Here is a 144,179-nt window from a genome sequence, read left to right as displayed (position 1 = left end):
ATTTCAAAAGATGATTTAAACCCCCAGTACCATGCTAGACCTGCGCGGCGCGGGCGCAAACAACGTCGACTGATGTTGACTCTGCGCACAAACGTACGCACTGCCAACAAGATATGTAGTATTATTGTCAAAGTAAATACTTACTAGTAGAAGTGGTATATCACAAAATATGATTTATTTTGTTAGGTGTTAGAATCACTAATATTCCTGTTTGTATGATGTAAACTAAAGGCAAGGCGGTGAAAAAGTGCGCATTCTTAATAAGGCGCGTCGCTCGCTCATTAAAAATTAATGCACTTATCAACGACCCTTGCGTATACAATAACAATATCTAATCATAAGGCACTTTAAATTCGTAGGTAATTAGTTTTTCTAGTTTGTGTGTGTCCGACACTGCGCTTACCCATCTGTGGCCGCCAGGGCTTCGCTGGGAGCCGGGGGCTGCAGTGTGCTAGAGATCGCTCCCGGTGGCGGTCTATGGGGAGCCCTATGTCCAGCAGTGGACGTCCGTGGCTGATAGGTATTAAGGTAGTTTGTCTATTTCTATGTAATCTTATTTCATAGTTATATATTAACTAGTGTCAGAATTTATGGCCAGACTAGATAGAACCTCAGAAAATGCAGGTAAATACAATTATCACTGAAGGTGTGCTATGTCGGTTGTGAACAAGCCGGCGTGTTCAGTAGATACCAGTCATAGCACAACGGTCGTTCGCATACAATAGCATATCAGTAGCCAGACTCCATACAATGTATAGAACCTTAGAAAATGTCGGTAAAATACGATTATCACTGAAGGTGTGCTATGTCGGTTGTGAACAAACCGGCGTGTTCAGTAGATACCAGTCATAGCATAGCAGTCGTTCGCATACAATAGCATACCAGTAGCCAGACTCCATACAATGTATAGAACCTTAGAAAATGTCCGTAAAATACAATTATCACTGAGGGTATGGTAGAGGTATGTCACACTGTAGGAGAAACAGGGGTGTTCAGATACCAGCGGTCGGTCGCATAGATACACTAGCACAACAGTAACGCGACTCCATACAAACGGCGTAGAGAATCTTAGAATAAGCTAAAGCCCCATTTAGAGGGTGTAAGAACTTGCATGCGGTTTTTATTATATTGCGGTATTTGCGACTGAATTCATTGTACTTAGCAATCTCTCGAATATTGCATGCAAAGTTGTAAGCCATGCATATTCGTACAGCAGTAACAGACATTGGAATACGACAGATAAAAAAAAAACAAATTATTCGATTATTATTAAATTCAAAGTGCGAGATTTCAGGCTGTTTCAATTCTTGGGAATAAATGACCAAATCCGACTCTAAAATTCTAATATGAAAAAGAGTCAAGTTTCTGCTTTAGCCTGTATGTCTACGCGGCCAGTGGCGTGTGGCAGGTTTTTGCGTAGGCATCAGTTCTCACGTGCAGCGTCGCTCTGATTTATTTATGGTCTTCTTAGGCTTTATAGTTAACTAGCGACCCACCCCGGATTCGCACGGGTTAACAAATTATACACCTAAACCTTCCTCAAGAATCACTCTATTGATAGGTGAAAACCGCATGAAAATTCGTTCAGTAGTTTTTGAGTTTATCGCGAACATACAAACACATAAACACAAACAGACAGACGCGGCGAGGGACTTTGTTTTATAAGGTGTAGTTATAGTGATAGGCACCATCAGTGTCCTCTTCTATGAAAAGGAACCTACAGACGAACACTAACAACATTACTAATTAGTACCATAAAAAGGTCATACTTTGCTCCAATATTGATATTTTAACGCTAAGATAGGAGTCGAGGCACTGCTTTAGAACTATGTTTACTGGGCCAGTGGCGTGTGGCAGGTTTTTGCGAAGGCGTTAGTTCTCACGTGCAGCATCGCACTGATTTATTTATGGTCTTACGCCTTACAGTTAATGGGCACCATCAGTGTCCTTCCCTATGAAAAGGAACCTACAGACGAACATTAACAACAATACTATTTTAGTACCATAAAAAGGTCATATTTTGCTCCAATATTTGCTTGATATTTTAATGCTAAAGGTTCCGTCACACAGGCGCGTTACAGCTTACAGTATACGCCTTACAGTTAATGGGCACCAACTGTGTCCAGTGTTTAAAGAAATAAATATTTGGGGGCAATCTTACACTAATCGACCCAGCCCCAAACTAAGCAAAGCTCGTAATATACATAGATAACATTCATAACTCAGGAATAAATAATAGTCATGAACATACAAATAAATGCCCTTACTGAGATTCGAACCCGGGACCCCCAGCTTCGTAGGCTGAGGTCGCGTGACGCTTATTACGCCATTATTGGTGCACCAATAAAAATGCGACCTAGTTATCCTAGGATCCCTTTCTATGTGTAACGACACACTTATATTGTTAGCTGGATAGATTTTAGGTCCAATGAGTCTCGAAATACCGATGAAATTTTCATTATTGAAAGATGTACCTTTTGTCTTTCCCATCACAAAACAATGATGTTCCGTAGGTACATTTAGGAGGCGTGCGCGGAGCCGAAGCTAACATGTAGAGGCCCTCTCGACACTAATGAAATATAGGGGGTTCGTTCGCTACGGAGCGTTAACGATTGGCATATTTTCTATTACGCACCCAGTACCTTACTTTATCCATTCACTCTCACAAAGCCCTTTTTTCCAAGCGCTATAATCAGCACTGACGTCTAAATTGGGTAATGATCACTTTGCGGCCCGGCCGGCAATTCACAACCAACCGCTTTACAGGCCAAACCAGTCAGATCTGATCCGTGCATATGTGTTTGGAGTAAAGATAGAAAGATAAACCATTTAAGGTTGAGTCACGCTAGACAGGGCCGGGGCCGCGCCGGAGCTACCGGCGCTTCGTATTCTATGGAAATGACCCGGCCCGGTCTAGCGTGAGTCATCTTTTATTCGTTTGCCACAGTAACTGGCACCTGCGGTATTTTCCGGCCAACATGACCTTCAAATCTTGAGAAAAAGCGTATCTAAAAGGCAGGCAAGGCACTTGCAACCCCTCTGGTGTCCATGGGCGTTAATTGCTTACCACCAGGCGAGTCTGCTCATTTGCCCCCTATATCATAAGAAAAAACCGATAGTCGGGTTCATGATGGAAAAAGTCTCCTGTCCTGAGAATATCCAATGTAAGTAACTTGTGAATATACAGTTTTCGTTGACGTTGATCAACTCGCCATGCCGTGATGTATTGCTTGTGTCGAATGGCTTTCGAAAACCATATAATTGATGCTGTTTTAATCTTTAGAAGGACGTGAGAGACGGGTTTCAAGTTAAAGGTTAGTAAAGACAATTATTGTAGTTTTCTTTTTAACCAATCAAGGTTCAAAAAATTGGTGAAAGTCCTATGCTGGATCCTGTTTCTTTACACACACCAAAATAGCCACGGATTCATTTAAAACGCTTTTTTCAACGGTCAAAACAAATCAGGGTGTTTCTAACCATCCAAATCAAGCTATTCTTTATAAAACGTCATTGTCATTGTGTTAGTTTCACCTTACCCAGCCAATGAAAAATATTTTAGTAAAGAATGCGGAACTTGCTCATAAATTGTCCTCGATAAAAAGTAGTGATTTACAGTTACAGCGCGGACGTGCGCGTGATCACTGATCACAAAAGAGTTCGTCAAGCGTGGGTCAAAGACATGGGCCGAAGGGCGGCAAAGGCCGCGCCGCGCGAACTTCGGGTGGACGGCAAAGGCATTACTATGGTCGCTATTCAGCCAATAAAAATAACCATAGTATCTTCCTTTGTAGTGAAGTCGTACAATATGCTTGAAATTTCAAGGTCCCCAATTCTGTTTTTATTTAAACATTTGAACACTTGTTCGTCGCCAATCGTTGTTAACGAGAAGGTTACTAGAAGTTCACGGAGGGCCGTGCCCGGGCCGAGGCGTCCGACATGTCATTTTCTATGACAGCTGATCGGTGATCACGTGGTACTATCCATAGAAAACGAAGCGCCGGTAGCACCGGCCCGGTCCTGGCCCGGTCTAGCGTGAGTCATCCTTAATGATGTCGTTACTCCATAATAAAAAAAGTTGCAATTTTGTAGTTTGACTTGTATGTCGGTCACATCTTGTAGGTCGTAGATCGTAGAGTACATATACGGTACTTTAGTTAAACTTTGCGCCAGACACAAGTTTACTCGTAAGTCGAGTAACAGTCGAGTGTGAAACCTGACAGGTGCTTGCGACTTGACTGTACCAACAATGTGCCCCTGCGCAGGTGCTGTGGGAGATTTCACTAAATTCCTAATTTAAAGTGTAGAGACGACAAAAACGACTTGGACGCATTCTATTCGAAACGGTCGGGAAAATACCAACGGTAAAGTCGAGTGAAGAAAACGAGGGAAGGCCTATAAAGTTAGACCAAGAAAAGTCTGCACCGATTTTGATAGCATACGCAGTGATGAAATTATGACGTATAAATGACACTTGCACTGCGTGTGCTATCAAAATCGTTGCAGACTTTCCTTGGTCTAACGCTAGCATCAGTAGTGGGACACTAAGCTAGGTCATAGAGAAATATAGTAGTAAGAATAGAGTGCTCACTCCATACATCAGTTTTGGTACCAAAACGACTATTATTTTCGCAGTCAACATCTAGCATCGAGTAGCGGAATTATCAATACCGCTACTTGATACTAGAATTCTCTAGTGTCGCGACTCACGAAAATTGTACTGAACAACAATTTACAACTAATATTTAAAGCAGAAAGAGTTGAAAATAGAGTTCTGGTTAATCCGGTTATATTAGCTGAAAATTATTGAGCTTTAGTCTTTTCGGTCGTTGCAACATCTATTGTCAAGTAGCAGTACCTACTGATAATTCCGCTACTCGATGCTAAATGTCGACTGCGAAAATAATACTTAGTCATTTTGGTACTAAAACTTATGTAATGGAGTGAGCACTCTTTCATTTTTTTCTCTATGGTTAGGTTAATAAAAAAAATGTAGAGATGCGTCGGTGTGCATAATTACTCACTTAATTCGAAACTAATATAACTAGCTCTATTTTATTACCTTATAATAACGAAACTAGTTAATAAAGCGTAATAAATCTCAGACCAATCAGCGCAATTACCTATCCTTACATCTTGACTACATTAACCAAACCAGAATAGCCTGACTATCATCAAATTGACTGATGAAGACGTCCGTATAAGTAACGAGCCAACATCACTGATCATTGGTAAACCTTATGTGGTTGCACGAAAGGTCAGAACTGTATCAACTATGGTAGTAATTGCATCACATTTGACTTACCATAGGTAGACCCTATGTGTATGTAATAGCGACTATGATCAGTTAACTGTTTGGACGATGGAACTAATGATGCACTGATGAGGCTGTGATTGATCATCCGGTTCGAAGGACCAACTCTCCTGTAATATCATAGATTGTGTGATATGACATGTTGTTTGAAAGTAATCGGAGTTTCTTACTGGTAGATTGACAGCTTCTTACCATATATGTACAATCAGGACTAGGTAATGAAAATGAGCAACTTGATCAGCATCGAATAGCGGAATTATCAGTAGGTACTGCTACTTGACAATAGATGTTGCAACGACCAACCAGTCTAGCTCAATAATTTTCAGCTAATATTATAACCGGATTAACCGGAATTCTATTTTCAACTCCTTCCGCTTTTAATATTAGTTGTTATTCAAAACAATTTTCGTGAGTCGCGACACTAGGAATTATTTCCACGTCAACAGATTCCCAATACTACAGATTTCCAATACTACAGATTCCCAATACGACTGATTCCCAATACTACAGATTTTGAATACTACAGAATTCCAACACTAATACAGATTTCGAATACTACAGAATTCCAATACTACATATTCCCATACTATACATTCCCAACCCATCTTAGCAGATTTTTCATGATTAGCACCTAGGTAGGTACCTAATAAAAATGTTAGGCTAAATTAAAAAGGGATTTTCGATCGTCCCCAGTTTTCCTTACTGATTTATAAAACAACAGTTTTATTCTAATAACTTATTTAATATTATAATGTTCTAACTTAAAACTATCTCTTCAATTAACAAATTCAATTTTAATTTAACTGTACAGTCGTCAAAGCAAACACTTTTGTACATTGCTTGCACCATTGCCATTGTAAGCAAAGAGAATGTATGATTTAATATTTTTGCTTGAAAATTATAACGTTTGCGTATTGTACAGAACAACATTAAAATATGTAAATAAATATTGCCTGTCATTCTAATTCATGATGGCAAACAAGCACACGGGCCATCTGTAGGTAAGCGGTTATCGTAGCCTAAAGACGTTTACGGTATCGAAAATCTATTAAATAGGACATTAGTTAAAATAGGATTAGGAATCTGTAGACATGGAAATCTGTAGAATTAGGAATCTGTTGACATGGAAATCTGTAGAATAAGGAATCTGTTGACATGAAAATCTATAGAATTAAGAATCTGTATAATTAGGAATATGTAGACATGGAAATCTGTAGAATTGGGAATCTGTACACATAGGAATGTGTAGAAATAGGAATCTGTAGACATGGGAATCTGGAAAAGAAATCTGTAGAATTGGGAACAATTCGACACTAGAGAATTCTAGTATCAAGTTCTGATAATTCCGCTACTCGATGCTAGATGTCGACTGCGAAAATAATAGTCGTTTTGGTACAAAACCGGATGTATGGAGAAACCACTCTATACTTACTATATTTCTCTATGCCCTAGTGTAAATTTAATTCGATAGCGTGTCGTGATAGTACACGTTTGCGTTAAGACTCGTACACTTTGAGATTTTTGAGTTTCCAAAACGTCCCACTTGGCACGCTGTTCAAAATCACATACAAAATGAGACTTAATGCAAACGCGTAACATACGTCACGTTACGTTATGTTACTGGTCCTCCTTGTTACGTAGTTTATGTTATGTAGTTTTAATAGTAAATTCAAGTTGCTCATTAACTAGGGGTTCAGTGCCTCAGGCCACTGTCCCACCTATTAGCCACTAGGCCGGCTGTGGCGGCTAGCACGCACCCTGCTAAATATGCGAATGTTTAGAAATACTTTCGGAAAAGGAAGCTATTTTTATTTTATTTTATTTATTGGAGAAACAACAGAAGTATGCGACAGAATAATAGGTTACATTATACATATAGGGTACATATAGGTACGTATATTATTGAGATGAACACTTACTTCCTTAAACGCTTCCTTTTATTGAGAAAAAAATACCTACCGTATGCTACCGTATAACGTATAAAGTTACTTTTATTTTGTAATTGGGTACTTTCCTCTACTTAAAATAAATTATTTCACACCGTGCAAGAAATAAAGCACCAGGCCCCAATTTCACCACGGCTACAATTGTCAGTGACATATGTCGAGCGACAATTGTCAAGCGACAGGTGACATATTACAATTTTATAAAATATTTTCTATAGAAATACTTACAAACATGACAGGCATTTTGCTACAATTGTATGTATTACAATTATGTTATGAAACAAGAATTATTTTTTCTAGTCGACATATTTGTAGAATTGTCGGTGAATCTTGACAGGAAATGAGTTATATGTCGGAATTTCGTGACAATTGTAGTGTTTCTTGTGACAATTGTCATAAACTTAGCAAGAGAAATATCTGTTTTTTTCCGATATAGTAAAGTTTTTTTAAATAATACAATGATGGTGGCAAACAGGAATACGGCCCGCCCGATGGTAAGCGGTAACCGCAGCCCATGGATGCCTGTGACGTCAGCAACAGTGATGTTTTACAATTGTCGCACCTGTCACCCTGGTGAAATTGGGGCCAGATCATTATTAGAAAAACATAGATAGCAGTTATTTTTAAACACAATTTCTATTTAATAAATCGGATGGAAATATAAACGTTCTAAAAAACCGGGCAAGTGCGAGTCGGACTCGCGCACGAAGGGTTCCGTACCATAATGAAAAAAAAAACGAAAAAAAAAATGCAAAAAAAAAAAAACGGTCACCCATCCAAGTACTGACCACGCCCGACGTTGCTTAACTTTGCTCAAAAATCACGTTCGTTGTATGGGAGCCCCATTTAAATCTTTATTTTATTCTGTTTTTAGTATTTGTTGTTATAGCGGCAACAGAAATACATCATCTGTGAAAATTTCAACTGTCTATCACGGTTCGTGAGATACAGCCTGGTGACAGACAGACGGACGGACGGACGGACGGACGGACGGACGGACAGACGGACGGACGGACGGACGGACGGACGGACGGACGGACAGACGGACGGACGGACGGACGGACGGACGGACAGCGAAGTCTTAGTAATAGGGTCCCGTTTAACCTTTTGGGTACGGAACCCTAAAAAGAAGCTGATTTGACTAGTAGGAAAGTAGCCAATTCTGTTCTCGTGTAAGTGACTTGTATGTCTTTTATAAGAATAAATATCTTTAAACCTAAAACAATAAGTGTTAAAAATTGCGGTTGTCAGAAATCGCAATATGGAAAAAACGATATCAAAATGTAATCAAAATCAATGAAGAAATTATAATCAACAGCAGCATAACGCGTGCTATGCTCACGAATTAATAACCATCTGCGATCTCCCATAGCGAAGTCAATTTTCTAATCCTCGTAAATTGTGCGATGTGAATTTTACTGTAAATTAGCTGGTAATAACAGGGTTGTAATTAAAGTACATTATGGGAAGTCGAGGGAACGCCGCCGATTTTAAACTCGCTACATACTCTGAAAGGAGTTTCTTATTAGAAATATAAAAGGATAGTGAATGTCCGCTGCATCATACTCGTACAAACGTAGTCTTATTTATACACTAGCAGCTTTTGGAGCCGTTAAACTATTATTTACTAACGTATAGAACCGGCACAGATAACTAGTATTTTGCGCCATGAGTTGATGTTGTTTTGACAACAATCCATAGAAGCGGAGCGTGAATCTCGCGACCTAGACGCGTAAGCGCCGTGAATTTTACGGCGTTTACGACGTTTTGGTCGCGTAGTACAGGTTGTGAATGCTTTCATTGTTTGGTATGACTTCTCCATAGTTATAATATCTCAATGTTTGGAGCTGATGTGTGTATATCACAGCACATGTGTTTTGTTTCTGCACTTTTAAAAGTTCTATACTTAATGTAGCTGGACTATCTTTGAAAGAGTTCACCGACGGTCCACTAGCAATGGTTTCTGATAGAGAGTTCCACACGTTTACCACACGCTTTGGCAAGATGTGTTTCCTGCCTTCTTATCACATTTCACGGTCGTATTATTGTGCCAAGATGAAACTAAATAAAACTGAAAAAATAACAGCGTTAACTAAACAAAGGTGTATTTATTCAATGATAAATATTAATATACGAGTATATTACATGCGAGCATATCTCTTACATGCGGCAAGATACGGGGTTTAACCTACTGAAGTTATTGAAGGTGACACTTCATAATAACTTCATATATCACCTAAACTGACTAAAGATTTTATTATACAAATTTTTTTTGGTATCATAACAAACAATGTATAATCTAAAAAATGTTGACACCCTGTAGCACACAAAATAATTCTAGAAAAGACCTGTTTAGGTCTTTGAGTTTTTGTGTTCTTAATAACAAGTAGGTAATGTTAGCCTATTACTTGTTATTAAGGACGCAAAAACCACCATAATATTTTTATTACTGAGTTAGTGAGGTCAATTTTTACACGCTTACGCTTGAATAATGGATTCCGATTCGAACGATATTTGCAATTGATTCTACAATTTCATGGTTAAATCAGGGTATGAAATTTAACAAGGGTACCTATAATATAATTGAACTTATAACATTAAAATTGTAAGGACACACCCAAATAACATATATTATATGATTTCCTCAAAGTATAAGTAATACTTAGGTACTACTACTACTACTACTGCTGTTACGGTTGCTACAGAATCAAACAATCTCGTTAAATACAGCTTTAACGAGATGTAACTAGAAAAAAAAACCTTAGCTAACAATCTATATCGATGTAGATTTTGCTATGTTATATTGGCCTCAAAATTGTAACATTTGTATCTTGAATGAAAATGGAGAGTTTTGGTCTTTTTTATCAGACATCCAAAATATATTTATTTCAGTAAGTACTGAATTTAAAATAAACTATTTTCCTGGCTTCTCCGTCACATAACCACCTATTTACTTAAAAATCCGCAGAATTTCTGGACCGATATGTGTCGCCAGTCGCAAGTGTCCATGGTGACAGTAATTGCTTACTATCAGACGATTTGTCAGCTCATTTGCCTCTTATATTATAAAAAAAACTTTGTTTGCATGATCGTGGTTCTACCCATAACATAAGTAACATAACACATAAAGTACCTGTTTGTCTCTCTCGTACTTTCTCTTTTGTCAGTGAGAGATGAACGAACATAAATATCGACTTAAAAGCAAATGTGTCTTCTGGATAAAGTTCCTCGCAAACACGTCGAGCTGCCAAGACACGTAGAAACAAAAGACGCCCGCGACCAATCTCTGTCCGACCGAAATAACCCCTTGATTAGCCACACTAAGCAGGAAAAGGAGATTGGACTTCCTACCAGACTAGCCACGTTGACACTAACAAACATAGATCAGACGGCACGTGCAGAACTGACTGATTTCTGAAAACAACGTATAGTGCTGGTTTTATACGAATTTTTTTTTGTTTCTTTCCTTTCATTCTTTATTATTTATTTACAGACATTATAATATACATTTGCTCTTTACTCTTACATATATATATTTAAACTAGGTTCAGTTTTAAAACCAAATGGTAACTCAAACTATTCATTTTCGGCAGAAATGGTATATTACATGACTTGATTCAGGTTACAAGTTATCCTAATACTTTCGTTGTTTATGTGTGATCAAACAGCAAATTTTATACAAATATTACTACTTAAACCTTCGCATTTACAACTCGTAATTAGGGTTCTACAAAGATTATACGGGTCTCTATTGTTTCCCATAAAGTTTTAAGTCATAATGTATTGTTTGTCCGCATTTTAGTTAGTCATAATTTGGGTTTTCTCAGAAACGCCTAACTTTTCAGGATTGCCATAAAACAAACCTAACCTAACCTATCTATAGGATAACCTTACGAACATCCTGAAAAGTAAACGGTGTCAGATTTATGACTAATGATAATATGACAAACAATACATTTATGACTTAAAACTTTATGGGAAACAAAGGGACCCCAGATTATACATTTCTGCTATTGAATGAATGACTAATAGCTAGTTTGTTAGTGCGCGACACCTTGCACTTTGTGACTATGCGCTGAAACTTGGCACAGTTGATTCTTAGCTGGTCATGAGCAGATACAGACCGGGAGACCTCGAGAGCCACGTCTCATTTAGTGGGGGGAAGGGGGGAAGTTCGACGCCGCCGCGCTTCACTTGGAGCAACATTTCTCTAAAACTGTACCTATTAGGGCATGTGATATATCATTTTCGGATAAATTAAGGATGAGGAATTTTTTTTTTGGAACCATAACAATGCAGTTTCTAACAAAAAAAAAACATAAAGTAGAAAAGACAAAAAAACGTATCTTGGATTTTTTCATAATTACCAATTTTTTTTTAAAGTGTAGTAGGAATCTGAAAACAAAAAATATAGTTGTAAAGCTACACTTATTACGTTTAAGAAAATATATAGTTTATTATACAAAACTGTTGTTACATGGGAGATAAAAAATAATATTAAGCGTGGGCCAGAGTGATCTCAATACAAAATATTATTAATGTGGGAAAGTTACTTATAATTTGTTCTACAATCGTTTATTTTTTTAGTTTTTCGTAAATAACTCGTAAACGGTAGCCCACAGCAAAAAAATATCTTTTACGTAAATAATCTGTTTCAGATTTCTTATAAAATAAGTGCTACTTTTTTTCGCTAAGATCAATATTTAAAAAAATATTGAAGGGAGAAAATAAATACTAAGGTCCCCTTTTTTAGTCATTCGTAAATAACTCGTAAAGGATGGCCAATAGCAAAAAATATTTTAACACATGAATAATTAGCATAAAATTTCCTACAAAAAAGGTTATTCAAACTTTTTCGCTAGGATCAATATTTAAAAAGGGGACCTTAGAATTTATTTTCTCTCTTTAATATCGTTTTTAATATTGATCCTAGCGAAAAAGTTTGAATGACCTTTTTTGTAGGAAATTTTATGTAAGTTATTCATGTACTAATAAATTTTTTGCTATTGGCCATCGTTTACGAGTTATTTACGAATGATTAAAAAAGGGGACTTAAGTATTTATTTTCTCCCTTCAATATTTTTTTTAATATTGATGGTAGCGAAAAACAGTAGTACTTATTTTATAAGAAATCTGAAACAGATTATTTACGTAAAAGATAATTTTTTGCTGTGGGCTACCGTTTACGAGTTGTTTACGAAAAACAAGAAAAATAAACGATTGTAGAACAAATTATAAGTAACTTTCCCACATTCATAATATTTTGTATTGAGATCACTCTGACCCACGCTTAATATTATTTTTTATCTCCCATTTATCAACAGTTTTATATATTTAACTATATATTTTCTTAAACGTAATAAGTGTAGCTTTACGACTGTATTTTTTGTTTTCAGATTCCTGCTACACTTTAAAAAAAAATTGGTAATTATGAAAAAATCAAAAATACGTTTTTTAGTCTTTTCTACTTTATGCTTTTTTTTTGTTAGAAAGTGCATTGTTTTTGTTCCAAAACTAGATTCCTCATCCTTAATTTATCCGAAAATGATATATTACATGCCCTAATAGGTATAAAGTTTTAGAGAAATGTTGCTCCAAGTGAAGCGCGGCATCGTCGAACTTTCCCCCTCCCCCCCCCACTAAATGAGAGGTGGCTCTCGACGGCTCCCGGTCTGTATCTGCTCAAGACCAGCTAACAATCAACTGTACCAAGTTTCAGCGCATAGTCTCAAAGTGCAAGGTCCCCATACAACGGTGTGCAGTAACGAACCAGCTATAAGTAACAAATGAAACTACAATTTTTTAATCATCAATTATTTCTGGCTATTTTACACCAAAATGTGTACACTAACAGGAATATGGAATGTTTATATATTAGATAGACCGTTCCCATTATCACGAATAACACGTTCAACAAAAAACCGGACAAGAGCGAGTCGGACTCGCCCACCGAGGGTATCGTACTTTTTAGTATTTGTTGTTATAGCGACAACAGAAATATTACATCATCTGTGATAATTCCAACTGTCTAGCGGTTCATGAGATACAGCATGGTGAGTGGTGATAGACAGACAGATGGACAGAGGAGTCTTAGTAATAGGGTCCCGCTTTTACCCTTCGGGTACGGAACCCTAAAAAGACGAATATTTGTATTCAAAGATAAACTATCAGAAAAATGATTTAAGATCCCTCTGTCTCGAATTTCATCGCGCCTAAACCAACAACTCACTACTCGTTGCTCGCAGTTGTGACTAATTCTTGAAGTTATTTGCTCACGACCACGACTGTATTAAAAGTGTTAGTTTATAGTTAGTTTGTAGTAGTTATAGCTTAGTAATAATTAAAAAAAAGTAAGTGTTGTCGTGACTTTTGTATGTGATAGCCATGAACTTTAATTTCTGAGTGAAAATCAGTGTAGGAATAAATTCTGAATGTGAAGACGTGCTTGTGAATCGCCATTGAAATGTTAAAAAAAAAACATGATTTGAATTTTCTCGATAGAACACTAAAACATTAAAGACAGAATATACAAAACCAATAAATATAAAGAGAATCAGTAAAATATTATTTTAGTGTGTATAAAAATATCTCAAAGATATAAGTGTCTCGTTTAGTGTTTCTAATTTTTGAGTGTTTACAATCGTAAATATTTTGAAATATAAGTTATAGCTAAAGATCCATGAAAACTTTGTTTTGTGTACGTATTTACATAATAAGATGCCATATGTGTGTGTTCCAACTGTTAAATTTTTTGTACTTAACTATTAAATAAAGAAATAAAGAAAATAAGTTAAAAATTAACCAAAAAAAGCCACAAAATGGCGGTGCTTAGCTCAATAGACGAAGATAAAGAAGAGATTCACTTGGACACAGTTTTGGGCAAACTTGGTGCATTCGGGAAACACCAGGTGGCGACACTGTTCATGTTGGCTCTAGTGTACGCCACGGGAACTATGTATAACGTCAATTATGTATTTGCTGTTGAGGAGGTGCATTATCGGTAAGTTTAGTGTCTTTCAAAAATTTTCTAAATTAAAATTCAGGGCTTAATAAGTTGTTCTTGCTTTAAAGCCAGACCAAGTGCTTTCATGCCAAGTGCTACAAGTATGGCGCTCCTAAGGGACTGCCAAGTCTGTGGAAAGTTAGCGTGGTCTTTAATGACCCAGTACCTACCTATTTTTGCCTTATTTACTAATTAAATACGAAACGAGTTCAATGACGCCTCCTTTAAACATCATGTAAACGAAATTACATTAATGAATAGTTCTATTTAAGCAGCAGCGAAACACACAATTTAATTTGTGTACAGGCTACCACGTGTAGGTAGTATTGGCACGTAGAACTTATTAGGTAAGTACCTAAATATGTAGGTACCAGAGATAAAACTGTAGTTACCTAGTAACTCCGTTTGTATGGGAAGGTGTGGCCGAGCTTGCTGGGGACTCTTAAAGAAAAGCTCACATAATTTCAGATGTAGACTACCGAATTGCGAGAGCAACACCAGTTTCTGGGTCCCGTGGCTCAACACATCTTCACCAGACTCCACAGAGGAGGGCATCAAGCAATGTACAAGATACCAGCTCGTTGGAGACAGCTGTCCACCTGTCTTCGGTGATAGCGGGGAGGTGTGCCAGGAGTGGGTGTATGAGGACCCTCACAGCTTTGTGGCAGAGGTAAGTCAAGTGGTCATCTGGCAATTGACACAGGTCTCCTTTCATGAATGTATAAAAAGCTTTTACAGTACATATGGTGCTACTTTACCGCCCTAGGGCGGGATTAAGGACAATACGTGCCTATGTCAAAAATGTAAAGGGCCATATGTACTGTAAAACTTTGTACAATTCACGTTAATTAGAAGTTAAATAGCTGTATATAAATCCATGTAAAAAAGGCACTGTTTTCTACATTTTTCAAATAGTTGACTGTTGAGAACATCTTCAAATACTGCATAAAGATTTTCCTGTAATAATACATTACGATACAAGTGCGAAAAGTAGGAAATTACCTTAAATTATTTTTCGTTCTATATAAAACTTTTTTTATTTCACTTCACTTTGAGGTAGTTACATGGAATTTCTATTTTTGTATATTTGCCATTTTTACAGAGATTCGTCTTCCATAGAAAAAACTCTGTCATAGGTTAGACTGGAGAGATTTCCTAACTACCAAAGATAAATTCCAGCTTATTGGAATAGCTTATTCGTTAGATGATGTTCTTAAAAGCATAAAAAAAGGTTATGAAACTGGAACTTCATTAGTGGCATTGTAGAAAACGGCCACCAAATATTATCAAATTGTACTGTTCAAAAAGTTACAAAGTACATTGCAATAAAAATTAGAAAACTCAAACAATCTCATATTCATCGATATTATTTTATTTTATATTTTTATTTTATAGTATATTAACTAAATCACAAAAAAAAAACTGCTTCATAATTAGCAAAAAATATACCATATAATTCACAGCTACTTTTTTACTGGACCACTTCTTCAAAGACAACTTATAGCATAGGAGTTATTAATTAGTTGCGTCACGCGATGTATGTACGTGAATAGTCTATGTATAGTATGTATTATTATTGCAGAGATTTTGATTGCGTTTTAAAGGTCAAGATTCAAGATGTTGCGAAGCGAACTTAAAAAACTCCTAATAACCTGTTTAAGCGTAAAATTTGAATCAGATTCCACGTGACATGGTAGTTACATATTACTTCTTAAAATAAATTCAAATTTTACTACCGGATTATAACCACAAATCCCAAGAAACCTGATCGGTCACACTATTCAACGAAAGAACATGATACCTCATTCGTTTTAGACGCTATCTGAATTTTGATCGACATTACAAATTATATGAGTCATCTAATCGTAATCCGAATCACTAGTATCGCTACCTGCAGATATGACTGGACCGATTTCACGAATGAATGAATGATAACAATACTCAATATCATTTGAATGATTTGAACGATAAGCGTTGATCATGAACATTAAGAAATCGAAAATCGAAGTTTCGTTTTCTGCATCTCTATCGCTCTTGCATATTCGAAAGATAAAGATGCAGATAGACCAGTAAACGAAGTGGTTCGTAGGCCCTCAGATCATGACTAGAAAATTCTTGCGAACCCGGACAATCAAGCCAGCAAGTATCAACCGACAAACGACAACAATAAAACTACTAAGGACCCGCATTTATTTAAACAGGATCTTATAAACCTTAACTTATAGTAATAAGGTATAATTTTGCTTGGTATATAAGAATGTAGTATTCGTAGCGTAGCAGAACAGGTTTGGTGCCAGCATCAAGTTTTTTGCAAATATTTAGACTAGCTGAGTGTTTATTTGCCGCAGCTACTAAAGGGTTGCTTGAAGTGTTTGCAGGCAGTCTTAAATGTGTGAGAATTTTTGCTTAACTTGGAAATAAAAGCCCTTCATTCTCGATATTTAGGGTCATTGCTGATGTTGTACATGTGGGGTGACTGCTATAAATATTGGCCACTACCACTACATAGTAGTTGCCCACTCTTAATAATAAGTCTTCTATTGGCTTGTTTCTTTCTGATTTGAAGTTGCCAATTCCTATGTAGTGGCCAATATCTATAGCAGTCACCCTAGTATTAGGCCAATATGAAATAGAGCCACAGAATAAGGTTTTGAATGGACAAAGATTTCTGCACTCTTATTTATCAACTAATTAAAGGTATAAGTTATCAATCCACCATACTGGTCAGACCTAGCTTTTAGTTTGGACCTTTTTACTTTTTGTGCCATTTCTGCACATTTTAAAACAAATAAGTGTGTAATTTTTTTGCTAAACTTTGGTGTTAAAATTCCAGTTCGGGCTAGCATGCGAAGAGTGGAAGCGGGCATTGGTGGGCACGGCGCATATCTTCGGGAACATGCTAGGATTGCTCGTGCAGGGACAAATCTCTGACAGGTACAACTTTTTCATCCGTTGGAAATCAAGTAATGTCGAGGGATTTAAAATAAAAACCGGGCAAGTGCGAGTCGGACTCGCGCACGAAGGGTTCCGTACCATAATGCAAAACGCGGCAAAAAAACGGTCACCCATCCAAGGACTGACCCCGCCCGACGTTGCTTAACTTCGGTTAAAAATCACGTTTGTTGTATGGGAGCCCCACTTAAATCTTTATTTTATTCTGTTTTTAGTATTTGTTGTTATAGCGGCAACAGAAATACATCATCTGTGAAATTTTCAACTGTCTAGCTATCACGGTTCGTGAGATACAGCCTGGTGACAGACGGACGGACGGACGGACAGCGGAGTCTTAGTAATAGGGTCCCGTTTTACCCTTTGGGTACGGAACCCTAAAAACTATTGTTGATAGTTGAGTTGGTATTTACGTACCTACCTACTTAGTTTTAGTTTTTTACTTTAACTATAATATAGCGCGATAGTGCAAACGGTAATCGATTCTTATTTTTAATCCAATACTCGTTAATCATTCTTTCAATTTGTGAAATTGTTTGAAATATATACATAGTTTGGTCACCGAGTCATGTCACAAGTTATTGCTGCAAACCATTTATGTGCCAAAAAATTTGCCTATTAACTAAGCTATCAGTTTCAAGCTATTCTTTCATTTCATACAAATTGATTGCAAGGTACGACTTCATTCATAATTTACCACAAAAGTTTTGACAACACTTTTGTTGAGATGTGCAATAAAAGTATTTTAATGTTATCTTATTCAGGTTCGGAAGAAAGACGGCAGCAGTTTTCTCAGGCACCATGGGAGGAGTTATTGGTATAGTCAAGAGTTTTGCTACTTCCTACTGGCCATACGTGGTCTTGGAGGCGCTTGAAGCAGCCATAGGAGACGCACTTAGCCCCATGTTTATGCTCAGTAAGTGCTACTTTGCTCAATAATAACTGCATCTGTCTCATTTATGTCGCAGACGGATTAATAGACCACTTAATGCAAATTAATTTAAGACGATTAAAGAGCAACCTGAGGTCTATAAATAGTCATTGAAAACCTGTTTTAATGATGCATCCAAGCGTATCAACAAATCTCATTCCGAATTTAAAGGTAACTGTTTCAATTTACAGGCATCGAGATCGTAGCAAAAGAAAAGGCGGTTCTATACCAGATGATTCTCCTGAACGTGGCTACCTGCGGTCTAATCATTCTTCCCTTCATCTCCTGGGCCGTACCTTATTGGAGATACTTCCTTCGTGTCATCTACGCGCCCGCCCTCATTCTCCTTACCTATTCCTTCTTCCTTGATGAAAGCATCCGCTGGCTTTTCAGCAAAGGCAAGAAGGAACGTGCTATCAAAATCATAGAAAAGATTTCTAAAAGGAACAATGTTACTATAGACAAGCAGATGCTTAATAAACTAGACTATAAAGAAGAAGAAGAATCCACTGATTTCAGCGATTGGAAGTTGTTGTTGAAGACGTTTAAATCTAGGATTATGATGCAGAGATTCTTAGTGTGTATGGTGTGGTGGTTTACAATAACGTTGATAAACTATGGGATGATGATAAGCTCAGTGTCGTTTGGTGGGAATAAATATGTGAACTTTGCGTTGCTGATGCTGATGGATATACCAGCGAATGTTTTCTATTGGGTGGCGTTGTCGAAGTATAGGAGGAAGATGCCGCTGCTGCTGTCGTTTCTGGTTGGAGGCGTGTTCTGTGTTGCGCAGCCTTTTGTACCATCAGGTAAACAATACCATACTTACTTACTTACTCCGTCGGCTCAGCGACCCAAAATGAGACTTGGCCTGCGACACAAGACAGCGCCACTTTTCTCGGTCCTGTGCGACCTCTCGCTAATTATTGACTCGAAGTTCGCGCAGATCCGCCTCCACCATGTCGCGCCATCTGGGACGTCCGATAGGACGTCTTCCTGCTGGGCGGCCCAGGGATGCTCTTTTCACGTTCCGATCTTCATCCATTCACTCAAGGTGGCCCAACCAACGGAGTCTGTGAGCTTTAGTTTCCCCCATGATGTTAGGTTCAGCCACTAGGTCTTCGATATCACGGTTCCTAAGGACTGACCAGCTTCCGTCCGGTCTTTTTTTAAACAAACAGGTAAACAATTATCATTAGTAGGTATTTAATATATAAGCCTTTGGACAGAGGAGCATGGCGGTCTTTGGTGTCGGAGGCCAAGATTTACTTAGGGTCGTCGCGCCACAACAGTAAGTAAGTAAATATTTAATATAGGTAAATAATATTTTAGACAAATCATTGTTCAATACATTTTGAAAATTATAAAGTTGATTTGGTTTTTAAAACACCAACACACACGCGTACGTGATAACGTTGATCTCAGAAATTCCATGAACTAAAGTCATTATCGTCAAATTAAAATCAATTGTTTAATCAGTAAATAGTCCATCAGCCGAAGGACAAGTAAATAATTAGCTCAACACTCTCTTGAATCGTTTATAGCATTAATTATATTTTTTTTATGATCGATTCATACAAGAAAAATTACCACAAACAGTTAAGTTTGTCAAATTTATGGTAACTGGTCATTTTGATTTTCTATGATAGAACTTCAAGTTTCTAACGATTTTATTTCTTCAGATTACGCATGGGCGGGGCTGACACTGCTGATGGCCTTCGAAATGCTAGCCACCTTTTCCTACAACATCGTGTACATGTACAGCTCTGAGCTGTTCCCGACCTACACGAGGAACTCTTTGGTTGCCGTCTGCTCGTCGGTGGGAAGAGTGGGAGCTTTGCTTGCCCCACAGGCACCTTTATTGGTAAGAATTAAGCAGGTATACTCTTTCTTTGTCGCTCTCTCATGACTGAATCGTGACCACTGAATCGTGGCTATACTGATGTCTGTCCATATAAGGTGGTTATAGAGCCATGTGAGATTCAAGCCACTTGGGTGGCTTCTGTCTTCTGATGTGCTTACCCTCGATTTGGCATAGCATGATACTTATTTAAGCCATATTTAACAAGCTTAGGTATTGTTTTAAAAACTCTTAACACCTTACTGCATGTTATAAAAATAATTTCTTTAAATTTGAACTTAATGGTTGCGTATGCGGTAAGGGGTTAATAAGATCACGTTTAATTTTCATCTAAAGATTTTTCCTAACAAAATTCTATTTGTGTTTTTTACTTCGTATTAAGTAGGTACCAACTCAGTATAATATTTTTGTACAAAAGAAAACGCGTTGTATGAGATCCTTAGAGTCAATGAAATCTGGCACAAGTCTTTTAGTAATAAAAATATTGATCTCCATGGTTCGATTCTTTACATTACTCATCTCTTCCAGATGACGTATTGGGTCGGCTTCCCCCCTCTGGTCTTCGGATCTCTATCTCTCCTGTGTGGTGTATTAACCCTACCGATGCCCGAAACAGCAGGCTGCGAGCTACCCGACACCATTAAAGAGGCCGAGAGAATCGGCAAGAAGAAGAAGACAGAGTTTCAGGAGGAAATGGGAATGCTTGAAAAACCAGTCACGTAAATGATATTCAGAAGAGTTAAGCAGAGTGAACAGATTCTAATGAACTTTCTTGGAACCAAACAAGTCTTGTAGTCTATGCTTTATTTTTCTTTGGATTTAGCCTTCGAGCAACACCGAGAAGGGTGTCGGCACTATTTCCCCTCTGTCGAAACATATGCCGTGGGGCTTAGTCAATTCGTGTAAAAAGATATGTCCTATAATATTTATTTATTTATTTATTATTATTTATTATATGCCCAACTGCCCCAACTGTGCATGCACACAACTAGCGCGGTGCGTGTTGTGACTCGTCCGTACACAAAAAGAGATCGCGGTGTGCAAGATTTGTCTTTCGGCTCGATTCGGAAAACGAATTAGATTTCTACTAGACTTCAACAAGTTACGATACGGATAATTTAAAGATATTTGTAAGATAGATATGTCAAATTTGACGTTTCCGCGATTCTGGAGGTCCTCTTGAACGATTTCGACAAATTATGACTTAGATATCCAAGTCACATCTAGTCGATATCTAATGTAGATCTAGTTGATATCTAAATCGTCTCAAGATCTTGTGATTATCTCGAAATCCGAATAGGCCTGTAAGACTTGTGTCATTTTCTGTACGATAGATATCGCTTGGGCTCCTCAGCCGGTGTTGCTCGAAGGATTTGCCATAATCTAAGGACATTTAGTTTTTAAACATTTGCACAGTTTTGGGTTTATTCTCTTTGCAGGACATGGTAAAAGTGATTATAGTGGATGGTTTTACAAGCTTTTTGTGAATGGGTCAAAACATATTTCAGAAAAAAGTAACTTCTGTGGACAAAGCATCAAAATGTACGTTCCGGGTCGCATGGATGGATTGTATTATGTTGTTATTGTTGTAATAGTATTTAAGAATGAATTGTGATGTGACCGAGGAAATGAAAAATAAATGTATTATAGTTCGTTTTTTAGCATTAGAAAAAAGGTAAAGAATCTTGACGTGTCTTTTTATTGGGAAACACTTTTGAAAAATAAGTCACGGCAAATATGTAACAATTATGAATCATATACGGTTGTTTACATTATTTTGCTTTCATAAGTAATAGCAAATGATTTAAAAAAAAAGCGTTTTTGAATTAAAATACACTTCAAGATCGCGTAGTCTTTATATGATGCTAAAAAAACGAACTATAGATAGCTCATTTTTTGTTACGCACTATTTACGTACTTACCTAATAATAACTCATGATTATACTAAACAAAATTAGACAAATTTAATTTAATTTAATAAAAGTTAGAAAGATACCTATTCATTTGTAATTCAAAAGCAAAGAACTTAGAATCTACAGAGGTATATTACAACTTTTACAATTTACTCTTTCATTTAAAAGCCTGTCTAAATAATGTATCCTCTTTTACTGCTAAACCAGAATTCGTTGCAGCTGCAGACATGAATAGCCAAGATAAACGACACATTGTTTCTAGATAATATATTATTTAATTGTTGACCGTGATGCTAGGGAGTGTTTGCTAAACTCTGAAGTTGAATAGACTTTCTAGAGGTTGAAGTAAAGTGGATTTTGCTGAACTAATTTGGTTGTATGATTTAAACGTTGCGTCTGCTGGGTGGCTCAAATATATGTTGAGTAAGATTTTTTAGGAATATTTGTCTTCCTGATGATTTCAGTAAAATAAAATCACATTAAAATAAAAAATACAATTCACTCACGTTAGACCGAGCCATGTCCGGGCCGGAGCTTCCGGCGCTTACTTTTCTATGAAATGACAGGTGATTACGTGATGCTTTCCATAGAAAACGATGCGCCGGAAGCTCCGGCCCGGACACGGCCCGGTCTAACGATGAGTCATCCTTTAATACAAAATCTACAAAATGTTCTCCTTTAGCTTTAATACACGAAATATGCGTCTCTATTGTTTCCCAAATAGTTTTAAGTCATATGTATTGTTTGTCCGAATTTTCGTTAGTCATAATTGATTTTTCTCAGAAATGCGTAACTTTTAAGGATTGCCATAAAACAAACCTAACCTAACCTAACCTGTCTATAGAATAACCTTACGAAAATCCTGAAAAGTTAACGGTTTCAGTTTTATGACTAACGATAATATGACAAACAATACATTATGACTTAAAACTTTATGGGAAACAAAGGTACCCCACGAAATATGTTTAGTAAATTTATCAATAATATGCTGCAGTGTAAAAATATATATACCTATATTTTTGGGCCATTCTGTAAATACTCGAGAATCAATTAAAAGCATATAGGATAAAAAAAGCTACCAAAAGTACTACTTCCACGAAGACGAACGGCCCGATTCCAACTTTAAGATACGTCAAATATTACGACTAGATACGATATGGATTAGATATGTCAGTGTCAAAAGTGACGTTGCTTCAAACAAAATCGTCACTTTTGACACTGTCATATCTAATCCATATCGTATCTAGTCGTAATATTTGACGTATCTTAAAGTTCAAATCGGGCCGGAAGTCGCGGGCAAAAGCTGGTTATCAATAGAGGTGACAACGGGTATCTATTGGACCTAGCATAGCATATCGAACACTAGGCCGTTTACCTTATCTCATTTTCCTAATTCCCATCTTCCCACGGTCTTACATAATTTCCCCGTATCTAATTACCAGATGATGCAACGTCATTAGCGCTCTGGCCAGCTGCAACGGGTGCCGTTTAGCCATTTGCCTTTCAAGGCAGGTATGCAACCGAGAAAGGATATGAGGCGGGGTGAAAAATTGAATAAATAAGTGAATTTGCCATGTTTAGTTTGATAGATATTTGGTGTGGATTTGACACGCCTGTTGAAATCATAAGGACCATAAGGTAATCACTAATCACAGAATTTTTGACACAAAACTCAAAACAAAGACGAAAAGGTGAACAGACAATTACGAATTATATAAATACTTACTCCCCGTAAAATATGCGCAAAGACTGAAAACTAACCCCGAAAAAAGAAATTAAGAGAGATTACCAAATAAGCCAATTTTTTCGAACGAGATATCAATCGAATCGATTTTATAATGCGAAAAATGAATTGTGTTTTTTCGGTCGATTTTAAAAGCCGCTTGCTGGTTTGCTACCAGAGTAACAGGCCAGCAAAGGAGTCTACTCTGTCTACCTATGAACATTAGATCAACTGCCAGAGGCTCGGCTCAAGTGATAAAGATATAATAGCAAACTAAATTGAGAGGTTTCACTGCTCTCAAACGTTTATTCACGAAAATGGGACTTGAATACGATGTCATAGAGTAAAAGACCCCCAACTTATCAAATATGCCTGACTAGATATTCGGAATTTTAATATCCTGATCATAGAGTTAAAATCGCAATTTTATTCTCTAAAAACGTCAGATCGTAATCTTAATGGTTTTATATTTGAATGCAAATTTAAATATATGAGGCTGTTTTATTTTTTATCTGACGAACAGTGCTTGGAATCGAAATTCGAAGATGCGCACATTTAAATTTTCGAAATTCGTGTTAGGTCAACTGACGTCGGCGTCGATCGTGCCTATCGCTACTAAAATGAGGCAGCCCCTGGGTTTTCACCAAAGACATATTACATAAACTGAGCGTTGCCCAGCGGGCGCTAGAGAGAAAACTGGTGGGGATCACATTGAGAGACCGTAAAAAGTATGAGTGGCTGAGACCACAGAGCAAGGACACTGATATTGTAGAGCGCGTAGCTAGTTTGAAGTGGGAATGAGAATGACCCGTCCGAAAGACCGAATCGTGAAGTAAACTAGGGGGGGGGGGGAGCGTTCCCCAAAGTGCCCCCAGATACGTTGGGATGACAACATCAAAAGGACTGCGGGGAAGAAGTGGCTCCAGGTCGCACAGAACCGTGACGAATGGCGTAAAATGACGGAGGCCTGCACCCGAAGGGTAGAGAAGGGCTAAAGAAAGAGAGAGAGGCACGATCAACGAACGTCAAATAGTTACAAATAGGTACGTGCGAATATCAAATTTTGCCTCTATCGAGTGTTAGAGTTGCTCTTGCATATTCGAGCGATAAAGAGCGAGAGAACTTCGATTTTTGATAATCACGGTTACAACCCTGAATTGATGTACTCTGATTTTTCTGTTTTTATACTAAAATGTCAGTTGGAAATGTTGCTAGGCAGAGTGATGGCAGGTGGACCATAATTTTGACGGATTAGTGGCTGCTTTCGGATGAAAGAAGCGCCTGGCGTCCGTTGGCTCGTTGGGTGGAGGATATTCGAAAAAGCTCGGGGCACTTTTGGATGAGACTATAGCCTAGGACCGGGATAAGGGGCGTACTTACACGAAGCTCAGCAGTGGGCGACTGAAGGCTAAATGATGATGATGATGAAAATGTAATCGAACTGTTTTCGTAGTAAGTATAAAGATATTCGGGGCCTACATTTTAAACCGCGCATACATACATATAAGGTCTTGCGCAGGTTACGTTGCACCGGCGCACGCGCGTCTCGAGCCCGTTATTCCGAGAAGCGATAACATGTGAACATTGTCAACGATCTCTTTCAAGCTGGACCAATGTTTACCACTATACTTTATTATAAATACGGTGTTTTTACAAACACCGAATATATGCACATTGAACAACATTTTATTATGCGCTAATCATTATTTTAAAATTATGGCTTCTTCAGTCCAGTGGGACTATTTCGCCAGTATCAAGGTATTAGGAGCTAAATACGACGACTAAAATTGTACGGTTAGTACAAGACAGTGTGTACGGGGATTTTATTAGTTCTTGTGAAGCGATAGCTGGTCTTTACAAGTAGCACGTGGACTACCGGCCGGCCGTTGACTCCAAAATTATGCGCTAATCACGCAATTGCAACAAAATGTCTGTTTTTTACGTTTTCGCTGATGATGTTGTTTTCTATGAGGTAGACGTTTATTGACAAATGCCAATCGAAAAGTAGGTATCTATAATTTATCGGGATGACAAAAAATGCGAACGTGACTTTTAGGTACGTGATCAATTGATCCTTTTTTATAAACGCCTTATAATCGCTTGTCACTTGGCTAAGTTTCCTTTAATAGGGAGTATTACTGCAATGTTCTGCCGCCAGAGTGCAGCACTAATTTGTTTAGTAAACCATAGAGGAACTTATACATACTACGCCTTAAACAGTTTTTTGACAAGTTTTTACTATGACATTGATGCATCAAGGCGGTTTGTTTACAGGTGGCCTACCACGAAACGCGAATATCGAAATTTCGTTATCTGCCTCTCTATCGATCGAATAAGCAAGAGTGATAGAGAGGCAGAAACCGAATTTTCGATTGTCGTGTTTCACGGTAGGCCATGTGATTGAGTTAGTGACGCCCTCTACGCAGAGTTTTGCGTAATATTCCCTATTCTCCGCTATTACGTCTTTACTTTTTAACGTATTCGTTCCACAGTTTTATTTACAAATTAAGGTCTAGGTTCTTCACCCATTGGGCTGCGTTATCACTAAACGCTATTAAGTCCAGAGGGTCACTGTGGTAAAACTGTGGAACGACTCATAATGAATGCCATACGAATAAATAAAACGTATTCGTGACAGTCAAGTGAAATTCTGATAAAATGCTCAATTTAGTTCCTATAAACAAAACCATTCACATTGATCGTCTATTGACATTTCCTTTTCAAATTAAAGCGACCTTAAACCAAACATGCCGCCTCAGCCAAGTTTAATCTTATCCCAAACTTTCACGCCATTTTAAACCTAATTCCCGTCTACATAATACCCAGAATACCATGAACATTATCAGTAGGTTGACGTGTACATATTTGTCCGTTTGTCCGCTTGTTGACCCGCCGATTACCGGCAATTTACCGACCGGACATGTCCGGCATTAGTGGACATGTCGTGTGCGCGAGCGCATGGGATAGGGTTGTCACTGTTTTATAATGGCCTCCTAGCCTTGTCGGTAGTGACCCTGCCTACAAAGCAGGAGGTCCCATGTTCGAATTGCTTGATGGGTCTACGGCCACCAAGCGTTTTCGTCTTTGTCACCATCGTGGTACTCGTACCTATTAAACCTTAAGGCCACGTGGGTTCAGGTTATTCTCTCCCTCGTAAGCGTAAGCGTGAGTGAGATGGCTGTGCGTGACCGGAATCACGGATATCATGTTTTTGAATTTTAATTTGTTGTAAGTTTAAACAAAAAAATATAATCGATGATTGCGATCTAAAATATAAAAATTGCGCATTCTTAGAAACAATTTTTGTTTTGCAAAAATGGATACAAATGTTTAAGTTGCGCTTTAGACCTATGTTCATGATTTTTTTTCTATCGAGCGTGAGTCAAGAAATTAGTTTTCGAATCGAGGAAGTTGGTAGAGAAATTTGAAATTATTTTTTTGGCAATCGTACCTATTGTGATCTAAAAAACCGCTACAATTATTCAAAAGCTTTGATGGCTGAACTGCACCTTAAAATAAATATCATAACAGTGACAACCCTGCGTGGGCGGCACCTGCCACGTGCGACGACTTGCACCTTTGCATGCGTCTGCGCAGGTCACCATACTTAGATAATTCCTGCCCTCGCCACATGGACACGTGTAACTTAGTCGATTGTGTTGTGTTCTGAATGGTGACATGTATTGTCTGTCTTCTTCTTCCTCGCGTTATCCCGGCATTTTGCCACGGCTCATGGGAGCCTGGGGTCCGCTTGACAACTAATCCCAAGAATTGACGTAGGCACTAGTTTTTACGAAAGCGACTGCCATCTGACCTTCCAACACAGAGGGAAAACTAGGCCTTATTGGGATTAGTCCGGTTTGGTGACATGTATGTCTGTATTTAATGAAATAAATATTTACATTCTCGTAAAGATTCGGTTGACGACTGCACCAACTCTACGGGTGACTTCAAACATATCAGTTGTTAACGCATATACTTAAAAAGGATAATATTATATTTTATACTTTTTTAAGTCGGTTTTCTTTTTTTTATAAAAAACTTTTTATTTTTACTTTTGTATTTGTAACCAATGGAAATAATATTTATATAGGTAAAACAAAAGGTGGTCTTATCGCTAAAGAGATATCTCTTCCAAGATTAAATTTGCGTACCTACAATTCTGTTTCTGGATTTAATAAATGTTTTGCAAGATATAAAATTCATAAGCCATTGCCATCGTTAAAGAAAAGCATTGTACATTACTTTTCCAACCTGTTGTGTATCTCCAATAGATAACACAGGTTCCATACAATACCATAGGACACTAAATTAACTCTGAAGTACAGAAATATGAGACCTAGGGCACGCTTGACCGCGCTTGCGATAAATACTTGACACTAGACTTTCGGCTCGATTCGGAAAATGAATTAGATTTCTACTAGACTTCAACAAGTTACGATACGGATAATTTAAAGATATTTGTAAGATAGATATGTCAAATTTGACGTTTCCGCGATTCTGGGGGTCCTCTTGAACGATTTCGACAAGTTATGACTTAGATATCCAAGTCACATCTAGTCGATATCTAATGTAGATCTAGTTTATCTCTAAATCGTCTCAAGATCTTGTGATTATCTCGAAATCCGAATAGACCTGTCTGACACAGCGCAATTAATAGCACGAAGATCTATTCTTTATTAAAACTAGATTTAATTTCACCCGTATGTAAGTCTGAATATGGTTGAAATTAGAATGAAATATTTTGATAGATAGATCCTTATTATTAGGTGTCGGGAATAAACTAAGCGAAACGCCGTGGACACCAAAGAATGTGTGTGCATTTTCCTGGTGACTGTTTCTTGGTGTTTATTTTTTATGTATTATGTTTCAGAGCTTGCTGGTTTTCATTTAATCTATTTCAAATAATATTTTTAATCTACATGTTTTCAAATCGACTTTGAAGAAAGAAAGTTTAATTAAAATTATAATTGCATGATAAGTGTAACGTCGATTGTATGGCGGCGGCTAGGTTCGTTAGTCTGACCACAAAACACAAAAGCTATTCATCCTTATCAAACCAAAACACACCTCATTGTCCATCCCTCGTCCTCACAGATAACCTCAGATAACCGTTCTAATGTGCTTAATGAAGTAATGACATCTCTGTCTAAACTTAACACCAAGTTAACAACCACATACTTGTAGTAGGTACCTACTGTCGCGAACATTCGATCGTTGTGGAAAATTCAATATTTGTTGAGATGTAGATGTAGCAAGTAGGTACGAAGCAAAGCATAAGGTGCCTGAAGTTGTGGGTTACCTACTTCTATATATTTGTTATGGCTTAAATCAACTTAACTTAAAGTATTAAATATATTAAGAACGGGTCACTCACGTATTTACTAAATAAATCTTTATTTACATACAATATATATACAGTGGTACTACTAAACGAAATTAATAACTAGCTTAAATCTAAAATAGGCCCTTGAGGCATTGTACCAAGGATGCTGGCGGCATTTCCTCAGGCATTGTACCAAGGATGCTCACGTATTTTAAGTCGAAAAACGCTCGACATGTTTCACTCCTTAGCGAGAAGGAGGAGGGTTAATATATTTAATGTCTGTGTCTCACGGAAGTTTTGTTATTAAAATTAATTTAAAGTGCCTAGTTTATTAATTTCAGATATTACCTTAAAGATTTATTACTTTGGAGCTGTGAGTAATCATTGCACATTTTCTTAATTAATTAACCCAATTAGGTACAATTGAATATATTACTTTATTACTTTCTAATATCATGGACAATGTAGTGTAAAGAGAAAAATAGCAAAAGGAAGTAAGTTTAACCTTTACGAAACTTACTGAAGACTATTGAAGATATTTTTTATTAATTTTTCTAGTTCTGATACTTTTAAAACATAATTATGTAATGTTTTAAGCAATAATTATCCTCAATAGTAAGTATCGATCGTGACTGTTCTCGCTCAAAGTCTGCAATTATTCAAATGGATGGTGTTCGGTTTTTTGCCAGTGACTGGTGTTTTATTTTTATCGTACCTTTTGTGCATGTCCGACGCTGTACGAGTGAGAAAATTACAGATGTACCTATCTGTCGAACTTTGTTTTGTTTGTCATTATAGCTGGTTGCTCTTTCTATTTAATATAAATTTTGGTAAGTACGGTTTTCTAATCGATATTGGAATTGTTGGTATTTTATTGTTGATCTGGTCTGATTTTACTGTCTCGCCTGCTTTCCTGCGAGTTGGCTACAGGTACATACATACTTCGATTTCGGCTCATAATCTGTCGATTTCCTTGTGAAATAATTAAAACCAAATTCATTACTATTTTGAGAGGCTCAACTTCTCTTCAACAAACGCCTGTTTTTGGCCCAGTGGTTGAATAGTAGAGATACCTTAAGTAATTCGTTCTTATACCTTAAGTAATTAGTTCTTATTATATTATTCACAATAAAGATTAAATAAATAAACATTTAAACATCTTCATGATGTCTTCTTAATCGAGTTTGAAAGGATGATGGAAAACGAATTCAATTCATTGTATCAGTGGGTGTCAATAAAATAAAATATTCTTCAACGATTCTAGTTAACAGTTTTATTACTTATTATTAATCTAGACCTTCCTTCCTTAACTTAAAGTATATTATTCCATAAATCTCTCACGAAAGAATGTACTAATTCGACATGCAAACAAGTCATACGCACGGCATCAGCATTTGAATGATTTTTTGCTAAAATGACGTAATAGCCATAAAATAATTCATGTTTTTTATCGGGTGCTTAATTTTTAGATACCAAAAAATAAACTGCTTCAGAAAATTCTAACGTTCCGTTTCTTTATACAGTTATTTAATCACTTTTTAACTAATTGATTTTGCTATGGTATGAATACTTGTAAAAAGAAATAACATACTTTTTAAATATTAAAACGAGTCACTCACTTCATTAACACGACTGCATATCGGTTAGCCAACTAGAGTAATCTCCATATGAAGCGAAATGTGTCGATCAATTTTCGACTTTATTAAACGTGAGTGACCCGTATATTTCTCCGAGCTTTACGGTACTTTTTATTGCATTTTCGAATTTAAAACATATTTTATGTTATGAGTACACAGAGGCGAAATTGACGACATTTAAATGCTATTTAAGTAAGTAGAATTCAAAAACATTGCAAAGTCTGTGCCGTACCTGAATGTTTTAAATTATTTCTTTCGAATCTATCTAGAGGTATTATTACAAGTTCTCACGTTAAACGCCATCTAAATCTCTATTAAAGTCCGTCTTAATTTAAATACTATCGGCCGACACGGATGAAAGCGTCAAGAGCTATTAGTACCAACTACTATCGTCGAGATTTACTTGGTCTACAAAAACCTTATTGCAACGAAATACAGTCTATTATGGCCAGTTGAGTATATGTGGTATTATCTATGAAAAGGGACCTTATTGTCGATGGCGCTTACGACACTAACATCGATGAGCACTAAACGTAGTAGTTTAAAATTGGTGATTCTGGCCCATTTTAGTTATTTTGATTTCCAATTTAGCAATTAAGTTTCTTTGATTACCACCACCATATTTACAGACTTTTACAAGGATTTCATGCATTATTTTCTAGTATGTATAAGTCCTTGAACTACGTTATTGCTTGTCAGAAACACGACGGCTCATTATTTTCTCGATAGAATCTTAAGTTGAAAACATGCCTAACACTGTCTTTACTTCCTTATGTTAGAAGTACTTGTTGGGTATTCCGTGGACTACTCAATGAAATACCATATTAAAGTTCCCAAATATATTATGCATCCGCACAGGCAAACGATTACAAGAGAATGACCTATATGTAAATGTGACATCTGTCTTAGAAGACTTATTCTATATAGCCAGAGTTTATGTTGGTACATATACGAACTCTATGTAGGTATATTAGTCACACGCCAACATCATTGTTGTAATTAAGTTAGTTCCAACACTGGCCCTTGAACCCATATAAACTCATATAAATCACATTACACACATTAAACAATCTAAGCAAAGACACATCCGCTGTCTTAAAATAATAAAACATTACAACAGCAAAAACATAGCAAAAGTATAAATTTATCAAAGTATCCGTCACACATAAACAGTAAATAGTCTAAACAATGAAACGGATCCAAAACAAATTATACTTCTGCAAGTATACCTACTGCTTAGAACCATCATGTCATTTATTGAGCGATACAAATAAATGACATACAAACTTATCATGTTTTTCCTTTGCCAACGGTTTCGTTAAAACGTCGGCCACCATTTCATCAGTAGACAAGTGTTTTAAAACAACTGTACCTTCCTCAACGATTTCCCTGATGAAATGATGTCTTACGTCAATGTGTTTCGTTCTGGCGTGGTACATAGAATTAGTGCACAACTTCAGTGCAGACTGATTATCATTAAACAACGTAATCCTATACTGTTCCCCGTAAATTTCGAACAGAAACTTGCGTAGAAAAAGAGCCTCTTTACAAGCATCTGACAGACACATATATTCGGCCTCTGTGCTTGAAAGAGCGACTGTCTTTTGTTTTCTACTCTCCCAAGAGATGGTAGAATTTCCAATCTTAAACACGTAACCGGTATAAGATCGACGATCGACCTCATTCGACGCAAAATCGGCATCAGCATACGCGACGATATCTAACCCTGACTTCTGAAAAGTTAAACAATGATTAAGCGTACCTTTCAGATAGCGAAGAACGCGTTTCGCCGCCTTCCAGTGAGTCTCGTCGTACGCGTCGTTGAACTGGCTGAGCGAGCTGACAGCGTGCGCGATATCCGGTCGCGTACATACCGCTATGTACATCAAACATCCTATCAGGCCTCTGTAGTCGTGCGTACAATCCTTCTTTGTAGATTTCACGAGCTTCAGACCTGTTTCCATAGGTGTTCGCGCAGGTTTGCAATCTGACATGTGAAATCGTTCTAGCACCTTCTTAATATAGCTTGACTGGTCTAGAGTTATTTCGTTGTTCTGTCTGCAAAGCCTCATTCCAAGAATGTGGTGTGCTGGCCCTAAATCTTTGATTTCGAAGGCCTTCTTTAATTCTTCTTTGATTCCTGCCGTATCTCGGCAATCAGCTGAAGAAAATAGCATTATGTCATCAACATAGAGCGCAATTATAATCATAGATTTCCCGCTCGACTTGACATAAACACAAGGTTCGGAAGATAAACGTTTGAATTTCATTTTGCTTGTCAATACGCCATTTATTTTCTCATACCAAGACTTCGAAGCTTGCTTCAGTCCGTATATGGCCTTATTCAACTTGTAAACTTTATCTTCTTGGCCTTTAATCTTGTAGCCCTCTGGCTGCTCCATAAAAACGGTTTCTTTTAAATCTCCATTCAAAAACGCCGTTTTTACATCCAAATGCTCGATATTCATGTTATGTTCCGTTGCTAAAGCTAGTAACGTACGTATAGTAGAATATCGTACTACAGGAGAGAACGTTTCTTCGTAATCAATACCGTATTTCTGGGTATAACCTTTTGCAACAAGGCGCGCTTTGTACCGCAGTATTTCCCCGTCGAGGCCAAGCTTTCTTTTAAAGATCCACTTGCATTTTACAGGCCGTTGCTTCGTATCGCGGTCAGTCAGAGTCCAACACTTATTATCGATGAAGGATTTATACTCTTCCGCCATCGCGGCTTTCCACTTACTTGCTTCCGGGCCATTCAGTGCCTCGCGAACTGTCTGAGGGTCCCCCGTGTCACTGCATACAGTGCGTGCTACACTAGCCGACTCAAACTCACTAGTTTCGTCCGTAGAGTTCTCGAAGTCTTCCAGTGTGGAATCTCCTGGGACATACGTCTCATCCGCAGGGTCATCTGGGGTCTCACTACTGCTCTCAGAATCATCTATCGTACTCACACTGTTATCTTGACAGTTTTCGTTAGATATTTCTGCGGGCTCTTGGGGTAAGTCGGGTAAGGCGGGTTGCACTTGTACATCATCGGCGACAGTTACATTGTTCGGAAACAAACTAACCTGAGTATAACGTGAACTGTCATCCTCATCCGATGAAGTGTCATTCCAAAAAGCATGTTCTAGAAAAGTGACATTTCTGGCTTTTATGACATTTTTCGGATTCTCCGGATCTATCAATCTGTAACCCTTTGACTCGTCACAGTATCCGACAAAAATATATTTCTTACTTTTGGGATCCAGTTTGTCCCGTTTGTGCTGAAGGGCATAAGCTTGGCAACCAAAAATGCGTAGGTAACTCAGATTCTCCTTTTTACCTGTCCATTTTTCTTCCGGTGTACTGCCCATCACAGCCTTAGTTGGAGAGCGATTCTTCAGGTAGACGGCGGTGTTGACCGCTTCTGCCCAGAATTCCTTTTTCAAGCCTGCTTCCTGAAGCATGCATCTGGCTTTCTCCGTAACGCTTCTGATCGCGCGTTCCGCGACTCTGTTCTGAGCTGATGACCTTGGAACCGTGGTCTGATGTCGAATCCCATGCTGTTTCAGGAACTTCTGAAAATTAGAATTGACATATTCACCACCATTGTCACTACGAAGAACTTTTATTTTCTTATTGGTTTGGTTTTCTACGAGAGTTTTGAATTCTTTAAACATCTCGAAAACCTCATCCTTCCTCCTAGACATGTGCGCCGCGCCGCCGCGCCGCCGCCGCCGACGATTTTTCCACGCCGCCGCCGCCGATAAATTTGACCGGCGTATAATCGGCGTGGAAAATTTTGATACCTATCGTGTCTTATTCCATGTTGCGTAGTGAATAGATAGTATCAGAGGTATAATTTAAAGATCCTTATGCTTTTTCGCTTATTATTTGCCGGTGAACCAAATTAGCATCATTTTTGTCGTTGCGGTGTTTATTTATTTATTTTATTTATTTATGTTATGGAGATCCAACAGCTATCTATACAGAGTATGCCTGTGTTAGCTGTGATAACGATTTAGTGTTAATTTAAACAAGATCTAGTTTCTGGATCTCAGGTTATTATTTGATATTTTTTCACACAGCTTTTTTGTAGAACGTAAATGAAATTGTATATTGTGTGATAAATAAATATGATTTATTTATTTATCTCATAATATACAATTTAAAATATAAATAAATATGATTTATTTATTAATCACATAATATACAATTTCATTTAAAATTACACACGATCAATTCTTAGTAATTGTATGGTGATTATCAGCTTCTTGTACTTAACAATATACAGCGTGACCTTAGCCATTGGAAAAACCCTGAAATCCCACGTAGGGTTACTTCTAAAGGGGCCCACTGATTAACAGTCCGCCAGACGGTATCGGCCTGTCAGTTGTTCGGAACTGTCAAAATTTTGTTCTAACTGACAGGCCGATACCGTCCGGCGGACTGTTAATCAGTGGGCCCCTTAAGAAATGCTCTAAAGGTAATATTTTTTTTATATATAAGTTATTTCCAATAATCGACAACAAAAAGAAACATACTGTATTAATCATTGGCAGTGCTTTTGACAATTTGTTTGAAAATGTGCAGCAATGATGACATTGATGATTATCAAAAGTCAGAATACTCAGAATCTTATTAATGTCATAAATAAAAAAGATAATCAAAACGGTCGAAGGTTTCATACTATTTATTACCTCAGGAGCTACTAACACATACAGGTTGCTCCAAAGTAAAAAAAAATGTAATTTGTTAATTTCTTCGGAACCGCTTCACCGATTGTTATGATACTTTGTATACTGGTTCTAAATACCCTAATGCATATGTACATTTCAGCTTTGTCCAATGGCTAGGGACACCCTGTATATTTCAATCAAAATTATAAAAATCAGTCTAAAGCTTCGCAATAAGCTATACTTAAACAATTATACCTAGGTACTTATAGGAACTTAAATCACCAACTATCATCACTAAGCTAGCAGTAAAGAAAACAAAGTAGACCTTAGTATTCCATAAAACGGGACACTTCAAAGACATTCTGTTGAGCGAATCAACCTGCCAGAGATGTTTTCTTTCGAAAACGATGACATCTTTAATCTAATCTAAAATTACATTTCTGTTAAACTTCAGTTCAGACAAATGTAAAGTATGTAGTCCATCATTATTTCGTAACAAATCCTAGGTGAGGCGACAGCGGCTGGGAAAAGTCAATATACATAGATTTAAGACTTAACTTATAAAGATTTTTTTTGTGTTTTATTTGTATTCCGCTTACAAAGTAAGTAAAAATACTGCCTAAAATGTAGCGTTTTAAAGTATCCTTTTTATTTTAATATTTAAACATACCGTTGGTAACCGTTAGGTTGGTATTGGTAATAAATGGTTGCCAAGTGTCATAATGGGATATAATTTTCGGCAATAATTTAGAAAACACACATAATATGTTTTGGATAGCCTAGTAAATACTCAGAAGGCTTTAATATAGAGTTTCTACAGCCACGTTCTCATGCAGTATGAAAAATTATGCCACGCCGATTTCACGCCGATCACGCCGCCGCCGCCGGTCAAAAAATCATCGGACGCCGCCGCCGATGATTTTGCCATCGGCGCACATCTCTACTTCCTCCTAAGAAAATAAACAAATGTTTTTCGGGACAGGTCATCAATGAACAGCAGAAAATATCTTTTCCCACCTAGGGACGGGCATGGCAGTGGCCCCATGACGTCACTGTGAACTATTCCCAGGATTTCCTTGGCCCTGGTCTCAGATTTCTTCGGAAATGGCAACTTAGTCTGTTTACCTAAGATACAGGAAACACACGACTGAAAGTTATTGTTGTCATAAGAAATACCTGTGACCATACCTTTTCGCAGTAACTCCATGCTTCGGGTGTTCAGATGCGCCAGACGATGGTGCCAAATTTGTTGCGATGACTGGTTTCCAGTAGCAGGGGACTGCGGCGCTTGCTTCACGCTCACGGCAACAGGACGACTGTCATCCTTCAGTTGACGTGCCGGCACCGCTATGCTGTCACCTGTACCTACAGACAAAGACGAACACATGGCCTGCGAGGATGGCTTACTACACGAGACAGAAACAGTTTCAATGGCATCGAGTTCATAAATACCATCTCTCAGGGTAGCTGTAGCCAAAACCTCCCCATTGTCATAGACTGTACACTTGCCAGAATGAAACACAATTTCGTAACCTTTCTTATCCATCGCACTAACAGATAATAAATTTACAGACAATTTAGGGACTAAGTACACATTACTTATCGATCTCACACTATTGTCCTTTAACACAGCTTGCGCAGTTCCTTTCCCAGCCGTCGGTAATGCTTCGCCATTGGCAATTAAGACCTTCTTTGGTTTTACAGTTGTAAAATCTGATAAAAAGCTGCGATCATTGCAAAAATGCTGCGCCGCACCGCTGTCGACGTACCACACGTCATGCTTGACTCCTGCGGCCAACGCTGTGAGGTGCGCCTGGCTTTTCCTGTCACTCTTCTTGCCGTCAGAGTTGTCAGGACAATCCTTCTTGATATGTCCACTCTTTTTGCATCTGAAGCACTTAATTGATGGTTTGCGTGCTTTCCGAGCTACTAAAGCCGTATTAGCATCTTCGCTTTTCTCATCGCGTCTCGCGTTTTCTAGAAGCAATTTCGCTTTGACATTTTCGCTTGACAGTGAAGTATTCGAATTTTCTAGAGCCATAATCAACGGGTCGTAATCGCTTGTCAAACCGCTGAGTAAAATCACGGCCACGAAGTCATCTTCCAAAGCCGCTCCGATGTCGCTCAGTTGTTGCGATGTATCCATGACCTTGTTCACGTATGCCTCCATACTCGCACATTCGCTTAATTTGGTGGCGAACAATGTGCGAAGCAATCCGAGCCGTCGTGACAAGCCTCGGTCCTCGTATGCCTTCTGCAGGTTGCTCCACGCTTCGCGAGCCGTCTTAGCATTTCTAATTTGTGGAAATACACAAGGCTTCACGTTCAAGGCGATTTTCGCGAGCGCCTTCTCCTGCTTCTTCGCGTCTTCGTTTTCATTTTTAGTCGCGTCCACACAATCCCAAAGATCGTCGTGGATGAGCACCATCCGCATCATGAATTTCCAGGACGGATAATTTTGAATCCCGGATAATTTTTCAATTGAAACATTCTGAATGGCAGTTGCCATCTTTTGTTTTCTAGCGAATAAATGAAAATAAATTTACCAAATCACACGCGCACACTTTTGGAAAATGGTAACTAGAGTAGCGAATTTAGTACACGATCTGCTGCCATGTTGGGTATTCCGTGGACTACTCAATGAAATACCATATTAAAGTTCCCAAATATATTATGCATCCGCACAGGCAAACGATTACAAGAGAATGACCTATATGTAAATGTGACATCTGTCTTAGAAGACTTATTCTATATAGCCAGAGTTTATGTTGGTACATATACGAACTCTATGTAGGTATATTAGTCACACGCCAACATCATTGTTGTAATTAAGTTAGTTCCAACAGTACTAGGACGAAAATGTATATGAAACTTACTTCAGTCGATAGCTTTTAAGTAAATCTTCATTATTGCTTGTCCTTTTATCGATACGTTAATTTTTTCATTCATCATTTGATGAATTCAACATTTTGCCTACTAAATTACACCCTACGCGGCAATACCTTGCGCCTATTCCTCACGCCAGTACGCCCGTGACCACTGTCAGCGTCGGACCTGTGCTAGTTTAGCGGACATTTCATAAAATGGGTAATCACAGTATAAATATGCAAATATGTTATACACACAATGTTTTTCAACATACTTACGAAGAAAAGCAAAATAATTCTTAAATACGGTGACATTTCAGACATTCGTCCGTCATATTGTCATTTTATAACAAGTTGGGCAGCAAAGGCACACACCCATCTAACCAATCCGGAATTCAGTCACGATTGATAAATTGTGTAAACATATTTTAAAAGGCTATAAAATTAATCAAATTGAATAATTTAGACTGGTCACATTTTTGTAAAAATCGATTTCTACTGGCAAAACATATTACTTTTTGGCAACCGGGTTTTTTAACCTAATTAGACCCCGCTGAATCCGAATTTGCCGGTTGCTTGATCGAATTCTTGACTGGAAGTGAGATATGTGATATTAAAGGTCCCTTTTTTTAGTTTTTCGTAAATAACTCGTAAACGGTGGCCAATATAAAAAAAATGAACTAATAATCTACATAAAATTTTCAATAAAAAAGATTCAGTACATTTTTAGCAGGGATCAATATTTAAAAAGATAATAAAGAGGGAAAGTTAATTATAATAAATTCTAAGGTTCCTTGTTTTTATTTTTTCGTTAATAATTTGAAAAGTATGACTCATAGCAAAAACAAATCTTACACATAAATCATCATCATCATCATCATCTCAGCCATAAGACGTCCACTGCTGAACATAGGCCTCCCCCTTGGACCTCCATACGTGCCGGTTGGAAGCGACCCGCATCCAGCGTCTTCCGGCGACCTTAACAAGATCGTCTGTCCATCTTGTGGGTGGACGTCCTACGCTGCGCTTGCTAGTCCGTGGTCTCTACTCGAGCACATTTCGACCCCATCGGCCATCTTCTCTGCGTGCAATGTGGCCTGCCCATTGCCACTTCAGCTTGCTAATCCGGTGGGCTATGTCGGTGACTTTAGTTCGTCTACGGATCTCTTAATTTCTGATTCGATCACGTAGAGAAACTCCGAGCATAGCCCTCTCCATAGCTCGTTGAGCGACTTTGAGTTTTGAGATGAGGCCGGTAGTGAAAGACCACGTTTCGGAGCCGTAAGTCATCACTGGTAACACACATTGATTAAAGACTTTCGTCTTGAGGCACTGAGGTATGTCGGACGAAAAGACATTACGTAGTTTCCCGAACGCTGCCCAACCGAGTTGGATTCGGCGGTTGACCTCTTTCTCGAAGTTGGACCTACCTAATTGGACTACTTGTCCTAGGTAGATGTACGAGTCAACAACTTCGAGTACCGAGTTCCCAACAGAGACTGGGATGGGCACAACATTGGCATTTGACATAAGTTTCGTCTTGTCCATGTTCATTTTCAAGCCCACCCGTTGTGAAACTCGGTTGAGGTCATCGAGCATCATGCTGAGTTCCTCCATCGACTTTGCCATGACTACGATATCGTCGGCAAACCGAAGGTGAGTGATGTATTCGCCGTTGATGTTGATTCCAAGTCCTTCCCATTCCAGGAGCTTGAAGGCGTCTTCCATTACGGCAGTAAACAGTTTCGGAGAGATAACGTCTCCCTGCCTTACGCCTCTTTGCAATGGAATCGCCCTCGTGCTCTGCTCCTGTACTCGGACCGACATGGTGGCGTTATTATACAAACACTTCAACACTTCGATGATAGTCAATATGGCATCGCTGAAGAGACAAGCACCGCCCATGTTTCCACCGAATCGAAGGCTTTCTCATAGTCCACAAACGCTAAGCATAATGGCAAGTTATACTCTTCGGTCTTCTGTATAACTTGCAGCAGCGTATGGATGTGGTCTATGGTACTATAGCCTTTTCGGAAACCGGCTTGTTCGGGAGGCTGGAAGTCATCAAGTCTGTGTTCGAGACGGTTCGTGATGACCCTTGAAAACAGCTTATAGACATGGCTCAGAAGCGTGATGGGTCTGTAGTTCTTCAATAGGTTGTTATCACCTTTTTTGAAGAACAACACCACCTCGCCTCTATTCCATGTTTCAGGCGTTATGCCCTCGGACAAGGCGGAATTAAAGAGCTTCTGGAGGACTTTAAGTACCGGTGTTCCACCCGCTCTCAGAAGCTCTGAAGTGATTTCGTCTTTGCCCGGCGCCTTGTTGTTCTTAAGCTGCTTCAGGGCCATCCTAATCTCGTACAGACTGATGTCCGGGATATCTTCGGTATAATGTCGGGACAGCTTGGCTCTTGGACCTCCTACCAAGCTGTCAACGGGCTTTGCGATCGAAGTGTATAACTGTCCATAGAACCTCTCGATCTCACCTAAAACCTCCGCTTTGCTCGACGCTATGCTGCCATCTTCCCGTTTCAGCTTTGTCAGCTGGCTTTGCCCAATAGACCCTTGCTTTGCTTGCGTTGCTTTGTCCTTTGCGAACACTTTGGAGCCTTGGTTTCGCTCAATAGTCTCTTTAATACGGTTAGTATTAAAGAGACGCAGATCATGTCGCAAGGACTTAGATATACGTCTATTGAGCTGCCTATATGACTCCGCGTCATCGGGAGACTGCAACTGTAGCGAGCGTCGTTCAGCCATGAGGTTTAAGGTTTGCTCGGTCAATTTCTGAGGTCTATCTTTACGGCGGGGTCTAAAAAACTTAGACCCTACTGTGTGGACAGTTTCCACTAGCCCGTCGTTGATTTCGTCTACTGAAGCCAAGTTCTCTAGGCAAGCAAAGCGGTTAGAGAGCTCGAGTTGAAAGCTTTCGGGGTTTTGAACATGGGCTCGAGTAGGTCGGAGCGTAGACTTCATCAGGCTGGACCTTTCAAGTTTAATATTGATATTCAGTGTGCCTCTTACGATTCGGTGATCACTACCGGTCTTTACCCTGTTGATCACACATAAATAATAAACATAAAATTTCCTACAAGAAACATGTACGAGGGGCGTTAATATTCTCGGTATTGATATCTTACAACCTCTTCTTAAATTTCTTTCGTTACTGGCCGCTAAGGTTTATTCATTGACATTAAAAAAATATATAATTGGAACCGAGATGTTCTTTTGTTTTTCTGCAATTGCTGAACAAACATGAACATCATGTGCGAATTGACAATGTTAACTAAATTAGAACATCAATGCGTCATAAGATTCTCGACAAAACAGGGTAAAAATCAAAAAACCATGAAAGAGGAAATGGATTGTGTTTACCGTGAGTCTGCTCCTTCTTTATACCATTCAAAAGTGGTCAAGCGAATTTAAACGTGGAAGGGAGAGTATTGAAGATGACCCTAGACCTGGTCGGCCTGTAGTAGCTACTTCACAAGAAAATATTGATAAAGTGGAAAAACTTATATTGGAAGATGGTCGAGTGAAGGTAAAATCTATAGCTCAAGTAACCAATCTTTCTATTGGTATCGTACATGATATTATCCATGACCATCTTAATATGTCAAAAGTAAGTGCAAGATGGGTTCCGCGAATGCTGACTCGGCTTCAAAAAGACATGCGTGTAGCGTGTTGTTCCGATGTTATTGACCTGTGCGGTGAAAATCCTAATGAGGTGCTGCAAAGAATAGTTACTGGAGATGAAACCTGGGTTCATCATTATGACCCAGAGAGTAAACAAGAGTCCATGCAGTGGCACATTAAGGGTTCAGCTCATCCCAAAAAGTTCAAGGTCGTCCCTTCAGCTGGCAAGGTCATGGCCACGATATTTTGGGATTGTAAAGGAATATTACTAATCGATTATAAAGAAAAAGGTGTAAATATCACACGACAGTACTACGCTAACATTCTACGTCAATTAAAGGATGCAATCAAAGAAAAGAGGCGAGGAAAGTTAACCAAAGGTGTTCTGCTTCTGTGTGACAACGCCCCCGTCCATACTGCTCATATTGCCAAGGCAGCTATTGTTGAATGTGGGTTTGAAACTGTTACTCACCCACCGTATAGTCCGGACTTAGCCCCCAGCGACTTCTTTTTGTTCCCCAATCTTAAAAAGGATCTGCGTGGAATTTTTTTTTCTGACGATGAAGCATTGAAGGCTGCAGTGGAGGAGCATTTTTACACCAAAGATAAAAAATATTTTTATGAGGGATTAAAAAAAAATAATTGATCGATCTTTTAAGGGGATTAACATAGGGGGGGAGTATATTGAAAAATAAAAATATCAAACTTTTCGTACTTGTTTGTTTTCATTCTCATACCGAGAATATTTTGAACACCCCTCGTAGAACACTTTTCGCTAGGATCAATATTTAAAAAGACAAAGCAGCCGGTAAGTTAATTACAATCAATTTTAAAGTCCCTTTTTAGTTTTTTGTAAATAACTCGTAAACGGTGTCCCATAGCAAAATAGGTTTTATGAATAAATAATCTACATAAAATTTCCTGCAAAAAACATCTGAACACTTTTCTCTAGGATCAATATTTAAAACGATATTAAAGGAAGAAAGTTCATTACAATCAATTCACATGTCACTTTTTTTAGTTTTTAGGGTCCCGTACCTCAAAAGGAAAAAACGGAACCCTTATAGGATCACTCGTGCGACTGTCTGTCTGTCTGTCCGTCTGTCACAGCCCATTTTCTTCAAAAGTACTGGACCAATTAAGTTGAAATTTGGTACACACATGTAAATTCGTGACCCAAAGACGGACATCTTACGTAAACAAATGAATTTTAAACATGGAGGCCACTTTTTAGCCAAGGGGGGTTAGTTAACATTAAGAACCTATTTTGCTATGGGCCACCGTTTACGAGTCATTTACGAAAAACTTAAAATAGGGACCTGGAAATTGATTATAATTAACTTACCCCCTTTAATACCTCATTAAATATTGATCGTAGCGAAAAAGTGTACAAAACCTTTTTTGTGGACAATTTTATGTTCAATATTTACGTATAATATTTTTTACAACTGCCCCCGTTGCAACCGTTTACGAGTTATTTACGAAAAAAAAGCGACCTGTGAACTGAATGTGATTAACTTTCTTCCTTTAATATCGTTTTAAATATGGATCCTAGAGAAAAGTGTTCAGATGTTTTTTGCAGAAAATTTTATGGAGATTATTTATTCATAAAAACCTATTGTGCTATGGGACACCGTTTACGAGTTATTTACAAAAAACTAAAAAGGGACTTTAAAATTGATTATAATTGACTTACCGGATGCTTTGTCTTTTTAAATATTGATCCTAGCGAAAAGTGTTCTACATGTTTCTTGTAGGAAATTTTATGTTTATTATTTGTGTAAAATTTGTTTTTGCTATGAGTCATACTTTTCAAATTATTAACGAAAAAATAAAAACATGGAACCTTAGAATTTATTATAATTAACTTTCCCTCTTTATTATCTTTTTAAATATTGATCCCTGCTAAAAATGTACTAAATCTTTTTTTATTGAAAATGTTGTGTCGATTATTAACGTTTAACATTTTTTTTATATTGGCCACCGTTTACGAGTTATTTACGAAAAACTAAAAAAAGAGACCTTCAAAAATTGATTATAATTAACTTTCCCGCCTTAATATCTCTTTGAATATTGATCCTAGCGAACAATTGTACGGAATCTTTCTTGTAGGCAATTTTATGCAGATTACTTATGTTTAAGAAAATTTTTGCTATGCGCCACCGTTTAAGAGTTATTTACGAAAAACTAAAAAAAAGGGACCTTTAATATCAACTATCTCACTTCCAGTCAAGAATTCGATCAATCAACCGGCAATTTCGGATTCAGCGGGGTCTAATTAGGTTAAAAAACCCGGTTGCCCGGTTAATATGTTTTGCCAGTCGAAATCGATTTTTACAAAAACATGATCAGTCAAGTATACACTCATATTGTATACATATAATTAATAATTATTTAGGTACACTCACCGACCTCACCGTCTTACCTACCATTTTTAGGGTTCCCTACCCAAAGGGTAAAACGGAACCCTATTAGTAAGACTCCGCTGTCCGTCCGTTCGTCCGTCCGTCTGTCAGCAGGCTGTATCTCACGAACCGTGATAGCTAGACAGTTGAAATTTTCACAGATGATGTATTTCTGTTGCCGCTATAACAACAAATACTAAAAAGTACGGAACCCTCGGTGGGCTCAGTGGGCGAGTCCGACTCGCGCTTGTCCGGTTTTTAATTTCATTAAGTACTCATCAAAATTCGAATTTACTAATAAATCTTTTTCAATATTAATTGCCGAACTAAAAATCCCGGAACTGACGATTCAGAATACCGATGTCGTCAGAATAAGGATGTAGACGGGCTGCGCGGGAATGGTGCGGTGCGCCGCGCGGGGCGCCCGCCTGCCCGTTCTACCACTCGTCTACTTCACCCCCTTGAAAACGTAAAACTCGAGTATAAGAGCGCCTTAAATATTCTATACACTTTTTCGCTAGGATCAATCTTCTTCTCCTTCAACCTAGCGTTTTAGCTAAGCGTCCGGTCTTCAGCATCCTCTGGTGTGAGTAGATTTTAAGTAGATTACTTATGTATCAGAACATTTTTTGGTACAGGCCACCGTTTACGAGTTATTTACAAAAAATATTAACAATTGATCATATTTAACTTTTTACCTTAAATATTTTTTTAAATACTCATCCTAGCGAAAAAGTGTATAGAATATTTAATGTAGACAATTTTACGCAGATTACTTATGTATCAGAACATTTTTGCTACAGGTCACCGTTTACGAGTTATTTATAAAAAACTACAAAGGGACCTTTAAACCCGATGACTGATAAGTTCATCAGCGTCACATAACATAAATTGACCTCCGCATTGGATAGACAGCAACATTGAATGTTCCAGTAATCAAAGAAACTTAATTGCTAAATTGGAAATCAAAATAACTAAACTGGGCCAGAATCTCCAATTTTAAACTACTACGTTTTGTGCTCATCGATGTTAGTGTCGTAAGCGCCATCGACAATAAGGTCCCTTTTCATAGATAATACCACATATTGCTGGAACGAAAATGTACCATGTAATCAAAATGTATGGAATCCACAGGGCAGTTACGTCCTTACTGTAGACGAGAGATGCCAGACAATTTGGGAACGTTAGCATTCGTCACAGCGCATGCGCGATCAACAGGTCGTTGGGTAACTCTACACGCTTGATTGTATTGTATGCAGGCTTAGGTGCTTGACATGACTACAATTGTGCGCTGTTGGAATGTGAATGAAATTAATACGAGAGCGGTGAAATGACGGGACTGTAAAATAAGTCTAAATAAAAATAGATATTTAGCAATGTAATGCGTTTTGACGATTTCTATATCTAGGAATTGCTGGTATATCACAAATTCTTTACGGAAAGAAGCCACCATTGATTCGATTTGGAATTAATTTGACTACTCCCCTGAACACGTATCATACCGTCTCCGTCCATTTTAGACTTACTTTAAAAACAGCGATATAAACTAGTTTATTTTTTGATAAATTCTCATGTACCTTTCTAACGGAACTATTGATCATACGCTATTAAATTGCACACATCTTAAGATTTCAGAACATGCAGATAAGTAAGGTTATCTTACGAAAATACTAATAAAGATTATCTTCAATCATTTTCAAAAAGTTCACTCACTCAGTAGCAATCATCGCTGCCCCCATTATAATTTGATCGGTTAACGTTCTAAGTTCGTGGGACCTGTTACCCCATAGAATGATTCGCAACGGTCAAATTGAACGCAAGTGTGCGTGGTAGTGTGAACAATACGAAACCATTTAAATACAGTATTGGAATGGTAATGGGCATTTTAATAGTGAGAATAGACAATTGGAAGGGATATTTATGCTTTGGTAAATTGGAGTACTATAGATTACTTGTTCTTTTAATTAATTGAAAACGATGCCAAAAGTTAAGACTCAGATCCCAAGAGTTTGATTTTTATAACATGTAAGCAATTCCCTAACTAGAATTTTTATTGTTTTTACTAGGAAAGTTCCGTAAGACCTGGACTTATTACAATAAATTCAGAACGGGTCACTCACGTTTAGGTCGATTTTCGCTCGATGTTTCGCGATGCGATCAAAATTTGATGTAACTTGCATGAGTGACCCGATAATAATAGGTATATTATAAGGTCCACGATGTTTGTAGGATGACACTGTGCTTATAAAATTATGACAGCAATATTTAAAAGCGTCTGATTCAAACCTGTACGGATATGATGGTCGTTCTTGTCTAAGTGACAGCGTGATAAAACGGTGTCCGTCACGCGTCACTTTCTATCCCACGGTGTTAAAAAATGACAGTATTGCCATAAAAGCCATCCGATTCTTAGTCACAAAAGATAGCAACGGTTTCAGAAATGTAAGCCAATAATATATAAGCCTTTTAATCCAATGTCCTATTGGCGTATACAGATAAGTAGTCGAGCTATTGGCGTATACAGTCGAGCTGTGAATCAGAATGAGTAAATCCTGTCTCATAAAACGTACTTTATCGTAATCTAGTCCCATAAAAGATCTCAAAAACAATAATGAAAGAAAATACGATTTTATAAACCGCATTTGATAAAATCCAACTTGATTCGATAATATATATATTAAAAAAATCTCGCAGTGCATATCGCCCCCACAAAAGTCACATACTAATTAGAAAAATTCCAATTTTATTTGATATTGATGCATTTCCTGTAATGCGTTTCGCGCTCACTAGCGAGATCTGAAGTAGTATCGTAATCACATCAAAATGATATTTTAAAGATCGAATATGGCTGGCTAGGTGTCGTAATATGGCCTATTAAGCCTTTCTCGTTGAAGATGGATTCGAGATTACAGACGTATCTACTGTATAATTTTAATCGGTCAAGTGTGAGTTGAACTGATGGGTTCCGTTTAGACGTGTGCGCCGCGCCGGCGCGCCGCCGCCGCCGGGCATTTTTGCCACGCCGCCGCCGCCGATAAATGATCGGCGTGAAATCGGCGTGACCTTGAGTGTTGTTAATCAGCTATTTTAACTTGATATTTGGATTACAATTAGGATTTTGAAGTGAAAACTTCTTTAGCGGCGCTGAGCACTTTTTGAGGTGGGGAATAAATGATAAACTCGATTCAGCGTAACGCGTAACGTAACGCTGACGTCATGTGTCACGCACAATGTTATTCACCAAAGAACTTTAGTCATAACGTATCATAATCAGGTCAATTATTTAAAACTGGACTATATTAAGCAATAAAGCTCAATGTTCTAATCTTGTACGGGCTGAAATACGAGGATCTCACAGTTACATTCTAACTTTATATCACTCCAATATAGTTCAATAAAGCTACATCTTGATGAAATCGCTAATAAAAGTGAACTCTAGTACTGGTGAATAAAACTCAAAATATCATGACCAAATATATTTCGATGCGAGTTCTGCAAGGTAACTTCACAATTTCTATTCGAATTTTAAACAATTAACGCTACAAACTATAGGTCACTGGCCAGCAATTTAGGAACTAAAGTTTTTCAATAGAAAGGAGGATGGGATGGAATTATACATAGATAGTGCTGCAGACATTTTGGACTAGTCATTGAGTTTTCACTTCTGTCGGCACTCCCGGAGTGCAACCCGTTGTTTTTTTTTTGGTATTATATATGCTACAGTTGTCAAATATATAACAATTATTTATTAAATAAAACAGAATACCCAGCTGCACAAACTATTTGACACACCGATTAAAGTAACTGAGTAATCCTTAGTATTCAGCGTGAAGAAAGATGACGTCATTATATGAAGTAGGATTTTTCCTGTAAATTGTGTATTCACATTCAACTATTAATTAAAAATTTTATGCTTTCACCTAACATACGAAGTGAGAATGCTATTACATGAAAATACTTACATTGCAATTAACTAGGCAACGAAAACACAGGGCTCATGTACCATGGAATCTCAAGGAGCAACAGAAAAGGAAAACTAACTAGCTAATGTTGCGTTGCGATCATCATCCTTGCTTGTACTATTGCATGTCGACTGGCTTACGGAAATAACAACAAGAAATACATCGAAATGACGGCTCTTCTGAAGAAAATTGAAGTTGAAAGTTCTAGAGTGGTCTTAAGATCAACCATTCCAAGACCAAAGTAATGGTTGTAGACAGGGCAAACGTACTCCGAGTTACCGACGCACTCGGCGATTACGAAAAAACGAGCAAGTTGTATATCTTGGCGGAACGAGCTCTCGTCTTTCCTATATTCCAGTACCTATGGTGCCGAGACACTGAGCCTAAAAAAGGGTGACGTGAAAAGGTTGGCGCTTTAGAGATGTAGTATTGGCGAAGACTGCTGCTTATACCTAGGACAGCTAGAAGAACAAACCCCTCAATTTTCAAATAGCTCAATATCGCCACTCGGGTTTCCACAACATCTTTCTTCGGACATATTATGCGGTTTCCAACGCATGATGTGGCAAAACATAATATGAATTTAGGCCCAATGAATGGCAAACGTGCTCAGAGTTGAGCATGTGTGATATGGTCGATGGGTGGCGGCAGTGCAACAGCTTATGACAGCACGAAATTGAGACAAATTAGGTACATGTGGTCGCAATCGTCAGCAATGAGATAACGAGAAAGAAGAAGATACTTATCACTGAGTCTGGAGCTTGTACGACAACAAAACCATTAAAGAGAAGCCATAGCAGTCCACTATGTCTAGGATATTCGAAGATAAGCCATGGACAGCATGACAAAACGGAGTTACAGAGAGATACCGATCGGATCGACAGTCATTGGGACCAGGTAACCCCTTAATACAAGCCAGTTACTAGGAAGTACAAGTTATTATACCTATCCTATATTCATTTACAAACCCTATTTTACTCAAAACCTATTCAAAACAATACGTAGATCACGTACATAGTTCACTTACCAGAAACCTGGATTATCAAAATGTTCACGAAAAACGACAGATTAATGATTTTTATTTAGAAACCTGAAAGTCAAGGTCACGCCGATTTCACGCCGAAAACACGCCGCCGCCGCCGAATTTTCGGCAAACGCCGCCGCCGATCGTTTTTTAATCAGCGCACACGTCTAGTTCCGTTACACACACACACACACACACGCACACGCACACGCACACGCACACGCACACGCACACGCGCACGCGCACGCGCACGCGCACGCGCACGCGCACGCGCACGCGCACACGCACACGCACACGCACACGCACACGCACACGCACACGCACACGCACACGCGCACGCACACGCACACGCACACGCACACGCACACGCACACGCACACACACACACACACACACACACACACACACACACACACGCGCGCGCGCGCGCGCGCGCGCAATTTTTGATAAATTTAACATATTTTTACCGTATTCTGGTTAGGATAAAAATGCAAAAAGAAGGTCACAGGGCAGACTGGACAGTATGTCCAACATTCAAATATACTGAACATATTTACTGTCCAGCCAGCCTCTGGATCGTTCGCAGATGTTTCTTTCTTAAAAATTAAATCAGCCTCAGGAGCCGATTTTTGAATTTTGACCGCTCGATTTCTTTATTTCGTTCAATAATATCTCCACTACTATTAGGCAGCATTTAAATTCTACTACATAATATAATTGAAAACGAGTAGTCAATATTTACCACTCGATTCCTAATTTATATCGCTGGTATTTCAAAAATTCGCATTTCGCCGTTTTCACCGATTTTCGAGCGATCGAAATTCAAAAATCGCACGTTGAAAGTTTGACGTTGTCGAATGAAAACTCGAACGGATCCCCAATGATTTTGCACCATCAACGCGGAAGATCTAATGCGCTCGCGCACCTAAACGTATAATTTGGACGCTGTCTTTGCTGTTTTTGGTCACGAGCTGCATTCAATCATTCAAGATCTGATCTTGGTTTGTGTAGGTATGCGGATTACGAAGTCAAGTAGTCTCGAAATTGAACACTGATATGATAGAATTATAATTAGTAAATTGTGAGTCGCAACTACTCAAATATGTATGTTATATACATAATTGTACTTAGAAAAAACACAGTTACAGAATAAATTAAATACAACAAAGGCGCACTTATCCCTGTATGGGATCTCTTCCAGTTAACCTTAACAAAAATACATCACAACTTTAAATCAAAAGTGAGACTTAGACATATTAAAATATAAAACGGGTCACTCACGCAAATGACGAAACATGTCGAACAAAATTCAATATACTTGCGTGAGTGACCCATATTAAAAATATTTTAATATGTCTGAACTTCATTTGATGTTATTCGCAATATATCTCCATTACCTTTGTTTGTGAATACGAGCAAGATATTAGGTACGAGTAATGTCGAGACTTTTAAATCAAGATAAGATTTTTTAAGATTGAATACCGCTCCATATTAAGAGTACCTAACTTAGAGCACTTTACAGTAAGTGTAGTTTGGTGAACTGAATCCATTTACAGCAGAGCCTTGAGTGGTGGAATAATAGTAGTTGTTTAAAGTACCTATGAGTGAAAGTATGTGATTTACTTTACTGCAGAAGGCATTTACTTAAAATGGGTTTTGAAATGTGCTTAAGTACTTAGAGTCCGTCTAAGCTAAAATTGCACCGATTTTAATAGACCAAAGTGAAAGAGTGTCACTATAAACCTCATATTTTCATAGATATTTGACATAATAAGGACATGGCCACACTTTGTCATTGCATATATATCGTTTGTCAAAGGACTGTCTCATTTCAATCATAGACAGAGAATCATACTATCTTTGTCTTACACTAGTACTAGCACCCAAAAGAAAAGCATGAGTATAGTTTTCCTGGTTCTTACTGACTGACAAATTGGTTTGACCAACTATATCACGCTTTTCATCGGACTCGGAGTCTCAAGCCGGTACCTACTACTAAAAACACTACCCCAAAAATTTTGGGCCAAAACGGGTACTAAAAAATATTATCCCACCTGTAACGGCCGGTGCAGCGTAAAAAATATCTTTTGATTGTAGCTTAATATCTTGTTAGTATTTTGAGTACACCGGTTTTTATTTATTTGAAGTAAAAACTAATACTAAATTGAAAAAGCCACAATGACATCTAGTACCTAGAAAGGGACGCTAAACGCTAGATTTTAGCATTGATAAAAAGACTAACCAGAGGCCATTAGTGCTTAATATGAGCACGTCGTCTCAAGTGCTTGGAATTAATCACTCGTTTAATTAGTAATTAGGTACACTCGTTAAAGTACAGAATCCAGTAAGAAGAGATCCAGAAATACCAGTTTCTAGGATCTCAGATATGTACTTGCAAATCTTAAAAGCTAACTTTCCGCCATGTCTGGTCAAATATATTACAGATATTTAATTACACAAACGGGTCTACCGCGATATAATTTCATGGTTTTTACCTTAAATTACGACGTTTCAAGTAGTTTCAACTGAGTTGCACCAGCTGTGGTCACGGAAACGTCGGAATTTAAGGTAATTAAATTTTATATGTTACAAAACGCGAGGTTTTAAACTGTTATAATATTATTACAGTATGTGAACTTTATAATATCAACATGTAAGTATGTTGTTTATAAAAAGTACCCACTTATGGCATAAGTTTCACAAATGATAATTTAATTTTACAGGAAATCCAAGCATTAATATTTATTTCAATAAAATAAGTCTTAGCTAAAACATTTATTTGCCAAGTTTGTGAAAGGTTAGGTTAGTGTGATCAGAGCATAATTTGTACTTTTGAAATTGAATACACTTCATTGAGTATTTTATAAAACTGTGATATATTACATAATACAAGGCTTTCATCAAGTACTTAGTAAGTTTTGTGGCATAACATATTTTTTTTAATTAAAGAACTACTTCCAACTTATAATTATCCATAAACCACACACACTCTGTTAAAATTTTGCAGTGTTATTTAGTTCTCCACCGCGTGTATTATTTTATGGATATTATAACTGTTCGTGATTTCCTCTGGAACCATAAATATAGTATTTTCTGAAGCATAATAACCAGGGGTCAGATTTCCAAATCGGTTTAGGGTCCAAAATTGGCGCGCCTTTACAACGTGATGACTTAATGACCTCAAGTACTTTGTTCTTTGAAACACTCATTGCAATTATTTTACAAAGTATTTCTTTTTTTTAAATACTACTATAAAATTTTATGAAAACTGCACCGTTTTTTACTTTAAACTGTAGATGTTTTATTTTGTTTGAAATGTAATAAGTAGTGTCCGACCGAAGGTTCGGTTTCGGTTTCGGTTTCGGCCAGTTTCGGCCAAAAAATCATGTTTCGGCTGTAGTTTCGGTTTCGGCCAAAAAACGGCCGAACCTTTCGGCCGGGCCGAAACTTATGAAATGGTACTTCGGACAAAGACCAAAAGTTGGGGAATAAGTAGGACAACAATATTAATACATACCTACATATACTGATTCATGTATAGGTACAGAAATTAATTGGTTTATTATAAAACACAATTCCACTAATGAGAGCGCCACTGGACGGTCGACGCAGTCTTAAGAGGCTGTCAATACCTATAACGCGCACACTGTCTAATTGTATCGGAGTGAATGAGATAGCACTATCGCACGTAGCCGTTGGCCGAAAATCAGCTCGGCCCGAGTCGAACGATGTCTTTTTCGCTCTTATTCACTCACTTATTCAGTCATTTTTCTATCTATCTCTAATGGCAAATTTTGAGCGAGGCTAAAGGCTACGCTCAACTAATAGTGCCGCAAAGTTGATTTTCTCAATAGTTAATATTTTGCGAAGCTGAACAGCTGACTATTGATAATAACGAAGAAAAAACCCTTATAAGTGTCCCCAGTACAGTTTTTCATACGAATGCTCGACCTTAGCCTCACTTTTTACCTCAATTTACCATTGGTTTGTGTTCCACATGTCCTCAGTGTCCTCTACTTCAGCTTAGCCTTTGGCCTCGCTGCGCCATGCTCGGCCTGCGGTCTCGCTTTTTAATACAATGGACATTGGTTGGAGTCTGTGCTTAACTACTTATCCTGAAGACTGAAGCACGGCTTTGACTTCGCATGAAAGTTCGCCTCACTGGGGCACTTCGAACATTTAGGCCCAGGTGAAGATCGGTACCCGGCCTTGCGATATTGTTAACAAAAAATTTCGCGCTCGCTGCGCTCGCGTTTTTGGTTGGTTTTTTGGTTGAACCTGTATCTACATGTTAGCTTGACTGGTGAATGAATAGACCAAGAAAATTCTGCAATTATTTTGATACAGTGCTACTAGTGCAAATGTTATTTATACGTCATAATTTCATAGAAGTTTTGACGTTTAAAGTAACACTTGCACTGCATGGGTTATCAAAATCGTTGCAGAATTATCTTGGTTTAACTCTAGTAATTTTATTTAAAAAAACTGCTTAAGTAACATCATTTTCAAGGACATTGGGTGTTGACAGCCCCATAATATGTGTGTAAAAGCGGTTTTATGACATTTTTTCAACGATTTTAACAAGTCTACAAAAGTTTCGGTTTCGGTTTCGGTTTCGGCCGAAACTAGAGCCAAAGCCGAACATTCGGTTTCGGTTTCGGTTTCGGCAAAAAAACATGTTTCGGTCGGACACTAGACTAATAAGTTGATTTTTAGTGTAGGTATTACCTACCCAACAATAAGATAATAATGGTATAGGTAGTATTGTAAGACTACTATACATAATTATATTATCCATGTAATGCCAGATACAAGTTATGAATGAAAATAAAAAACAGCGTTGTATGTTCTAAATATGGTATTATTTATAAACACATGTCAAGTCCACCAAGCCATCAAGGGCTTGATCAGAGAATTAAAATAAACTCTTCTAAGACTATAAGTGCCACTATCAAACTACAAAAAACTATTGAAAAGTTTATCTTCATCCTACTTTATTTTGTACAACAAAGACAGAAAACCCAACCTATAATTGACACCGCACCACTATATCTGTGAAGCAGTCCAATATAGTGTTTTCACAGAAGAAATAATAGTACTACCGTACAGAAAGGACACTTCCTACAAACCCGAAGTTTGACAGCGATTCAGGGTCGAATCATGCTATCCCTTTCTAATATATAGCACTATCCCTTTCGGCTATTTAGGGTTGTCAAAATTCATGTGATTATCTTATCTGTGGTCGTGCACGCACAAGGAAGTTAAGTGGTGCCAACCCTAATAATTGCTCGGAGCAATGCTGAGCCGAACGGAGCCGAGTTCGACCGAAGTCAGGAGTGTCTCCCCACTGGTGTTTTGCAAAAAAATTGTACATCATTAAGCGTAGTTAAGAAGCAGTGTTTAGTCTTAATTTAATTGATTCACTTGTGTAACGAAAATTAACCATGTATATTGTATTGTATGAGTGATTTGCAAAAAAAATGTACATAATTAAGCGTAGTTAAGAAGCAGTGTTTAGTCTTAATTTAATTGATTCACTTGTGTAACGAAAATTAACCATGTATATTGTATTGTATGAGTGATTTGCAAAAAAAATGTACATAATTAAGCGTAGTTAAGAAGCAGTCATTAGGCTTAAGTTAATTAATTCAATTATGTTATGAAAATTAACCATGTAAAGTGTATTGTATTGTACTTAATTCATAAACATAAAGTCTATCGTATGCTAATACACTCTCTTTTCAAAGTTATTTGCAGGATAATAACTTAAATAGAAATGGGTTAATTGTTGTAATGTAACACAATGGAATCAATTAACTTTGGACTGATTACAGGTCCTTAACTATGTGCAATTCACTCATAACTATAAAGTTTTCATTGTAAACTTCCAGCTTAGTTTAAGGCCTAGACTATCTAAGTATAATAAGGTAGGCTACAAAAACAATTCCAGAAAACTTTCAAGTCCTTATCGGTCCACATTATCTATTAAAGGCAATGCTTCAGTTACACAAAAACCTACCTTATTTTAATGATATAGGGTAGGTAATATAATGACAGGTGCTGCCACCTGCGTTCCTACAGTTTTCGCGGTGGTTGAACTAAGTTACTGGACTCTTTGTTACAATTATAATAGACCGAGCATTAGCGAAGGTCTCCGGTTCAGCTTGGGCATAAATTCTTCCGTATGTCCGGATGTTCTCCTCTACAGGTCGCAAATTCGCAGTCCTCGGCACATTCTTGTGAAATTTTGTGAGCGATGATTAAACGTAATTGTTAGTAGATAAATTATTTTTCTTTTGGGATTTTTTAGGGTTCCGTACCCAAAGGGTAAAACGGGACCCTATTACTAAGACTTCGCTGTCCGTCCGTCCGTCCGTCCGTCCGTCTGTCACCAGGCTGTATCTCACGAACCGTGATAGCTAGACAGTTGAAATTTTCACAGATGATGTATTTCTGTTGCCGCTATAAGAACAAATACTAAAAACAGAATAAAATAAAGATTTAAATGGGGCTCCCATACAACAAACGTGATTTTTGACCAAAGTTAAGCAACGTCGGGAGTGGTCAGTACTTGGATGGGTGACCGTTTTTTTTTTTGCTTTTTTTTCGTTTTTTTTTTTTGCATTATGGTACGGAACCCTTCGTGCGCGAGTCCGACTCGCACTTGCCCGGTTTTTTTAAAATGGCGGTGCCATCGGGGCTTTCGAGGTCTACAGCTCATATCAGAACTTCAGAAGTTCAAAACTCTATTTGTACTTGAAGTTTTCCGTAATTGTCCTTGTCAGTTATTTTGACACTGTTTTAGAAAGATAATACGTAAATCACATTTTGACTGTCATAGGCATTTAAACTTTTATAGATAAAGGGGGTCGTCTTTCCAGAAAAGGTATACCTGCCTGTTCTACGAGTATTGAGAGCAGTTATTTTTGATTTTCCATTATAGAATGGACATAAAATATTTCAGCCCCAAACGAACTTTGTTTTAGGTTAAAAATTAGGTACGTTTAAAGCAGAAAATTAAAGGCTTATAAAAATGATCCATGATAATCTTAAATTAGTCTATTAAATATCGTACTTATCTTACCCCCTTATTCATAAACGCGCTACAAACCTCAATTAGCTAATAATCGTTTGTCCTTATTTGTCATTTTGACTTATGTATTTGTAAGAAAGGGATAAAACATAAATTAACTAAATCGGGCCCGTAAAGTTTTATGAATAAGAGGGTTTATAACTAGACCGACTTACCTGAATGTTTCCACGCGAGCTTCCAGTATTTAAATGCAATTTCAATGTTCACTAAAGACACATAATAGTAACAACCTAACCTCACTTAAACTACTTTAACTCCAGAAGCGCACAGATTTGCACACACAGCTGCCAACACACAGCGGTCACTGCTCTCATTTCGCACACACTGCGTTCCTGTGGGTCCGGCTAGGAAGGACCATCCGGCTCGGAGGACCAAGGTCGCGCACGTCGGTCGCTGGCGCGGCGTACGCGCACACTAAAGCCCCCTCCAAAGCTCTGTTCAACCTGCTCTGGGCTTTTTTACGGCGGAGCTTGCGGCCGTATTCTGGGCGATTGATTGATTTGTGATAGTTGAAGGGATGATTTTGCATATTTTTGCTACTGTTTAGGCACTTTCGGTCCGATTCGAACTTTAAGATACGTCAGTTAATAGATCTAGAAACGATATGTCAGTGTCAAATGTGACGTTTCTTCAAACAAAATCGTCACTTTTGACACTGACACATCTAATCCATATCGTTTCTAGATCTATTAACTGACGTATCTTAAAGTTCGAATCGGGCAGTTTGTAACTCGTTCCGTGGCGTAAAAGTATTTACAATTTTACAGATGTAACTCGGCAATATTGATGCGAAACTTGCCTGTCCAATGATAGCACCATTTTGACCGGTGTTACCGGTTTCTAAACCTACTTTACTTCTATTTTTTTTTCATTAGACTAGATGGCAGCCAATTAATTGATTATGGGTAGCAAAATAATATCCATCTCTAACGCTTGACAGTGAAATAATTATTTGCAAAATAGATTTTAATCTTTAAAAATGTAGCTCCATAGAACCATTTTGAATCAAACCGATAGAATAAAGTGTTATTTTTAAATGTGCTAATAAAATAATTATCACAATCATAGCCGGCAGGCCTCGTCGGCGATGGCGGGATAACTTGGACTCCTTCTTGAGAGGCTGGCCAGATATAGCACTAAACAGAGACGAGTGGAGGAACCGAGGTTTCCGTACTTTTTAGTATTTGTTGTTATAGCGGCAACAGAAATACATCATCTGTGAAAGTTTCAACTGTCTAGCAATCACGGTTCGTGAGATACAGCCTGGTGACAGACAGACGGACAGACGGACAGACGGACAGTGGAGTCTTAGTATTAGTAATAGGGTCCCGTTTTTACCCTTTGTGTACGGAACCCTAAAAATCATTGCAATGTGTGTTTGTGCCTTACTTTTAATTAGACTTACGATTGCTTAACCACTTTGCCAGAATCAGCATCCTGATAAGAAAGTGTAGTAGCGCCGGCACCCGCTGCGGGTGTACCAACCACACTCACTCACTATTGAACCTTATCTCTTTACATTAAGATTTATAATTGGTCAACTAATTTTGTACACGGTGGTACTAAGAGCACTTAACTGAGCGTTGGTCAACTCTATGTTATTGCAATAAGATCTACATTCAGTTAGTGCTCTTAACTGGCCAGTGATAGATCTTATGTCTTTGTAATTAGGTTTAGAATCGGATGCTGTAACGAAGGTGGTACGGCGGCGTGCGCAAGCGATGCGGTTTGCAAAACTGCTCGCTCCCTTTATTTCCTGGCGGAAAGACGAAAGAAACGTTTTTAGGGTTCCGTACCCAAAGGGTAATAACGGGACCATATTACTAAGACTCCACTGTCCGTCTGTCCATCTGTCCGTCTATCTCTCACCAGGCTGTATCTCATGAACCGTGATTGCTAGACAGTTGAAACTTTCACAGATGATGTATTTCTGTTGCCGCTATAACAACGAATACTAAAAAGTACGGAAACCGCGGTGGGCGAGTCCGACTCGCACTTGTTCGGTTTTTTATATTACAATACAATTACAGTTTTTAAACTCATAATGAGGTTTGTCAAACTAGAAACATTTTTGAGTGTTGCTGGATAAATTGAAATATGTATCTACAAAGTTTAGTAGACATCAATGATTTTTTTTATTATCTATCCCATTTCTGGGGTTACCCTAGATAACCCCAAGACATGTACCTAGTCCTTGGGTCAACTATAGTGTATTTCATTTGAGATTTTTTTGGAGAATAAATTCAAATAATTTTGTCTACTCGTTATCTTAATAACCTCAATGCATCATAATGAAACATCAAACACTTAAGTTTTTTTTTTATAAAAAGATCTGACGCCTATCTAATAGTACACTTTGATCACCGCGGAAGCTCTCAAGTCCGCACTGAATTGATTTTGATAAGGTTTTTGCTATACAAGCTAATTACGAGTACTCTGATTGCGCCGGCGCCGGTTTTATGTCAATTCTAAAACAACATAAGTAAAATATATATTTCATCTTATTTTGGACCTTATTCCATGGTAATAAGGCTACTTTGCTTGGTTTTTAGTATGGTGATACTTGTATATAATAGTTTATGATATATTTTACATGTCGGCATTTTAAGTGCATTTAAGTACGAATTAGATTCATTTATTTTAATCACGGAAAATTGGTTCCGGACATGTCCCTTTACAGCAGAGCCGCCACAAGCATACGTCGCGCGGGCAAACCTTGGCTATTCGGTGATACGTAGTTATTCGGTGATAGTCGGTTTATTGTCTTTTAGCCGAGTTGCCCGGTAATTTTATTGCTTAAAACAATGTTTAAGAGATACCATGGATCTGACTAATGTGGTGTAATATGGTTTCAAGTAATATAATTACCAGGTAACGCGGCTACAAGACATTAAAACTGTTATCACCGGATAACTACGTATCACCGAATAGCCAAGGTTTGCCCTACCTTTTTAGAGTTTTTACAAGCTTTTATTTTAACAATTTATTTTATTTATTGTTTACATAAATAGGTTACAAATTTACATTAAACACATACTCACATAATAAACAATCAAATACACATATTATGTATTAAAATTAACATATAACTAGGAAAATTCACACACTACAATAACTTAAATCAATACCGTAAAATGGGGTGAGTAGGTGCAAAACTGACATTCAAACCTCGATAACATTTTATTTTTACATATGCAAACTGAATGGTGTATATAATAAGTGTTCCGGACGTTTGTATTTTAGTTTTTATTTTATTTTGGGTAGTTCCATTTCATAACTTTCACGATAAACAGGAAATTCCACCTCACCCCGTAGTCCCTCGTATTTGGGGTGAGTTGGGTTTTCATACAAAGGTGATTTTGGAAGATTGTTGGATCGATTTTTTTTACTATAGCTCCATTTTAAATTGGAATACATTATTTTTGTAGCAGTAGCCTTAAAATCCCATCTTTTTTGTAGCAGTAGCCTTAAAATCCCCCTTTCATACCTTCTCTCCCCATTCATAACCCAACTCTCCCCGCGAACCCTACTCACCCCATTTTACGGTACTTAACTTAAATTTATCTAAATCACTTGTAAGATTTGTATACATACAAACATTGCAAGTTTAACAAAAGTTTGTAAAAAGGTTATTTTCCGATCACAACTATAGCTGGTCAAGCAAATCTTGTCAGTAAAAAAAGGCGCGAAATTCAAATTTTCTATGGGACGATATCCCTTCGCGCCTACATTTTTCAAATTTGCCGCCTTTTTCTACTGACAAGATCTACTTGACCAAGTATATATATATATACAGCAGCATTGCTACCACCATGCCCATGGGGGCCATGGGTAAATAAACTTTTTCTTGGTTATTAGGGTTCCGTACCCAAAGGGTAAAAACGGGACCCTATTACTAAGACTCCGCTGTCCGTCCGTCCGTCCATCCGTCCATCCGTCCGTCCGTCCGTCCGTCCGTCCGTCCGTCTGTCACCAGGCTGTATCTCATGAACCGTGATAGCTAGGCAGTTGAAATTTTCACAGATGATGTATTTCTGTTGCCGCTATATCAACAAATACTAAAAAGTACGTAACCCTCGGTGGGCGAGTCCGACTCGCACTTGTCCGGTTTTTTTAAATGCCAGCGGGATTGGCGGGATCGGGAGATGAAGGACTTTGCCCAGCAGTGGGACACACACATAGGCTAACAATTTTTTTATATATTTACCATAAAACCATATAACCCTGTAAAGCCGACCACTGACTAACAGGCCGCCGAACGGTATCAGCCTGTCAGTTAGAACAAAAATTTGACAGTTCCGAACAACTGACCGGCCGATATCGTCCGGCGGACTGTTAGTCAGTGGTCGGCTTTATAGGACCTTTTCATAGTGTGGGTCATCTACTTAGTATATTAGTAGAAGATAGTAAGTACCTATAACAATTCTTCTTGTTAGAAGCCAACAATAGCATAGTTTGTTAACTATGTCATATACTATTGTATCCTGGCTGACGGGAGAATAACAAGAAAAAGGAGTTGATCCATACCCTTACATTTGACCGCAATATTTTTTCAAGTTCCTGCCTTGCCTCGAGAAGCCTTAGCGTAGATAAAGCTTTTCTTCCACGAAGTGTAAGTCGAGCGTTGACTTTTACTGCCAAATACCATCCGACAAGACCGATAACATAGGTACCTACTGTGTCACTTGTACATGTTTTCTTGCTGAACCGTTTAGAAATTCTTCGACTATATTTGGATGAATGTAAGAATCAGATTTCATTCGATTAAGCGTCTTATTCCCTAGAATTTTTATTTTAGACTTTGTTCTAGATCTGACCATTCATCACACAGGAGAAGACTATCGGATACATATAGATTAAAGTATATTTATCGAAACAGTATTTGGCTGTCTGGCGACCTACGAGAAGGCGCAATTTTGCGCAAAAACTCAGCCTCACTGTGCAGAGGGGGAACGCGGCCAGTGTCCTGGGAGCAATGCCTCAAGCTAATTTAGGTTCAGACTTATGATCATTTCTATACTTACATGTCAGATAAATAAATAAATATCTTTCTTTGTAACAGTACTTGTGTATTAAATAGGCAAGCCTTTTTCTATTAAACAGATGTCGCCAAGGGCGTGTCCGTGTCCGCCATGCGTCCATGGAATGTGACGCCACGCGCATTTCAATGACGCTCATGAACTAGCCAGCCAAGATTAGGAGGCGTGTTCTGATACATCTGATCGTAACAACAGGTTATGAATTTGATTTGGACTTGTTATGAATATGATCTGTCAGTGTTAAAAGTAACGTTTCTGGTTACTAGCCTGGTTACTAGTATGGGCAGGGGTGCGAAACTGCTGACTTCGGGCAAACTCGGCTCCGTTTGGCTCAGCATTGCTCCGAGCAATTATTAGGGTTGACACAACTTAATTGACGTCCCTTTGCGTGCACGACCACAGATAAGATAATGGCTTGAATTTTATTTTATTACACAAACGGGTCTACCGCGATATAATTTCAAAATTAAATCGCGGTAGACCCGTTTGTGTAATTAAATATGTGTACAAAACGCGAGGGCTTGAATTTTGACAACCCTTAATAGCCGAAAGGGATAATGCCATATATTAGAAAGGGACAGCATGATTCGACCCTGAATCGCTGTCAAACTTCGGTTTTGTAGGAAGTTTCCTTTCTGTACGCTAGTACTATTACTTATTCTGTGGTATGGGGTATCTCTAACCGCTAACTATGCCGATACTTTATAATCGGAGCCTCACAGTTGGCGTAATGACCGTAGTCTGCAGTTTAAGTGTTACTTGTCGTTGGATAAAGGATAACTGCAGTTGTTAATGCTGAACTGGAGATAACCACTGATATTATGTCATTTCTCATGTTAGCACGCGCTTTCTTTAGCGATTTGCTTGTGGCAAATTGATAATTTTCTTAGAGTTGTTGAATACGGTGTTTAGCACAAGAGAAATGCAGCGGCTAAAAGTGCGATTACCTAAAACTGAGCTGTCGACAGGTTGGTAATGATAAGTTAGTACTTGGTTAGAATGGTAAGGTATTCTGGCCGCGTAGCCAACATGCCAATCGCTTACGCTCCGTAGCGATCGAAACGCAACTGTCACTGTTGCACTAATATGGAAGAGTGATATAGAGAGATACAAAGCGTTTTGTTGTCGAAGGTCGAAGGTCATTTTCAGGTGGGATATTCAAATACATATAAGGTAAGGTATTCAAATACATTCGTTAAAGTAGGTACAGGTAGGCAAAATTATTATTCCAAAAAATACAATTCTGAGACCATCTGAACAAGACATTATGATATTTCGACTGTGACGAGCAGTAACAAATTAAGGGTTTGGTAATAGTAAAATCAAGCTCAACTGACTGTGTTAAGTTTATTAAAAAGGGAATGGACAAGATTACTATTCCAGAAAATACACATTTTGAGACTATTTGAATAAGAAGATTTTTCAACTATAAACAACACTAAGAAATTAGAGGTCATAATTAAAATCTAAGCCTTCAACTGAGTTTAGTAAAAAGGACTTCATAGCAATTTAGCACATAACAAAAAATATAAATAAGAGCTCGGTAAACACTGTCAAATAATATCGTAAAAAAAAAACTCCAAACACAAAATCCCCGTAACCCGATCCCCCTCCATTCATCACCTGTCTTGGCGGCGTTTTTTTCTGCGCAACTCGAGCGTAGCGTGCGTATGCGCACACGACGGTATTTCGATTTAAAAAGGGCATAAAAGTCTTACAAGTCATGTTGGTAACCTATGGATTTTCTGAAATGTTGTGTCCGATTTATCATAGATGCACTCTTTCCTAAAATCATTCATTTAAACTTATTAAAGTTTCGTTTAGACGCCATTAAGATTAGATTAGGTTAGAATTGTAATCTATAATCTTCCTTTTGAAAAAAGTGGTTAATCAGCAGTTGTTCTAAATCGAATCTAATCTATTCCTGTCATTGTCACGCTTCCTGACATGTGATTCCGAATAAAATTAATTAATTAAAAATTAAAAAACACGCCTGCGAAAAAGCGAACTGAAAAGACAAAAATAATTTTTAGTTGTGTTAGTTTAGTTGAGTAACTTAATGAATGTAAAAAATAATTAGAATATGAGTGTTTAGTGAAGGTTATAAACAACAAACGCAAAAGTTTTAATACTCATTTAGGATCGTGACTGTACCTGTGTATTTTATTTCAATTGCAGTCGGGGACCTATTAAATGGGAAAATGACAATACATCAAGGTCCCCGACTGCAATTGAAATAAAATACACAGGTACAGTCACGATCCTAAATGAGCATAAAACTTTTGCGTTTGTTAGATATATGAAGGTGCCTGGCTTTGGACCGCGTGCAGCGCGCCACGAACATCGGGCTACGCCAGAACCTTTAAGTGTGAGGGCGCCGAAGGTGCCCGGCTTTGGTATACATACAGCGTGTCACGCTACGCCCGATACTTTTAATATGAGAGATTTGAAGGTGCCTGGCTTTGGACCGCGTGCAGCGCGCCACGAACATCGGGCTACGCCAGAACCTTTAAGTGTGAGGGCGCCGAAGGTGCCCGGCTTTGGTATGCATACAGCGTGTCACGTACGTCGGACTACGCCCGACACTTTTAGTATGAGAAAGTAGAAGTCGCCTGGCTTTGGACCGCGCGCAGTGCGCCACGTATGTATGTCGGGCTACGCCCGACTCTTTTAGTATGAGGGCGCCGAAGGCGCCCGGCTTTGCATGGAACGCGTACAACGCGCCACGTACGTCGGGCTACGCTCGACGCTTTGAGTATGAGGGCGCCGAAGGCGCCCGGCTTTGGTAAGAGTATAGCGTGTCACGTACCTACGTCGGGCTACGCCTGACCCTTTTAGTGTGGAGGCGCCTTTGGCGCCTGGCTTTGGACCGAGTGCATATACTTGGACAAGTTGCAGGAAGCGCACATCTTTCTTACGCTCTGAGTAATGTCATCATCATAAATGTCATCTTAAATTAAACCATACGGTTATAATGATACTTTCACGATTTGTTCTGCCAAAGTCGGTGCAGAGTTAGCTTAGACGGACTCTGCATCGTATCGAATAATTAAATAGAAGTTATATTTTAAACTTTCCGATTCCATTAGCGCAATTACGAACATGTTTTAAAAACTATGAGTAGTATGTACCTAATATAATATAATTATATTTTTTTATACTACTATTACTTTACTAGAAAGTCTTCGACCAGTGTGTGTTGCCAGTGATGACATATGGAACTGAAACGTGGCCGCTTACTGTGTGCCTCATAAGAAGGCTCAAAGTCACCCAAAGGGCAATGGAGAGGGCTATGCTTGGAGTCTCTCTGCGTGATCGCATCAGAAATGAGGCCATCCGCAGCAGAACCAAAGTAACCGATGTAGCCCTCCGAATCGCTAAACTTAAGTGGCAGTGGGCGGGGCACATTGCCCGTAGAACCGATGGCCGTTGGGGCGGAAAGGTTCTCGAGTGGCGACCACGTACCGGAAGGCGCAACGTGGGTAAACCCCCCACAAGGTGGACTGACGACCTGGTAAAGGTCGCGGGAGTCCGCTGGATGCGGGTGGCGCAAGACCGGTCATTCAATTCAAGACTCTTTGGGGGACGCCTATGTCCAGCAGTGGACGTCCTCTGGCTGATATGATGATGATGATGATGATATTTTTTTATGATCAGCGGTCAAACTCTTTCCTTTTATTTTAATAAGTATCCCATTCAATAATAATATTTGGTTTTATGAGATTAGCTCTCTTAACATATTTTGTCAATTCTTACTTTCTCAAAATGAAACTTAAACCCACATGTTGCATATATTTTATCAATTGGCTTTCAAAGCCCTTCATTTTGATACCCTACTCGATAGGTTTGCACGATATTTTTTTCTAAAGGTTGCGTAATATGGCGCATTAAGTCCGCCATATTGTTTTTATAATGACGTCATATAGCCTATGTTAGCCGGGATGACGTAAGGATTCTAATGATGTATCATACGTCTAAATCGGTTAAGGCATTCAGAAGTTAAGGTGGAATAAAGAAACTCACATACATACAAACATGAACGCTGAAAACAATACACTCTTTTTGTTTGGGCAGTCGTGTAACAACTAATAAGCCATATATGTAGTCATCACACTCATCACCTATTCATCCTCTAACACGAAAGTAACATAAGACCTTTAGTTATAAAGCACATCATATGCGCAAGAGTCAGATTACGGGTCCATTTTGTTTTCCGGCGGTCCTGCGGCGCCTGTTCCGAGTATAGAAAAGATCGGATGACTATGTATATTAATGGCTTTATTAGTCTTGTTGTGTTAAAAAAATATCTTTATTACGATAATTTCTCAAGTTTTATAAAGTGAAGATTGAACTCGTATGCTGTGTATTTTTTTTTCTATGTTAAAGGGTCGGGCTATAGGTAAGACTTATTTAAGTGTTCAACTGTGGGTCGTGTAAAGGATGACTCACGTTAGACCGGGCCGTGTCCGGGCCGGAGCTTCCGGCGCATCGTTTTCTATGGAAATAATCACGTGATCGCCTGTCATGTCATAGAAAAGTACCTAAGCGCCGGAAGCTCCGGCCCGGACACGACCCGGACTAACCTTAAAGCCTGAAAATATGGATGCTATATTTAAAGCTCTATTAATGCCAACTTCGAACCGTTATACGGCTCGATTCCGGAAATGAATTAGATTTCTACTAGACTTGTTGAAGTCTAGTAAGTTACGATACGGATAATTTAAAGATATTTGTAAGATCGATATGTCAAATTTGACGTTTCCACGATTCTGGAGGTCCTCTTGAACGATTTCGACAGGTTATGACTTAGATATCCAAGTCACATCTAGTCGATATCTAATGTAGATCTAGTTGATCTCTAAATCGTCTCAAGATCTTGTGATTATCTCGAAATCCGAATAGGCCTGATAGTTCGCCTCTCGGTTCGATGGCTTTCCTTATTCACTCAGCTCACACACTTACACATTACTAAATAGAACTAGGTAAAACATAAATAAATAAATATTAGGGGGACATCTTACACAAATCAACCTTAGCCCCAAACTAAGCAAAGCTTGTACTCTGTGGGTGCTAGGCGACGATATACATATACAGATAAATACATACTTATACACATAGAAAACACCCAAGGAACAAATATTTATGTTCATCACACAAATAAATGCCCTTACCGGGATTCGAACCCATGACCATCGGCTTCGCAGGCAGGGTCACTACCCACTAGGCCAGACCGGTCGTCAGCCTCTCTGTCGCACCTGTAAATTCGTACGTAAGTGTGACAGGGAGGCAACACATCGAACGTGGTTCGCGGTAGGCCGGCTCTGAAGCCTCTAGATAAGGCGCTTTGACAAGGCAATTAAAGGTCGAATTCCGATACCAACTCTGCGGCAGTTCTGTGAGTAGCTGGCTTAATTAAAGAGCGTACTTCCAATGTTTTTTTATCAGAACCTTTGACTAAACTTGATAAGCTATTACAATGCTAAGTATGTGCATCGTAGAGTCGATAATAGCCTACACTTTCACTAATTCGCCGAACAACCTTTTATTATAGACGGTAGCCATTCTTCATACTGGTAGCTGTAATAGATAATATTAATAATGGTGCGTGTTAATAGACGCTAACTTGTGCAATCTGCAGCCGGGTGCACACCGACCGCGGGGATACATTTTTGAACCGGTTCATGTGTGTCAAATTCCTGGGTTTTTCATAGAAATCCATTTCCAAGACCCAAAAAAGAATCGATTTGTTCGTTCCCGATGTAGTTTTCAAGAGTTTCAAAATAGTCTATAACAATTCTTCTTCCTCTCCTGGTCCCATTATTTGGGGTCGAGTCTCCTCACTGCCCTGCACCAAGTCCTACGATCTTGGGTTGTCTGTTGGGGCACCTGGGCTTTCTTGAGGTCTCTTTCTATACTTGTCCACCAGGTATATGGCGGCCGGCCGCGGCCTCTTGCGGCCTCTGCTAGATTGAGGGCTACTTGTACTACGTGATCGTTTTCCCGTCTATAACACAATATAATAGTCTATAACACAATATTCTTAACCTTTAGAAGTGATATATATGTGAATTTTAGTGACCATCTTTATATAAAATTATTAGATATTTCAGATGAATAGGTATATTTAATCATGTCGCTGCATAACGTTTTGTCGTTTCAACTAGGACAGCAAACTCAAGAAAAGTAAATATGACAGCCTAGATTGTGGCCTAGATGGAAATCAACTCTTTGGGAGGTTCACATGTATCACACAGTCGCGCTTTTGTATCCGTAACCGATTACACCGTTAACCCAGTGTCAAAAGTTGTACTCATAACCATGGTAACGCCAGGTTTAACCGGTTAACCCCGGGTTAGTGGGATGGTGCAAGTGTCGCTTAGAACGTAACGTTATTCTCTTTATAGGACAGGGTGGTCGCCATGGACCCGGTTAGTAGCGGTTCAAGACAATCAGAAAGCGATTTTACGACCCCAAGCTCATGTGAGGCATTTAACGGCCATAAACTTTTGGGCGGTTCCGGTCATCAAAATGTTCTAACCGTTTTACAGTAAAGGTGACGTTTAGAGGAAATTTTGTTTAGATTGTATTGCAAGTTAGATTAAGGTTCATTAGGTTGTCACTGTTACCGGCCAAAATGGAGAGGAATAACTTACATAAATACATTTTAACAGAGAAATAACCGACTTTACAAAACCTTAAAATCGTGCAAACATAATATATGAAGCACTATTACTATTATAAGATCAAAACGTCATACCTCACAATACCCCACATGTTGATACGACTTTATGGCTTACGACAGCAAATTATATAAGAAAGTCCGATATTAGATCTCTATACTTGATTAATGCTACAGCGGCTGCTTCTGCGCTGTTCGAGTATCTTCGTAAATCAGGACTATTAAGGCATATTAATAACTATGCGGACCAGTACAAAGTGATCTTTAAAATTATATGTGTCAAAGTTTAGTAAAATGAACCACTTTAGTCGATTCTAGTTTCCTAGTCATATTTAGTGAAAACTGGCAAAACTTACCGAAAATTGTTTTTTTCCCATGATCTGTACAGGACTCAGCAAGAAAAAGAAAATTAACGGTCGACCTGTCCAATATTGTAGAGAACCGTCGTAATCGTATGAGAGCATTGCAGCAGTTAAAAGAGTTGTCTCTATAATAAATTAATAACCCAATACATGTATCCTATCCTACGAGGAAAAGCACCCACGAGATGTTCTGATGTTGTAAAGAGGGTGGTTGGCGGCAACATGCAGTGGCAAATATGGCTTGTGATCGATTGATCGCACACTGTGGAGACGGAGCATACATGGTCGCGATCCTCAGCAACGAGGGACTGAGGAAGAAGAAGAAGAAGTATCCTATAGATTATATTTGCAGAGCCAAGGTGCTTAATGCTCATAGAACTCAACTCCCACCGACTTGCCTTTTTCGAAATCGCTGAACCACACACGATTCAAAATTTCTTCTGTAAATAGGCGTCGAAGGCTCTTTCAAAGTCAATATTGATTGAACGTTGATTATTTTAAAAGCATTAGACATAGACATAATTGAGGGGCTTTGTTTAGGGAAGATGTGTGTAAAACAGTGATTTTGTATTACCAATTTGAAGTCACCTGTACACAACATTTACGACTTTGGTCCAACTTATACATCAGGCTTTATGAACAGGCAAGCCACATGCTGATCCGATTACGTTATAATTGTGCGCCTACGCATTCAATGATTTAGAGTAGGTAATAGGCTTGCGTACACGCCTTCATAACAAGATGAAGATTTTTTTTGCGGCGCAAAAGGAGAAACTTATTTATTTAACTAGTAGTTCACCCCGAACTGAGAACTCGCGGTTCGCTAAAAACTATATTGTAGATTCATAGACATCTATTTCATTTTCAACATGATTGAATAAAAAAATGTTAAATTCAAGATGGCTGATACGCCTATTTCCTCGTGTACCCACCACAATTGACCAGACAACAATCCACCTACCCTACCAATGTATCTATATTTCGAAATAGTTTGCCTATTCCTATTTGCGGCTGTGACTGGCAAAAGTTACATCACACGCGTGTATAAATTTTTATTGGTAGCGCCTTGTAAGCATTTTGGTTACTATCAGTCGAAGAAAAATAATAATATTTTGTCGACATCCTTTTTTATTTCCCTTATGACGGAATTGTCCGCATTGACCTTAAAAAACTCTTAATAATTGCAAAGAAGACCGAAATAGGGCAAGAATTCTCATATTTGTATAGGTAGCTACGATTTGTTAGCTGCACGTCCAATACTAAATACCTATGTAACATGATTCCAATATTAAAGTATTCGCATGTCCAGTGTACGTCCGAATTGACCTGATCACCTCAGATCATATCAAGTCAGATCCTGTACCAAATAAATCTGTAAAAGTTTGCAAAAACTCGCCAGTCCGCACCCGGCCTAAACCGGCAATCCTTCTCCGATACCTCCATTTCTCACCTGTCGGCTAGTCGCTGCATCTAATTTGACAGGCATTGCACAAACGGCTCCAAGTCGGGTTCATTACGTGAACAAGATTAAGAGGGAAGTGGAAGCACGCGACCGCCTCTCCGTACAAGCGTAGCACCCATTTTCCCCGCTGGATATTGACAATATGGAAAATATGTCACAATTTGATGTACCTTTAATTATTTACCTATGATAAGCTCCTAACTCTTATGTATGTATTGTTATAAAAGTTAGGGGCGTCCAAAATATGTCAGATTATTTTTACTTCTAACACCTAACTCTTATAAAAAAAAAAACAAAGGTACATAGCTGTGAATAACTTGCATCTAATTGTGCAAAGCGAGTTAATTACTAACTCAAACTAAAATAGAATACAAATTAACGTTTATTAAATATTTACTAGCAAAAAGCAGAGCTTTGTAAGGGCTCGCGGAGGTTTTCTACCTTAACGTACCGAACCGGTTGCTGTCCGGTACGTCTGTCTGTTACAGCTTTTACTTTGTCCTTTAAAAACGTGTCCAGACGACAAAATCAAATTGCCAATATCATCCACACGTAATATACAATTTCATAAGTGCTTAGGGATAAGTTCGCCTTTGTACCTTTATTTCTGTAAATATTATGTAAACCTGTGTTGTGTACAATAAAGTGATTACTACTACTACTACTACTTATTACATCCTACACGGCCGCCCAGTACTTTTTGTAAGGAACCCAACTGGCATTCCTATATAATGTTGGGTCAGCGAGCCAATGTTCTTGAATTTATTTTTGCGTCCACTCCACACAATTGATCGAAAAACTATCCCGTCTGGACACCTACTGGCGGTAATCACGCTGCTCCGCACATAAACTAACACACACAGTTCCACTAGGTACAGCCAGGGTCCAGCATCAGCTCTATCTTGGGTACTGCTCTTCCAAGTTCTCATTAAGACGTGTCAGATGACCAAAACAGCGTGTGCCTATGTTGCACCAAACCTGAGTTCCACTAGGTACAGCCAGGGTTTAGCATCAGCTCTATCTTGGGTACTAATCTCCTAAGTGCTCATCAAGACGAGTCGGATGGCCAAAACAGCGTGTGCCTATGTTGCAACAAACCTGAGTTCCACTAGGTACTGCCAGGGTTCAGCATGAGTTCTATCTTGGGTACTGTTCTCCCAAGTGCTCATCATGACGAGTCGGATGTCCAAAATAGCGTGTGTCTATGTTGCATCAAACCTGATCGAGTTCCACTAGGTACAGCCAGGGTTCAGCATCAGCTCTATCTTGGGTACTACTTTCCTAAGTTCTCATCAAGACGAGTTGCATGACCAAAACAGCGTGTGCCTATGTTGTATAAAACCCGAGCTCCATTAGGCACTGTCAGGGTTCAGCATCAGCTATCTTGGGTACTGAAAGTACTGATCTACCCAGTGATCATCATGACGAGTCGGATATCCAAAACAGCATGTGTCTATGTATGTTGCATCAAAGCCGAGCTCCACTAGGTACTGCCAGGGTTCGGCATCGGCTCTATCTTGGGTACTACTCTCCTAAGTGCTCATCAAGATGAGTCGGATGAACAAACCATAATGTGCCTTTGTTACACCAAACCTGAGTTCCACTAGGTACTGCCAGGGTACTGGGTCATTTTGCTGAACTGCACGCCGACGTTTCGATTGGCGTGCAGTTCCCATACAAATTGCAGTCGGGTTGTAGTCCGTCTGTATCGGCCCTAACTCACTGAAGTTTGTATTAATTATGCTTATCTTTATTTATAATTTTAGCAGTTCCAAGCAATAGTAACACTAAAGGCGCCATTCATTAATTACGTAAGACAATTTTTGCCAGCTTTTGACCCCCTCCCTCCCCTATGTAAGAAATAATAAGAATAGGCTGACCCCGTCCCCCTCCCACCAATATAATTTATTTTCAAAAAAATATTTTTATGAATGTTTATTTGTACCTGTACAAAGGTACTTGAGCTCGTTTAAGCTAACTCTGCACCGTGTTTGATAGCATAGAGTGCGGAAGTATTATTTTAAACGTCATAATTTCATAGAAATTAAAAAAAATATCGCATCTTTGTGATCTTACTTAAGAACTATGAAAACCCCCTCCCACCCCCTTGTAAGAAAAAATAAGATATGTTCTACCCCCCTCCACCCGAAAATCGTCTTACGTAATAAATTAATGGCGCCAAAACTGTATCTCGAACTGAAAATACCCGATTTAAGTTTGCTAACACAACATGACTGATCATCACATCGTCAGCGTCACAAAACATACGAGTAAATTGACCTCCGCAGTACAGCAAGATTGATTGTTCTAGTAGGTATTCACAAAAACTTAATTGCTAAAATGGGAATCAAACCAAGTGAAGCGAGGTGGGTCGAATCCAAAATTGTACCCACTTTGGTATTCATCGTTGTTAATGGCGTAAGCGCCATCGACATTATTGAACTTGAAAACACCACATAGGTATCGTATTGTCTGAATACCCACAACACAAGCCTTCTTACTTAGTCAATTTGTATAAGAATGTCCAATATTTATTTATTTATTTATTACTAACGCCATCTGTTAAAGAAAGAAATAATTAACATTAGCACGAATGTTAATTCATCATTTTGCCAAGGGATGGCGCTAGTAGTAATACAAAGTGTTATTACTTTATTTTATTTTTTTAGGTTTATAAAAAGATATTTTTATGTTTGATAACACATCTAGACATGAATTTAAATTACTATGTTAAATTTCAAACCTAACAGTGCAGTAGTTTTTCCGTAAAGTGTACCACAAGAATGCATAGTTCGTCGATTAGTGATAGGGCTCGCTTCGCTCGCCCTAATCATTCGAAATTCCAGCCAACATGAGAAAGTAACTCAAAATTTGCAACATATTACTTTGCCTTTCTTGTGAATAAGATGGATCTTTCTCATCGGTTTTTGAAGTAGAAAGAGAGTCTTTACGAGCTGTTTTGGTAAAAACATATTTTCTATAAGGTTAATATCCAGAGAGGAAAATAAAGACTGCGTTTGTATAAAGACGATCGTCCACTTTCCTCTTATGTAAGTGAACAAGATTAATAAAGCTCACCGAGACGTTTGACGTTTCAAATGGCGTCAAAATGGTTTGATGGTATTTGTCTAAGTAGTTCTATTACAAACAAATGATTGTCATTTGTCTTTTAGACTACAGAAAAAGGAGGTCCTTATTACACCGAGACTTTATTGTCGACTAGCGAACCGCCCTGGCTTCGCACGGGTTACACAAAACCTTAGCAAATTATGCACTTTAAACCGTCCTCAAGAATCACTCTATTGATAGGTGGAAACCGCATGAAAATCCGTTCAGTAGTTTTTGAGTTTATCGCGAACATACATACACTCAAACAGACAGACGCGGCGGGGGACTTGGACTTGAGGGGTGGGTCAAACAGATCACTGTGTTATGTCTTTCCTGTAGACATACACAAGAGTTAAGGGCTATAAAGGCTAATTTTCTTATTTAACCCTTATCCACGTGAAAAGGTCCTCCTTTTATTTAAAGAACTATGATAAAATCATTACTTACATACCCACAAGCTGTTAACTATTGCCCACAGGAGAGAAAACTAGGGTGTTATCGCGAACAGCACATTTTTCTCTCCTGTGGGCAATAGTTAACAGCTTGTGGGCATGTAAGCAATGATTTTATCATAGTTATCTAAATAAAAGGAGGAATTTTTCACGTGGATAAGGGTTAAATAAGGAAATTAACCTTTATAGCCCTTAACTCTTGTGTATGTCTACAGAAAAGACATAACACAGTGATCTGTTTGACCCGGGTAGTGTTTATTGTCTACATTTAGAAAATCTTCAGTCTTATTAAAAAAAATACTTCCCAGGCCCGGGAGCGAGAAACCTTCAAAATTTTTAAAATGTACCGAATATTCCCAACTAGCAAATGTATGTGCTATAAAAGTTGAGAGCACGTTTTTGTTTTCGCTTTTTGGTGCTATAAACGGTGTAAAAACAGTCGAATAAAAGTCCTGTAAGCGTTTACTCAACGCGAAAAGGCGCACTTATACAGACTAAAAGTGTTATAAAAATCGAGTAAGCGCTGTATAAGAAGCAAATCGATGCTGTAAGAGTTGAGTAAAAGTGGATTAAAGCGATTCTAGTGTTTTAATAGCAACGATAGTGCTTTTATTCGACTATTCGTTCTATAAACATTAGCAATTTACTATTACTCAGTGAAAGTTTTATAGAACTATAAAAGCAACCGCACTGCTTTTTCTCAGCAAAAATGTTTCGTAAAAGTAGCCGAATTGCTTTTACTCGGCATTTTGAATGTGTAAGAGTGCAGTAAATGCTTTTATTCAACTAATATGTGCTAAAAACGATCTCAGGTAAGCGATTATATTTCAATTATTTGATTAAGTTTGAGGCCTAATCGTCTTCACGTATCTAATAAAACAAAAAGGTACTTAAGTATTTTTTTACTGCTGTCATCCATGACATTTATTTTTACCGTGATTGTGTACATAAGTTTTTACTGTCTGTAAGTACACGTAATACAGTAAAACCTAGCGCGAAAAATACTTTATTGATAAAACCAAAGGCACTGGTTCATATATATTCATGGGCCGCCTATTTACTTAAATTTCAATAAAAAAATATTAATTAAAATAAGTAAAAATTTGCTTACACGATCTAGTTTCTGTTATATCTCATTAATTCGACTATAAGTCGAGTAACTGCGTTTACTGCTACACTTATAGCACATGATGTCGCCATGTTTATGGATTTATAGTCCGGTGGCCGACTGCATGAAACCCTACCTGTTAAAAAAATAGAATAATCCTACTCTGTGGGGGTAGCTGATTTTTAGCAGCTTCAACTGCTCTTGGTCGGCCGTGGCTTAACTTGGCAAATTTTGCGCAAATGGCAAAAAAGTGGTACAAATATTCATCAAAAAAACAAAAGTGGTCAGCTACATCCTGTGTTGGCAGGTTCCTGTGTCCGACCGAATTTGTGGTACCACGTGAGCTACAATTTACTTCATCGAAAAATAGAATGTCACTTGTATGGTAGGATTGCTGCCATTCACATTTTTTTTAATGCGGACGGACTGCAAAAGCTATCAGGCTAAGGTGAGGCCGACCAAGACATACGTCAACAAATTTAACGTAGGTATTACAATCAGTTTTTTTCATTCTATTTTTCGATGAGGTAAATTGTAGTTGTCACGTGGTACCACAAATTCGGTCGAACACAGGAACCTGCCAACACATGATGTAGCTGACCACTTTTGTTTTGCTGTCCTCAAAGGCAGCTGTCCTCAAAGGCAGCTATCCTACCCTGCAAATTTCATTCTATTATACGATGGGGTTTTTTTTTTATGAATTTTTGTGCCACTATTTTGCCATTTACGCAAAATTTGCGAAATTAAGCCGCGGCCGACTAAGAGCAGTTGATGCTACTAAAAGTCAGCTACCCCTACAGAGTAGGATTTTCTATTTTTTTATCAGGTAGGGTTTCATGCAGTTGGCCACCGGACTATATTGAAACGTACAACATGGCTGACTTGTGCTGTTAATGTAGTTCAAAACTCTTTAAAAGTACTCTAAGCTGAATACATTTTGAATAAAACCTGTAAATACACTTCAGCTCCTATAACAGCGGTTTGAGCCCCATTACCCGAATTATGATATAAGCGCGCTGTTACAGCAGCATTGTTGCCAAATGGTTATTCTTCTTCTTCTTCTTCTTCAAGTGCCATCTCCGTCCAGGAGGTCGGCGACCATATGTCTATGGTTATTGGATTGCTTTTAATAGGCTTTTATAGCAACAGAGAAGAGAGTTGAGTAACAGTTGTATTAAAGCGCCTTATTCAGACAATTAGCTATTCTATAGCTGTTATATGATTTTAATAGAACAATTATGCTGAATAAAAGTGATTTAGTAGCGCTAACTCAGCATTTATTAAAAGGTGGAATAAAAGTGCTAAAACATAGTGCTATAAACGTTTATACGACATGATTATAGCACTAATTAGCGAAAATTGCTAAATAGTCGAGTTAACCGCTATTATACGATATATTGGTGTTTCAACAACCGTAACTCGGCTGTTATACGATTACAGGCTGAGTAAATCAATTCTTATACGACTATTTTGCTAGTTGGGTTGGTACCCTATTTTTACATATATAACGTAGTAATAGCCACTTCATTTCGCATGCACCAATCAGAATGTGCGACCGTCAAAATCGTAACAAATTGTAAAATCAGAATCGCGCTCCAGGTCATGTTATTGTATACAGCGACTATCACTGATCTATCTGATTTATATCAGACTTCTTTAATTGGTCAGTGTGAGAAGTTTCTATTACCGTGTACTATGGGATTCTCTGGAAGCCATCACATGTGAAGGATTTATTATCACCTTGTTTTCCGAAGACCTCTTTCTATTAAAGATATCCTGTTGATTATAAAACTGGTGTCCTGTTTTATATTACTGAACACACCTCTGACTATCTTCCTGTAAAGAGATTAATTTGCGGCTACAATATTTGCACTGGGCTTGTGTGCTTATGGGGCTTTAGTACTCTTAGTGTTCCTTTTGCCTGTGTGTACCTAAATATAATATAGCAGGGGTGAAATTGAATTGGTAAGTAAAATTGCGTCCGGCCTTGTGATCATTTTTCTAACTAGTTTCAGACGTGACATCATTCGGATCTTGCTATTGGATGTATTCCCACGGAAGTAATATAGGAAAAAACTGTCACGCGAAGCGCAGGGGACAGGAAAGTTAAAATTGCTGCACTATAAATTAGTTGCTGAATTGCTCGATAGATGTTTCTTTTTAACATTAAAACAACCAAATCAAGATGTATCCTCAAACAAGGGGGTTGAGTCGTTTTTAAGGTCAATTCAGTTACTAAACAACATAAATTGAATGTATTATATTAATGAAGTTTAGTAAGAGTGAAGTATGGAATTGTATCCTGCCATGCTTTGCCCATATCACTGAAGTTAACGCTCTATTCAAATTCAAACTATATGTCCGGATCCCATAAAGTTACCTTTTATATTTATATTCTTTTTTTAGTCCATAAAGTATTATATCGAGTACGAGCTAGGTACGATTGGAGCCCTCCTTTTGTGGGATTTTCTACGTTTATGGAGTAAAGTAAAATTAGTTCAAGCGGCTGCCGCTAGCATTAATGTGCGACATTCCACAAAATTACCTACCTGTGTTTGTGACAATCAGCGCCAGTTCCCCCTCCACCGACTTCGCACCATACCATGAATAAATGCTTACCGAGTAACCTTGGTAGATTTTGAAGTTCTTGTATGGGTCTTTCAACGCAAGCATTATACCTATTTCTTTCACCGTAATAAAGACAAAACTTTCCTTCCCCGTTTCTAAAGTAAATAAAATTAGCAAAGGCATTCCTCCCCAAAGCAAATTACTGTAGGTAGGTAACTTTCCTGTTACACTACCTTGCTTATTGAATTATCCCTCGTTCTTGTCTGACAGAAGTCGGCTACTGTTTCATCTAGTGTTGGTCATGGTCTAATAAAACATGGTCTTCCATTCCCAGAGTGACACGGGCCTACGTCACAATAACATTGCCACTTTATTTCAACATAACATGTTACATGGGTACATTATACCTATGGTTAATAAGTTAAAATATTTCTTTATAATTTTATAATTTTCATTTATATGTATTTTAGCTTAAATTTTACAATAACACGTCATTTTTAATTACTCGTTAGCAATATCTTCCGATTCACGAAAGAAATTTCAGACTTTCGGGTAATTCTGTTTATACTACTGGCAACACAGGATAGCGCTGTGCACATTTGACAATTCGGATCTAGATAACTTCATGCCCTGACCGTCATCCTTGTCGAACGCGTGTTAATTGTTATTTCCTTCTCGCTCAGTGTCAGCAGTCGCAGTGTTTTCCAAACTTTTCACGTCGTAAGCTTGGTAATTAATGTGTAACTGTGAATTCGTTTTTTAAACGTTTGTCTTGTATAGATAAATAAAGTTTAATTTAATACATTAGATTTGTTTTATTTTACTATGTTTCTACATGAATAACTTAAAATTAATGCCGTTAAAATAATTTTCACCGTTGGTTAAAATTCTCCCACATTTCAAAGTTTGAGAACCTGTAAACAGCATGATGACGTAGGCGCGTGTCAGTTAGGTCATACGCGAATCTCGGAATGGAGTACCAGGCGGAGTATATTATTATACCATGGTGTTGGTTAAGTCTCGAGTCCTTTGAGTCCTCTCCTGAGACTCGACTGTGTTTTTTAGATTCATATAAAGCCTGACGAGTAATATATGGTCATTGTCAAGAGGGCGCTGTTATTTTCATTGCATAGGATGACAGTTCAGTATAATATGAAAAAAAATGTTCCAGTGAAATTCCGCAACATGGCGCGTGATCATATGTATATTCCTGTTCAGGCTTTAAATAAGTCGAAACTAGAGTTCTTTTCAACTTAAACCCGAGTCTTTTATGTACATATACTTGACCTATTTTTTTTTAAATCAAATAGTATATTTTATGTTGCATCAGTGCGCTAACGGCCGTCTGTGGTTTTACTCGCTCCTATCCCGTATATATCAGTTTTCATGTAAAATTGATGGGTTAGGTACTTATACCATAAAATAATACTTTTCTTTTACTGCTACTTGTATTTACATGGATAACACCTAGGTACGAAATAGTTGACGGAGTCTTTATACGAAGACTCGTGAGCCCTTTTGAGTTGCGCTTAAATTAAAAGACTTAATAAAGGACTCGACTCGGGACTTAATCATCATTCATCATCATTTCAGCCTATATAAGTCCCACTGCTGGGCACAGGCCTCCTCTCATGCGCGAGAGGGCTTGGGCTATAGTCCCCACGCTAGCCCAATGCGGATTGGGGACTTCACATACATCTTTGAATTTCTTCGCAGATGTATGCAGGTTTCCTCACGATGTTTTCCTTCACCGAAAAGCTAGTGGTAAATATCAAATGATATTTCATACATAAGTTTCGAAAAACTCATTGGTACGAGCCAGGATTTGAACCCGCGACCTCCGGATTGAAAGTCAGACGTCATATCCACTCGGCCACCACTGCTTTCTTCAAGATTCAGGGGCAAACTTAAGTCAATCAAGTGTTGTGGCTACCCCCCCTTTTAGGGGTTGAAATTTTTTTGCCTATAACCTGGCCGGGGATGTTCTCGGCAGATTAGTAAAGTTTGCATCAAAATCCATTCAGCCGTTTTCACGTGATGCGCGTTCAAATAAACAGACAAACAGAATAAACAGACAAACAGACAAAAATTCTAAAAACTGTTGGAACGTGTTCCGTTATCGATTCTAAGTATCCCCAGCCAACTTTTTTTCGAATAATTTCCATGTACAGACTTTCGACCCTCTTCAGCTTTATTAAAGTCACGGATTTTTTTAGCTTAGCGTCTCGTAAATATTAGTCGAGTTTATCAAAAGACTCGAGTTTCTAACAACACTAGTGAAATCTACCGCAGGATTAGGCTTCCGGTAGATCATATTTCATATCTATGCTTGTGGTTTGTGCATACGTTTGTGGTTTTGGTATGTACATTACATACTAAAAGTACAGTCGCGTTAAACATATCTGGCTTTCCATCAGAGAAGGCTCCTTATGCACATGAAGAAGGACCCTTTAGGCATGGAACGCCACATATGTTTACACTTTTACACCTCCTTTGAAATATGGCGAATAATGAAAACATTTATTTGACGTCGTGCCGAATTATATACTGAATCTACCAGACCGTCTTAGTGCCGGATTATCGAGATTTTACTGAGTGATACCGTTTCCATTTGTTCCCATCTAGTTGCTCATAGGACGGGGACACAGAGGCGTACGCCACTTTTCAACCCTAGGGCCGAAACGTATCACTTTCAGCATTACCCCTGATAATATAAGAGCGCCTTAGAGTGAGTTTAAACCAGGTTAAAACTTATATTAACGCAAACCACAACCAAATCGTTCTAGCCATTTTGACGATGAATGGGAACATTCAGTAATCAGTAGGTACGAACAGACAAAAAGACATCCATACTACTAAACCGTGCAAGATTTGCTGCCGCCGCACTTATTTTTTATCCATACCGGTTATTTTCTTTACTTTGTACCGTTATTTAAATTATGATTAGACATGAAAATGCTACCATATATTATAAACGGATCAACTATTTTTAATCTAGTATGTTTCCGAATGTCGTTATATGGTAAGTAATTTCCGAGTAATTAAGCTACAAGTAACTAATGACAACTATTTCTCTAAATTGTTGAAATTATCTTGTTGTGAGATTAATAGAGTAGCGACAGGTTTACTACCGGATTCGTTTTATTTAAAATTCGTTAATGTGGTCAATTAATTTATGATTATTAATCGTCTTTGTGACTTTTCGCTAAACTTATCAGAAATTATATAGGTATACTAATTGACGATACCTACTAATTATTAAGTTTTATTTGTTTACATTATAGTTTAGGTGTTATTTTACTTTTAACAAACAGAAATATATTTAAATGTAAATTAAATTTATTTAAGACCAACAAAGGATCAATTTCGTTAGTGACACATTTTAATCTTACAACTAATGTTAGTAGGTATATACACAAAACTTATTAACTAACTATCTAACTACATATTTACATATATATTTATTTATTTAAGCACATGTGGAGTGTACCACAGTGGTTCAGGTAGGCCCCATCAAACCTATCTGCATACATGGCTAGGATGCTGTTGGTGCTGTTCCTCACCCTGCATAACAATGACGTGGCTCTTTTGCGCATAATGGCAGCAAAACTATCCACGCGCGCCTCCGCAAACATTGTTGACGCGCTGCAGTAGCGAGGGAGCCCCATCAGCACCCTAAACACATTATACGCGCAGGGCACTGTACTGTTTTTGCGTGTAGTTCACCCACATACTGCTGGTGTAAAAGGATGTACAAAAAGCTCGGAACAACGTAATCTTTACTGCCGGTGAGCTACACGCAAACCTGCGGGCAATCATGTTCGCCCTCACAGCCAGTGCCCTGTACGGTTACCATCAGTTTGTCACTGACATAAACGCCGTCGAGAACGTAATTTACTTTCTATCCATCTCGTTTGCACTAATATGCGAGTGCGAGCGAGATGTATAGAAAGTAAATTACGTTCTCGACGGCGTTTATGTCAGTGACAAACTTATGGTAACCGTACTGCGCTCCCTTTCGACGTCGGCACCGTCCTTGAGGTCAGAGGTAATCATATGTCCCAGGTATTTAAAATTGTCTACCAACTTTAAAGTTACTAAAACAAAATTTAAATAAAAAAAAAACAATAAAAAATATAACAAACGCCGGTCTTCAGTTGGAAACCAGACGCCCATTCCAGCCAGCACATCAGTAGGGTACCTACTTTAAATAAGTTAAAATAACTAACATTTTGGTAAAAAATGTGATTTTTATAGTCGTTTATAACTAACTCTTGCTAGAAGACTTGCAAAATATTTTGATTATCTTTCAATTTGTGAATTGACTATCATATCTAACTAATAGCTTAAGTACAGAGGCTAGGAAGCCTATCCATTTATATTTCATAATGTCAGCAGCATTAGCATTAATCTACGTTATATGCAACTTATGCAAGTTAGTTGCCACGCAGATGCATCTAATAAGCATTCGTATCTATTTGTTTACCCTAATCAATAGCGTTCTGAGCTTAGAGCATTTAATAACTGGAGTCGCCTTTAAGAGCTTACCCCTCTGCCGAAAAACTTGCACAATTGTGCAAACTTTTGTATGGACTGACATGGCTATTTGTACGTTACGTACAAATCATGTAGAATAGCAATACATTTCTACACGTCCCCTCCCCCGCTAAAATCGCAGACTATTTCGTACAGAAAATGACAGCCATCACGTGTCCAGTTACTAAATGCTTTAAGGTTCTGAGACAATTTATCATTATTTAATAGAGGAAAATGTAGTTAACTTTTGACGACAGTAGGTATATTACAAGATATTAGACAAATTAAAAAATGCTTTTACTAAACTTGCTACTCTATACGCCTATTTATTATTTTAATCATACATATGTTTACGTCAAGACTTGGAAACGACCGCCTGGCAGAACACACCAAGGGAAACCTGTAGAAGACGAAATAAAGAAAATAACAGGCAATAACTGGATGACCACGGCAAACAATAGAACTACATGGAGAATAAGTGTTCCGTGAACAAAGTTTTGTACGGAACACTAAAAATGGACGAGGCCTTCACTCGCTGAGAGATCTTTGATAATCCCTATACGTTTAATAGGTATGTACCTACTCTTTAATGCAACTTATATTATTAAGGAAATAAAAGGCTAAATAAAATAAATAAATATGTTTAACAAAATAATTTCTCAGCCGTAGTTTTCCGAACAGACATCTCCTTTGACTGGTCTAACTACCCCAGTGAGCATGGCCGTCTCGTCATTTATTTATCTCCTTACCTAATCGACTGGCGATCCACAGAGTAAAAAATTGAGAGTCATTCCATGTAGTACTCTCCGGTATCTGACCGCGACTACAAGATAAGGGTAGAGGGATTGCATTAACGGAGGTTTTGAAGGACCATTTATATGGACTGGAATAGGCTAATGAACACATATAGGAGGTATAAAAGATCTTTTAATAATAAGTAATAAGTAATCACACCGGGGATCCGGCAGACCTCGTCGGCGATGGCGGGATAACTTGGACTCCTTTTTGAGAGACTGGCCAGATGTAGCTCAAAACCGGGACGAGTGGAAGAAGAGGGGGGAGGCCTTTGCCCAGCAGTGGGACACAACAGGCTCATAATAAATAAATAAATAATAAGTCTTGGGGGCATAATGATTATTAGTGTGTAAATTTTAATCCCTACTATCCTTCTATTCCCTATCGGTTCCCTAACATAAGAATCCACTGTTGTTTACAATTAGTATGGCAACTTGGGTACTTAAGTTGGGGAGCCGACCGTACAATATTATAACCGTAAAAGTACTTTAATCTGTCTGTTTCTGTTACCTCTTCACACTTAAAACGCTAAACCCTTTAGACGAAATTTGGTATGGAGATAGATCAAGGCCAGGATTAGGTACGCACTGTGCGGTTTTAAAAGCTCCGCAAAGTCCATGTAGGAATTCTTTGGAACTTGAAGGATTTTATAGGCTACGGTGACCGCTTATAATTAGAATTACTGACTGTAGGTATGCTTGTTCGCCATCGGCGTGTGGTATAAGAAAAAATCTTAAGGTCTGCAAATTGGAATTCCAAATAATCTTACTTTGCAGACTTTACCCTAAATTCTACCTTGAAAAGTAAGCAGGTAGAATCTGCCCCATTTGCATTCCTCGCTTGACCTTTAAAGCCTCTAACCGTATCTTTAGATCGGCGCAAATTAATCGAAGCCATTTCCATTAGTGACTCCGCCGACCGCACAAGAACTTCGCTTGTACACAGAAACTGGTGAGCAGTAAGCCAACTTTATAGCGAACTAAAGGACGTTGAGCTCAAAGATGTCCTTCTGTTCTGCAGGAAAACAAGAAGATTTGAGGAGAATAGTATGGGAATGCCGCCGGGACAGTAACCTGCAGCTCTAACTCCAGGCAACAGGGCTGAATGAACGCGACACGCGATCGACAGCCCGCCTGCTTTCGGCCGGGCGTCCCTACACTACATCTACATCTACATCTACAAGCCAACAATATGTAACGAACTAGAGACTGTCCAATCTCAATCTAACGTTGCTTCAACTACGAGTACCTATACGCCAACGACCCCAAGATGGCCTCTGACAGTATAACTATAGATCGATACTTGTTCCTAATATGCCCCCTTCGCCCCAGTTATAATAATTTCTTCTTCTTTTTTATATTAAAGAGCTCTTGTCGGTGGAACAATCTTCAACTCTTCCGGTCATCTGCCAACTCCTTAACCTTCTGGTATGACACGAACTGAACCTTTTCTTTTATTTGGTTGAAATAATTTATTCTCGGTCTTCCTCTTCTTCTCTTTCCCTCTATTTTTCCTTCTATGATGTTTTTAAGGAACAGAAAAGTTAGGTATTATAACATTAATTGTAAAAAGGAAACCGCCGGTAAAATAATTATAGCACCATTGTACGTATTTACCGTAGTACTGAAAGAGTTAAAATTCAAATCTAAGAATTATCGCTTCGGTAAAACAAACCCGTTACAGAAAAATCGTGCCTCTAAACTAAATCAACTAATTCGTATTCGCAATCACAATTGCACAAATAAATGTAACAAATAGTCAGTAACCCTGACAAACAAATTGTAAAAATTGTGACAATCGTGATAAAGTGCGACTAACGTGATAATTGCGAACGATGTATCATAAAACCTCGTGAACGTAAGCTGTCGCTCCGTTGGTTGTTTGAGGAATGGCAGCCACCCAAACACAATTTTTCCCCGATGTGAAAAGTGTGTGTAGTTGTGTTACTGCTTTAGTATAACATTGTAGCTTATCGCTCTTTGTGCACATTATAGCTGTTTAAGTTAATTACGAAGATATCTTGACGGTGTGCTCGCTAGTAAATGGCCTCTCGTTTCTGCCGACATGCCTTAAAGTTTTAAATGGTAAGACTTTTAATGCCATTTTGATTATACATTGATTACCAAAATGATACCTACAAAGACGAAATTATGTGCGACTTTTGTCCAGCAGCTATAAAAAAAGATATTATCATGCTGTAGGGCTAAGATGATCGGCTCTTTATCATTTGTCACCATGCCTGTCACGTACTAACAAATATGTAAGTGCGAAAGTGACGCATGGCTAAACTATAGTTGGTCAAACCAAATTTGTCAGTAAATAAGAACAAAAAAACTCATCCTTTTCTCTTGGATGGAAGTACTAGTGTAAGACAAAGATAGTACGATTCTTTCTGTCTATATATGTTTGAAATGAAAAAAAACTTTGGTACCCTTAATAAAAAAATCATGCTTACTAATCAACAGTTTAAGTTATCTTTTATTTAATAATACATATGTTGTTTATAGTATTAAATAATATACCAATCCGTTAAAGTTTCAGCGGGCAATACGTCGTGTGTCGGGTTAGGCGCAGGCTTAATTGGCGGAGGCGGAGAGATATGAGCGCAGGCGCAAGGTCACAGGGCTGCCACAGAAGAACTTATAAAGGCCCCTGTACACAATGGGCCAGCGCCGGCCAGTCCAAGGGGAGCAGCCATGCGGTAGAATGAGATAGCAATACAACTTGCTCCCTCTAACGCATAAGTCCCCCAGACTGGCCCACGCTGGCCCATTGTGTACAGCCTTAAGACTTTCTTAGGAAATTAACGGCCCAAATCGAACAATGGTCATATTATTAAGACGTCACAGCTATACAATTAAAGTGACATTTCTTCAACCAAAATCGGTATCGTATCGCTGTGACATCTTATAAGAATTATTCGAATTGGGCCGTAATTGTGCCAAGTTAACGTTAAGGCCAGCGCAAACCAGCGGAGCGCAGCGCAGATCACCGAGGAGGACTTACGCCGCGCAGCGCACACCGGCGAGGTAAAATCCCCCGCGATATCGCGAGCGCCCGCCAGCCCGAGCGCTGGCGGCCGGCGCACCAGGGAGCACTTCGGCGCAGGCCGGGGCATGCCGCGGCATGCCGTCGTGTGTACTCATCACAAGGGATTAGTGACTAGTGTGCACGAGTTCTCCCCCGTCGTCCCGGCGCTACTCCGGCGCACTCGGGAGGCCTCGGCGCATGCCGGGGGATGCCGCGGTATGCCGGCGCCTACCGCCGCGGTATCCTCTAACGTGCTCCTCGATGCCGCGGAGTAACAATCCTCCTTGATGCTCCGAGGTCGGTCTCAAAGCATTTAAATTTATACCTGAAGGTAATTGAAATAGGGAAGAAAATACATTGATCATTGTAAAGTGATCTGCGCTGCGCTCCGCCGGTTTGTGCAGGCCTTTAGACATCATGATGGCATTCTCTTGACACTAAAAAGTGTTTTCTTAATGGTCTAAGGTTCTTAGTGGTCTAAGGAGTATAGGTTGTCTGGAAGAGATCGCTTTTTAGCTATAAGACCGCCTGTTGTTTACCTCTACTTGAATGTGGTGTGCGATAAAGAGTATCTGTATTGGATTGTATTAATCGAATTTAAACTGTTGTGAGACATACTAACATTGAATAATTTTACGGTTTAGACTCACTTGTTGTTCACTCGCGCGACAGTTGGATTGTATTGTAAGTATGTAAGTCTAGATGATGAGATTTGTACTTAGACTCAGTCCTAGATAACTCTACAACGATTTTTACAGCCCAGGTAGTGCAAGTGTTATTTATACGTCATTCATGAGTCATAATTTCATAGAAGTTTGACATTTAAAATAATACTTGCACAGTTTGGGCTATCAGTTGGCAGTCCTCAACTGTGCGTTTCTCCAGAAACTTCCTGCCTCGCACAGCCAAACTGTGGAATGAACTGTCGCCAGCGGTATTTCCGGACCGATACGACCTACAAACCTTCAAGAAAAGAGCGTACTCCCATCTTAAAGGCCGGCAACGCGCTTGCAACCCTTCTGGTGTTGCGGGTGTCCATGGGCGGCGGTAATCGCTTACCAATAGGTGATCCGTCTGCTCGTTTGCCTCCTATCTCATAAAAAAAAAAATATCATAATCGCTGCAGACTTATCTTCGTCTAACTCTAGAAATCCACTATAGTTCGTTTTTTTTAGCATTAGAAATAAGGTAAACAATCTTGATGTGTCTTTTAATGAAAAACACATTTTAAAAATAAGTTATGGCAAATATGTAACAATTATGAATCTAATACAATCATTTATATTCTTCTGCTTTCATAAGTAATAGTTTTTGATTTTTAAAAGGCGTTTTTCAATTAAAAGACATGTCAAAATCGCTTACCTTCTTTCAAGTTCTTTCTAATACTAAAAAAAAACGAACTATAGGTTATTTCCTTTTCTTTTTCTTATATATATATCGCACTATAATAAGGGACAGCCCTGGCAGGTGAGTTGCGCCTACACAGCGCGATGCGTTCGCTCAGGCCGCTTTTAGAGCGCGTTAAATTGGAAATCCTTAGGAAGGGTCACTAATAATTTTTAGGAGCAATTTTGATGTTTGATAACTTTTGTGCAATGATAGTTATAAATTTTGAATAGTGTGTTTTAGACCTATCAGGTTGCGAATGAATGAAGTTAGTAGATAAAGGTCTCAAGATTGTAATTCATTTTTCTTGGCAACAGTATATATTAGGATCTAAAAAGCGGTAATTACGATTTTTTTAAACACTGCTGGCTGAACACACTGCATCACTACACCTTATAAAACAAAGTCCCCCGTCGCGTCTGTCTGTTTGTGTGTTTGTTCGCGATAAACTCAAAAACGACTGAACGGGTTTTCATGCGGTTTTCAACTATAAATAGAGTGACTCTTGAGGAGGTCTAGGTGTATAATTTGCTAACCCGTGCGAAACCGGGGCGGGTCGCTAGTCCTTAATACATATACACGGTGGCAAAAAAATAACTGCATTCCCGTTGCCAGGGAGGTTTTGGGATTATACTGAGCAACATTTACTACGAAACCAACCCCGAAATTGCCAAAAAAAATTACCCTCTCATAGAAAATGGACCAGCCAAAATGTATGAAACCGACAAATTTTTTTTCGCGATTTCAGGGTTGGTCCCATAGTAAAAGTTGCTCAGTATAATCCCAAAACCTCCCTGGCAACAGGAATGTATTTATTTTTTAGCCACTTTGTATAATAATTAGATTTAACTCTTCGTAATGCCAGAGCCACATACAAAACTCCTGCAAAATGGGTAATTTTCGAAAGAACCTAAGTAATATAATTGTATTGCGCTTGCCGACCCATAAGGCGCCGCGCCCGCGCAGGATGCAGGCTAATTGCACAACTCGCGAACCACTCTTAATCTCGGACCCGTGATTATGCTCAAGTTTGCGCCCTGTAGTTTGGTTCAGGTAGGAAGGTACTCAAGGTACCAGACGAGTTCATATGTATAATAAGATTGAAACACCTTTGGATCTTTCGGTTTGGTTGAATGGAAAATATTTAAAAGTGGAAAAACATTTTCTCTTTTTGTATGGACGAGTACGTGCTATACTTCCCTCTTAAATCCGTTTTCCTGATATTTCGTAACAATGTAGGTAGTTACATAATTTCCAAGCAACTTGTTGTTGAAATTCGAACCCATGACCGTTTTGAAACTCGTACTTCTTAGTTACCGCTACGCTTATAGCTGAATATGTAGGCACTAATAAACACATACCAGCACGTAATAATCTAATTTCCCTTGATACCATCAGCTAACCATACAGTCCATACATCTCCCACCTGACCCGTGTGAACTTGTTCCACGCGAAAATTACCCATGAGTTAAATATGGCCGACCGAGAACTACCTACCATGTACTTGCTAATTATAATGTTTATAAGATTGCTTGTTAAATGTATTGTTGATGTACTAGCTACAGATGTTTTTAATGAAGTACAGAAATATACCTGTTGTATTCAGAATTCAATTCAGCAGTAGTATAAAGCCCGGCCCGGGCCTGGGCGTCTGAGGCTTCAGTTTTCTATAGAAAGCGTCACGTGATCACCGACACCTGTCATAGAAACAGAAGTGTCAGGCGCCCCGGCCTGGGCCCAGACCGTTCTAGCATGAGTCCTGAGTCGTCCTTAATGGTTTTACGTTTAGCTTCGCATAAGGAGTCGATTAATGTGGGAAAAGGTTAAATTGACATAGTTATAGGTAATTAAAAAAAAACAAAAGAAATAGACAGGGGGTTAGGCTACTGAGCCGGCACTCTCAACAGTCTCAAATAAAAAGGTCTTTTAAAAGTTCACTTAAGCACACTGGGAACTCTTGGTTCTTAGTAGAATAACTTCGTTGAATGCAGGATAGTATAGGTTAGGATTTGAGAAGTATACGATTACTGAATTGAGTTCCGAGTAAAATTGGTACCTATATTTCTGTACATTCATTCTGGTATAATCATTAAAAAAATCTATGTATTTTTGAGATAATCAGAAGCCAGGCCAGGAACTAACTAACTCCTGACTAAGTTTGAGATACATCAAAGATCGATGATTTTTGTACAAAATTGGGGCAAAATGATTGAGTATAATGGCCAATGGAACTGTCATTTCAGCATCTAAAATATTCAAACAGAGCTTACAGTGTTGCCCTAGCTTTCCTTCACTCTTGCCTGACTTGTATAAACGTCTATAAATCGTGACCGACGTTCCGTAATTCATCCGTCATACAATCAGGCTAATGCAATCACTCTAATTGTACCGTTTATGAACTTTGCACGTTTACAAGGGCTTAACCGACACAGACTACATGTATCTTTAGGTATTTAATTAAAAGTAAACAAAATCTACCCTTAAATGGCTCCTTAAGCCAGCTGAGGGTAGATGGAAACATTACATGATCAAATAATGTAATGTAGGTTAAAGTCAGGTCGTTCAGTGACAGATCCAGGCGGTTTTGTATTTGGTTGGTTAATCAATAAATGTTATAACTACCTGAAAATGTACAAATATTTGTTTACTTTTATTTAAATACCTAAAGAAAGATACAGACTATACGTAGTGGATAACACCTTAAAGAACGATCTGCCGGGATCTTACTATTGTATTGTAGTTGGGGCGATTCTCCGAAATGTCCGATTTTCGACAACTGACGCCTATTTTGCGTGACCTGACCAACCAAGGCATCCTATACTTTTTATGTTGCGCTAGAATCAGTAGATGTTTTGTCGACTTCAAAAATTGCATAGGCATAAAGTAACTACAATTTAACTACTACTTACTAAGAGATGGCGTTTGCGTGCAGCGCGCGTTCCCATGCGCCGGCGCACGACCGGCTGATTATATGAGGATTAACTGTAGCATAAGTAGAGATTAACTAGCAGGTTTATTTGTTATTTATTTGTTCTCAAAATGAGTAGGTAAGTAAGTATTATATGCTACCAAATGTCACCTACCGAGAGCAAAATGCAAGAGTTTCAGGTAGGCATAAACAATGAAATTGGTATACAAATAGTTTTAAACCCTCCTCCGGAGTTCAGCTTCTAAACTAAACGGGTGCAATGCAACTTCTTAGGTACCTACTTTGTTAACTTAAGTCTCTTTCTAACAAATTGAAATGTCAAAATGACGGATAGGGACAAACGGTTATCAACGATTTGACAAACGTTTATGAATAACATCAAAAAAATCGATTATATCGATCGGTCCCACTCTCACACTAACCATCGGAAACCATCACTTAGTTGATAAACAATTAAACATTATCCCGTTACGCGTCGTATTCGATGCGCCAGCAATTCAGCAATTCAGGAGTTTGAATGAAGGTAGCGTTCGGATTAAAACAACACCAGTATTACTGCAGCAGTAATGCACGCAACAGTAATGCTGTCGAGGTACACAGATACACACAGCTGCAAAAGTTCATACCTACTTTATATATGAAGTTCCCACCTTGATGAATGAAAGGTACCCAACCTTTGCACTTTTGCAGCTAGCTCTACTTAGATAGATGTATAAAATGCGACCCGTCCGTATCTGTATTAAAATGTTCAATCCCAGATTTTTGTCCATAGACACATTTTGTCTCAAACGATAGCAAAATCATTTAACATGATTTGGTAAAAAGAAAGAGAAATATAATTTGGTTGGCGGCCCGCTGGTAAGTAATACTGATGTGCAAAAAACGATTAATACCATTTCCTTAAATCAACCAATTTCAGAAAACCTTTAAATTACTCTTCATTAAAAAAATCAACTGTACAAGACCAAGGCTATAATTTGGGGTAATTATAGAATTACACTTAATTAAGGGCAGGGATAAAGAGCCGATCATCGAAACTGGTTTAACAGGAAATTGTGATTTACTCGTATATTTAATTCTCCTACTGTTACATGCCAATCACGGTGCGTAGCCAACATGCCAATCGTTTACGCTCCGTAGCGAACGAAACGCAACTGTCAATGCAGCACAAATATGAAAAAGTAATAGAGAGATACAAAGCGTTTCGTTGTCGTAGCGCAAGCGATTGTCACCTTGGCTAGGCACCCTGGTAATGATCTTACAAAGGATGCCGATTGCCGAAGATTGTCCGAAGTTAATAACAAAAAGTCTAAAACCGGAAAACCGATGTAGGTACCTAAAATACTTAAATTAGCATGCAGCCGCGACGATCGATAAGATGAAAAAGAGAGCAGTGTAGAAAACAAAAACACTGTAGGTAATTCAAACAGTATATTAAATCTACTCAAAACATTGTTCTTTTTTAAAATATTATATCCCAAGTGAATCAATCGACTTATTTTAATATGTATGCATACGCAATACGCAAATAATGTAATCTGGTTTGATTTGTATATTCAATGGAAAACCAGTTGAACCACTAATGCGTTTGTTTTATTACAATATATGGCCAGTAACAAAGAAGAAGTTATAAGGCTATGTTAAGCTTCGGTAATCATTTAACTCCCAGTTGATTACCTATTACCATATCCCAAACGGTAGGGAATCGATTTGTTTTAATAGATATGCTAAGTCAAGCTTTGGTGTTCATTTAGCACCTACTTGACATGTATGCATATAATGTCTTTAAAGAGATAGAGCTATTTTATTTCATCAGGCACTTTTAGTCGTTATCTTCGTTATTATTACCCAAATAACCATAATATATTATTGTACAGTAATATTACCGCCATTCAAGTAGTTGATTATTAAAAGTGATTAAACAACCAAAAATGTAATAGCCGGATCTACCTTTTTGTTTCGATAAAGAAATTCGCGATGTTGAAGTTGAAACTAGGTAACTAATCACATGTTTAAGTAAAAATGTATATTAATAATTATTTTAATTGTTTACATAATATTAACAGAGTTTAAATAGGTACGAATATGTTATTATTTATTGAGAGGAGAGCTGAGTTAATTATTTTCCTACTAGTCAAATCAGTTATTTTTTTTGAACTGTCAAAACGATTTGCTAATATGGAATTTATATGAAACATTAAATCGTGACGTCACGGTCAACTCACCTACTTTTTATATTTCTATCCGATTTATTAAATAGAACTTGTGTTTAAAAATAACTCCTATTTGTGTTTTTCTAATAATTATCTGGTGCTTTATTTCATGCATGGTGTATAATAATTTATTTTAAATACAGTATAATACCTTTTTGATAATACCTTAGTTGACGTGGAAGATATAAACACGGCTATCTCATCAATAAATGCTGACTTGGATTACATCGCCGAGTGGTCTGCTAGCTTTGGCATTTGTGTAAATCCAGCTAAATGCCAAGCCATAATTTTAGGTAGCCAGTGGCAAATGTCTAGGTTGAGTACAGTACCTGTTGCTCCGATCCTTTTTGAGGATACTGTAATTCCGGTGAGCAGTCGGGTTAAGAATCTCGGATTAGTTTTAGATTCCAACCTTTCCTGGTCTGGTCAGCTCTCGGAGACAAGTCGGAAGGTCACAGGTACACTTAGAACTCTATATAAATTTAAAAACTTTCTGCCTGTAAGCACGAAAAAATGTTAGTGCAGTCCTTAGTGTTACCAATAATTGATTACGGGGATGTGTGTACTACTAATGCCACTCAGGAATCACTCAATAAACTAGACCGTCTACCCAATAACTGTATTAGATTTATATTTGGACTTCGTAAATACGATCATGTCTCCTTTTACCGCCGGCAGCTCAACTGGCTCTCCATCCGTCGTCGTAGGTCCTTTCGGATCCTTTGTATCCTATTTTCGATCCTGTTTGAGCCTCTGCTCCTGGATATCTCAAAAGTAAATTCGTCTTCGATACTCCTCGTCCAGGATGTGAGCTGCGTACCTCCCGCGTTCTCAAACTGACCATACCTTCTCACCGTACTGGTTTTATGACTAATTCTTTCGCCGTCCAGGCTAGTCGTCTTTGGAATTCACTCCCTCTAAATATTAAACAAGCTCCAAGTAAGTTTTCTTTTAAGCGGTTGTTGCGTAAGCATTTGCTAAAACAAGAGTTCGAATAATATCCATCATTATTATATTTATAGTATGTATTGTATAAATATGTAGTAGTTTATATATATTTTATTTATTTATGTAGTTTATATGTATAGTTTGCTTTTTTTTATATTCACTGAATAGGTATATTTCTCTCTCTGCACCAATTGTAGATGTCTGTTTGGCCCTATGGTTGACTGGTAGAGAATGCCATTTGGCATTAAGTCCGCCATTTGTACATTTTTGTATATACTTTGTGCAATAAAGTTTAAATAAATAAATATAATACCCTATTGAATGTTAGCATAAAAAACCTTGCATAAATGCAACTGGCACACTTGTTTATTCAATGAAAAATGCAAAATCATGGAAAAAATAATGATGCACCCATGCACCTGACATAAGCCTTGAAAAGCACATCCTTTCATTACTGTAGATACTGAGGCAACCTGGTCATTACTTACTGTACATACATACATACATAATTATATATTTACATTCTTAAACGGGCATTTTTTTTGTCACGTGTAGTCTATGTAACATATCCATACCTAGATAGAGTCGATCTAAGCTAATTAACTTTGCACCAACTAGAATAGAAATAGAAAAACCGGACAAGTGCGAGTCGAACTCGCGCGCGAAGGGTTCCGTATTATTACGCAAAAAACGGCCAAAGATCACGCGTGTTGTATGGGAGCCCAGTTAAATATTTATTTTATTCTGTTTTTAGTATTTGTTGTTATAGCGGCAACAGAAATACATCATCTGTGAAAATTTCAACTGTCTAGCTACCACGATTCATGAGATACCTAATGGTGACAGACAGATGGACAGACATACGGACAGTGGAGTTTTAGTAATAGGGTTTTTTACCCTTTGGGTACGAAACCCTAAAAATAATTGCTTTACCTAAAAAATGTTGTTGTAATTGGAACTGTTGGAAGGTTATAATTGATACTTTGTTAATTCTTTTGCTCATTTAAGTAGTACCTAAATAAAATAATTTTTAATCAAAAAACATGTCGCCTCTCTACTTTGATATTGCGCTTAGCATGTGTTTAGCACTTTGTTAAACACACTTTTAAGACCGCCCCTTGTGAGCACAGGTAATAGCACACATTATGGTTGCATTGGGTCGTAGTTGGGTGACCACAAAGCAGCAAGGATAGAATCGGACTAAGATAAATCTGTATTATGGCATTTGCAATGAGAAAGTGTGCCAATGTCATAGGCAGTTCAAATTTATATCAAAGTACCTATGACTTTTTAGGGTTCCGTACCCAAAGGGTAAAAACGCCAAAAACGGGACCCTATTACCACACCCCGCGGACACTGGCGGTCAAATGTATGAAACAAACGCGTTCCTACGCACACAGTCTAAGCTCGTGTGGGTGAACGCGTACCATGCTTGTGTGAGTGAGATAAGACGGGCTAGGGTTCCCGCCATTTTGTTGTCAAGTTCGATGACCTCAATGACTCAAAACTCATTGCGCGAATTAGGAAGAAATAAGAATCGTATTATGTTGTAAGGTGGGTATCTAAGCTCGATTTATACAATAGTTTCCTATTTTGAATCAGTATAAACGAAGTAAGTAACAAAATTTTTGTAAGGAAATTCAGGCCACCAAAATATTACGTAAGTTGAAAACATGATTTTTTGTTCATATAGATATTGTGATGTTTTCAGTGTGATCTGATAGGTTTAGGTCTAAAACAGATAGGGTAAAAGAAATACTAAACATAAGTACCTATTGTAAGTTGGTATTCTACTAAAACATAAAACACTTTAAAAATAACTGGGTATGTACTTGCCTTGATTCATCCAATGGGAATCTGTAGAACTTTCTTTTAGATTTGTCGTTTGTAGAGCTTAAACAACCGTACACAGCACAACTCACGCCCATTGCAAAAAGATTTGTAAATTTGTTTAATATTTTACGTGGCCTCCGCTCTGCGCACCGCGTCGTCGCGTCCTTGCCAGCCGGTAACTGAGAGGTAACCGAGAGCGGGTGGGCGGCACTTTCAACGGGAGGCAGGGAGTGTCCATACTGTACGTTAGTACTCTTTATTATACTGTGCTATTACTAAGACTCCGCTGTCCGTTTGTCCGTCTGTCCGTCTGGCCGTCCGTCTGTCTGTCACCAGACTGTATCTCATGAACCGCTATAGCTAGACAATTGACATTTTGACAGATGATGTGTTGCTGTTGCCGCTATAACAACAAATACTACAAACAAAATAAAATAAATATTTAAGTAGGGCTCCCATACCACAAACGTGATTTTTTGCCGTTTTTTGCGTAATGGTACGGAACCCTTCGTGCGAGAGTCCGACTTGCACTTGGTCGAACTTTTTTGACACTGTGTTCTGTTCAAGTCGGTGCAAAATTAATTAGCTTAGATGGACCGGCTTAGAGAATAATTCTTGTTGTATGAAAAATTGTGCTTATTATATCAGAGATATTAAAATTTGCTGCTCTTGTAATTGTTTATTTTAGCTTTATTGTACAAAATACATAATAAGGTAGAAATGACGGATTTAATGCATAATGTCCTTCTTTTCCATTCAACCATACGGACAAACATAGACTTAAAAATGATGCAAGGGGAAAAGTAAGAAAATTTTGTCTCATCTTTTCTTTTTTACTTTTTGGCCAACCTACTCCACCCGCTAGAATACGTATATATTCAATGATCTCCGCAAAAACCTCACAACCAATCATGTCGCACATAGCCCGGCTGGTGCTGTCGCTGGCGGCGGTTGCGCTCGCGCACGCCACCGTCGAGGTGATGAAGGACGTCACCCTTGGCTTCGGGGAGGCGCTCAAGCAGTGCAGAGAGAGTGTAAGTCATCGCCATCAGATGTCTCGGAGCGGCCGAGGTGCTCAAAAATATCCGAACACGACTCTAACGCCTTGACAATACCTAGAGGTGTGTTTAGATATTTGTGACCGCCTTGTTCGCTCCGGTATTATATGATGGCGACATTGATAAACGCCACGAGAAAAGAAAAAATTATCACGATGTCAGTTGCTACGAAAAGTTAAGGGCTAAGATGGCCGGCTCTTTAATTATCATTTGTTACCATGCCTGTCACGTTCTAACAAGTATGTACTTAAGTGCGACAGTGACGCATGACATGACAGGTGATAAAAATGCGACCATGATACTGCTGCAGGTCACTATTTCCATATATTATTTGAGTTTGTTTCGATTAGTTTTCTATCATCGATTGTCTTCTTGGCTAGGCTCCCAGGAGACCCAAACAATGATAACGATCCTTCGTTATTATTGGGTGGATCATTATCAGGGTTCTGTATCGTCACTCCTCGCTTTTCGAAGGGTTCTAGGCTTTGCGTTTGACGGACTGTCGCTTTTGGATGGTTCTAGTAAATTCCGGCCAGGTTATGATAATCTTACGAAAATAAATTTGAAGATGATATTTAGGTAATACACTAATAATATTTTTTCCTTTATAAGATACGATTTTGATTTGGTAGGTAGTGGATTTTTATACACTATTTTGTTCACAGTCCGGCCTGACAGAAGAAAAAATGGAGGAATTCTTCCACTTCTGGCGCGATGACTTCAAGTTCGAGCACCGCGAGCTGGGCTGCGCCATCCAGTGCATGTCGAGGCACTTCAACCTGCTCACCGACGGAGAGAGGATGCATCATGAGAACACGGACAAATTCATCAAGTCTTTCCCTAACGGTAAGACCGGACATTGGCGTCTTTTGAGCATAGCTTAAAGCTGAAGAAATGTGTATGGCTTCGCCGTTTAGAATAATTTAGAAAATTTTTGAACAAGCAGAAAGCTTAGAATAAATTTAAAAGTCGATAAAATACTGTCTTGGGTGAGACTTCAAGTCAGTTCAGAGGCCGTGAGTTCAAGTCTCACCCAAGACAGTAATTTTTCCACATGTAAATTTATTATAAGCTTAGTTAAATAAAAGCTTGTTAAAATGGAAGGAACACTCGTAGTCCGCGCTTGATAAATCAACAATAAGACATTTTTCATTTACTATACTACTAGATTTCTTAGGGCCACTTGCGCGATCCAGGGTTAGCCACTAACTCTGAGTTAATCGGTTAAACCCGGAGTGTACAATTTACCCCTGCTGTGTTAACGGTAAACTCAGAGGTAGTTGGCTAACCCTGGAAGACGCAATTTAATTGTATGTACATACCATTTTTTACTGTTTTATTTTATTTATTTAAAAATTGAATGGACATTATTTTATTTTTAGATTATCATTCTTTATTCATTTCGATTCTTAGTTATTGTGTTGCGACGATATTTTTGTGAAAGCATTTTATTTTGACATGTAAAATTTAATGTAGGTACATTTTCAACGATGAATGAATGAATCTAATCTAATCTATCGACAGGTGAGGTGTTATCCAAACAAATGGTAGCCCTGATCCACTCCTGCGAGCAGAAGTTTGACGACATGGACGACCACTGCTGGCGAATCCTGCGCATCGCCGAGTGCTTCAAGAGCAGCTGCCAGGAACGAGGCATAGCGCCCTCTATGGAGATGATGATGGCTGAGTTTATCATGGAGTCCGAAGCTTAAGTTTTTTGAACATGAGAGGATCAGAGGAAAGTAATATTGTCTTCGGTTACCGCGAGAGTTACTCATGAAATACAACTGTCAAGTTTTAACTTTGTCAGAATGATTGTATTCAATTATGATGAGTTTAGATTTTTGATAGAGTAAGACCAAGAAAAGCTGCAGCGGATTTGATAGCCCACGCAGTGCAAGTGTCATTTATACATCATACTTTCATAGAAGTTTGACGTTTAAAATAACACGTGCACTGCGTGGGCTATCAAATCCGCTGCAGACTTTTCATGGACTGACTCTATTCGTCGACCGAATCTGAATAGCCACTTGATTTTTTTGGTTTTCGGTTTAAATTATGACAAAATTAAAATTAACATAAACGAAATCATTTTCTGGCGTTAAATTTTGTTAAATAAAAGAAAGATAGTAATCAACTAATCAAACATAAATTTATTTAAAGGAAAAGCGATAGCGAAGGTTTTTATTCACGACAATGCTTAGCCTAATGGAGAATGATCAAACAAATATACCTCTACTGTTTTAGGTATTAATTTCTTATAAAATGTATTTTGCAAGAGGCAATGCTACTAGTTATAATGGTATTTTAAATAGTATTAAGCATGTGCGCAATACTATTATAATATTTTATTAGTTTTATTATCGTTAATATTTAAACTATAAAGCGTATTTTTCTGCGCAATGACACGGCTATGACTTGGTAAATGTTAGATGTAAGTTATCTATTGAGAGATAGATAAAATTAAAAGTATTTATATTAATGTTCATTGTTGTTTCATTCTACCGTTTTACGAATAATGTTTTTTTAATTATCGCGGGGCCTTATCATATGTTTTATAACTTTTTGTTTATTTTTATGTAAGTATAGGTACCTCCAATTACTTTATTTGGAATTTAATTAAGTACTTGTAGATTTTTATGCCCGATTTTTTTTTTCAAAATAAATATTAAACGATACCTTCCAAACATCAAAATCAATAAAATAATTAATAATGATGAAATATGTATTAAGTACAAAAATGTGCAAAGTAATTGTTGTATCACTTAAGGCAAAATTATAAATAACTAATTATTTTTATATTTATTCAAGATTAGTTTTTATTCTTTCTTAGATACAGTTTTTTTAAATTTTGATAAATTTCTGACAATAAGGATTTTTATTCTAAGATGAAGACATTATCTGAGTTCAACCATCAATTTCGTGAGCTGATTTCGTAGGGGATGTAGCTCAGTGGTAGAGCGTTCGCTTTGCATGTGAAAGGCCCCGGGTTCGATCCCCGGCATCTCCAACTTTTGTTTCTTGTACATATTTTTCTTTTATAAATTATGTCCATATTTAATTTGCATAATCAAATTAGACTTCAGCAACATTATTTATTTACATTTATTTATCGCCTTATTGTAGAAACTACAAATTAATAAATTTTAAAATAAAAACTATGAATAAAAATTATCGAAACGACTGCCTGCAAAATAAATAATCAGAATACAGAAATAATAGAATAATATTAAAAATAACTATAAACAATAAAATTATAAAAAGAACAGAAAATTAAAAAGTAAAAAATAATTCTTTGACCCCGACGTGATTTGAACACGCAACCTTCTGATCTGGAGTCAGACGCGCTACCGTTGCGCCACGGAGTCGTTGCGTTCGAAGTTGAATTTAGTTATCCGTTCACAAGAGTTGTACACTAACGCCCCTAGTGGAGATTTGGTAAGTTAGGCAATTTAGGCAAATTCACATTTACTATTTTATCATTATCATATTGTTTTTTTTTTCAACACAACTTCCTAAATTTTAACCACATTTTCATTTATTGAATGCCAACTATGGTATTACAAGGTAAGTATATTATAAGAATAACATTATCTTAGAATACAGCATGGACACTTCTAGGGCGTGACAAATCCAAAAATATAACTTAACCAGAGATATATATAACTCCATATAAGATAAATAAAGTCTAAGAAAAAAACGTGCTTCGGACGGCCAAGGAAAAGTCATTCTCGAATAGATGTATTTGGCCTATTCTCGGCTAGATGGCGTTAACGACACCGTTTGGTATTTAACAATTTTAACACATATCAGTGAAAGAACATGGGTCAGTATGGAACAATAAAAATTAAGAATCATTTATCCGTAAACATATTTTGATTATTTTATACATTTTCAATTTTATTTTAAGTTTTAATCGTGTGTCGATAGATGGCAGTAAATGTACCGTGACTACAAAATTGACAATGACAGGACCCCTCTATACTATCTATTCTTTTTGACTTAACCAAGGGAAAACATACAATTTACACTTAAAACTAATGCACATTTAAATAGTAGTATGTAATTATTTAACGAATTACATATTACGTATTATTCTTAATTAATGTAAAAAATTGGTTTAATATGCTTTATTTTTACATAATTACCTACATCCTAATACCTAATACATATATATTTACCTTTATTTTGCCGGCAATTTTTCTGCAGATTTTTGTTTTACAGAAAATTTTTCAAGTATTTTAAAATAGCAAAATAATCTTTAAGTACATAGAATATTTACTTCAAATAATTTTAGTTCGGATTAGTTATGTTTCACCAAAAATTTAAAACATTAGTTTTGTTTCAAGAACAATTTGTTCATGTAATTTCATTTCACAGAATCATCGATCTGTAGAAAACTCACTTCTTATAAATACGGTTCACCAAAATTTAATATACAGAATAGTAGTCATTTAGTCGAATTACATTTATCGAGTCGTTAATTTAACGCAATCTGCTTCTCTGGAAGGAATTCGTTTTTAGGGGTTGCCGTTCTAACCTAACCCACTTTTTTGGCAACAGTCCGTTTTCTTAGGGGGTCTCAGTTCTAACCTAACCTAACCCACTTTTCTGGCAACAGTTCATTTTCTTGGGGGTCGCAGTTGTAACTTAACCTAACCCACTTTTCTCGCAACAGTTCGTTTTCTTGGGGGTCGCAGTTCTAACCTAACCTTACCCACTTTTCCAGCAACGGTGCGTTTTCTTAGGGGTAGCAGCTCTAAAGTAACCTTAACTCATTTTTTAGCAATTTCAATTAATACTACGAGTATGTGAAATGTAATTTAGTAAAATAATAATTGTTGAAATTAATATTCTGTGAATTGTAGTGTCGCACAAATAATATTCAATGAATAACAATTCTACAGTCAGTCTTTTATTTTATTTTAAAATCTTTGAATAAATATTCTGAATTTGAATAATCAAGTTACAAAATATGTTTCTTTGAAATGAATAATCGAAGAAACAGAATTAATTGTAACAAAAATGTGCGATTCGATTCTATGAATTATCTGTATAACAAAATTTGGCGGTAAAATAAATACACCGAAGATAACATACTAAGAAATAATATTAAGTACGTATAAATGGGCGTTTTACTCAACAGAATAGGATATGTTTTCCAAGTATTTTGTTTACCTTATTGTAGTTGTACGTTGTAAATTCCTGGTCATAAAACAGATGTTACGACTACCTACTTGAATGGTCATTAATGCTCGTAGTGACGCAAGCCGTTTGTTTATTTACTTAAAGAAAATATGGATATTGGTGAGTATATAGTAAGTAGTGTAAATTTCATTCGATAGCGTGCCGTGACGTACGCGTTTGCGTTAAGTGTCATTTTGAGTTTCCAAAACTTCCCGCTTGGCGCGCTGTTCTAAATCCAATACAAATTTACTGTAGGGGCTCTGACTGACTACAAGATTCATTTATACCAAAATCTATAAAAAATACAAATAGCAGTGATTGAAACATGCATGTCGTCTGAACTTCAGTGTTCACGTTTATTATGTAATTCGCTACGGTGAGCAAAACAGAGTTGTTATAATAAATTAATACATAAAATAAATTACAAAATCATGTAAAAATATTAAAGATGTGTCATTCAAATTCAGTTATTATTTCTTTATGGAAAAAAAAATTGTTACTATTTAGTAGCACAGTGAAAACCGAAGCACTTAGCATACCGACTGAACTAAAACTGCGTATTTGTGAAAAGTTATATAAAATAATGTAAAAAATACTGTAAAATTATATAAAATAAAATATTGTAAAACTATATAAAAAAACAGTCATTTTACGGAAAGAAGTGTGACATTCAAAAATTAAAACTAATTTTTCGGCATCTTCAATCGAAAATGGAGCTCTTCATATATCTACTGCTTCTAGCCATATCTACCGCAACGCCTGTGCCTTTAGCCTCATTGGCTAAAAACCAAGATAATCCCAATGTGAACGTACTGCGTCCCAGCATCTGCACCATCTCAGATCCCAATGTGAACGTACTGCGTCCCAGCATCTGCACCATCTCAGATCCCAATATGAACGTACTGCGTCCCAGCATCTGCACCATCTCAGATCCCAATGTGAACGTACTGCGTCCCCGCATCTCCGCCATCTCAGATCCCAATGTGAACGTATTGCGTCCCCGCATCTCCGCCATCTCAGATCCCAATGTGAACGTACTGCGTCCCAGCATCTCCGCCATCTCAGATCCCAATGTGAACGTACTGCGTCCCCGTATCTCCGCCATCTCAGATCCCAATGTGAACGTACTGCGTCCCCGCATCTCCGCCATCTCAGATCCCAATGGGAACGTACTGCGTCCCAGCATCTCCACCATCTCAGATCCCAATGTGAACGTACTGCGTCCCAGCATCTCCACCATCTCAGATCCCAATGTGAACGTACTGCGTCCCAGTATCTCCGCCATCTCAGATCCCAATGTGAACGTACTGCGTCCCCGCATCTCCGCCATCTCAGATTCCAATGTGAACGTACTGCGTCCCAGCATCTGCACCATCTCAGATCCCAATGTGAACGTACTGCGTCCCAGCATCTGCACCATCTCAGATCCCAATGTGAACGTACTGCGTCCCAGCATCTCTACCATCTCAGATCCCAATGTGAACGTACTGCGTCCCCGCATCTCCACCATCTCAGATCCCAATGTGAACGTACTGCGTCCCCGCATCTCCACCATCTCAGATCCCAATGTGAACGTACTGCGTCCCCGCATCTCCGCCATCTCAGATCCCAATGTGAACGTACTGCGTCCCCGCATCTCCGCCATCTCAGATCCCAATGTGAACGTACTGCGTCCCCGCATCTCCGCCATCTCAGGTCCCAATGTGAACGTACTGCGTCCCCGCATCTCCGCCATCTCAGATCCCAATGTGAACGTACTGCGTCCCCGCATCTCCGCCATCTCAGATCCCAATGTGAACGTACTGCGTCCCCGCATCTCCGCCATCTCAGATCCCAATGTGAACGTACTGCGTCCCCGCATCTCCGCCATCTCAGATCCCAATGTGAACGTACTGCGTCCCAGCATCTCCACCATCTCAGATCCCAATGTGAACGTACTGCGTTCAATCTTCACATACCCTCACCCGGGATACTGGCGGCCGCTAACTCCTGCGCAGCTGAAGGAACACGAATATGAGCATCACCTACTGCCGCCTATAATGTACACGGTCAAGGAACAACGCCCTTATAACCAAGGACATTATCCTGTCAACTGTTATTTTACGCAATCAGGGACGAATATAGTGAAGATTTGTGCATAATTACCAATGTATTATGAATATATAAAAATATAAATATAGCCGGTCAAACAAGTTTGTCAGTAGGAAAAGGTGCGAGATTCAAATTTTCTATGGGACGATTACCCTTTGCGCCTACATTTTTTAAATTTGCCGCTTTTCTACTGACGGAAATGGCTTGACAGAGTATAAAATTCGCCCATTATTTCTTTATACAAACTATTAAGTAGCAAAGTATTTTTTTTAAAGGGTCACGTAGCGGTGCAATAAAGGGCATGGGATTTTAGATAATTGCCGAATAAGTAGGAGCAATGAATTCAACCGATCTATCAAATGCCTTATGTATCGGAAATGGCATGCGATTATCAGTGACGTTTGTAGGAGGCCATTTTGAGCGTCCTCGCGATAGTCGCGGATCGCGATGCGTTTGCGGCTTGGAAAGTCCCGCCCGCATCGACGCTTGCGCAGTTCACTCTGATTTACCTTAAAGAACTACTTTTAGGATAAGTATATTTTCTGTGTAAATGTACGCTTATATAACACTACCTGACACTACCCATGCCGTATACTCGTAATTGCTTACATCGTTTTACGCGTAACCTTCCCCCTCGGTCAATGTCATATCGAAACCAGAGGGCCTACCGCGAACCACATTCGACGTGTTGCCTCTCTGTCGCACTTGTAAATCCGTACGTAAGTGTGACAAGGAGGCAACACGTCGAACGTAGTTCGCGGTAGGCCCTCAGTTCGAAATTTAACATGTTTGTTAAATCTGAATCGGATCTTGAGCACTTTTTATTTATTTTATTTAAACTTTATTGCACGTTATAAAATTGTACAAATGGCGGACTTAATGCCTTAAGGCATTCTCTACCAGTCAACCATTGGATCAAACAGGAAGTTGTGGTTAGTGCAGGATTGTAAATATCGAGATGAAATATTATGAAACACAAATCCAATTACCTACTCGTATGTAAACGATAAAACATATAACTTATACAAATACACATATAAAGCTGATAATATATAGGTACATACTTACATAGGTACATACTATAAATTAACAAATCAATATATATATTCGATTGACTATTCCTAAATCGAGTCAAAAGAAGCAATTATGCAAAAGGAAATTCCATCATCATCATTTGCCGTAAACCGCACTCTTTTGTCGTGAAGAGATGCAAAACTATGTATTTGTAAGTATCTTAATATGAATTTTAATCTTTTAACAAGCAGAAACGTCTGCGAACGATGCAATTAAGCTTAGAATAAATTTAAAAGTGGATGTAGATAATGATGATGATGTGGATGTGGATGTGGTGGTGTGGTAGTAGATGTCGCTAAGGTCCCCTTGACCTATAATATGGTGGAAAGATTTGCTGGCTATGGATGAGGTCTTGGTGGCTCAGATGGCAGAGCGCTGGAGTATCGATCCAGAGGCCGTGAGTTCAAGTCTCGCCCAAGACAGTAATTTTTCCACTTTTAAATTTATCTTAATATTGTTGTCAATATGTACTGATAACCCTTTCGATGACAGACATTAGTCGGAGTGATGAGGCAATACCCGCACGTGTAATGGGGCAGGTTTTCCCTACATTAATGTACATTATTGTGTTTATACTTACTTAGTAGAAACTGCAGAAACATTGGTAGATGCCTTCTAAGTTCTAAGCTACTCTACACCAACTTGGCATTGGCAAACGACAGTGACTTGTGTGAAGCACTTCAATCCCTCACTACGCTCAGGGTTCAACTAACCATTAAACAAGGCGTAGATAATATCAGTTTTGAATGATTTACGGTTAGTTTCACTAGACTTATATCGACCGGGATATGGACCGTGATTACCTCTTGTATTGTTTATTGTAGTGTACTCTATACACACACTATTTTGTATTGTACTCGTGATTCGTGAACAAGATGCATGTAACTGCGTCGAAATATCGGGAGTTCGAAAAGAATACAAAAGGTAATGACGGTCCATATCCCGGTCGATATAAGTCAAGTCTTAAAACCCTACGGGTTATCCCGATGACGAGATCTCGCTCACCCTTACGCTCAGTAAGAGTGAGATATAAGAACACGAACGAACCTACGGGGCCTTAAGGCGAACGATTGTGTATAGTGTTATTAGTTATTATATACCTACTTTATTTGTCTCCATAACGGAAATCGCTGGCGTACAGTTACACAACGAAGCCCGCAAAAGTATCTGACACGATCTTATTTGTATAGCCATAAGAGCGTGTCACATATTTTTGGGGCCTTCGAAGAGTAACATATTATTGCAGGTGTTTGTACTGTTCGATTATGATGTCCGCGGCGGTGACCGTCCGCGTCCTCACACATCATCGGGTTATCCCGCGCTGACGCATTTGTTTTGATGATTTATCAAATTAAAGTTATCCAGATTTCAAATCATCAATTTTAATAGCTGTTCAAGGGGTCAAAGCTACATTGTACACTTGTACAGTCACGCTCCGAGATTGTTATGCCATTTAGGGCCACTTGCACCATCCCACCCATGGTCTAATAAAACATGGTCTTCCATTCCCAGAGTGACACGGGCCTACGTCACAATAACATTGCCACTTTATTTCAACATAACATGTTACATGGGTACACTATACTTATGGTTAATAAGTTAAAATATTTCTTTATAATTTTATAATTTTCATTTATATGTATTTTAGCTTAAATTTTACAATAACACGTCATTTTTAATTACTCGTTAGCAATATCTTCCGATTCACGAAAGAAATTTCAGACTTTCGGGTAATTCTGTTTATACTACTGGCAACACAGGATAGCGCTGTGCACATTTGACAATTCGGATCTAGATAACTTCATGCCCTGACCGTCATCCTTGTCGAACGCGTGTTAATTGTTATTTCCTTCTCGCTCAGTGTCAGCAGTCGCAGTGTTTTCCAAACTTTTCACGTCGTAAGCTTGGTAATTAATGTGTAACTGTGAATTAGTTTTTTAAACGTTTGTCTTGTATAGATAAATAAAGTTTAATTTAATACATTAGATTTGTTTTATTTTACTATGTTTCTACATTAATAACTTAAAATTAATGCCGTTAAAATAATTTTCACCGTTGGTTAAAATTCTCCCACATTTCAAAGTTTGAGAACCTGTAAACAGCATGATGACGTAGGCGCGTGTCAGTTAGGTCATACGCGAATCTCGGAATGGAGTACCAGGCGGAGTATATTATTATACCATGATCCCACCAATCTCATCTAGCACTAGGGTTGCCAGATGGTCGGGATTTGGCGGGATTTTCCCGATTTTTAGCATGTGTTCCCGATTCCCGACAAAGTGTAAAGTGTCCCGAAAAACAGCTTCACGTTTTAAAACAATAATTTCAAGCTCCGAACTGTCGTCGAGCGAGCGAGCTGATGTAGTGCCAATAATGTAAAATATCGTTGTTTTTAATACAATTACTTTAATTTGAATGTTTTTTTTTCCCGACTTATGTCCCAAAATCCCGATAAATTTCTATTGTTTCCCGATAATAGCGCCTTTCGATCTGGCAACCCTATCTAGCACCCGTACCAACCGTACCTACACAATTTCATAGTAGATTTTGCGAGCCAATGTACTTAAATGTGTCGTTTAGGGTTCCGTACCTCAAAAGGAAAAGCGGAACCCTTATAGGATCACTCGTGCTCGTGCGTCTGTCCGTCCGCCCGTCTGTCCGTCCGCCCGTCTGTCCGCCTGTCACAGCCTCTTTGCTCCGCAACTACTGGACCAATTAAGTTGAAATTTGGCACACATATGTAAATCGGTGACCCAAAGACGGATATGTAACGTCAACAAGCAAATTTTAAACATAGGGCCACTTTTTGGGGGTAACTGAGAAATTTAAAAAACAAAGTTATAGTTTGCAAACTATAATGTGTCATATATCAAATTTATAAAAGGGCTTATTGAGTGCATCAAAAAAAATAGAATAAACAGTTTACAAGTTATTCAAGAAAATAGGCAAAAAAATTACCATTCACCCTTTATCTCCGAAACTACTGGGTCTAAAATTTTGAAAAAAAAATACACAAAATAGGTCTTTACCTGTCAGGAAATATATTAGAACTATACTGTCAAGCGTGAGCCGGGCCTAAGAACAAAAATGCGGTTAGGTTGTTTTAGGGACACAGCCGAAATGGTAGTAGTAGTAGTAGTAGTAAAACACTTTATTGTACAAAAATCAAAACAAAACAGGAAAAATAACATTCGTCATTAGTACAAAGGCGAACTTATCGAAATGGTTTAAGTGAAACGTGGTGTACGGAACCCTTAAAACGCGAGTCCGACTCACACTTCGCCGGTTTTTTACCGCTTGTTTTGATGATTTGACAAAATAAAGTTCAATCATTCGTTTCAATCGTTAAAGAGGTCAACGACAGTTACTTTGAACTTTTACGTGGTTATCATTATCACACCGATGCCTACCGCGAACCACGTTCGACGTGTTGCCTCTCCGGCGAACCCTTTCAATGTGTGGACCATTCCACGGACTATCCCAAATGAACACATTTTATTTCTTTTTACAATACAATACAAATACTCTTTATTGCACACCTCAGTAAAAACCGGACAAGTGCGAGTCGGACTCGCCCACCGAGGGTTCCGTACTTTTTAGGGTTCCGTAACCAAAAGGTAAAACGGGACCCTATTACTAAGACTTCGCTGTCCGCCCGTCCGTCCATCCGTCTGTCTGTCACCAGGCTGTATCTCACGAACCGTGATAGCTAGACAGTTGAAATTTTCACAGATGATGTATTTCTTTTGCCGCTATAACAACAAATACTAAAAACAGAATAAAATAAAGATTTAAATGGGGCTCCCATACAACAAACGTGATTTTTGACCAAAGTTAAGCAACGTCGGGCGTGGTCAGTACTTGGATGGGTGACCGTTTTTTTTTTGCATTTTATTTCGTTTTTTTTTCATTATGGTAAGGAACCCTTCGTGCGCGAGTCCGACTCGCACTTGCCGGGTTTTTAGTATTTGTTGTTATAGCGGCAACAGAAATACATCATCTGTGAAAATTTCAACTGCCTAGCTATCACGGTTCATGAGATACAGCCTGGTGACAGACGGACGGACGGACGGACGGACAGCGGAGTCTTAGTAATAGGGTCCCGTTTTTACCCTTTGGGTACGGAACCCTAAAAACAATACAGAAAGAAAACAGCAACAGAAGTAGAGGTAAACAACAGGCGGTCTTATCGCTAAAAAGGGATCTCTTCCAGACTTCCTTTTTATTCGGCGATTTAAGTCTATAATTTCTCAGCATAAAACCTTTGTGCCATAAAATCTCCTCCTAAACTCCTATTATACCTAAAAATCTTTTTAAGAATCGCATTAGTACGGGACAAGGACAGCGGTAGACAATTTCGTGGAAAGCTTCTGTAAAGATCGCCTTAAGGATGACTCACGCTAGACCGGGCCGGGCCCGGGCCGAGGCGTCCGACACGTCATTTTCTATGACGTGATCGGTGATCACGTGGTGCTTTCCATAGAAAACGAAGCGACGGATAGTCCGGCCCGGCCCCGGCCCGGCCTAGCGTGAGTCATCCTTTATAACTGCACTTATATGAAGCTCGTGTAAGTAATAATAATAAATTGTATGTTGTGCGACCTGTGATAACCTCGCTCGGGATCTCAGATGTCAAAGATGGACATATTATTATCATAAATTCTAAAGATCTTGCCGAGAATGAAACATATATAGATTTTACTGTACCTATTCAAAAGTTCATTCGTTAGTCTTAGAGCAATTTTCAAGAACAGATTTTTAAGTGTTGCTTGTTATATTAGTATTTGAAAAGAGAGAAGGTAGGAAAGTATTAAATCACTATATATTTTAAAAGGCTTTCAACACGGTTGATTTTAGTTGACAAAAATGATATGAATATGTTGATCAAAAATTTCATAATTTAAAGTCCTCTTAGTAGTACCTAAACCATAAAGAAAGCTCGTAAATTGTCTTCGATGCATTTCCCGTATATATTTAAACACGGTGACTACTATTAATAAAATTTATTATAATTTATAGGTATTATAACCATTAATTCACAACACAAGCTTTCTTCAGCTTACTGTGGGACAGTTATTTAATTTTCACTGAATATTTGCGGAGGTCTTAAGGTCCTTTATAATTATTGGCCTTTGATCCGTAGTAAACGCAACACCCTGAAATATATAGCTGATATAATTATAAGTCAATCAAAAAGCATTTCCACCAAAAACACCAATCAATATTTGAGTGAAAACCCACTGATCTAATTCCTGGAAAATGCGGGCATCGACAGCGACACGTGCTGACATCTAATATAAGAAGCGAGCGACGCGTTCGTCGATCAGTTTACAAACAGACTTAGAATCGGTTGCACCACACAGTCGCCCACCAGTATAACATTCGCATTTATATGAGAAGTATCATAGTTTCATAGCCCGTGGTTAAAAATGCCCTTAAAAATGGGCGTTGTGTTGATATTTCTGCTCCTCGGGTGTGCGTACGGCGCGCCTAAAGACAGGCATGGGTCAGATTTTAGTAGTAAAGATAAAGAAAATTGTGCAACAGGCGTTGGTTGTGGAGTGGGTAGCGAACAGTTGAATAGGGAACCGGATCATGGACAGACAAAAGCAGCAGATAGTGCAGCTATAGGAGCTTATGGATTACAGTTACAAGATGATACAGCGGAGTTTCAGAAAAGTGCTAAAGCTTCAGAAGATGGATACCATCCTTCAGAAGCGCTTATGCAGTCCACCGATTCCGATCATCAACAAACTATAGCATACGGAACGCAGGTTCGAGTTCCAAATTATAGACAGATCCAGGATTCGAGGCTGAGTCGCAAACGCATCGTAGTCGCATCGCCGCCGCCGTGTCAACGCCGTCCGGGGGTGCTGTGCCGCTCAGATGTTTATGAGTTCGACCTGTATGGGGACAACGCTCGCACCAGTCGGTAGCTGTCTTACCCATAGTGTGCTGTGGCTTAATAAAGGAAGATGTTCTTAGAACAAATACATAAATATCTAGTGGAATAGGCAGAATAAGAGGGAATCGCCGGACTAGTCTAGTGAACAGTGCAGAGTGAAGAGTATAGCGAAGTAGAAGTAGATTCTAGTGAAAATAGTGAAATAAAGGAACAATGTGTGGTTCGTGTACATAAGAGGCTATGAATAATGTTCTTGTTGTATGTGTGGGTACAGTGCAGTCAACGTCGAAGGCAGCGGATATGTAGAGATCTAGAAATTTATCATTATTTGGAAAAGTTATCCAGGATGGTAGATAATTTTCTCATTGTGATTGCAGAACTTGTGATACTTAAATTAGGACATAAATATACATTAATATAAATTATAGTAAAAAAAATTGATTCGTGTTAGGATTTCATATTTCTAACAATCTTTCTACTTATTTCAAATAATTAGTTCAGTACGGAAGAAAGACTGATTATCAAATATAGATTGTATTTATTTTTTGTATTCGAAAGTCTACATGAGTAATTTATTTAAACAATATTGGCCGTAAAGATACCTGATTACTAGTACCTAGTGATTTCTGTTGTTGTTTTTTTAACAGGAATAAATACCTAAGCTATAAATTGTTATTTATTTATTATTTGTAACATTTATCATAATGATAAAACTATGTTAATGTTTTACTTGGGATACATTTGATTTCATTTTATGTTTATATTTCCCACTCCCACACCTACTGGTGCGTCCAGCGCCTGATCTTTTTTTCGTGTAAAGGGTTCAAACTTCTTAAAACTAAATTTCTGTCTGCCAATGCTTTGCCACTTCTAGTCCTCGGAGTGTAAGTAGCCCTCAGGAGATCTCTTTCAGTACACATTATTAAACACAGCTAGAGAACACTGTTTCATATGTATCAAAATATGTATTGTTGTTTGGGAGACTCAACACTCGCAGGATGAATCACCTTAGCGCCTGATTAAAACATCATAGCAACGCACTACGTTTACGAAAATGAATATTCAAGTTTAGGTGTCCCAAATCATTATCTTTCAATTCCACATGACACATAACACATCCGTTTCTTTATCTATACATCTTTGTTGGCTAACGACTCCTCTGATTGTATTTTTGACCCCATGACCCGGATATGGTGCGGTGGGGTGAATCATAATAAAGACTCGGGAAAATTATGTCCTTGTAATTTATTCTTGAATTTGGATACTGGGAAAACCTAAGTATGATTTGATATAGGTAACAAAAACCGGTGAGAATGCATGTCGCATCACGCGACATTAATCGTATCACGTACCCTCCACACATCATCCGTGAAAATTTCAACTGTCTAGCTAGCACGGTACATGAGATACAGGATGGTGACAGACAGACAGATTGACTGACGGACAGTGGAGTCTTAGTAATAGGGTCCAGTTTTTACCCTTTGGGTACGGAACCCTAAAAAGTGGTACACACAGCTGTAAAAGTGCATTACATTACCAAACGCTGATGATCCGTACCAATTCAATGTTATGATCTTTGCACTGATCAATCTCTCAAACAACTTCTATGACGAATCAGCCGGCATAGCCAAGGTGACAATCGCTATCGCTTCGACAACGAAACGCTTTGTGTCTCTCTATCACTCTTCCATATTAGTGCGACAGTGACAGTTGCCTTTCGATCGCTACGGAGCGTAAGCGATTGGCATGTTGGCTACGCGGCCAGTGCACGTTATATTTCGCCTACGTACTTCCTACGTACGAGTAGGCAACTGGTTACGAGACGAATTTCGATTCATAATATTATTTATTTATCAGTCGTCTCAACAAATTTCTAATCACGTCTGGACTATAAATAAAAAAAATAGGACATGGCGCGAGTTCACTTTCTAATAACATTACATAAGAAGCTTCCTATAATAAAATATAATCAATCCTTCGATTTGTACAAAATTGAGTTGACGCTTGAAAAACGCCTCAAAGTTAATCTGGCAACACCACCGCCGAGCTGTCAGGCACGCCTTGTCAATTGTCATTCATTCCGTACTTCGTACGCACGAGCGTAGTGTCGCGAGCTATTATAATTGATTTTCGTCGTGTTTAATCACAGTAACAATGTTGTATTAGTGTCGTATAGTGTATAAGAGGAGTGAACAATATGGCTTATGATATAACTTGGATTATCCCGCGGCTGCGTAGCCCGGGACGGTTGTGGACGTGTGCGAGCTCTATAACCGTGGCTGTTGTCGGACTCTTCAGCAAATTTATCGTAGGTGGGTATTCTGTACACTCAATTTACAAACACCTGAGTCTTGAGACTCGTTCTCGCGTGCCGTGTTTAGGAAATAAGTGAACTAGTTCGCTGAAACTGGTTATTATGTTGCTTGCATTAGTGGAATGCGAACGCACGAGACTGACGTTATATTTACGTCCTTTACAGGTCATGTCTGTACCCCGAGAGGTCAATCCCCTTTCACAACCCCTAACCAAGGGATAAATGACCTCACAACATGTTTATAAACGTAATTGTGATAAAAACTTATGAATATTAATTTGTGAATACTGATTAACTAGTTTGACCAGTTTTGTGTTAAATTAGCAATATATAAATAACTTAAGTACCTAATAATAGATGTACATATTTATTACTTAAGTTTAAAAACTTCTGTGACGAAAATAATTGAATATTCACTTTGTAACTGTTATGTACGATTTCCACTGACCGGCTGGAGTCGGGCTGCACCGGAGCGCATTATCAATGTGCCTATACATTATGTATGGCAGAAGAGCTGGAATCCGTACGGAGCCGACCGGCTTGCGGCCGTACAAATGTGAAATGCGCTCTGACACGGCCCGTTCGGTGGGAATCGTACTTTAAATAACTGTCACAATGACCACAGTGTCAAAACACTGCATTGTCATATAATTAGGTTAACTCATGGAAATTATGACTAATTATTGAAACATAATGACCTTTATTCATTTGTTTGTCAATAAATAATAAGGTGTTGACAGATGTAGTTAATCATTTAAAAATTTGACATTATTACAATCTAATTTAATTTGCACCCGTTGCCGCCCATTAATAGTATTTTATACAATCGTGATATAATAGAGAGTTTTTCAGTCGAGTACCGTGTTTAAGCAACGAAGCTTGCTGAGTTGCCTAAGTAAGGTACGAGATTAAAAAGCTTGATTATATCACTATTGTATACAATACTTTTTCTACGAGGCAACAAAAATAATACTTTAAACTAGTTTAACTAGTAGAATCATACAAACAAACCAAAAGTATACAACTAAGATACGCGAGCAGACGCGATACCTTCATACTGTTATGCGCCCGGCCGCCGCGTTGGTCAACGACACCTTCTCGTAACTCATGAGGCCCTGGTACTTGCTCCGCGCTAAATTCAATTTTTAGGCAGTTGTTTTCTCGATGGCTGCCGTAGCCTATGGAGACTAACAAGCAACACTAAGTGGTTTTCGTACTCTATGGATTTTGCTATATTAAGGGTGTCACATGCGCGTTTCTGACTTATGAACCAATTGTTTCTACTATACAACCTAAAATAAATAATTAATTTGAGCTATGGTTTTGTTTCGTTCTTTTGATCGCAGCGAGCTGTGATTGTTCAATTTCATTATAGTTGACTAAACCGTATCGAAATGAATATTATAGTTGAGTTGGGAGCCCATACATTAAAAATACCCAATTGCAGTTTGGTATAAGATCTCTTAATTCAAGAATTACAGTCGACGAGTAGAAAAAATATTTATTATGAATATTATGATGTGCTAATGAATATAATTTTTATTGGACAACCCATTAGAAACCATTTTATCTTTATGCGAATTTCATTTAACCCTATTCTATTGAATATTAACTAGAAATATTAAGCATACAAACTTATTCATCATTCACTATATCTTCTGGTATTTAATATACATTATTGCAGTTAACACAATACCTATTAACATATTTATTAACATTTCCACAATAGTATGCAGTCTGTTTGATTTGGTTAATTGATGAGTATAGATAAAACAACACGGCAATCATAAATATACATGCTCAGTAAAAGAAAGCAGCTGGCCTAAAATCATTATCTACATGTATCTAATCTTATCATTGTAACCAAATTTATATATTTACAAGTAGAGTAATATTTGTTGTTTATGTTAAGCATTATCATTCATATCATTAACGCATGTGATAAACATTTCGTCACTACTTTGAAAAAATCTCGTATCTCACTGCTACTCAAAGTTAAAACGCAGTAACTCTGTATGGATCCCATACATAGTTACCACATTTTTCTTTTAATTGACAGAACATAATACGAGTTTTTTTTAAAGTAACTTAGTCACGATTTGTACACACTTTCTAATAGTAAGTATAAACAGAAACTTATCTTTGATAGATATATGTTTTTGTTTTGTTAGAAATAAAATTCTGCTGTTTACATGATGTCGTCAAACACTGGTCAGGCAACAGTGCAGTGAATTTTCTATGGAAGTGCCTGGTGGTGCCACACCGGCAGTGGATTTCGGTTTTCTCTGTATTTACAAGTGTAAAATATGACAAGAAAGCATACTTTCTCATAGTAGTTTTTTTTTATTTGGGAAAAAAATTGTCTTTTACATAAAGTTTTTTGCACTGCATTCACAATTTTTAGGGTTCCGTACCCAAAGGGTAAAACGGGACCCTATTACTAAGACTCCGCTGTCCGTCCGTCCGTCCGTCTGTCTGTCACCAGGCTGTATCTCACGAACCGTGATATCGTGCTAGACTTGAAATTTTCACAGATGATTTCTGTTGCCGCTATAACAACAAATACTAAAAATTACGGAACCCTCGGTGGGCGAGTCCGACTCGCACTTGTCCGGTTTTTTTTAATAGCTAAGATTTTTTTTTCGTAATGATCCCTAACAAAAGCAATTTTCTACTAATCAAATTTTCACTATTGTGCATTTCTTAGGCGTATATACAAATTGAGAATATTTCCTGTTAAAGTATCAATATGAATGAGATGTCAACTGGAGCTTATCAAATGCGTGTAAAAAACAATACGGTCGTGTTTATTAGCCTACTTCGTGCACGCGTACTCGATTATAGATGATTTATCAACAAACATAAGAAATCTGATTGTAATACTCATTGTATGAGCAATAAATAGCTCTATAAAACTACACTAGATCCTAGACTAATTTTAGTCTTTTTAGGATTCCATATCTCAAAAGGACAAAACGGAAACATTCTAAGATCACTTGTGTGTTTGTTTGGTTGCATTACAAGTAAAATCAGTTCTAACCCGTGGAGCGCCCTAGCATCACACGTGTGATGCTAACTCAATTTGGGTCGTAGCGACTCAGTATCAGACGTGTGTTACTACAGATCAATATTGGTCAAATTGCTTTGCATCAATTTGTTGTATGGTGGAAGTTAGACGGGTTAATCAGACATGAACTTTATTCTGTGCTTTTTATCACAGAATCATTCCCTAAGGAGGTGTTTGCAAGCTTTTTGACCCGAAGGCCTTGCAGCTCTCCCGCTTCCTTTTCAGGGGTGGATTATATGACCTATTGATCTCTAGAGACCCCTGACCGGTAAGGTAATTTCATATCTGCGCCATTTCGTACGTTGCCAATATGAAAACCGCTCGGAATCGCTTTATTGCCACGAAATGACACAGAATTGAAATTCCTCGATCTTACAAGAATTCTAAGGGAGAAAGGTCACACCAGGCGTGGCTCACTCCGCGATTTCGTCGCTTTGCTACAGGTAGCTAAAAGTACATCCTTTCCGCCCCAATTTTGGGGAAAGCCATAAGCCACGCGTGGCGCTGTCGCCACCTAGCGGCCATATCTGTGCTGATCGTAACAGACGCGTTTTGTTAACGATACAAACGATAGACGTGACGTTCATAGTGTTAACGACTTCTACGGTCACAAGTAGCTTGTATGTAATAATAATAAAGGTATTTTGTTACAGAGTTCCTGAACAAAACTACAGTATATAATAAGGAACAGCTAACGGCGGCTATGAAGAGGCCACCAGGAGTGCCTCTCATCACAGTGTCCAACCACCACTCGTGCTTCGACGACCCCGGCCTCTGGGGTGAGTGGCCTCTAGGCCTCTTGTTACGGTAATAAAACGATAGTGTATAATAAGGAACAGCTGACAGAGGCTATGAAGAGGCCGGCGGGCGTGCCTCACATCACAGTGTCCAACATCCTCCACAGTGTCCTCTAGGCCTCTTAATAAACGATCTTTATTTGTATCCAACATGTCATGTTTCGACGATGTCGGCCTCTGAGGTGAGTCTAGCTACCATGTGCAAGCACCATTCATGCCGTGACAATCTCGGCCTCTGGGGTCGGTATCGGCACCTAGGTCTCTTATTAGGTTCTCCTCATGCCTATTGACGCGAAATCGGCAAAAGCCGATAGAAAAAAGCTTTAAATATCGTCGTCGTCGTTCGTAAGGCGTCGGCCGAGCAGAGCCGAACTGAACTGAGCTACGTCTTTTTAGGGTTCCGTACCCAAATTTTCTGCTAATCTGCCTGTGCCAGACAGTCTGCCAACAGGGAGAGATGGCGGGAGATCGTGCGAAGAGCTGTGTCTGCCTCTACTACCGAAGCGGACGCCTCAACGTGAACACGACCGCTCTGTCAAGAGCGATACGACAGAGACGAAGAGACCCAAATTTTACCCTTTGGGGCCCTATTACTAAGACTCCACTATTCGTCTCTCTGTCTGTCTGTCACCAGGCCAGGGGCGTATTTACCCTAGGGCCATCCGGGCCATGGCCCGGGGCGCCAACCCCCGGGGGCGGCATGTGCCGCCCCTGGCGGATTGCATTTTGTTTTTCTTCCTTGACTTCTGGGGCGGCGAAACGTGCCAATGCCCGGGGCGCCAAATTTCAAAATACGCCCCTGCACCAGGCTGTATCTCATGAAGTCATGAACCGTAATAACCATGTTTTTCTGTTGCCGCAACAACAAATACTAAAAAAGTACGGAATCCTCGGTGGGCGAGTCCGACTCGCATTTGTCCGGTTTTTAGGTACGCTTACAGTCCTCATGTGCCGCTTTATCTCCGAAACTTATAAGTCTTATAACCGTGGAACTCTTATGAGCTGTTCTATCATCCATTTGCGTTTTATCTTCATTTTAGGACAGTCTGATTTTGCTTGTACCTATAAACAAGGTAGGAAAATGGACATAAAATTTTATAGAAGGTATTTACTCAATATGACATTGCAGTCTTTTAACAATACACGTGCTGTATTGCAAGTTATCGTGGGGAAGTTAAAAGCCTACGTGTGCATAATTTATTGAAAAGTGATCGCATACCTAATAAATATGGTTGCAGTTTTACAAACTCGATACTTTTGAAATTGCGACATACAAACGGAATTCTACCTGTCTGTCGAAGGAAAAATAATGCTTTTCTATAGTGTTCATTTATGTACCTACACCAACAATCTTTTGCAAATCTTTTTTATAGCTTAGAGACACCTAGACGGGTTTTTAAGTTTGAGCTGTCGAAATTCTAAATAAAAATAATATTCGGTGAGTAGTCGTCATTAGTTATTGTTAATTTTAACTACCTGAACTGGACGCCCCTCGCTCCAATAAATCGTTTTGGTAGTGTTTTGCATTACCTATGTGAAGTGAAAATTTATATTCATACGCCTATCGGATATATTATATCTTCTTCTTCCTCGCGTTATCCCTCATTTTGCCACGGCTCATGGGAGCCTGGAGTCCGCTTGACAACGTAAACGAGTCCCAAGAATTGACGTAGGTACCTACTAGTTTTTACGAAAGCGACTGCCATGTGACCTTCAACCCAGAGGGTAAACTAGGCCTTATTGGGATAAGTCCGGTTTCCTCACGATGTTTTCCTTCACCGAAGAACAACTAGTATGTAAATATCAAATTATATTTCGTACATAGATTCCAAAAAACTCATTGGTACGAGCCGGGGTTCGAGAGGGGTTCCGAGCGCTTCATGCAGGTATATTATACAGGGTGTCCCATAAGTGACACGTCACAGTGACACTGGAGGTAGACCAGGCCAAGAGGACCCTAACCAACTTAACATGACCCCAATAAAAGTGGCACGGTTTTCGAGTTATTGCCAAATTAAGGTCTTCATGAATTTTGACCGTTTTTTACATTGTTAGTGCCAGTGTGCACTCGGAAAGGTCTCGGAAGTATTTTTTTTTATGTGTACGGCATCAAGAATAGTTAATTAAGATAACAGAATAGGTATTTTATCCATAAACAATGTAAAATGCAAAAAAGTACTGCTTTAATTTTGTATTAAATTCACAGCGAAACATTAATTTCGACTTTGACCATCTGTCGTGAAAAAAAAATACTAGAAAAGTAATCCCGAATGACCGCTGAAACCAAAGATAAGGGCATTGGAGTCATTGAGTGTCAATTACTTAATAATATGAAGATTAGAACATATTGGGTCACATGCGGCCGATAAGAAATATAAATATGAACTTTGGGAATCTTTGTGGAGGTCACGTCCATGGTATCTGGTAGTAGTAGAAAACACTTTGTTGCATGAAATGAATACCTACTTAACACTACTATGAGATAAGACAAAGGTCGAATCGAAATCTCGTTGAAAAAACGAGGAACATCTGCTCACTTTTTATGTATGGAGGTGTATTTATTTCACACATGTTTATAGTATCTTTTTGTGTAAAATTTAATTAGCTGTTGTCTGTGATCATATTTTCATAAAGTTCGTGGAATTAAAAAATCGAATTTGGAATTTAGAACCCCTAGTGTTCGATAGCGTCACGAGCGTTCGCGTTTGCGTTATGTCTATTTTTGTATGGGATTTATGGCCAATGGGTATGGGCCAAGCGGGACGTTATGGAAACTCAAAATCCCACACAAAAGGATACGTAATACATCACGTCACGCTATCGAATGAAATTTACACTAGGTTCTGGTAAATTATTAATCCTAGGGATCCTCAAACGTATGATCCGTATCGTCTATTTATGACTGGAAGAATGTAAGTAAGTAAATATTCTTTATTGTGCACGATACAATAAAAAATACACAGAAAATGAAATACAGTTAAAAGCTAGGCTAAGCTACACATGTAATGTGTTATTTTGGGTACGAATCATAATGAACTATGCTTTCAAAACAATACTAAGCCAGCGATAATGAGAGGCGAGACTCTATCATCAATCACGGATTATTATTATCATCAGATGATAAATGTCGCGACACCCGAAAAAATGCAATAGGTACAATGAATGGCAGACTGAAATACGATTTCCAACCAAAACCAAAGCGAAGTGGTGGATATATCCCCACTTGTCACACTTTTTCATAGGAAAAATATACGTCGTCAATACGTACTGTCACACTTGGCACGACCCTGTGTAATCCAGTAATTACACCTTTTTTTGCGTTCCTCTAAATTTGTCCATAAGTGTATCTACTAGATTATTAATAAATAAATAATTATTATAGGACAATTTTACACAGAACGATCTAGTCCCACAGTAAGCTCAATAAAACTTGTGTTGTGGGTACTAATAGACGACGATTTTAATAATTTAAAAATAAAAGCGAACAAAATTATGCATAAGATTGCCCAATGGTTCTTGTCTAATGGCATGCAACTGAACATTGACAAAACTAATATAATGCACTTCCAATTGCGTACAAGCGACGAATATCAATTTAATATTGTTATAAATGACATTAACCTACCTCAAGTTCATCACGTGAAATATCTAGGTTTCACGATAGATTCAGGCCTAACATGGTCACCCCATATAGACGCAATTTGCGACAAGCTAGCATCTGCCTGTTTTGCCTTATCTAGACTTGCACCCACCCTGACACCTCAAAACCTTAGAACCGCCTATTTTGGGTACTTTCACTCTCTATTAACCCAAGGTGTCGAGCTATGGGGTACGTCAGCAGACTGTGACAGACCGTTGAAACTACAGAAGCGGGCTCTTAGAATAATATCTGGTAAGGCCTACGATCATCCAGCCCAAGCATTATTTAAGGAGCATAAAATCCTCACTCTGCCTTGTATCTTCATATTGATGGCCTGCCAACATGTGAGGTCTAATCTGGACCAATACACAACGCGCGGTCAGTGTCACGGTAGAAATACCCGGGGTGCACATCTGCTACTTGTCCCGTACCGCAAACTCGCTAAAGCTCGGAAGTCACTCGCTGTCCTAGGTGTCAAGATCTATAATACCCTACCTACTGAAATAATTACCTCAGCGAGCGATATAATATTCCATAATAAACTTAAAAAAATGTTGGTTGACCTGTGTTGCTACAGTGTGAATGAATTTATTCTAAGGAAGTGTGAATGAGCCCTAAAGAATAATATTATATAAAAAACGGAAATATTAAATGATAATAATTGTATTCATAATGAAAATTGTATTTAATAGAACTACGGAGACAAATCTCACATTGTAATGTGTTAACTGACGTGTAAAATTTGTACAATTTTATCAATAAATGTATCTTATCTTATTTATATATAACATACACAAATATATAAATACATACTTGTATACATAGAATACATCCATAACTCAGGAACAAATATTTGTGATGAATACACAAATAAATGCCCGTAGGATTCGAACCCGGGACCTCCTGCTTCGTAGGCAGGGTTACTACCGACTAGGCTAGGAGGCCGTTTAAATAAAACATAAATACCTAAGTTATATAAGTACTATTATTAACCAGAACTCACTTCAGCAGAACTATCATTCTCACGCTCATTGATCTGTGTTCAATTTCTATTCATAGTTGAATATAGATTATCAACTATGAGAACAATATAAAGAACTAAGTACCTATATCATTCATCACGGACGCAGCCATGCGGTAGAGTGAGATAGCAATATCACTTGCTCTCTCTAACGCATAAATGCGTCCCTTGGAGTGGCCGGCGATGGCCCATTGTGTACTGGGGCCTTTAGCGGCCGCACTGTTTGTACCGAGACTGACTGTAATAGCAAGACACATTCGTGCGTTTCCGTGAAAAAACGATGGCAAATAACTATGCACTACATCTGTATGTACCTACTAGTTTTTGTTGTTGCTAAAAATTGTTAACAAAAATAGTAAGGCGAGTAGAAGTTTTGTGTGTAAATATTTTATGGGAATTGTATGGGAGCGGCTTTTTAGCGGCGGGTTCGTGTGACTCTGAGTCCTTGAATAACCAGTTCGTATTGCTAAGGGACATGTCACACTGCGATTCGCACGTTCTACGCGCATAGCGTTGTGTCGCTCACATTTCGGAGCGACATGCGAATCGGACGCAGTGTGCCATGCCCCTAACGCATGCAATGCATGCATTTATTCAATATCTACTATCTACGCAATATTTTAAATACCTAAGTGAATCAATTTTCTTTATTGAACCAATATATAAGCATGACCAACTAATAGAAAGAAAAGGAAAGAAAGATAAGTATAGAATACTTTTCCAAAATTTACTAAATCTCTGTTTGTGTCTCTCTTTAACAAACACAAATATCAACATGAAAGATAAGGACAAATATTATCAGCGCCTTGTAAGATTCGGCAGACATTTTGACGCCATGTCTTTCTTTATCTTCGACTTCGTCTAACGCCCACAAAGTCGCGGGCATGAGGGTAGTCTGTAAGAAGCTAAAGTTGAACATTCGTGTGATTTATTATCAATATACATAAACATATACTTGACCTATATGTCAATATGCTCACTATCAGTGCGGTCAGGCGATGTGACGTCACAGCCTCAGAGAGGCGCCGCATCCGTAAGCATCAGTGTGATAACAGCCTTGCATGCCACACAATGCATAAAGCGGTTATTACACTGACGCCATATCCGGATCCGCGGAAAGATTGCCGCTGACCGAGACTCGTGTCAATGGACACTTTGGGCGACTGTCCAACCGGTAGCATGAAAGCGACACTATGAGCCACCCCACACTAGCGTCTTCCGAGCGTCGGGGTCTAGTCAACTCTATGGTTGCTGCTCGACGCAACTGCGCAGCGACGCCATTTTTCATAGCGCTGACTAGACACCGACGCTCAAATGGCGCTAGTGTGGGGTGGACGGAGGCGAGTAGGATCAAACTAAAAAATCTGTCTATTTTATTTATTTTGACTGGCGCTTTAGGGTAAAAGCAGAGATGTAGGTACGGCTGTGTAGAAGAAGAAACTGATTTTCTATCTTGATCCAATTCTCACTGTGATCTTCAATCCGCGTTGACCTACCCTACCTGCGCTAAAATTATGTCCTATACACAATGTATTTTTAAAGTTCGTATAGTTTCAACTTGAAACTTTCAAGAGTGTATTCCTGAGCTTAAATTACTGAATTTCTTAAATTTCTTTGTCCAATGTGTATTGCGTCTCACATTTTGCAGTAATGAGAAAGTGAGACGCAATGACGCGAACCTTATTGAGCTAACTGTGCGGCTAAAAAAAGTGTCAATGTTACTAAAAAACCCGCTCGCGAAATATCTCGCTTCCTTCTAATCGCCACCGGTCGGACAGCGGTGTAATAGTTATATTTTTTATTATAACTCGTTAAATTAGCAGTTATGTCTAGAATCCATAGCAATTATTGTGTCTAGGATTCAAGGTAAAGAACTCACGGTCCACGGTCAATGACACGAACGATAGCATAAAATCGGTAATCGATCACTTGCACTTGTAGTATACATATATCTGCAGAGCCTTTTGAATCGAAAAAATATCGTTAGGTGTATCGTTAACGATTGGCAATTTGGCTACGCGCCCTGTAAAGCCCCATTTAGACGGATCAAAAACTTGCATGCGATTTTCGTTACATTGCAGTATTTGGTCGATCGGCTGAATTTATTGTAGTAGTTGTACAATGTACAGTCATCAGCAATAGTATCTTACACAACTAGGGCCGCAAAAATATATGACGCGCTCTTATTGAGCTCCAAATAAGAACGTGTCAGTGTCACATATTTTTGCGGCCCTAGTTGTGTAAGATACTATTGCTGATGACTGTACTCTAGGTACAGTAGGTACTCTAGGTACAAACAGCAACAGACCTTATTACAAAAATCATAAGGTCCACTGATGTCCAGCAGAAGTTGCTAAGCGTGCGAGGTGTTCAAAATGATCTTGACGCGACTTTATTGTTAAGAGAATAAGTACGTGTCAAGGTAATTTTGAACACCTCGCCCGCTTAGCAACTTCTGCTGCTGACTGTACGGCCAAGGAATTTAATTTAAGCACCATTTCGTACCTTAAGGTACGAGATTTCCTACCGACTTTCATATTGATTGACAGTCAATTGTGTGACAATGTACGGAATGGTACGAACTTATTTTGACTGTACTTTACTTTGTAGTTAGCAATGTTTCGAATATTGTATGCAAGTTCTTGAACCGTCTTAATGAGGTTTTAATGTGATACTTTCTCTTTTTTTCGTTTCGATTCTTTTGTTTTAATGTCGCTCCTGCACTGTAATAATATCTGACACACTTTCCTATCTAATTGTAATTGTATATTACTGCAGCCTATTTCGATTAAATTATATAAAAAAATGTTCCTTTTATGTTACAATGTTGACATAGAAATAACACGTGTCGTGTTATGTTTTGATCGACTTAGCTGTAAGATTACTTACAGTTAATAGCCGCTATGCGTGAATACAATTTCCATAATTAAAAACAGATTAACCGCTCACACCTCAAAAGCCCTTCACAAACAACCAGCGTGAATTCCTCCGAAGCAGGCTAATTGCCGGACAGCCTTGACGTCAGTTGAAGCGGGAATAGGGTCAATGTCTTACTGATAATGTTTGATAGTAGGCCCGGTCGTACAGACGACCAAGCATAGACTACGCTTTATCAGGGGTTAGGAAACTAAACAGTACGGGCATTTTCGGCTCCGTTCGACTCGTGTAGTATAAGCTCGGTATAGGGGTGTCATTCTGAATCCCTAACAACGTTTGTCCTAAAGTCACTTGCCCTAACTGGTTTGTCCTAATGGGCACATGCCCTAACGATCAATTGTCATAACGATTATTTTCCATAATGTAATGGTTAGCCTAAGACTCATTTGCCCTAAGCATTTGTACCATAACTATCAAGATCCCTAATGTTTTTTACCATATTCTTCGAAATCCCTAACAATGTTTGGCATAAAATAACATGTTCTAACTGTTTTGACCTAATGGCTATTACCCTAATGATCAATCGTCATAACAGTTACTTTTCCTATTGATCAATTATCATAACAATTACTTTCCATAATGAATGGTAACGAACTGTTGCCACAAAAGTGGGTTAGGTTAGGTTAGAACCGTGACCCTCGCAAAATCGAACTGCTGCCACAAAAGTGGGTTAGGTTAGGTTAGAACTGCGACCATTGTAAAAACGAAATGTTGCCACAAAAGTGGGTTAGGTTAGGTTAGAACTGTGATCCTCGCAAAAACGAACTGCTGTCACAAAAGTGGGTTAGGTTAGGTTAGAACTGCGACCATTGTAAAAACGAAACGCAATAGGGAAATCAAAATTAGGGCATACGAGTGTTAGGTCAAGCAACGATAGGCTAAGTGAAATTAGGTAACATGATGGTTAGGATATATAATTTTTAGGCCTAACAATAATTAGGCAAAAAAATAATTATGCTACATAACATTAGGATACATACTCAATATGGAAAGTGTCATTAGGGAAAAAGATATTAGGACAAAAAAAAATCGCCCATTCGATAATAGGGAAACCAAAATTAGGGAATACGCGCGTTAGGACATCTGATCATTATGACAAACAATATTAGGGAATGCAAAGATAGGAGAAAAGATTTTAGGGATTCAGATATAGATCCCGGTATAGTAGGTAAATGATCTGTGTTCTGAGCCGCAGTTTAGGCGTCGGACAACTAATTTGGGTGCGTACCTGGGTAACTGGAATAGAATATAATTAACCTAATTTCCGAACGCTAAACCAAGTAGGTTGGTGGTCAGTCTGTTGTTTGATTTAAATAGCACTACATCACAGTGACGTACGGCCAGACAGACGGCCTTTGGCATGTACCGAGCTACTAACAATGACGATCACGGCGATGTATGCAGCTCGGGTGCACGCCCCCGGCCACCACGTGAAGAAAGTTTGCCCACCACTGCTCTACATGGCAATCTAGCCATCTTTCCTGGGGTTTCCTAGTCTTTTCTGTTGCACGTCCACCTTTGCATAATCTTTGCAGCTCTCATACGAGTATCAGGCTTTCTTTCAAGCTGGCCTGCCTATCGCGGCAGTCTCATCATCATCAGCCTTTTATTGCCCACTGCTGAGCATAGGCCTCTCTTTGAGTACGCCACCCATCCCGGTCCTGAGCCAATCTCATCCAGAAGTGACCCACAATCTTCCGAATGTCCACCCAACGAGTCAACGGACGCCATGCACTCCTTTCGTCTGAAAGCGGCCACCATTCCGTTAACATTTTGGTCCACCTGCCATCACTCTGCCTGGAAACATGTCCCGCCCTGCTCCATTTAAGTTTGGTAATGACGAATCCGACGTATTGAACTTTGGTCTCATGCACTCTAACTAATCGATCTAGTGATCCAAAAGACTCGAGCCTTTGGAGCTCTATTTTTTTAGGGCTCGCCTCATCTCTTGACGCCTAAAAGGCTAAAAGCCTATTTAGCTCTTTAGCCCCCGAGCCTAGTTCTATTTAAGAGCCTAGACTCTTGGGGCTAATAACCTTAAGCCCCTAAAAAAAGCCTATTTAGCTCTTTAGCCCCAAGCCTTAATAAGGTTATTAGCCCCAAGAGTCTAGGATCTTAAATAGAACTAGGCTCGGGGGCTAAAGAGCTAAATAGGCTTTTAGACTTTTAGGCGTCAAGAAATGAGGCGAGCCCTAAAAAAAGAGCTAAAAGGCTCGAGTCCTTTGGATCCCTAAATCGATCTCTACATTTGTCCACAGGCGTGTTAGACGCAGGCACGCTGGCCGGGTCCATGGGCCGCCGCATGCGATGGTCGCTAGCAGCACACGATATCTGCTTCACGAACGCTCTGCACGCCGCTTTCTTCGCGCTCGGCAAGTGTGTGCCGGTCGAACGAGGAGCGGGGGTCTATCAGGTACTGTATCTTTTCTTCTACCCTTTGACATTAAGGGCCACTTGCACTTTCCACTAACTCGGAGTTAACCGGTTAAACCTGGAGTTACCATGGTTAACAGTACAATTTGACACTGGGTTAACGGTTTAACCGCTTAACACCGGGTTAGTGGGATGGTCCAAGTGGCCCTAAGGGTATATGTAGGCCTCCTCATTAGCGCACCATTTTTATCACTCTATATAGTTTAGTACTTTCCATCCACTTTAGCGATGATATCGTCCAGAGGTGCATCCCGTGCATCCCATTTAAGGTGTATACTTGTATATGTATAGAGCGTTAGAGCAAAACAGTAACATATCGCGCATATAATCCCTTGGAATTGGTACGTTTATGTATCAGTATCCATACTAATACGAAAGTGTGGCTGAACCGATTTGGACAAAATTTGGTATGGAGATAGTTTGTGCCCCGAGCAAGGACATAGGGTAGTTTCTATCAATCATCATCATTCCACGCCGACGAAGATGCGATCAGAAACTAGTATAGAGTATAGGGCAGTCATTCCTATATATATTTAGTACCTACATCAATCTAGATCTAGACTAATAGATGACTAAGATGCAAATGATCCACTTGCCCCAATTTAGCCTCAAAAGATGTCAACAACGTGCGTAAGAACCGTTTTTATAAAAAATAACTACCTATAATATATGTACATATATAGGTAGGTATATTAAATATGAGGCGTGTCTATATGATTATGTGCTTACGTTCGCGTGATGAGGTCAAGTTTAATGACCTTATTAACATGAATCCATTGCGTAGATTTGAATAACCTTTTAGTTAAGTAAATCATACTTTAATCATACTTTACTTAATTAAATATTACTCTAACGTTAACCCTAAAAATGGCATAAAATGAAAATTTAAACTTTATCACTTTGTAATAGACCTCAAAATCATTATTGGAAATATATTTTTCTGTCTAAAGTCTTAACAGATGGCTTTGTCTGTGTAGTTGTTATTTGTATGTCCTTTGTAAGGAATTGAATTAATGTATCACTTCATAGCTTGTCACAGTGAAAATTAACGAGATTGTTAGATCTTCAAAATGTTTTGAAAAATTCTGAACTTCCAGACGTTTTAGAACATGAACTAGCTTCTGCCTGCGACTTCGTCTGCGTAGAATGATGATGATGATGAGACAGACATATTATTTCTTTAGCATTTATAGTACTATTATACTTAGTATTGTACAAGATCGTTAGTACTGGAAAATATTTCAAAAACTCCCAATATTCCACGCGTTTTATTTAATTGTGTGCGGACATGATATCATGTGGGTTAATATGAAACAAAAAGCTGGGTGTGTAGCACGGTCGCATTTTTGTATCGCTTGTCACCATGCCTGTCACGTTCTAACAAGAATGTAAGTGCGAAAGTGACGGGCATAGTGACAGGCGATAAAAATGGAACCATGCTGCGCCCGCTGATCTTGTATGTCTGTTCCTCACAGTGTTCATTTGTTTTTCAGCCCGCGATCGACTTCTGCATTGAGCGGCTGACGCAAGGCGAGTGGGTGCATATCTTTCCTGAGGGGCGAGTCAACGTCAACAAGGTAATGGCAGCCATCTTTAAATTTAATAATTAAAATAGGTAAGTATTCATAGATTTTTCAGAAATCGTTAATATGCATACATGTTCCAATAAAGCATCTTCATCTTAACACTAACACGGATTAGTAGTTCAAAGTGATCTAAGAATATAGGAAATTAGTTGAAATACTATTATTAAAATATGAATTAACTTGAGTAATGAAATATATTGTAAGCTTATTTATATGTAATTATGTACACTGTTTACCTACCTTGCTTTTGCTATAGACTATAGAGCAATTGGCATACTTTATTCGTTTATTTAATTACCCAAACGGGTCTACCGCGATATCAGCTGTGGTCACGGAAAGTCTTTCCGTGACCACAGCTGGTGCAACTCAGCTGAAACCTCGGAATTTAACCTTTTGAACGCCAAACGGCGCATCCATTTGCCGTGCCACTGACGCCACGAGAGTAAAATTTAGTTTTGTGAATAAATAATGCCAACCTAAAAGTGGGGTGTTTTTCAGTAGATTTTCGTCAAAAAACGATCGACGTCAATTGCCGTCTGTGGCGTTCAAAAGGTTGGTAAAAACAATGAAATTAGTTATATCGCGGTAGACCCGTTTGTGTAATTAAATATGTGTACAAAACGCGAGAGTTTAAATTGTTATACTTTATTCGTTTTCATCATTCTCTTATAACACATTCTGGCGGCAACGTCTCAATATAACACGACCAAGAACCATTTGGAGCTCTGTATTTGGTGGTATTATCCCGTGCGAAGATCTATAGAGTATATAGACTACCCGTCTCTCTGATCAATAGGTAATCAGCAGAGGGCGGAATTGCTCATGGCAAAAATCAAACGTCAATAGAGTTGGAACGTTGAATTTTATCGACTTTTTCAGCTATCGATAAGTTCAGTCACCTTTTACATTTTATACGATGAAAATTAGTTCACAGGTGATTTGAATCCTTACGTTGTATTATTGAAACGTAGGTATTTTTAATAATGCAGTACTAAGTTAAGTAGTTTTTAAAATTATCGTTTTATATTGTCTTTTATTTAAATGTTATTCCGTAATGTTCATATGAAGTCTATTATTGTTTGCTTATGGATTTGAGGTTACAAATTTTCATCGTATAAAATGTAAAAGGTGACTGAACTTATCGATAGCTGAAAAAGTCGATAAAATTCAACGTTCCAACTCTATTGACGTTTGATTTTTGCCATGAGCAATTCCGCCCTCTGGTAATCAGTAACTGAGATCGATAGACTATGGGGCTATTCATAAATTACGTCATTTCAAATTAGGGGGGGGGGGGTCTGGACATCGGATGACGGTAGCATGAAGTAGGAGGAAATGGGGTCATTTGAAGCATGATTTTTGGATGATTATAGGGGGGGGGGTCCAAAATCGTCAAAAATCGATGACGTAATTTATGGACAGCCCCTATCGCGCGTGATACTGTCGCGGCACACTGGTGCTAGGCGTACTGGTATAGTCTAGTAGTTCTAGTGCACTTGCTCTTAAAGTCAGACCGCACTTAATTTCAAGGTCGACATTCTGCACTTAACCGCAAACTATAGGTACCACCATTCACCGTTAACTAACGTACACCTTAATGCATTGGCATAAGAGTCAACTAGGGCTAGTTAAGACTGAATAAATAACAGTTGCAATTGCTCTTAGTACCTATTTCAATGATTTAGATGAGTCACATATGCAGTTTTATGCGTAGTTATCTAGTTAGTACAGTACTAACAACATCACTAACCTAACCATTATGCTAGCTTATGGCCCATCTACGTTTGAAAGCGCCACTCGCACCAGCCCAGTAAACCGGTTTAACCGGTTAAACCGTTAACCCAGTGTCAAATTGTACTGGTAACCAAGGTAACTCCAGGTTTAACCGGTTAACACCGTGTTAGTGAATGGTCCTAGTGGCCCTAAGAATAGGAATAATAAAAAACGTCTTTTGTTTATTTTCTTTGTCACTTTGTCATTAGCGACGTAGGTTGCACGCGTCACAGTCAATCATTTAACTTCGTCGCTCTTTTACGCGACAAAGAAGCGACAAATCCTGCGGGCTCAGCACGGTTCCATTTTTATCTACTATCACTATGCGCGTCCCTTTCGCACTTACATACTTGTTAGAACGTGACAGGCATGGTGACAAGGGATAAAAACACGACTGTGCTAAGCCGCCTGCTACCGGTCAGTTAGTAAATGGCGAAAACCCGATGGCTTGCCTTTTTCCGGGTAAGAATCTTAACGTAGGTAAAGTGAATTTTAATAACATAACTATGAGACAACTATGTTTGGGACACTAGGTTTAGCTAGACAGTGAGAGTTAAAAGCGGTAATTATGTACGTATTATCTAATCAGTGTTTGCGCCAACTTTCAACCCGACGCCGACGGTGTTTTCCAAATCGCCTTTTAGCATTAACCACGTGTGCCGGCGTCAGCAGTTCACGATACAATCCTTTGTTTATTTCCTTTTGTATGCGCGTACCAATCAACACTGTTAACTTACTATGAACCTTATTGGGAAGAACATAAGGCCCATCTCTGGTCAGTGCAGAGTGCTATTAGTACGCAGACGGTTGCGCATTGCTGCCATTCAGAGCCATAAAACGATATATTATCGCAATTAGCACCCTATTATAGTGATATCCAGAATCAGACATAATTCACGGGCGAGTGTTTAATGAGATTACTGCGTATCTAACGCTTTATTACGATTACTATAGCCAAAGAGAATAGATAGTATTAGAGGGGTCCTGTTATAGTAAATTTTGTAGTCACAGTAAATTTACTGCCATCTATCGACACACGATTAAAACTGAAAATGAAAATGTATATGTTGCAGTCAAAAGTGTGAACTGGTCAAAAGAACTTTTAACCGACAAAAACAGGCAAAACTGCTTTTGACTGAGCATGTTGGTCAAAAGTAGTTTTACCTGAAAATCATACCTATTTCTGGCAGCAGTTTCGTTTTTAGGGCGTAGCAAAAAAAAAAACCCTAACCTACCTATTTCTGCGAGTACTTTTGACTGATAGTAACAGTCACAATAACTATTAACCAATGATTTTCAGGTAAAACTACTTTTGACCAACATGCTCAGTCAAAAGCAGTTTTGCCTGTTTTTGTCGGTTAAAAGTTCTTTTGACCAGTTCACACTAGACATGTGCGCCGATGGCAAAATCATCGGCGGCGGCGTCCGATGATTTTTTGACCGGCGGCGGCGGCGTGATCGGCGTGAAATCGGCGTGGTATAATTTTTGATACTACATGAGAACGTGGCTGTAGAAACTCTATTTTAAAGCCTTCTGAGTATTTACTAGGCCATCCAAAACACATTATGGGTGTTTTATAAATTATTGCCGAAAGTGATAACCAGTCATGTCACTTGGCAACCATTACCAACCTAACGGTATGTTTAAATATTAACAAATTTAGCAATTCAGAGCCCGGAATTCTCGTGGCAGTTTGAATTGTCATTAGGGACTTCTCATTTATCGACTTTCGATATACCTTTATCGATACAATGTAGAATACAACATATCAAACAGATTAATAGTAAAAGCGGTTTAATCGCTAAAGAGCGATCTATCCCAGATAACTTTTATAATTGAAAATGCGACATAGATATGTGCATTAAAAATAATAAAAACTTAATAGTTAATAGTTTCACATTTAATTACTACTTCAGTTCTGTGTTCTTTTTTTTTCAATTTCAAGTTCAGTCTTAGTCCATTAGTTTCTTTTTAAGAGAATTAAGTAGTCATCTTTTTTACATGTTATCTGCTTAAACTAAGTACATATTTCTTTTATATTGGTAACATACCAATAAATTATAAGTTATAAGTGAGAGCGAGAAACAGATATCTCTTTCTCGCTCTCACTTATGGGTGCGACGCACCAAGGTCGCGGTGCGGTGCGATAGTGTGTTACGGCATTTACAGTCAAATATCCATTAACTATTATAACTTTTAAATATTTTTAATTCTACATTGTATCGATATATGTGTATCGGAAGTCGATAAAAGAGAACTCCCTATGACAGTTCAAAATCAAGAGAATATTAGTCTCTTGAGTGTCAATCGTATATTTGTAATCGTATTTTGATGTAGTCTATTGTTTTACATTAATAGTAAGTAATGTTACATACAAACAAAATGCGTACTATAAAAAAGCTTGGCGATAAAATATCAAATAATAACCTGTTATCCAGAAAGTAGATCTTATTTCAATTAACGCTAAATCGTTATCACAGCTAACACGGCAACCACAAAAATGATGCTAATTTGTTTCGATGCCAAATAATAAGCGAAAAGGTTTTTTAAATTATACCTCTGACACTATCTATTCACTACGCAACATGCAATAAGACACGATAGGTATCAAAATTTTCCACGCCGATTATACGCCGGTCAAATTTATCGGCAGCGGCGGCGTGGAAAAATCGTCGGCGGCGGCGGCGCGGCGGCGCGGCGCACATGTCTAGTTCACACTTTTGACTGCGATATATACAACTATCAAAAAATTTATATATTTCGTTTCGACCCATGTTCTTTCACTGATACCTATGTTTTAAAATTGTTAAATATGAAACAGTGTCGTCAACGCCATCTAGCCGAGGCCTATATCCAAAGGTCTATTCGACAATGACTTTTTCTTGATTTCTGAGGCACGTTTTTTCCAATTCATCTTATATGGAGTTACATATGTCTACGCGTAGCGAATACTTTAAGGGTGCGTTTCGACCAGAGATGTGCGAAGATTAGTGATGTACCGACTATTGATTTGGCCGACTAGCCGACTAATCGGCGCTCGAATGGCCGATTAGTCAGCCGACTAGTCGGCTAGTCGGCCAGATCATTAGTTTCGTATAAGTTCAGGTGAAAAACAATAGTTTTTCTCCTTTGGTTGCGCTATTCGTCATAATTTAGCTTGGCTAAAAGGTGTTCTCTACAGGTTCAAAGACCTATCACAAGAATCCTCGTTCAATTTCTGTCTTTAGTTCTTTTATTTTGCGATCCTGAGCAGGCCAGCTTGTATATTTCCAAGGCTCTATTTCTAGTAAGTAGTCGCCAGTTAAGAACCATCCCCTGTGGTCAGCATCTTTACGAGCAACGTGCCCTGACTAAGTCTCTAAATTTAGCAATAACTTTATTAGTTCCTCGTGTATCCACCATTAAAAAAAAAACTGAATAATAATTATAAAAAAAATTACTATCGAACTTGCACATGAAATTACACGAGAATCAGTTGAGATCGAACTGGGGAGCGATTTTTGAATTTCGATTGCTCGACTTCGTCACTCGAAAATCGGTGGAAAACGGCGAAATGCTAATTTTTGAAATACGAGCGATAGAAATTTGGAATCGAGTGGTATTGACCACTCGTTTTCAATTCTATTCGTAGAATTTAAATGCCTAGTAGTGGAGATATTATTGAATGAAATACACGAAATCTAGCGGTCGAAATTCAAAAATCGGCCCCCTGTAGTGGAAAACACCATCCCACCAACATATGATAACCATCAAACGGTCAATTATATGAACAATAGTTTTCGTATGCACCCTGAATAGGTATTTTAGTAAATTAAACATAAAACATATGGTAAGTATTGACTGATGATTTCTTTTTTTTTTCTGTTTTTCTTTTACTAATAAAGTGCCGACTAATCGGCCATTTTTGCCGACTAGTCGCCGACTAATCGCCGACTACAAATGTGGCCGGATAGTCGGCTTTCCCGACTAGTCGGCGACTAGTCGGTACATCCCTAGCGAAGATGCATTGCGAGGGATGTGTTTGTTAAGAGCCAATAGATTCGCTTCATTTGTTTTCTTCGCTCAGCTTGCAGGGATTCTATTGGTTCTTAAAAATACATCCCTCGCAACGCATCCTAAAGTAACTAATAAAAAGTTTTAAACTATTGTTTCGCAATAGATTTTTATTATTTTTTTAAACCTCTTCTTCCTCGCGTTATCCCGGCATTTTTGCCACAGCTCATGGGAGCCTGGGGTCCGCTTGACAACTAATCCCAAGAATTGACGTAGGCACTAATTTTTACGAAAACTACTGCCATCTGACCTTCCAACCCAGAGGGGAAACTAGGCCTTATTGGGATTAGTTCGGTTTCCTCACGATGTTTTCCTTCACCGAAAAGCAACTGGTAAATATCAAATGATATTTCGTACATAAGTTCCGAAAAACTCATTGGTACGAGCCGGGGTTTGAACCCGCGACCTACGGATTGAAAGTCGCACGCTCTTACCGCTAGGCGCTTTTTTTTTAACCTATCCAACGTAACCATTCAAAACTTTGGGACCGTTGCAACAATTCAACTGCCAAGTTCAAATCCAGTATTATCGAGTTGAATGACGGAAGCATCGATTCATTCAATAATCGTGGGAGCGTCTGAGAACCCCGCACCGGAACCGACATGTTAACACAATTTAGGAATTTTGGAGAATGAGTGTAGGTACGAAATTAATATCGCTGACTTTACAACCCGCAGTATTTTAGGGTTAGACCAAGAAGTCTGGAGCGATTTTGATAGCATACGCCGTGCAAGTGTTATTTAATACGTCATAATTTCAAAGAAGTTAGACGTTTAAAATAACGCTTGCACTGCGTGTGCTATCAAAATCGTTGCACATTTTTCTTGGTCTAACTCTACGAACATTTGTTACATTAAACTTACCAAAAATCAGAATAAACAGATATTTAGCGCCAATATTTGTTTTTCCTTTCTGTCCCCGTCTCAGGTATGGTGTCACAGTCACGTGGGGCGGAGACAAATGGGAATACACCCGTCTTTTAAAGAAAGTCCCAACCTTATCGATAACTAGTGACCAGCCCCGGCTTCGCATGTGTTAACAAATTATACACCTAAACTTTCCTCAAGAATCACTCTATTGATAGGTGAAAACCGCATGAAAATCCGTTCAGTAGTTTTTGAGTTTATCGCGAACAAACACAAACAGACGCGGCGGGGGACTTTGTTTTATAAGGTATAGTGATATCGATTGAGGTAAGGTGTCAAAAGTTTAAGATAGAAGGAGTGTGATAATTATGAGGGTTAGGTTAGGAAGGTTTATACGAAGAAAAAAAAAACTTTTTATTAAAAAAAACTATTATTATTTACTACTTTTATTTCCAGGAGCACATCAGATTCAAATGGGGCGTGGGCCGAATGATAGCGGAGTGCGCGGAGGCGGGGCGCGCGCCGCTCGTGTTGCCGATCTGGCACGAGGGCGTGGACGCCGTGCTGCCCAACACCGAGCCCTACCGCCTGCGGGCCGGCAACCGCGTGTGGCTCGCCGTGGGCCAGCCGGTGCCGCTCGCTAACTTACTGGCCAGGTAAGGTAAGGGTGTGGTGCGTGTGATGGCGGAAAGTTCAATATTTTTTGTTGTTTTGACAATCGACAGCTTATTTGTGGAGACTGGTCTGTTTAAGCTTACACGAGCTATTATACTTAGTAACTTTATTTTTATTAATTAATTATAGTGAGACGCCTCATTCTGCTCTCGTATGTTTCTTTTCTCTTAATGAATGTGTTAATTATACAGGATATTGACTCTTGGAGACCCTATACATCTCTAAGGATAATTTGATAAACTATATAATTTTATAGTTCTGACACCTAGAGACATTTACACCTCTAAATATTATAGATTTTTTTTTGTGTTTTGTATCTGTATTTTTTATGTAATTCGACATTAAGAGACCATATACATCTCTAAGTAATTGTAATACGTTAGTTTGAATTGTTAGTTGTATTTTATAAAATTGTTAATGACTTGTTATTATTTTTACCCGACTGCGCGACGCAAAGGAGGGTAATGTGTTTATCAGCCTATATATGTATGTATGTATGTATGTTTGTTCCTATGTGGCACTCCAGAGACCAAACGCGTGAACCGATTTTGATAATTCTTACGTCAATCGAACCGTCTTACTTTTGCGTGTGTCACTAAAGACATGACAGTAATCAAAATTCAATATGGCGACAACCAGACGCCAAAATTGAAAAAAAAAAAAAAAAAAGTTAACGAAATATGTCGAGTGGGGTATCACTGAATAGGTATTTAAAAATTAGTTATAGGTTTCTTTTACAGTTTTTCATTTAGAGTGACCATTTAAAATCTATAACGTTATAAAGTTATAGTAATTCTGTTCAGTATTAATACTGCACTGCGCGACGCAAAGGAGGCCAATGTGACTATGTGACTAATGACTATCCTATAATATAAATAAAAATATGATAATGAAGCCTATATGTACGTACGTATTTATTTAAGTATGTATGTAAGTATAAAAAGTTGACATACTATATGTCAAGTGGTGTCATATCGTTATGTATTACCTATTTAAATTATATTTTTTACGTTTCCCTTATCATTAAATTTGATTAGAATAGGTACCTAAGACAAAATAAATAAGCTTCGTGACCTAAACGCGGTACTCGGTTGAAAAAGCTGTCATTAGATCACGATTGTATAAAATACTATTGACAAACCCAGAGTGCTTCTGCTTCGAAAGATAGTTTTAACGACCTAAAGCGTCACTTACAGGCTACAGCTTACGGTGAGATATTACTTCATTTGGAATAAATCTTCTATACATATAATAAAGCTGAAGAGGGTCGAAAGTCTGTACATGGAAGATATTTGAAAAAAAGTTGGCTGGGAATACTTAGAATTGATAACAGAACACGTTCCAACACTTTTTAGAATTTTTGTCTGTTTATCTGTTTGTCTGTTTATTTGAACGCGCATCAAGTGAAAACGGCTGAACGGATTTTGATGAAAACTTTACTAATCTGTCGAGAAAATCCCCGGCCAGGTTTATAGGCTATAAAATTTCAACCCCTAAAAGGGGGGGTAGCCACAACACTCGATTGACTTAAGTTTGCTCCTGAATCGTATGGCGCTACTTAGGAAGGAGGGGCAAACTTTTTTCAAATATGTGCTAACACTATAGAGTACCCTGGTAAACTAACAGATGGCGCTGAATTTAATACGATGTGGCATAAACAGGGGCGTATTTACCATAGGGCCAAGGGGGCCATGGCCCGGGGCGGCAGGCCGCAGGGGGGCGGCTTCGCCCGGCTTGCGGCTTTTTCTGGGCGCCTTTTATAATCAAACTTAGCTATATTTTTTATTATATTTTAATTGACATTTAAATTAATAAACAAACGAACGCTTCAAACCCCACCAATTGCTAAAAATATCTACCAACAAGTACCTACCTAAATTAAGCAACATTTTCGTTCAAGAAGTATTAGTACGGCGCAGTGCCGGATTTACCACTAGGCTGAGTAGGCTGAAGCCTATGGCGGCAGATTTTAGGGGGCGACAAATTTGGGTCAAAAAAATATTTTATTAGCTGTTCAGATAGGGTCGACCAGAATTTTGTCGCTCCCCTATTTATTTGTAAAATTTAAATAACAAGCCTTGTCGATTTTGCCGCCCTCTGTCATGTCAAGACCCTTTATATTGAGACAGACAGACGGCCGGACGGACAACAAAGTGATCTTATATGGGTTCCGTTTTTTTCCTTTTAAAGTACGAAACCCTAAAAATGTACCTACTATTAAGGGGGGGTAGCCACAACACTCGATTGACTTAAGTTTGCTCCTGAATCGTATGGCGCTACTTAGGAAGGAGGGGCAAACTTTTTTCAAATATGTGCTAACACTATAGAGTACCCTGGTAAACTAACAGATGGCGCTGAATTTAATACGATGTGGCATAAACAGGGGCGTATTTACTATAGGGCCAAGGGGGCCATGGCCCGGGGCGGCATTCGGGAGGCGACTGCAGTAGCATTAGGTACTCTGTTGCAACATTACTGCTGCGGCACTGTCAATTTTCGTGATAAACTGATGTGACTGATTTCCACACTAAAAGTAAAAATGTACAACTGTCTATCAAATTGCGTTTTTTTATATCGAAAAATTAACGCGCTCGCTTCGCTCGCGTTTTCGATAACTTTCTAAGGTATGATAAAGGTGACATTCGGGTGGCGACTGCATCAGCATTAGGTACTCTGATGCAACGTTGCTGCTGCGGCACTGTCAATTTTCGTGATAAAATGATGTGACTGATTGCCACACTAAAAGTAAAAATTTACAACTGTCTATCAAAATGCGATTTTTATATCGAAAAATTTTCGCGCTCGCTCGTGCGCGTATACCTACCTTACTGTATCGTCCGACGACAAAGCGATTAAAAACAATGTCCCTGGAGTAGGCGTAAGAATCGAACCATCGACGACAGAATTCGATGCACTTCGTGGACAGGGTAAAATAGAGAGAAAAATGTTGCCATTGATATTGTGCTGGGGTGTTACTGTACATAAGCTACAAGGAACGACTTTAGACCGAGCTGTGGTTGATTTAAGTTCTCGCATTTTTGCAAAAGGTCAAGCATATGTAGCTTTGAGCCGCATTAGGTCTCTAAATGGATTAATTATCAGTAGTTTAGACCACCGCAAGCTACTTAATAATCCTCACGATATTAACTCCCTCAATGAAATGACAAGATTGCGAAATTTGCCGTCTTATAATACTAACTAAAAAGTGTTAAATAAAAAAAAGATAATTTAGAAAATAAAAAAACCCGACTGCAAAAAAGCTATCTTTAGAAAAAAATAAAAAAAAAACTGAAAAGAAAAAAACAAGTTCAGTAGTCGAGAACATTGAATCAGTTTCGTGATTAACATTTCGTATGTCAATTTGGACCTTAGAGTTTAAAAATAATGTCCAAATCGCTTGTGACGGATCCGGAACGAGGCATACGAATCGTTATGACACAGATAAAACAAACTATACATTCTTATACGAAACAGCAACTTCAACAGTCGGGACCCATTAAAAGTCTAGGCTGCGGCACTAATGTTGACGACAATAATGGGTCCCGACTGTTGAAGTTGCTGTTTCGTATAAGAATGTATAGTTTGTTTTATCTGTGTCATAACGATTCGTATGCCTCGTTCCGGATCCGTCACAAGCGATTTGGACATTATTTTTAAACTCTAAGGTCCAAATTGACATACGAAATGTTAATCATGAAACTGATTCAATGTTCTCGACTACTGAACTTGTTTTTTTCTTTTCAGTTTTTTTTTTTATTTTTTTCTAAAGATAGCTTTTTTGCAGTCGGGTTTTTTTATTTTCTAAATTATCTTTTTTTTGCTTGTATGTAAATTCAATGTTGACGTGTAAAAGTGCCCTTGTGGCCTATTTGCTGAATAAATGTTGATATTTGATATTAACTTGATCAGTAATGTAACTAAAGTCAATTCTTTAGAGTAAGTTATTACAAGGACTACGAAACCGCGAAATAAGAAGTTCTAGGTAATAAACGAACTGCTTACTAATGAGGCAGGCTTTGATTATTCCGGCCAAACTATTGGGGTTTTTCTTAAAATATTGCAAAGAATTACATAACATAAAAATACTTAAGTACAATTAGAACCAGCTTTATTATAATGAATGTAATCTATTACCTATACACATATCGCATGTTTAAGGTTTTTTTTTTGCATTTTAGAGGCTTTATCGCTACACAAAGAGGTCAATTCAAAATTCAATATTTTTATGTTTTTCCAGGTTAAAAGAATCAAACGCGAGCGAAGAAGAGACACGGCGAGCAATCACAGAACGCGTCCAAAATGAGCTGATTCGACTGCGGATGAAAACGCACGAAACGCTTAAACGGGTGCTCGGCGTCGCACCGGCGCTGCTGGCTGGCAGGTTCGTTATAATAATTCAACGTACATGTCGATATATTAGTGGTTGTAGTTATAATGGTCTGATATAGTCCGCCAATGAATGTGAGAAAAAGCGTTGGAACTAGGACACTTCCTTGTGGCACACCGAAAGTCAAAGGCTGTTCGTTACTTACATAATTTCCCATCTTAACAGTATATGTTCGTCCGCTGAGGTAACTATTAAATATTTAACTGTAGTGAGGTTACCTAAATTCCAAGATGCTATACTTCATTATATTTAAAAAAGATGGTATGAACACTGTGTCAAAGGCCTTTGCTAGGTCTAGAAAAACCTATAAATATACCTATAAAGTAAGGCCACGAAGAATGGGACCAAATAATTCTTATTCTGGCGCCAGTTGTTTAAAATGGGCAAACGGGAACAAAAAACCTTATAAGTCCTAGCGCTCCCGTTTTCAATGTTTTTAACATATTTATTTGTTTATTTACCGAGCGAAACGTAGGTTTTCTGTTTCAACTTGGCAAAATGTTTTCATACGGTTGATTTTTTTTTAAACAGTGGAGCTATGGTGGTTCACGAGGTCACACAGTTCAAAAACCACTAGTTTAGTTAAATAATTACGGATTCGCGAGTTCGTGATAGAGAGAGTGGTTATAATTGTTATAAAACTTAACTTATTACTACCTTCACATTCACAGAACGGACGTCCTAACGCAGCCGACAGACACGCACGGCGACGCCGACTACGCACACAACCACTCCAACGGGAAAGAGAAGGAGGCAGAAAGAGAAAAAGACAAGGACATCTAGTTCCTTTACCTTAAGTGTACCGTGTATGGATTCTGTGGCTATCGGGTCCTGCGAGAAAGGTTTCATGCGAGTTTCTCGCCTTATCCCTTTATAAGGCATAAGGGTGTGAGGAATTATGCAAAATTAAACCCTATCACTTTGAAATAAAGTTCAAAATCAGGTGGGAAATATATTTCCTATAAGGCAGCTTTTAAACCTATTGTAAAGACAAGCTCCACCATGGCCATTTAGATGGTATGAGTTTCTCGCCTCGATCTTAAAGAATTAACTGACAGAAAACCGAAAGGCCTGTGCACACTAGACGCGTGTGTGTAGACGTGCGTTGTGATATACAGATCTTTATTGGAGATGGCACACCGCTTGCGTGATGTGTGCGTGCACGGCTCTAACATTTTAGCGTTGCACGTCTACGCACATGAAGCTTTGACCTTGATTGCAAAGTAATAAAGTCCATTGATGGTATTATGTGTGTTGCTGATTGGGATTGTCAAACGTTTTATTGCCTCAAAGGAACTTGTATCAAGTAAATGAGTCGTTAAAGTGATAATGTTGAAAGAAAATCTCCACGGACTCGGAAATGCCTGTGGACATTTGTCGCTCGAAAGGTTGGAAATGATAACAAAATGGAGCATGATTTAATAAGAAGGGTACACGGAAAAAACCTGTCTAGTCACATTTTTCGGAAAATGAGATTTTCATTGAATAATTTTACGGTTTAGATGACTTGTACGCAGTACGCGACACACGGCCGTCGTGAACGCTGCTCGCACTGTCAGTGCTTGAGAAAGGAGACCTCTTAGGCTCTCCGAAACATGTCGCGCGAGTGACTAAAAACAAGTGAGTCTAAACAGTAAAATTATTCAATGGAGATTTTCATTTCTAAATGTAGAGCATTTCATGAACTATTACTTATATGTTTTGTTACCACCGTATAATATATTTAACACAACTTTTTTTACTTTAAAGTAGCCTAGTCACGGAATTAACATACATTTTGACAATGTTTCGAACTTTAAAAACGCGATTACTCAAAAATATTCAAAATGTTACTAAAGTGACTAACTCTGTATCTTTAGGTATTTAAATAAAAGTAAACAAAGAATTTGTCAATTTTCGGGTAGTTATTGGTTAACCAACCAAATACAAAACCGCCTGGATCTGTCGCTGAACGACCTGACTTTAACCTACATTATTTGATCGTGTAATGTTTTCATCTACCCTCAACTGGCTTAAGGAGTCATTTGAGGGTAGATTTTGTTTACTTTTATTTAAATACCTAAAGATACAGACTATAGACATGTTCTTTCCGTGTACCCTTATGCGAATTATTTCGAACCAAAATATGCAATGAACCAAGGATATGGAAACTACGATGTTATTAATGATAATATAGTATATAGAATCGCTGCAATACACAACAATACAATAGTATGATTTTTTCGACAAAACGAGCGACAAACGACCATAACAGCGCGATGCCTTCGATAAAACGGACTTTGACAGTATTATTATTTTGACAGAAAAGTGTAAGAAAAAGTGCCTCGAATTTGACAGGAATAAAGCTATCAAAGGTAATCAAAACAGGCAAAATTAATGTCACAAATACTTAAAAATATCGTAAGTATTTTTAGTAAAGTAATAGTGATATACTGTCAAGGTACTGTAAGGAATCCTATAAAAAACTAAACAGTAGTAATATTTAACCATATCAATTTTGTACGGCATCGCGCGACTAAGAGAATTTTGTACGAAACTTTACATTGTTATAAATTGTATGCGGTGTCTAATGATATGTATTGTGTATTACCTAAACATGGTAATTGATATTACCTACTATTGTCCTACTATGATTGGCAATTCAAGAATTTATTTTGCAATGGATTTAAAGTAGAAATATTCGTTGAAAAAAATACGTTTATGGGTGGGCAAAGTTAGACTCGTATGGGCAAAGTTGTATTTTTTACTATAATACTGGCGTTTAGGAAGTACCATGCCAATTTAGTGACCATAATTAAACCTTACAGCGTCCGCTAGCTGGCGCGGTTGCACTGAGCGGGTTGATGCTATTTTTCGTGCAATGACACCCGCGCACGCGCGCCCTCCGCGCCAGCTAGTGGACGCCCTAATTCAGTAACATTAAGCCATTGGTGGCTTAACTTGTTTCGTGTAATGCCATTATAGTGTACATATCATTAAACGACCGTGCAACCGGAAACGATGCAATAGTAGGCGTTATGTTAAGTATTATTAGGTAGGAAATCGCTCGGCACAGGCCGTGCGAAGGCGTCGGTGCTGTTACCACGTGCTTAGAGTACAGTCAGCAGCAAAAGTATAGTTAAATACGAAGTATAGGTGCGGGCAATGTTACCAAATATGAGTGTCTCGACTTTGTTCAATATTTTGACATATCTAAAAGTTCACCTCCACTAAGGTTTTTACAAATTTGAAAGAGACTTTATTATTAAGGCAATAGAGTCGTGTGTAGATTATTTTAGGCACTTGTTCCGCTCATCATTTATGTTGCTGACTGTATGACTGTTGCACGAATTCTCCTTAAGGCTATTTTTGTTATTAGTAAGTAACTTGTTTTGCTTACCCGTGATGTGTAGGACACTCGTCGTGGAATCTTGTTACTTTGCTCTAAATAGGTAATTATAGAAACCTGGGAATAAATATCAAGGGTATTGATCAAATATGACTAATGAGTAGGTACATAATAAAGTACAATCATGAAAATTGCTAAATAAAGTTGATATTTTTTTATTTATATAAATCATGTAGCCTTTTGCATAATTTTAGAATGTTTATATAGTGCAATAATATCTGATAATTCTAGGCGACTACTAAATAAATGGAAATGGATTTGATTACCAATGAAATGAAATTAAGCAATGTTACCCCTTTGGGTTATCGGTAATAGTGGGCAAAGTTGCAAGTTTCCCGGCATCAGCGCCGACGCCGGTGTGTGTGCATGTGGCGTGTTGTGTCGTGATCGGTGTTATCCGTGTGACGTGTCGTAGCCGTATGCGGCTGCCGTTCTCTAGTCTACACCAACGAAGTTACTGATTGCAATCATTTGTGTCCCGTAGGGTGTTTTGTATGATATACTAGTTTGATGAAGCCAACTCTGCAATCACCTTAAACGTCAAATTACTATAAAAATATGGCGTTTATAATGGCATTTTAACACCTTGTCATTTTAAAATCGGTGCATGGCTTAGACTACTAATTCGATCGCTGTAGAGGTGGGCAAAGTTGTAGGTATTAAATAATTTCATATTCACTCTCGTCCTTTGCTCGTCAGTTTACAACTTCATTGTTCATATTTATATTCATCTTATCCTTTTAAGTATTTGAATTTAATAAATTAAATATTTTGATATAGCTCTCTTAGTCACTTCTATTATTATCGATCATAATTTTATTAAAATATCATACAAAACAAAATCAGGGCCCTAATAGAGTTTATAAAAATACTCTTCGTTCCTTAATGTCTAGGCAACAGTAATAGAGTAAAACGGCGGCCCATTTCAAGCGTAACAACATATTTTGTAAAACGTTTTTAAACTATTTTCTACAAAAGTTTACCCACATAGTGTAGATAATACACATAGGTACATCATGTGCAGTTACTGCGAAAATGTTGAAAATTTTGCTATAATGTCTATTTTAATCGACTTAAATATGATTAAAGTTGTCAACATCTTTGTATAACTGTTGTCAATGGCATTTCAAACACGGCAGCTGACTTTAGGCTCTCGGGAGCCTAAAGCAAGAAGAAAGGGAAGGGGAAGTTTTATTCAACATTTTCGCGAGTCGACTGTTCTATCGGCCGC

General features: G+C 38.4%; 3 protein-coding genes and 2 non-coding genes across 5 annotated transcripts; 4 read left to right on the top strand and 1 right to left on the bottom strand.

Annotated features, from left to right (window-relative positions):
- Positions 1–14,015: 14,015 nt before the first annotated feature.
- LOC134798407 (solute carrier family 22 member 1-like) lies at positions 14,016–21,772 on the top strand. The gene is made up of 7 exons (XM_063770824.1): positions 14,016–14,257; positions 14,729–14,930; positions 17,094–17,194; positions 17,974–18,125; positions 18,332–18,949; positions 19,823–20,004; positions 20,530–21,772. Exons 1-7 carry the CDS (start codon positions 14,076–14,078, stop codon positions 20,722–20,724), a joined length of 1,632 nt encoding a protein of 543 aa, XP_063626894.1. The 5' UTR covers positions 14,016–14,075; the 3' UTR covers positions 20,725–21,772.
- Positions 21,773–95,583: 73,811 nt separating this feature from the next.
- Positions 95,584–97,508, top strand: LOC134798406 (general odorant-binding protein 1-like). The gene is made up of 3 exons (XM_063770823.1): positions 95,584–95,729; positions 96,419–96,599; positions 97,278–97,508. The coding sequence occupies exons 1-3, from the start codon at positions 95,607–95,609 to the stop codon at positions 97,463–97,465; spliced, it is 492 nt and encodes a 163-aa protein (XP_063626893.1). The 5' UTR covers positions 95,584–95,606; the 3' UTR covers positions 97,466–97,508.
- A 1,183-nt stretch (positions 97,509–98,691) lies between these two features.
- On the top strand, positions 98,692–98,763 carry Trnaa-ugc (transfer RNA alanine (anticodon UGC)). The gene has a single exon. It is a non-coding gene; the product is annotated as a tRNA-Ala (tRNA).
- A 286-nt stretch (positions 98,764–99,049) lies between these two features.
- On the bottom strand, positions 99,050–99,121 carry Trnaw-cca (transfer RNA tryptophan (anticodon CCA)). Its single transcript has one exon. It is a non-coding gene; the product is annotated as a tRNA-Trp (tRNA).
- A 12,928-nt stretch (positions 99,122–112,049) lies between these two features.
- On the top strand, positions 112,050–141,019 carry LOC134798438 (tafazzin). The gene is made up of 7 exons (XM_063770877.1): positions 112,050–112,322; positions 116,045–116,170; positions 126,045–126,199; positions 127,713–127,796; positions 134,955–135,154; positions 139,411–139,554; positions 140,232–141,019. Exons 1-7 carry the CDS (start codon positions 112,208–112,210, stop codon positions 140,341–140,343), a joined length of 936 nt encoding a protein of 311 aa, XP_063626947.1. The 5' UTR covers positions 112,050–112,207; the 3' UTR covers positions 140,344–141,019.
- Positions 141,020–144,179: the final 3,160 nt, after the last annotated feature.

This window comes from Cydia splendana, chromosome 16 (genome assembly GCF_910591565.1).
Source record: "Cydia splendana chromosome 16, ilCydSple1.2, whole genome shotgun sequence".
Lineage (NCBI taxonomy): Eukaryota > Metazoa > Arthropoda > Insecta > Lepidoptera > Tortricidae > Cydia > Cydia splendana.
Note: the sequence above shows the minus strand (reverse complement) of the source record. Positions and strands in the feature narration are given on the sequence as shown.

Excerpts from the sequence above, each read along its gene's own strand:
- LOC134798407 (XM_063770824.1), top strand. The coding sequence starts at position 14,076 with ATGGCGGTGCTTAGCTCAATAGACGAAGATAAAGAAGAGATTCACTTG. Across the intron at positions 14,931-17,093 it reads CTCACAGCTTTGTGGCAGAG|TTCGGGCTAGCATGCGAAGA; the intron begins GTAAGTCAAGTG and ends TTAAAATTCCAG. Across the intron at positions 18,950-19,822 it reads GCAGCCTTTTGTACCATCAG|ATTACGCATGGGCGGGGCTG; the intron begins GTAAACAATACC and ends TTATTTCTTCAG.
- LOC134798406 (XM_063770823.1), top strand. The coding sequence starts at position 95,607 with ATGTCGCACATAGCCCGGCTGGTGCTGTCGCTGGCGGCGGTTGCGCTC. Across the intron at positions 95,730-96,418 it reads TCAAGCAGTGCAGAGAGAGT|TCCGGCCTGACAGAAGAAAA; the intron begins GTAAGTCATCGC and ends TTTTGTTCACAG. Across the intron at positions 96,600-97,277 it reads CATCAAGTCTTTCCCTAACG|GTGAGGTGTTATCCAAACAA; the intron begins GTAAGACCGGAC and ends ATCTATCGACAG.
- LOC134798438 (XM_063770877.1), top strand. The coding sequence starts at position 112,208 with ATGGCTTATGATATAACTTGGATTATCCCGCGGCTGCGTAGCCCGGGA. Across the intron at positions 126,200-127,712 it reads GAGGAGCGGGGGTCTATCAG|CCCGCGATCGACTTCTGCAT; the intron begins GTACTGTATCTT and ends TTTGTTTTTCAG. Across the intron at positions 135,155-139,410 it reads CTCGCTAACTTACTGGCCAG|GTTAAAAGAATCAAACGCGA; the intron begins GTAAGGTAAGGG and ends ATGTTTTTCCAG.